General features: G+C 34.4%; 1 protein-coding gene across 1 annotated transcript; it reads right to left on the reverse strand.

The window, feature by feature from the left end:
• Positions 1-4,170: 4,170 nt before the first annotated feature.
• LOC143054234 (uncharacterized) lies at positions 4,171-70,882 on the reverse strand. The gene is made up of 5 exons (XM_076227164.1): positions 70,782-70,882; positions 44,988-45,256; positions 31,536-31,765; positions 10,512-10,785; positions 4,171-6,875 (listed from the first exon to the last, which is right to left on the reverse strand). The coding sequence occupies exons 2-5, from the start codon at positions 45,193-45,195 to the stop codon at positions 4,171-4,173; spliced, it is 3,417 nt and encodes a 1,138-aa protein (XP_076083279.1). The 5' UTR covers positions 45,196-45,256; positions 70,782-70,882.
• Between the last annotated feature and the right edge of the window lie 73,297 nt (positions 70,883-144,179).

A 144,179-nucleotide genomic window follows, 5' to 3' on the forward strand; every position in this document is an offset into this window, starting at 1 on the left:
AAATAAAATGGTAGTCTATATTTGTATACAGTACATAAAACACGAACCAATGTAATTATACAAATAAAATGGTAGTCTATATTTGTATACAGTACATCAAACATGAACCAATGTAACAATACACATACAATGGTAGTCTATATTTGTATACAGTACATAAAGCACGAACCAATGTAACAATACAAATAAAATGGTAGTCTATATTTGTATACAGTACATAAAACACGAACCAATGTAACAATACAAATAAAATGGTAGTCTATATTTGTATACAGTACATAAAACACGAACCAATGAAACAATACAAATAAAATGGTAGCTCTATAGTTGTATACAGTACATAAAACACGAACAAAGGTAACAATACAAATAAAATGGTAGTCTATATTTGTATACAGTACATAAAACACGAACCAATGTAACAATACAAATAAAATGGTAGTCTATATTTGTATACAGTACATAAAACACGAACCAATGTAACAATACAAATAAAATGGTAGCTCTATAGTTGTATACAGTACATAAAACATGAACCAATGTAACAATACAAATAAAATGGTAGCTCTATAGTTGTATACAGTACATAAAACATGAACCAATATAACAATACAAATAAAATGGTAGCTCTATATTTGTATACAGTACATAAAACACGAACCAATGTAACAATACAAATAAAATGGTAGCTCTATAGTTGTATACAGTACATAAAACATGAACCAATGTAACAATACAAATAAAATGGTAGCTCTATAGTTGTATACAGTACATAAAACACGAACCAATGTAACAATACAAATAAAATGGTAGCTCTATAGTTGTATACAGTACATAAAACATGAACCAATGAAACAATACAAATAAAATGGTAGCTCTATAGTTGTATACAGTACATAAAACATGAACAAATGTAACAATACAAATAAAATGGTAGCTCTATAGTTGTATACAGTACATAAAACATGAACAAATGTAACAATACAAATAAAATGGTAGCTCTATAGTTGTATACAGTACATAAAACATGAACCAATGTAACAATACAAATAAAATGGTAGCTCTATATTTGTATACAGTACATAAAACATGAACCAATGTAACAATACAAATAAAATGGTAGCTCTATAGTTGTATACAGTACATAAAACACGAACAAAGGTAACAATACAAATAAAATGGTAGCTCTATATTTTGTATACAGTACATAAAACATGAACAAATGTAACAATACAAATAAAATGGTAGTCTATATTTGTATACAGTACATAAAACACGAACCAATGTAACAATACAAATAAAATGGTAGCTCTATATTTTGTATACAGTACATAAAACATGAACAAATGTAACAATACAAATAAAATGGTAGTCTATATTTGTAAACAGTACATAAAACATGAACCAATATAACAATACAAATAAAATGGTAGTCTATATTTGTAAACAGTACATAAAACATGAACCAATGTAATTATACAAATAAAATGGTAGTCTATATTTGTATACAGTACATAAAACACGAACCAATGTAACAATACAAATAAAATGGTAGCTCTATATTTGTATACAGTACATAAAACACGAACCAATGTAACAATACAAATAAAATGGTAGCTCTATAGTTGTATACAGTACATAAAACATGAACCAATGTAACAATACAAATAAAATGGTAGCTCTATATTTGTATACAGTACATAAAACATGAACCAATGTAACAATACAAATAAAATGGTAGCTCTATAGTTGTATACAGTACATAAAACACGAACAAAGGTAACAATACAAATAAAATGGTAGCTCTATATTTTGTATACAGTACATAAAACATGAACAAATGTAACAATACAAATAAAATGGTAGTCTATATTTGTATACAGTACATAAAACACGAACCAATGTAACAATACAAATAAAATGGTAGCTCTATATTTTGTATACAGTACATAAAACATGAACAAATGTAACAATACAAATAAAATGGTAGTCTATATTTGTAAACAGTACATAAAACATGAACCAATATAACAATACAAATAAAATGGTAGTCTATATTTGTAAACAGTACATAAAACATGAACCAATGTAATAATACAAATAAAATGGTAGCTCTATATTTTGTATACAGTACATAAAACATGAACCAAGGTAACAATACAAATAAAATGGTAGTCTATATTTGTATACAGTACATAAAACACGAACCAATGTAATTATACAAATAAAATGGTAGTCTATATTTGTATACAGTACATAAAACATGAACAAATGTAACAATACAAATAAAATGGTAGTCTATATTTGTAAACAGTACATAAAACATGAACCAATATAACAATACAAATAAAATGGTAGTCTATATTTGTAAACAGTACATAAAAGTATGCAATACAATCAGTAAAATGTTACACAAAGAGAAAACACGACTCTACATTACAATACAAATAAAATGGTAGTCTATATTTGTATACAGTACATAAAAGTATGTCATACAATCAGTGAAATGTTACACAAGAGAAAACACGACTCTACATTACAATACAAATAAAATGGTAGTCTATATGTGTATACAGTACATAAAAGTATGTCATACAATCAGTAAAATGTTACACAAGGGAAAACACGACTCTACATTACAATACAAATAAAATGGTAGCTCTATGTTTGTATACAGTACATAAAATTATGTCATACAATCAGTAAAATGTTACACAAGAGAAAACACGACTCTACATAACAATACAAATAAAATGGTAGTCTATATGTGTATACAGTACATAAAAGTATGTCATACAATCAGTAAAATGTTACACAAAGAGAAAACACGACTCTACATTACAATACAAATAAGATGGTAGCTCTATATGTGTATACAGTACATAAAAGTATGTCATATAATCAGTAAAATGTTACACAAGAGAAAACACGACTCTACATTACAATACAAATAAGATGGTAGCTCTATATGTGTATACAGTACATAAAAGTATGTCATACAATCAGTAAAATGTTACACAAGAGAAAACACGACTCTACATTACAATACAAATAAGATGGTAGTCTATGTTTGTATACAGTACATAAAGGTATGTCATACAATCAGTAAAATGTTACACAAGAGAAAACATAACTCTACATTACAATACAAATAAAATGGTAGGCTATATTTGTATACATACAAAAAGAAAATGTGGTATGATTGCCAATGAAACAACTCTTCACAAGAGACCAAATGACACAGAAATTAACAACTATGAGGCCCCAATACGACCTTCAACAATGAGCAAAGCCCATACCGCTATATATAACTGCACCATCTAACAATAAATGTACAATATGCTCATGTCCCACTTCACATGCAAAAAATAATGGTGTTGTTCCATCTTCTTTTGTCATGTTGATGTTAGCAGTGTGGTTCAGAAGACAACGGACTACACCTATCCTACCAATAATACAGTAAAATGTTGAATGTTTAACATGAGAAGCAAATTAGGCAATGATATATGATTGTAAATTTGTCTGTCCATTGTAATTAATTTCGCCATTCAAAAAGAGTTTTATTTGGTCGGGTTGTTGTCTCTTTGACACATTCCCCATTTCCATTCTCAATTTTACAAGTGACTTATCACTTGTTTTCCGATACCTGTATTGTATTGATGTACGTATTTATTTATTTGTTTTCTGAATTGAATATTGTTACACTAAATAAGACAAAAAATGACCTGGCTAATCTGGCAGAAAGAAATGTGAATTTAGAAATCAATGAAGTAATTAAAAAGAATACTAAGTAACAATAGAAATACAATGTGTACTAAGTGTGGTACAGTTTTATTCATTGGCATCAACAAAATATTTTTACTGCATTTGAATCTAAAATGTTTCTTCTATTCCTTGTAATACAATTAAGATATATATTCACGAAATGTGAAGCTTAACTGCATGTGTAGAAATAGAGAGAATATGATAGGATGAATTTCAGTAAATACCAAACATAAACAAACACCTAACAACAAGAAAATAAAAAGGGTGTTTTTGTCATCTGCTGCATGATAATTACATATCATAACAAACCACCGACTAAAGAACAAGAGTTTAAAAAAAGACATTTAACATCCCTTGCAGGTTTCTTTAACATGTCACAAAGAACCACTGACAAAAGAACAAGAGTTAAGAAGAAAGTTTAACTCTCTTCTTTCTTTGTGTGATTTTTAACATCATTACTATAGATGTATGTCCATTATCTGTTGCAATGGTTAACGGAGATGCCCCACCTAGTCTACATATCTGTGTATCTGCTCCTTTATCTAACAATAAACATACAATATCTTCATGTCCTACTTCACATGCATAAAATAATGGTGTAGTTCCATCTTCTTTTGTCATGTTAATGTTAGCATTGTGGTTCAGAAGACAACGGACTACATCTATTCTACCCATAAAACAAGCAAGATGTAATGGAGAAGAACCAGCATCGACATCAAAAACATAATCTACTGACTTCTTATTGATATAATCTGTAACAACTGATAATGTATGCTTTGTGAGAAAATCATAACTAGCCTGCTTTTGTTCAGCTAATGTTCTCCTTGGATGATTAATTAATAAATCTGTTATAGACTGTTTATTGTGTATACAGATATTACAGTCAGCATTGTTTTCTAACAGTAACTGCATTATTTCTGTGTTTCCATTCCATGCACTTAAATATAAAGCATTACCACCGTCAGATGCCTGGGCATTAATGTTTGGTTCATGTTTAATTAATAGCTGTACTATACTGGTGTGATTATTCCAACATGACTGGATCAGTGGTGTAGAACCATCCTTGGTACATAGATCAACATTGGAATCCTTCTCTAACAATAACTTTACTATATCATTATGTCCATTCTGACTTGCCATGAACAGAGGACTACAGCCATCCTTGTTACATAGATCTACATTAGGATTCTGCTCTAACAGTAACTGTACTATATCAGTGTGTCCTTTAGCACTTGCTGTATTCAGAGGACTCCAGCCATCCTTGTTACATAGATCTACATTAGGATTCTTCTCTAACAGTAACTTTACTATATCAGTGTGTCCTTTAGCACTTGCTGTATTCAGAGGACTCCAGCCATCCTTGTTACATAGATCAACATCAGGATTCTTCTCTAACAGTAACTTTACTATATCAGTATGTCCCTCATCACTTGCTGTATACAGAGGACTCCAGCCATCGTTGTTACATAGATCAACATCAGGATTCTTCTCTAACAGTAACTTTACTATATCAGTATGTCCTTTAGAACTTGCTGTATTCAGAGGACTCCAGCCACCATTGGTACATAGATCAACATTAGGATTCTTCTCTAACAGTAACTTTACTACATCAGTATGTCCATTTTGACTTGGCATGTACAGAGGACTACAGCCATTCTTGCTACAGAAATCAACGTTAGGATTCCTCTCTAACAGTAACTTTACTATACCAGTATATCCTTCCTGACTTGCCATGTACAGTCCAGTAACCCCATTATCTCTACACTGATCCAAATCCACATCATTATGTAAAATCCACTGGACTATATCAGTATAACCAGTATAACAAGTATATACCAGTGGAGTATTACCTGAATCACAGCTCTCCTTTGGTACCACTGTATCCTTGGTACTGGCTAATGTTACTTGTTGTGATTTATCTAGTTGTTGTAAGTACTGTATTAACTGTTGTCTGAATGATGATACTTTTATATTATTATTACTGAATACAGCTGACACCTTTCCTGCTAACCAGTCCTTTATAAACCTTTCTAAATATGATTCTAAATAATTATCTGGTATTTCAATAATGAAGTCTATATTACTGTTCTTGTCATCTGGTGACTTCTGCCAGATAAAACGTTCATGTACTAAATCACTATCACCATGGTGTATTAAACATTCTATCATTTTCTGACCAAAGTAATGAGCAAGAAAGTCAAACAGTTTATCATGTAGAGTTCTATAAATACCATTCTGTTTACATATAAATGTACCATCTAGAGTGTCAAGTGCTTTCTTTAGTTTTGTCTTTGGTATACTGTTGAACTCACAAGCCTCACATGTGTCTTGTATGATCTGTCGTTGTTCATCTGTCATTTTACCCTGGAACCATGTTTCATTTAGCTGATTATTAAAGATAACACATAAAGCAAGACTACATATTTTATAGTTTCCTTCGTCACCATGCTCACTTAACCTGTCTAGCTCACGTTTATAGACATCAAAAGGATTTTTGAAATATTCTTTGACATCTACATCTTCTTTTTCGTGATATAAGGAACATAAGAGTGGGAAAAAATCACATTTAGAAGATGAATCATCAATGTCTGTCATGCTTGTGCCAATATAAATTTTTGCTATATTTGTTTTCTCTACAGATGTAAGACATAACTTATCTGATATTAAATTACATTCACAGGATTTAAAAGGTGATAATATATTAAACTTATCATCTTTATAAACTTGTAATCTACAAGATACAATAATCTTACAACATTTGTCTGCCATTATTGTTTTAATCACAGGTAACAGTTGTTTCCAGTTCTCAATCTGTTGTTGGTTGGCAGTGAAATTTCCACAAATATCATCTACAATGAAGACGGTCTGTTTACCAGGCTGATAATAATCTCTAATGTCTGTTGGTGAGTACACTGGTATTATATTGTACCCTTCCTTCTTTAAAAGAAGTGCTGTGTGTCTTGCAATAAATGATTTTCCAACTCCTGATGGGGCGGTTAATGTCAAACAACTGTTGTCCTGTAACTGTTCCATGACATAATCACTGGCTCTTGTAGACACGAACATCTTATCTTTCTTTTCCCAGTCTTCTATTTGTTTTTTTATCAGCTCTGAAAAACATATTAAGTGTAGCTAATTAGAAATAAAATAAATGGGGGAATGTGTCCATGGGACACAGATGATGCCCCCGCTTGCATATCATTTAAAGATATAAAGGGACATAACTGAAGAACAGTAAAAGTGATGCTACCCAAATTTGTTATTGATCTGAGTGTTTTATTAATAAGTATTGTGTATAACTTTCGTAACATTTTGTTGAGGCAAACTAAGTTCATGAAGTTAGAGAACTGAAACGAAAAATTCAGCAATTTTCCTTTTGTAAGTGGTATAACTCTAGAACAGTAAAAGTTACACCACCAAAAACCAAACTTAATCTGTATTTTGTGGTAATAAGCATTGTGTATAAGTTTCATAACATTTGGTTGAGGCAAACTTAAGTTAGAGAACGGAAACTAAAGCAGCACAACTCTAGAACGGTTTAAGTGACACCACCAAAATTCAAACTTGATCTGTATTTTGTAGTAATAAGCATTGTGTATAAATTTCATAACATTTGGTTGAGGCAAACTAAAGTTAGTGAACGGAAACGAAAAATTTGCAATTTGGCAAACCAGAAAGAAAACCAACTTTGGGACGTATGGACGTCCGGACGGACGTTCATACATACGTACAGACAAGGGTAAAACTTAATGCCCCCTCCATTATGGCGGGGCATAAAAAACTTACTATTCATATGAATTAATTATAATCATTTAAAACAGATATAAAATGGTGAAATAAGTCTATGGTGTAAGTTGTTTCACATTTTGTTATCTCAAAACCTTTCATACCTTACTATACAATTTGCTATACAATATCTGTTGTACTCATTGTTGATGTCTGGATGCTGACCAGTGGTTGTATACCTGCCTGTCCTTTTGTCGATATTTGCCTCATTGGCCATCATATCACATCTACTTGTCTTGATACAATCGAAATTGAAAATAACCCCTCAAATATATACTTAATAGTAAGACACTAACATATTGCCTTGGTTAACCAAGGATCAGTTCTATAAAAATTATAACAAATTGTAAAATAAATCATTAAAATACATGATTTTGGGTTCCTCTGAACATACTTGAGTATTTGATCTTGAATTGAATGATCATTCATCATGGTGTGGACTCATTGGTGAACCCTTATACTAAATATGAAACGCCAAATAAAAAAATATTCCCAAAAATCAACTAATTTGACCATCAGGTTAAAGGTCAAGGTCACATTAAGGTCATAACACAACAGCGTCATATAATGATACAGTTATACACCTTTATACAAAGTGTAAAAAAAGTTTTGGCGAGGACAAAGCTGTGTTATTGGCCTACTTGTTCAATATGCACAATTCATTTCTGGAAGGCGATAATGGTAGATTTTTACTCAATTCCTCTGCCCATATGGCAAACTTGCATTTAAGAATTGAATGCTTCTTTTTGGAACTTATATATTGGGGTGTAAAAGCGTTGACCGAAATACAAAAATGTGCGCATGGTGAAAGCTTTTACAACCCTATGAAGTTACAAAAAGAAGCATTCAATACTTATAATTAGCTTTTAGCTATGATCATGAAAACACCAATTTTATATTTTTTTTTATTTTAATTTAACTGTGCACTTTAATGTGGGACCACATGTTATCATGAATGATAAGTTTTATTGAGTGATGCAATTGCTTAAGGAATAACACGTGATTTGCAGTTAGCCAATCAGAATAAAGTATTTTAATGAAACATACATCTAATGTAATTATATATGTATGATGGCTTGTTTCGAAGCTGAGGCATTTGCACATGTGAGGTGAAATTTTCGGGGTCCAAAGTGATATTTATTTTTCAGTAATTGAGCATACCCTAAAAAAAACCTTGTAATGCAGCTTCTGTTGGTAATAAATCCTTTTTTTTCACACAATAACAATGAATAAATTATTTAAAAATTTAGTACTTTGCATACATTTAATAACTCCATAGGTTTTACAAATTTATTGAATGATGCTCTGCTCTTTGAATAAGCACAAACATGACAAATGGTTAAGCTCAGTCACTTGTTGAAAATTGAAACGTATCCAATATCACTGCAAAGACTTTTTATTTACTTACTATATATATTTGAGTACATCAATTTGAGGTGAATAAAGGATAATGACCTTACTGAGATCTGACTATGCACACAATTTTACATGTGTATTCCAAGGTTACATGTCCCTTATAGGTTAGCCTAGATTCTGTTAAATCTGAGGTCAAGGTGAGATAAACCCTGTGTCATGGACATGTATACCTAAAAAGGATTGTATATACCAAATAGAATGATAGTATTACTCTAAATAATAGAAACAAGAGTGAACACACTGAAATGTCTCGCCTGTTTTACGTTATCATTGAACTCATGTTGAAAGTCTGTAATATGAAGGGTTTACTACTAGTATCTCATCATCTTACCATTAACAATGTACTATGAAAATGAGGTCATGGTCATATGAACTGTACCAGACAGATATGTACACCTCAAGATTGTTCCATTCACTAAATATAACTGACATATTGCTTATAGTATCTGAGAAATAAACCAAACCACACACAATTGTCTAATGAACCATGGAAATGAGGTCAAGGTTAGATTAAACCTGTCATACAGACATGTATACAACTGACAGTCATTCCCTCCACCAAATATACTGGTCCTATTGATTATATAGTATCTGAAAAACAGATCAAACCATACAAACTAAAAATTACCCAATGGACCATGAAATTGCAATCATTCCATACACCTAAAATTGTTGACCTATCGCTTATATTATCTGAGATATGGACTTTACCATGAAATTTTAACCTTGATACCTTGTGTGCGGATACCTTATGTTAGGAAGATTTTGTCTGTCATATGTCCATTGTCCTTGACCTTGATACATAGAATTAGGTCGAGGTCAGGGGAACCCTACTTGACGGACATGTATACGTTGCAAGAATCCATATACCAAATATAGTTATTCTTATACTCATAATAAGTGAGTATTTCACTTAAAAAAGAAAACTGTAATTCTTTTTTCTCAAGCAGTCACGCAACCATGAAAATGAGGTATGAAGCATCCAGGTCTTCTACATTCTGAAATATGAAGCTTTATTATAGTTTATGCCGTAGATCCCACAGGATTTCCATACCCAAGTCTCCCATACTGCGACTTTCTTCACAGGCGAGACAAAAATCAGGTGTGTGTGTATCAGCCAAGTGTGTATCATGCTTGTGGTCAGTTTAAATCTAAGTTCTGTTTGTAATGAAGAATATAGTCTATGTTTTAGTCACTTAACAAAGAATATGAGATCAAGAAAAACAAACAATATATTAAGATGGAAACTTGAGGCCATTATACATCTGTATACAAGATTTGAATTGTCCAGTTTATGTTCCTAGGTGTTATCAAAATTGTGTATATCCATGTCACTTCAGTTGGCCATGCCATCTCGGGAAAAAGTTTTATAATAAAATCACATTACCTCAATTTCTGTAGGGAATATTGATATATGTTCCGATCAATATACGTGACGTATAGGATTAAAACATTGCCAAATATATGAGAAATTGAAGAATTTGTAAATATTTACCCTGTCAATTGATAGTCTACTTTTATCTGTATCAATAAGTATAACGTACCTTTGATGTTCTCTCGTATTGGATCTTTCACAATTTCCATAACTTTTGAGTATTCTGTTTGTAAAGTATTGTGGGAAGTCTGTAACTTTCTAAGATTTTCTGTCACTCTAGAGTGTTCCATTCCCAAATTATCCACTGTAAGTTTCAGTTCTTTCAACTCTTCCAGTGATTGTTTGATTACCAACATAATTTCCCGATTAGACTGGTCTAAGATTTTTACCTTTAAGTCTTGACACTCTTGATACATTGTTTGATCTCCCAGTCGACTTACAGCCTATAAATAAATAGTTCGATAATTTTGTATGATTCAAAACATCATTCTTCATCGTGTCTATGTACAATAATCATTTTTAATTCATGTAATTAAACTTTGCATAAGGATTAAATTGTGTGCAAGTTTAAAGTTGTACAACAAATCATAGCTTACATTATAAAGTGTTTTTTGAGATGTGATTCAAAGGGCCAAACATGGTGTCATTGTGGTATACATAATTCTATATTAATGAAAATTCAAATAAATATAATTTAAATAAGCAATGAATTAGCATGTTCACCATTCCTTGTATGGAGGGATAAAATACTTCAGATCGCGCTACACTGTACAGCGTAGACACGGTTTGTAATGGTGAAAGTTCCTCCATGGTTCAATTTTCATCCATGGAGATCCCTGCATATATATTTATATATGTAAAAAAAAAGTCAAAGTCCAATAACTCCTAATAAATGAGAGCTGCACCAACATGGTGGTATAATATGTTCAACTACCCATGATGGCAAACACAATCCTATCAAGTTTGAGACTTGGTATCAGAGCTTGCTGTCAAACAATATCAAAGAGGAGTGTTGCATTTAGTAAAGTCAATATCAATATCAACAAGGTGTCATTCAGTCAGTGTACAAAAGGGTCAAAGTCCCATATATAACTCCTGTAAAATGATCTATAATCAACATGTCGGTATAATATGGCTAACTTCATATACTAGTAAAGACCTACAAATCCTGCCAAGCTTAAGAGCTGTCTGTCAAACTGTATCAGAGGATTAGCATTAATTAGAGTCATTAGCAATAGGCTGCACAAGGTGTCAGTGTATAACAATAGTCTGATAAAATGCTCTGCTGGGCGCAGCTTGATATGACCACAGAGGTCGAACCCTGAACAGTTGGGGCAAGTATGGACACAACATTTTATCTTGATACAGCTCTGAATTTGGATTGTGATTAAATATTTAACACAGCATAGGTTTCTGACACAGAATGAATGTGGTCTAAGAACTTATTTTTTTTAAATTTAACTATTATGGTCCAATATCCAAAATCTAAATACATGATTAGATTCAGCATATCAAAGAATCCCAAGAATTCAATTTTTGATGAAATCAAAGAAAGTTCAATTTTGAACTTTTTTTACCCCAATGTGGACCAATTTGATAACAGAGCCCAAAAAATCAAAAATCTAAATACTGTATGGTTAGATTCAGCATATCAAAGAACCCCATATATTCAATTTTTGTTGAAATCAAACAAACCCCGATTTGGACCAACTTGAAAACTGGGCCCATAATTAAAAATCTAAATACATGTTTAGATTCAGTATATGAAAGAACCCCAAGAATTAAACTTTTGTTAAAATAAAACTAAGTTCAATTTTGGACCCTTTGAACCTAAATGTAGACCAATTTCAAAATGGGACAATACTGTGCAATTGAAGATTTCTTGCTATTGCGCAATACTGTGCAATTGAATATTTCTTGCTATTGTGCAATACTGTGCAATTAAAAAATTCTTGCTATTGCGGAATACTGTGCAATTGAAGATTTCTTGCTATTGTGCAATACTGTACAATTGAAGATTTCTTGCTATTACGCAATACTAGGCAATTGAAAATTTCTTGCTATTGCACAATACTTAATATAATAATTTTAACATCCTGTTTGGTGTGTAACTCCTACCATATCATTATTATTTGCTTTTAAATATAAATAAGAAAAAAAACAGCTTAAAATAGAAAATTTTAAAGAAAAAACAAATCCCCCATAATTTTTTGAAGCCCTTCATGATTCGTCACCCCAAACTTAATCCAAGCCTTCCCTTTGTGGTATGGTAACTTGCAGTACAATTTCAGAGAGAACCATACACTTAAACACAAGTTATTGTCTGGAAACTAGAAAAATGCTTGTTATTTTGGCCCCTTTTGGGCCCAAATTCCTTAACCTTTAGAGTATTTACCCCCAAACTCACACCCAGCTTTTCCTATGTGATATGGAACCTTGTAGAACAATTTCAGAAAGTTCCATACACTTACACACAAGTTATTGTCCTGAAACTAGAACCAGATGCTCCCAGGGCGCAGCTTTATAGATTGAAATAAACAATTAATTTCCCCATAGGCGACAATGGTAGCCTTTTTCGAGATACAGACTTTAGAAAGTTGATTTGCTTAACGAAACCTTGCTAGAATCAAAGAAAAGTTATTAGGATAGTATTTTTTGGTCTAAAAAATATAGGGTCGCGTTGCTTTTCTTAGCGTATTTTGTACTTATCTCCCATGCCTATCAATTTTGCTCTTAAAAATACGGGTCTTGTCCTAGCGTTGAAAAGTCATCTCAGTGCCTTTAGGGCTACGGAATAATTTTTATTTTGCCTTTTGTATAAAGCAGAGTGCACGAAGTCTCTAAAAATAAAAAATAACGGGAGCACATATCGACCAAACAGGATTCGCCATACTCTTAATTCTGAATACCATGTTATGCTCATAAAATGGCTGCGCCCATAAAATCTAATGGTGTATTGTAACCTATACGGTATTTAATACTTTCTTGTATCGTGCAATTCATAGTGCGTTAGATGCACAAATATATATGCCACAAATAAATTATCTTCAAACCGTTCTGGCTTTACTCTCTGAATTTTCAGAATTTTTTATCGGAGGTGACCCCAGTCGAAAAATGTGAAGAAAAAAAATCAGTTTTTTTGAGTAAATGCGGTTCTGTTAAAAAGGGACTGAAGATAATGCCCACTTTCTCCAATGATTCTTTATATATCATCAAGTACTGATTATATTGATAACAAAACCAAACCAATATATAACTACTACGGTGAATTTTGAACAACAGTTTTAAATGAAACCGTTTTCGTAAAAAAGTACATTTTTGAAACAGACTATAGCATTTCAAAATATGGAATATGTGTTAATATTTGTGTTTTGACATCGATAACTGTTTGTTAACTACAAAATGGCATGCTTATTTTATTCTTTTAGTTTTATATTCGTGTGAACATTTCAATGTTCGAAGGAGATCATTTCCGTACATTTTCGCTGAATTTGGTAATTTCGATAACAGCACTTGGGTCGAGATTGTTATGTTTAAAAATCGATTTATATTCACAAACTCTAGACGTGTACTTGCTCTATTCAAACAAATCAGCAGAACTTCAGAAAATGACATATTCGTTCCACAGTAAGTCAAAAGTCGAGCCCACCCTTGTTTCTAAGGTAAAATGCAATACCAATATGAAACAGACTATAGCTTAAAAACTAGATAATCAATATTTCATTTGTCACCAAAAAATACCGTTTCACATCAAATGTCAAGTAAAATTACTGTTTTTGACACTTTTTGAGCACTATTATAAAGAAATGTCGATGCTGTATAGATTGAAATAAACAATTAATTTCCCCATAGGCGACAATGGTAGCCTTTTTCGAGATACAGACTTTAGAAAGTTGATTTTCTTAACGAAACCTTGCTAGAATCAAAGAAAAGTTATTAGGACAGTATTTTTTGGTCTAAAAAATATAGGGTCGCGTTGCTTTTCTTAGAGTATTTTGTACTGATCTCCCATGCCTATCAATTTTGCCCTTAAAAATACGGGTCTTGTCCTAGCGTTGAAAAGTCATCTCAGTGCCTTTAGGGCTACGGAATAATTTTTATTTTGCCTTTTGTATAAAGCAGAGTGCACGAAGTCTCTAAAAATTAAAAATAACGGGAGCACATATCGACCAATCAGGATTCGCCATACTCTTAATTCTGAATACCATGTTATGCTCATAAAATGGCTGCGCCCATAAAATCTAATGGTGTATTGTAACCTATATGACCGCAGAGGTTGAACCCTGAACGGTTGGGGCAAGTATGGACACAACATTCAAGCTTGATTCAGCTCTAAATATGGATTGTGATTAACTAGTTGACATAGCATAGATTTCTGACACGGAATGAATGTGGTCTAATGAACTTAAAATTTTTTTTTTGCCTTTGAGCAATTCACTATGCTGTTGAATATTAATTCTCTCAAAGACATGTTTGAAGACATTTTCTTTTTATTTATGAAATCTGAAATGAGAAAAATTGACCCCCCCCCTAATTTTTTTTCACATCCCCCTTTCCCTTATTCCAAAACTGATCTCTATTCAAATTTCTAATGAAGTTTGCAACAATAACTATTCATAAAATATTAAAATGTAAAAAAAAGTGCTTATAATCACTGAAAGGTAAAGATTGTTTTAATTTATTAGTTGGTAGTAAAAGTGAATATACTTTGTATATTGTATAAAACAATGATTTTAGTTGATTCAACTACTATTCTGGACAAAAAAAGATAACTCCAATTTTCAAAGAATATTTCATAAAAACTGTGCAATTGAAAATTTCTTGCTATTGCGCAATTAGATATTTCTTGCTATTGCACAATACTGTGCAATTGAAGATTTCTTGCTATTGCGCAATACTGTGCAATTGAAAATTTCTTGCTCTTGCATAATACTTAATCAATATAATAATGTTGGACCCCCATTCGGACCAACTTGAAAACTGGGCCCATAATAAAAAATCTAAGTACATGTTCAGATTCAGCATATCAAAGAACCCCAAGAATTCATTTTTTGTTAAAATCAAGCTAAGTTTTATTTTGGACCCTTTGGACCTTAATGTAGACCAATTTGAAAACAGGACCAAAAATTTAGAATCTGAATACACGGTTAGATTTGGCATATCAAAGAACTCCAATGATTCATTTTTTGATGAAATCAAACGAAGCATAATTTTGGACCCTTTTGGTCCCTAATTCGTTGGGACCAAAACTCCCAAAATCAACCCAAACCTTCATTTGTGGTCATAAACCTTGTGTTAAAATTTCATAGACTTCTATTAACTTATACTAAAGTAATTGTGCAAAAACCAAGAAAAATGCTTATTTGGGACCTGTTTTTGGCCCCTAATTCCTAAACTGTTTTGACTAAAACTCCCAAAATCAATCCCAATCTTCTTTAGGTGGTCATAGACCTTATGTTAAAATTTTATAGATTTCTGTTTACTTTTACTCAAGTTATTGTGCAAAAACCAAGAAAAATGCTTATTTGGGCCCTTTTTGGCCCCTTATTCCTAAACTGAAACACCCAAATCAATTCCAACCTTTCTTTTATGGTCATAAACCTTGTGTTTAAATTTCATAGATTTCTATTTACTTTTACTAAAGTTAGAGCGCGAAAACCAAATGTCTTCGGACGACGACGACAACTACAGACGACGACGCCAATGTGATACCAATATACGACCAAAAAAAATTCAAAACATGCTTGTTTTTTGCCCCTTTCTGGCCACTAATTCCTTAAACTTTGAGGCAACTACCCCCAAAATCCATCCCAGCATTCCCTTTGTGATATGGAACCTTGTGGTACAATGTCAGGGGGATCTATACACTAACACACAAGTTATTGTCTGGAAGTTACAAAAATGCTTATTTTGGGCCCTTTTTTGGCTCCTAATTCCTTAACTGTTGGTACCATAACCCCCAACATCAATCCCAGCCTTCCTTTTGTGGTATCTAACCTTATGGTAAAATTTCATAAAGATCCATCAGTTAAACTTAAGTTATAGTGCGAAAACCAATGTGTCTTTGTCTTTTGCGGTCGATAAAATGGTCAAAGTTCCATAACTCCTATTAAAATCATTCAATCAACATGTTGGTATAAGATGGCCAACTACACATAACGGCGAACAATACTACCAAGCATGACAGCTTTTTGTTGAATAGTCGCAGAGGAGTACTGTTCACAATGAGTCATTGTGTTACAGTTGTCTAAAAAGGTCAAAGTCCAGGTCCATAAACTCACATAAAAAATCACATCAAACAGACAGTACAATAATATGGTCAATGGAATATGCTAATAGATAATCCTACCAAGTATTCAAGTTATTTGTCAAACAATCTCTGTGTATGGATGGACCGACAAAAAGACAATACAATATGGTCAAGAAAAGAAGATAACAAATAATCCTACCAAGTATGAAAGTTATCTGTAAAACGGTCTCTGAGTATTGTGAATGGATGGACGGACAGACAGTACAGTATAGTCAAGGAAATATGATAACAAATAATCCTACTAATTAATGCAAGCTATCTGCATTAACACTATCTGTGTATTGTGTATGGATGGACAGATCGACAGTACAGTATGGTCAAGAGAATATGATAACAAATAATCCTACCAAGTATGCAAGTGAAACTATGGCGTCTGTGACTAGTCGAGGGTATTGACGCTCCGATGTTTTTGTGCTAGTTTGAAGTTTTACAGTTCTGTATATGATTTTTCTTGGACTTTCGAATCTCAAGTAATAATATGTGAGTCTTTCTGAATAATAATTTTGATGCATTTACCAAAGAAAGATACTTTAATAGCCATTTGAAGTTCGGACAAAAGAAAAAAACAATCTAAATATAGATATTGGTAGTGATTTAATTGAGTAAATAAAACTCACGGTAGAATAGTTCGAAAAATAGATTGTAAATTGTTTGTAAACAAAGCAAGTTTTATACAATAACTATATATTGTTCATACATTAACATTAAAATATCTCGTAAGCCGAGAATGACGCAACAACAACAAATTACGAGCTTTGTTTCGACAGCTAATGTTGGCAAACTCTCTGCTACACAGGAAAATGATGACTCTGTATTTAATGACTCAACACCTGCAAAACCAAAATCTGCAAAACGCCCCCATACATGTCTCTCTAGCGGTTTATGGTTTATGTGGTTTATGCATCGAAACCGAATTAAATGAGATAAGGAATTCAATGAAAAACATATTGAAAAAAGAAGACGTTAAAATGATTGTCACTGAAACAGTTACAAGCTTGCTTGCACAAATGAAACCAGATGCTCCGCAGGGCGTAGCTTTATACGACCGCAGAGGTTGAACCCTGAACGGTTGGGGCAAGTATGGACACAACATTCAAGCTGGATTCAGCTCTAAATTTGGATTGTGATTAAATAGTTGACACAGCATAGGTTTCTGACACAGAATGAATGTGTTCTAATGAACTTAAAATTTTTGTTTTCTCTTAGAGCAATTCACTATGCTGTTGAATATTAATCCTCTCAAAAAAATGTTTGAAGAAATTTTCTTTTTATTTATGAAATTTCAAATGAGAAAAATTGAACCCAATTTTTTAATCACATCCCCCTTTCCCTTATTCCAAAACTAATCTCAATTAAAATATTCTAATGGAGTTTGCAACAATAACTACTCATTCAAATACATCATAAAATATCAAGATGTAAAAAAACTGCTTGTTATCACTGAATGGTAAAGATCATTTAAATTTATCAGTTGGTAGTAAAAAGTGAATATACATTGTATATTGTATATAACAAAGATTTAAGTTGATTCTGGACAAAGAAAGATAACTCCAATTAAAAAAAAATCTTGCAATAAGATATTTCTTGCTTACTATTCTGGACAAAGAAAGATAACTCTAATTAAAAAAAAAATTTGCTATTTCACAATATTGTGAAATTAGATATTTCTTGCCATTGCACAATACTGTGCAATTGAAAAGACTTGCTATTGCACAATACTTAATATAATAATTTTAGATCCTGATTTGGACCAACTTGAAAACTGGGCCCATAATCAAAAATCTAAGTACATGTTTAGATTCAGCATATCAAAGAGGCCCAAGAATTTAATTTTTGTTAAAATCAAACTTAGTTTAATTATGGACCCTTTGGACCTTAATATAGGCCAATTTGAAAACGGGACCAAAAATGAAGAATCTACATACACAGTTAGATTTGGCATATCAACGAACCCCATTTATTCAATTTTTGATGAAATCAAATAAAGTTTAATTTTGGACCCAGATTTGGACCAACTTGAAAACTGGGCCAATAATCAAGAATCTAAGTTCATTTTTAGATTCAACATATCAAAGAACCCAACCGATTCATTTTTTGTCAAAATCAAACTAAGTTTAATTTTGGACCCTTTGGACCTTAATGTAGACCAATTTGAAAACATGACTGAAAGTTAAGAATCTACATACACAGTTAGATTCGGCATATCAAAGAACCCCAATTATTTAATTTTGATGAAATCAAACAAAGTTTAATTTTGGACCTTTTGGGCCCCTTTTTCCTAAACTGTTGGGACCAAAACTCCCAAAATCAATACCAACCTTCCTTTTATGGTCATAAACCTTGTGTTTAAATTTCATAGATTTCTATTTACTTATACTAACGTTATGGTGTGAAAACCAAGAATAATGCTTATTTGGGCCCTTTTTTGGCCCCTAATTCCTAAACTGTTGAAACCAAAACTCCCAAAATCAATCCCAACCTTTCTTTTGTGGTCATAAACCTTGTGTCAAAATTTCATAGATTTCTATTAACTTAAACTAAAGTTATAGTGCGAAAACCAAGAAAATGCTTATTTGGGCCCTTTTTGGCCCCTAATTCCTAAGATGTTGGGACCAAAACTCCCAAAATCAATACCAACCTTCCTTTTATGGTCATATACCTTCTGTTAAAATTTCATAGATTTCTATTCACTTTTACTAAAGTTAGAGTGCGAAAACTAAAAGTATTCGGAGGACGACGACGACGACGACGACGACGCAGACGACGACATCAACGTGATAGCAATATACGACGAAAATTTTTTCAAAATTTGCATTCGTATAAAAAGAGATGAAAAAAGAACTTAAAAAAGAAATGATTGTTGAAATTCAAACAAATAAAGAAAATGTAGAACAGCACTTTAAGTCAGAGGTATCTAGACTTAGTAAAAGAATAGACAGTGTAGAATTTGAAAATGCTAATATATTAGAAAAAAATGCAAACCTTCACAAAGAAAACAGGCTTTTGAAAGAGGAGATTGAAAATACGGGTAAACGTGCAACCGAAGCAATGGAATTGTCAAACTGGAATGAACAATACTCAAGGAAAAAAAATATTAAAATATTTGACTTTCCAGAAAAAAAGGGGGAAAGATTGCCTCATAGTTTTTTTCATGAGATAAGTAAACTGGGTGTAAATATTGAACCATCAGAGATTGTAGCAGCACACAGGATACCAGGAAAACACGGCAAACCTAGACCAATTCTTGTTAAATTTATGCGCATGGAATCGAAAATCTCTATTTTGCGATATCGAAAACTTATCAATGAGAAGTTAGAAGTCCGCATCTCTGACGATGTTACAAAACTGAACCAAGGGCTACTAAATAGACTATACCTGCATGAGGATGTCACCAGTGCGTGGTATTTCAACGGTCACATATATGGCACCGACAGCAAGGGGGATCGGCATCGGTTTGACATTTATGACAACATAAGGCAGAAACTGGGCTCATAAGAATAGCTCCCGTATAATGCGGACCGGTTCTAACATTACAAATTTGTTATACCTTTATTCAAAGTTGTTTATTGTTGTTTATTATTTGTTGATATCTTGTAAAAATGTCATTCTTTTTTATATTGTTTTCAACACCAAAGTTGAAAGTTTGAACCTTTGCATTGTAGCCTGTATATTCAGGGAGTGGCATACCTGTTTTATTTTTTTTACGGAATTTAGGGTCTATTTCCGTACTTGTCTTTAATTCTACTATCCGTTTCAAAACTTCCGGTAGAGAATTTAACAAAAACTGCACATTTGAAATACACATTTTTAATATTTTTGGTAAGAAGTAATCGGTTTTCAAGCTAGTCTTCGATTTAAAAACTTCTGGGCCACTTCACTGATATGCAAAAATACACCGAACACCATCTCCTCTTGGAAAAAGAAGTAAAATCTTTTCTGGTCTCTGCGAGAATAATGAACCGTTAAAAAATGACTCGTAGACCTATAAATTATAACTGTGAATTTGTCCTAGTACTACTTCAGAGGAATCTCTGCACATAATCGTGAGATTGATAAACAAACACTTATTAAATGAAACCCTTGTCAATACATTTTATCATACAATAAATGTTTAAGTGTTAGTTTCACTCTGGATAAATACAATATACATGTAACACTGAAATGAGCTGATGAGAGATGCATGTACATGTACAGTTAAGATGGGGTCAGCAATTTTAATTCAATTGTATATAAAGATGGTTGTTTTGTGTATCAGGATTTAAAGGTGCATGTTTATGGCATATGTATGTGTATATTTGTATGTGGTTTTTTTTCTTTTTTTCTTCAATTGTATTATTGCATGTACCTGTGTTGATAAAAATGCTTTGTTGTTATTATGTTTTTTTTTGTTTCTTTATTTCGTTACTTTACTTTCTTTTATTTAGCATGGGGATTATAAATTAGCATGTTGACTTTTATTATTATATATGCTATTCTTTGGTATACATTGTCTGAGAATTTGTCTCTCTTAAAAACACAAATTAAAAATTGAGGTACAAATGAAGTTTTACAGCATTTTTTTATATATCTTTCAGTTTTACTTTTAATAGCACAAAAATATTTGCTCATTTTATTTATACTATGATACTCTCGACACTTTTTTTTTTGGGGGGGGGGGGGGTAACTCTAAGTAAAAAATTGAAACATTGGGAAAACACTTTTACGTATAGATGCACATGTGTATGGTTTGTTGATACTGTTTGGATATATTGGGGTTATAGATATTTATATTTATTATTATTTAAGCTATTCTTGTTTAACCACTTGATAATATTATGTCGACTATAACTATTGGTAGTGTAAACTGCAGGGGTTTATCAGAAACAGTTAAAAGAATTGATATATTTACAAAATATAAGGACTTATATGATATAATTATATTAGTAGACACCCATAGCACATCTGAAAAAGAAAAACAATGGCTGCATGAATGGGGATATGTGGGGAAATTTAGTTCTTTTTCTAGTAAAAGTAGAGGGGTAGCTGTTCTTTTCAGAAATACTTTTGAATTTAAAATCCATGGAGAAACCATAGACTTGTCTGGTAATTTTGTTATATTAGATATCACCATTCAGGACTATCGTATAACTTTGGCAGCAATATATGGACCGAATAATGATGAACCAGCCTTTTTTGACAACATAAAAAACAAAATATCCCACTTTGGCAACTCGTCAACTGTAGTCGTGGGTGATTGGAATATTGTTCAAGATTATGAGATGGACACATTATATTATAGAAATGAAAATAACCCTCAGTCAAAAGCTAAGATACATGAGGTTATGCATGACCTTGATTTATTAGATATATGGCGCCTGCAACACCCTTTTGAAAAGAGGTACTCATGGCGGGATCCAAATCGCAAACAAAGTCGTTTGGACTACTTCATGATTACCTCTGATATAGAAGCATTTGTAATTTCATCAGATATAGGAATTAGTTATAGATCGGATCATTCTCCAGTACTTATTGATTTAAAATTTTCAAGCAAGATTAGAGGGAAGGGTACATGGAAATTTAATAACAGTCTTTTGAAGGAAACTGAGTTTATTGAAAAAGTTAAAGGGGATATCAAAACTGTCATTGAAGAATATGAGTCTGATCCATCTATTGATATTGAGACAGAAGATAAACAGTTTAATATAAGGCCACGGTTTTTTAATTTGTTGGTTTACGGATTTTCCCCATGAAAAAGTCCGGTCGGTCGGTCGGGAAAAAAAAGAAAAAAAAATAGGCACTGGCTACGGTTACATGAAAATGTAACAATAATAAAAATATTATTGTTACATAGGAGACTAAATGCCGGAATGCAAAGGCGGATAAGGAACTGATTAATTACGAATGTAACAATAATTACGGAGGCTACGGTTACATGGCGTTATTGTTACATGAAAAACAGCAATCATTAAACTTAAATCTTGTATAGTTTTGTTGCCTTAATCTTGCATATGTACGAACTTATACTTGTAATAATGATAAATAATAAATATTATCGTTAACAAATGGTGTTTAAATTGTTTTTTCTAACGTATAAATGGTTTTGGTGTTTTAAAGATATTACTTTAGATAAGTAGTGCCAAAGGCTAAAATATAGACCAATGGTTTGTTGTTGAGAACTCGGGCTGAGAAAAGTGTTCACTTTAAGTATTTAACTGCACACCTACTCGTATTACTGTCATTATACAATGTACAATGGATGAAGAGATTCTTGTGACCAATTTTGTTGTGGGTGAAAAATTTAAAACTTGGGATATAAAACTACATCACATGCTTCCAACCAAAATATTAGATGAGAACATAAACATTGCTCGAGTGAAAAAGTATTTCTCAGCGGAAGCATGGCAAACATTAAAGGTTGCATTATCATCAAAAAGGGATATCGCAGAATGGAACTGTACAGTATGTGATACGGACGTTCACAGTGCGGCATCACTGTTGTGTGATGGCTGCTTGGAGTGGTTTCACCAAAAATGTGTCGGACTCAGAAATGCTCCAAAAACCACTTACTGGATATGTAGAAAATGTCATTGCAAATAAATAATTAAAGAATTTATATTTAATAATTGTATGTTTTGTAAATATAAAATAAATGTCTTTAATTTTGATTATCTAGTACATTTTGATAGACCCATCGTATATTGCTGTTTTTCATGTAACAATAACGTCATGTAACCGTAGCCTCAGTAATTATTGTTACATTCGTAATTAATCGGTTCCTTACCCGACTTTGCATTCCGGCATTTAGTCTCCTATGTAACAATAATATTTTTATTATTGTTACATTTCCATGTAACCGTAGCCAGTGCCAAAAAAATATCTTTCAAGACAGAAAAAAAATGCAAAATAAATATACATTTCACCTTTCTAACAAAATGTTCTTTATGTTATTTTGTCATCATTTCAAATTCTAGTTCGATGAAATATTCTTGCTCAGCTGTCATAAATATCGCATGACATTGTCTGATGATTTGCCGTAAAAAATCCACATTTGGACAAGTCTATTTCTATGAGATTATGCATCTTACAGACTGATGACATATAAGGGAAACGAACTTATTGTGTTTAAACACAGATTTCGTTTCGCAAAATTATTTGCGTAAACGACATTTCAAGGTCAGTTATAATTGATTTGTCTATTTTTAGAAACGTAAACTGGAAGTTTTATTTTTTCACAACAGAGAGTGTTATCAATCTTGTTAGTGATTTATGCATTTCATTTCATAAAAAAAGAAGACTTTAATTATTTTTCAGGGATAATGCATTTGTTTGGGTCGGCTGGAATAAAAAAGCATGAAAAGTCAATTTTATTTTTATTCTAGGAATCGGCAAAATCGGGTCGGCGGATCCGTAAACCAACAAATTAAAAAATCCTGGCCTAAGCTATCAGCTTTTATGGGATATAATTAAATTGAAAGTTCGTGGATCTGCAATCTCATTTTCGTCTTTCCAGAAGAAGGAACAAAATAATAAAGAAAAAGAATTATTATACAAGATATCATTATTAGATAAAAAAAACTCATAGAGAATAACTTGCCATCAGTACAACAAGAAAGGGAAGGGTTGGAACTAGAATTAAAAGTAATAAGAGAAAAAAATGTTAAAGGGATAATTACAAGAGCAAAGGCAAGATGGCAAGTAGAGGGGGAAAAGGGAAGTAACTATTTTTGTAATTTGGAAAAAAAACATTATACAGAAAAAAATATTCCCAAACTTATTCTGGAGGACGAATCTGAGATAACGGATCCATGTATTATTAGAAATGATACTAGTTCTAACCCATTGTTACTTGAGACTCACAGGAGCACATTTCTTCAGCATGACAATCCTTTTATTACAAAACCTATTGAGGAAGAGGTGAAATCATGTGAAGGACCTTTATCAGTACAGGAATGTCTGTCTTCTCTTAAACATATGAAGAACTCTAAATCACCTGGTATAGATGGATTCACTGTTGAATTTTATAAATTTTTCTGGAATGATATTAAATTCCCACTTGTAAGATGTTTAAATGAGGCTTTAGAGTATGGAAAGTTCTCTATCACTCAAAGACAGGGACTCATTACCTGTATACCAAAGGAGGGTAAGTCAAAGTTGTATCTTAATAACTGGCGACCTATCACACTGCTGTGTGTAGACTATAAGATAGCTACAGCCAGTCTAGCAAATAGATTTAAAAAGGTCTTGGTAAATATAATTAGTCAAACACAAAAAGGTTTTCTTAAAGGTAGGTATATTGGCGAATGTACTAGATTTATTTATGATCTAATGGAAAAGATGGAAGAAGACGACATTCCTGGACTTTTACTTTTAGTCGATTTTGAAAAAGCTTTCGACACAGTCGAATGGTCTTTCATATATGAGGCTTTGCAGTTTTATGGATTTGACCATACATTTATAAATTGGATTAAGGCTTGCTACTGTGATGCTTCTAGTGCTGTGTTGAATAATGGTTATATTTCAGATTTTTTTTCATTAAAAAGGGGGGTCCGTCAAGGGGATCCTCTGTCTCCTCACCTATTTATTTTAGTGCTAGAATTACTAAGTGCAGCTATTAAAAATGACCCTGAGGTTGCAGGTGTAACAATTAATGACTCTGAATTTCCGTTGAGTCAATACGCTGATGATTCTTCCGTAGTCCTGGATGGTAACCAAAAATCCCTAAATCAGTGTTTATACTTGTTTGATAAATTTTCAGAATGTGCTGGACTTAGGTGTAATGTTGACAAAACCGAAGCCGTATGGATTGGGTCAAAAAAGGGTAGTATGGAAAAACTTTTGCCAGAAAAAAATCTTGTTTGGAACCGTTCTGGGAGGTTTAAACTACTAGGTATATGGTTTGAACTTGCTAAAATGGATAAAACTCTATGTAATTTTACAGCCAAGATAAACAGTATCAAGTCATTACTCAATACTTGGGCTTATAGAGAACTGACATATATTGGGAGGGTTGTAGTTATTAAGACTTTAGCACTTCCTATTTTGGTCCAAGTTCTGACTGTCCTTCCTAACCCCCCAGAAGGGGTTTTGAGGGAGATTCAGAATATATTTTTTAACTTTTTATGGAAAGGAAAACCTGATAAAGTGAAAAGGGCAGTGATAATGTCCGAACACTGTGATGGTGGTCTTAAGATGCCCAATATTTATTATTTTTGCTATAGTGTAAAAATGTCTTGGCTGTATAAATTATTAGATCCCCAAAACTACTCTCCTTGGAAAGTCTTGCTACTTAGTTATATACAACTAGAGGCTCTAAAGAGCCTGTGTCGCTCACCTTGGTCTATGTGCATAATTTAAACAAAGGACACAAATGGATTCATGACAAAATTCTATTTTGGTGATGGTGATGTGTTTGAAGTTCTTACTTTACTGAACGATTTTGCTTCTTACAATTATATCTATCATGAACTTTGCCCATTAGTAACAGAGAACTATATTTGGTAAAAATTTACATAAATTTACCAAATTAATGAAAATTGTTAAAAATTGACTATAAAGGACAATAACTCCTTAAGGGGTCAATTGACCATTTAGGTCATGTTGACTTATTTGTAGATCTTACTTTGCTGAACATTATTGCTGTTTACAGTTTATCGCTATCTATAATAGTATTCAAGATAACCAAAAACGGCAAAATTTCTTTAAAAATTACCAATTGGAGGGCAGCAACCCAACAACCAGTTGTCCAATTCATCTGAAAAATTCAGGGCAGATAGATATTGACTTGATTAACAATTTAACTTCTTGTCAGATTTGCTCTAGATGCTTTGGTTTCATAGTTATAAGCCAAAAACTGCATTTTACCCCATTGTTCTATTTTTAGCCGTGGCGGCCATCTTGGTTGAATGGCCAGGTCATCGGACACATTTTTCAAACTAGATACCCCAAAGATGATTGTGGCCTAGTAGTTTCAGTGGAGATTTTGTAAAAGATTACTTAGATTTATGAAAAATGGTTAAAGATTGACTATAAAGGGCAATAACTCCTAAACGGGTCAACTGACCATTTTGGTCATGTTGACTTATTTGTAGATCTTACTTTGCTGAACATTATTGCTGTTTACAATTTATCTCTATCTATAATAATATTCAAGATAATAACCAAAAACAGCAAAATTTCCTCAAAATTACCAATTCAGGGGCAGCAACCCAACAACCGATTGACCGATTCATCTGAAAATTTCAGGGCAGATAGATCTTGACCTGATAAACATTTTTATCCCATGTCAGATTTCCTCAAAATGCTTTGGTTTTTGAGTTATAAGCCAAAAACTGCATTTTACCCCTATGTTCTATTTTTAGCGGTGGCGGCCATCTTGGTTGGTTGACCAGGTCACGCCACACATTTTTTAAACTAGATACCCCAAAGATGATTGTGGCCAAGTTTGAATTGATTTGGCCCAGTAGTTTCAGAGGAGAAGAGTTTTGTAAAAGATTACTTTAATTTACAAAAAATGGTTAAAAATTGACTATAAAGGGCAATAACTCCTAAACGGGTCAACTGACCATTTTGGTCATGTTGACTTATTTGTAGATCTTACTTTGCTGAACATTATTGCTGTGTACAGTTTATCTCTATCTATAATAATATTCAAGATAATAACCAAAAACACCAAAATTTCCTCAAAATTACCAATTCAGGGGGAGCAACCCAACAACCGATTGACTGATTCATCTGAAAATTTCAGGGCAGATAGATCTTGACCTGATAAACATTTTTATCCCATGTCAGATTTCCTCAAAATGCTTTGGTTTTTGAGTTATAAGCCAAAAACTGCATTTTACCCCTTTGTTCTATTTTTACCCGTGGCGGCCATCTTGGTTGGTTGACCAGGTCACGCCACACATTTTTTAAACTAGCTACCCCAAAGATGATTGTGGCCAAGTTTGGATTAATTTGGCCCAGTAGTTTCAGAGGAGAAGATTTTTGTAAAAGATTACTTTAATTAACGAAAAATGGTTAAAAATTGACTATAAAGGGCAATAACTCCTAAACGGGTCAACTGACCATTTTGGTCATGTTGACTTATTTGTAGATCTTACTTTGCTGAACATTATTGCTGTTTACAGTTTATCTCTATCTATAATAATATTCAAGATAATAACCAAAAACAGCAAAATTTCCTCAAAATTACCAATTCAGGGGCAGCAACCCAACAACCGATTGACCGATTCATCTGAAAATTTCAGGGCAGATAGATCTTGACCTGATTAACATATTTACCCCATGTCAGATTTGCTCTAAATGCTTTGGTTTTTTAGTTATAAGCCAAAAACTGCATTTTACCCCTATGTTCTATTTTTAGCCGTGGCGGCCATCTTGGTTGGTTGACCGGGTCACGCCACACATTTTTTAAACTAGATACCCCAATGATGATTGTGGCCAAGTTTGGTTTGATTTGGGCCAGTAGTTTCAGAGGAGAAGATTTTTGTAAAAGTTAACGACGACGGACGACGACGACGGACGACGGACGACGGACGACGACGGACGCCGGACGCCGGACGCCAAGTGATGAGAAAAGCTCACTTGGCCCTTCGGGCCAGGTGAGCTAAAAATTTTCTAAGTTAAAAAATAAGCTTAAAGCTGAAAACAATACTGAAATTTTGACCCAGTCCATATGGCTGAATCCAAACATCAAAATAGATGGCAAGATGATTTTGAGGTTCAAATATGTTGAAAATAGTATATTCTTCATTAATGATCTTATGTCAGATAATAATACATTATTCTCATATGATGATTTAAAAAAAAGTATGATATCAATACTAACTTTGTAGAATTTTATAGTATTTTAAGTGCGATTCCAAAAAGATGGAAAACTATAATAGAAGGTAGTTCAAAACTGGAAATTATTGAAAATAAATTAATAGATAAAGTTAAAAAGGAACCAAAATCTTGTAAATTTTTCTATACATTATTTTTGGAGGATAATAAAGTGTTATCTTTATCTTCCCACAAAAATGGGATAGAGATTTAGATATGCAGATTGAGGATTGGAATGCTATTTATTCCATGCCCTTCATCATAACCAGAAACTCTTTTTTGCAAAACTTCCAATTTAAGATTGTTCATAGGATTCTACCATGTAATTAATTTTTATTGAAATGTAAATTAAAAGAAACTGAACTTTGTACTTTTTGTTCAGAAATTAAAGAAAATATTTTTCACATTTTTTGGGAATTGAATGTATCACAAAACTGCTGGCTATCCGTAATAGATTGGATTAAAAATTATGACATTCTCCTGCCTTTCAGTGCAAAAGAAGTCATTTTAGGTGTGTCTGAGGATTTTGTCAACAGTAAAATAGTTAACAATATTTTGTTGTATTTCAAATATTATATATACAAATGTAGATGTAAGAACATATTCCCCACAAAATGTGGAGGGGTAGAATATTTAAAATATTGGATTAATATAGAAAAATACTCTGTATGTTTCTTAACCCCTGTACAAAAAGTAACCAGATGCTCCGCAGGGCGTAGCTTTATACGACCGCAGAGGTTGAACCCTGAACGGTTGGGGCAAGTATGGACACAACATTCAAGCTGGATTCAGCTCTAAATTTGGATTGTGATTAAATAGTTGACACAGCATAGGTTTCTGACACAGAATGAATGTGTTCTAATGAACTTAAAATTTTTGTTTTCTCTTAGAGCAATTCACTATGCTGTTGAATATTAATCCTCTCAAAAAAATGTTTGAAGAAATTTTCATTTTATTTATGAAATTTCATTTCAAATGAGATAAAAATTGAACCCATTTTTTTTAATCACATCCCCCTTTCCCTTATTCCAAATTAATCTCAATTAAATTTCTAATGGAGTTTGCAACAATAACTACTCGTTTAAATACATCATAAAATATTAAGATGTAAAAAAACTGCTTGTTATCACTGAATGGTAAAGAATATTTGAATTTATCAGTTGGTAGTAAAAAGTGAATATACATTGTATATAACAAAGATTTGAGTTGATTCTGGACAAAGAAAGATAACTCCAATTAAAAAAATATATTGCTATTTCACAATATTGTGCAATTAGATATTTCTTGCTTACTATTCTGGACAAAGAAAGATAACTCTTATTAAAAAAAAATATTGCTATTTCACAATATTGTGCAATTAGATATTTCTTGCCATTGTGCAATACTGTGCAATTGAAAAGACTTGCTATTGCACAATACTTAATATAATATTTTAGATCCTGATTTGGACCAACTTGAAAACTGGGCCCATAATCAAAAATCTAAGTACATGTTTGGATTCAGCATATCAAAGAACCCCAAGATTTCAATTTTTGTTAAAATCAAACTAAGTTTAATTTTGGACCCTTTGGATTTTAATGTAGACCAATTTGAAAACAGGACCAAAAATGAGGAATCTACATACACAGTTAGATTTGGCATATCAAAGAACCCCATTTATTCAATTTTTAATGAAATCAAACAAAGTTTAATTTTGGACCCCGATTTGGACCAACTTGAAAACTGGGCCAATAATCAAGAATCTAAATACATTTTTAGATTCAGCATATCAAAGAACCCAACCGATTAATTTTTTGTCAAAATCAAACTAAGTTTTATTTTGGACCCTTTGGACCTTAATATAGACCAATTTGAAAATGGACTAAAAATTAAGAATCTACATACACAGTTAGATTCCGCATATCAAAGAACCCCAATTATTCAATTCTTGATGAAATCAAACAAAGTTTAATTTTGGACCCTTTGGGCCCCTTTTTCCTAAACTGTTAGGACCAAAACTCCCAAAATCAATACCAACCTTCCTTTTATGGTCATAAACCTTGTGTTTAAATTTCATAGATTTCTATTTACTTGTACTAAGGTTATGGTGCGAAAACCAAGAAAAATGCTTATTTGGGTCCCTTTTTGGCCCCTAATTCCTAAACTGTTGGGACCTAAACTCCCAAAATCAATACCAACCTTCCTTCTTTTGTGGTCATGAACATTGTGTATAAATTTCATTGATTTCTATTAACTTAAACTAAAGTTATTGTGCGAAAACCAAGAATAATGCTTATTTGGGCCCTTTTTTGGCCCCTAATTCCTAAACTGTTGAAACCAAAACTCCCAAAATCAATCCCAACCTTTCTTTTGTGGTCATAAACCTTTTGTCAAAATTTCATAGATTTCTATTAACTTAAACTAAAGTTATAGCGCGAAAACCAAGAAAATGCTTATTTGGGCCCTTTTTGGCCCCTTATTCCTAAAATGTTTGGACCAAAACTCCCAAAATCAATACCAACCTTCCTTTTGTGGTCATAAACCTTGTGTTAAAATTTCATAGATTTCTATTCACTTTTAATAAAGTTAGAGTGCGAAAACTAAAAGTATTCGGACGACGACGACGACGACGACGACGACAACGACGACGACAACGACGACGACGACGACGCCAACGTGATAGCAATATACGACGAAATTTTTTTCAAAATTTGAGGTCGTATAAAAATGGATCAGAAATGTCATTTGTTAGAAGCAGCTTTTATTTAATTTATTTGATTAATTAACAAAATCTTTTTGTAATATTTATATCTATATCTTATTATATATCCATATGACTTAATTGATTTATCAAGTATTACTTTATTTTTAAAATGTGTATCGAATACTGTAGTATGTAATTTCACATGTTTCATCATCAAAAATAAAATAATTACAAAAAAAATGTATGCAAGTTATTTGTCAAACGGTCTCTGAGTATTGTGAATGGATGGAGAATATGATAACAAATAATTTTTACAGTCGTAAAAAAACACTGAAATGTTCTAAAAATGTCCAACATGTCAAATATAAATGAAAGTATCAATATTGTAGATCCACAGTTACCTCTGATATATCTCTCCATGCTGTATTGAAATAAGTAGTTTCTATTGTATTACTATCATGATGAGCTAGTTTATTCCTGTAATATTTTATCCTGGCTAGATCAGATCCGGAAGTTGTTTCCACTGGTAGTGGTAGACTGTCAAATCCATTGATTGGAGGATTGATAGATGTCAAGTTTCTGATTAAACAGATCATCAACGTCTCATCAAATGTTTTGGAATCCGGAACCCCTGTAACATCAAAAGCAACAGAAATGTATCACTTATAATCCTAAAATCAGTGTTAAAAGGTGTTATGCTGGAGTATTTCACTCACCATTTTATTATAAATATTATGTAAAACTAATTACAGACAAAATAACCTTTAAAAATACTGACAAAAACTATTATATCTTTGAAATAATCAATAATTTCATTTACATGTATAAGAGGACAAGGTTTTTTAATTTGTAGCCTGTTTACAGATTTTTTGCGTGAAAGATTCGAATCAGTCAGTATATGGTATTTTTTTTTTATAAGACATATATATATAGAATTACTGTGTACTTCAGCTTTATTACAATATTTATGCTCTCCTCTTTTTATCATCATTCTTTATGTTATGGGGACAATCATTTATTCTCTGTTGTTTTAAACATACAAGGCATGTCATCCTCATATAAGTTCGTAGAAGGGGGATTATGCTCATTTACTATCAGGACATAAATGGTCATTACAGGATGAGCGAAAAATAAACATATTGCACAACAAATACAGTTTACCACTCGGGAAGCAGACCCGTCCAATGTGAAAGACGAGATATTGGATTCGTCTTTTTTGCCAGTTAACCCCACTTTTGATATATCTAAATGAATGAAAAATTTTCGTACAACCTATGAAACAAGAAAATTTCAAATAGTTCGTGGTAATCTTCTGTTATTTTTTATTTAAAGTCTTTATCATTAGGACGGGACCGTTTTATAAGTATTTAAGAATGAAACAGCTTAACAATTTAAAAGTAAACCATTATAGGTCTACGTACGGCCTTCAACACGGAGCATTGGCTCACACCGAACAATAAGCTATAAAGGGCAATCTGTCGACACCTGTATCTTGGCATTGCACAAGGTTGTATTTTTCTCTGACTGTTTATATATATGACATCTTTACACTAAATCCATTGAATGTTGGATGTGTAATGATTGATAATTTAGTCTTAGATACATGATTTCTTATTAGTTGTTACTGGCTTTGAACTAGCTGTCAGTAACTGCAAGTACTCTCAGATCTGTACTTTGTCTTTTTGTTGTTGGGATGTACGAGTACCACGTCCACTTGTTTTTGTTAGATGTATTTCTATTTGTATCCATCGGCTGAGTTAAGCCTTTTTCAACTGATCTTTATAGTTAGTTCTTATGTTGTACTATTACACCACTTAGTCTAGTCAATTTAGTGAACAACCTGGAACTAATTGCAACACAAAGTTTTTCTTTGAAAATCAAGTCTGTTACTATCTATGAACAACATACTAAAATTATACAAAATTAAAGAACCTTAGAGAGCACGCTCACATACCCCATGTCCTGCATTGTCATTGGAGAAATTAAATAAGTGTAAGAAAAAAAATTGTATGAGAAAAAATATGGAATAATAATTTCCTGTCAATATACACATCTACATAGTATGTCCTTATTATCTACAAAATTTCATGAAATTCTGTTGTGTGGTTTCAGAGGAGTTGAGATGAAAACTGTTGCAGGGGTACATTCAAGCAAATATGTTTAAAGGGGCATAACTCCTAGAAAAAAATATGTTATTTCCTGTCGATATGCACATCTACATAGTATGTCCTTATCATCTACAAAGTTTAATGAAATTCTGTTGTGTGGTTTCAGAGGAGTTGAGATGACAAACTGTTGAAAAAGTACCTTAAAGCAAATAAGTTCAAAGCGATGTAACTCCTAGAAAAACTAGAGGCTCTAAAGAGCCTGTGTCGCTCACCTTGGTCTATGTGCATATTAAACAAAGGACACAAATGGATTCATGACAAAATTGTATTTTGGTGATGGTGATGTGTTTGAAGTTCTTACTTTACTGAACGATTTTGCTTCTTATAATTATATCTATCATGAACTTTGCCCATTAGTAACAGAGAACTATATTTGGTAAAAATTTACATAAATTTACCAAATTAATGAAAATTGTTAAAAATTGACTATAAAGGGCAATAACTCCCTAAGGGGTCAATTGACCATTTAGGTCATGTTGACTTATTTGTAGATCTTACTTTGCTGAACATTATTGCTGTTTACAGTTTATCGCTATCTATAATAGTATTCAATTAAGATAACCAAAAACGGCAAAATTTCTTTAAAAATTACCAATTGGAGGGCAGCAACCCAACAACCAGTTGTCAAATTCATCTGAAAAATTCAGGGCAGATAGATATTGACTTGATTAACAATTTAACTTCTTGTCAGATTTGCTCTAGATGCTTTGGTTTCATAGTTATAAGCAAAAAACTGCATTTTACACCTATGTTCTATTTTTAGCCGTGGCGCCCATCTTGGTTGAATGGCCAGGTCATCGGACACATTTTTCAAACTAGATACCCCAAAGATGATTGTGGCCTAGTAGTTTCATAGGAGATTTTGTAAAAGATTACTTAGGCCACGGTTTTTTAATTTGTTGGTTTACGGATTTTCCCCATGAAAAAGTCGGGTCGGTCGGTCGGGAAAAAAAAGAAAAAAAAATCATCTTTGAAGACAGAAAAATATGCAAAATCAATATATATTTCACCTTTCTAACAATATGTTTGTTATGGCTTTTTATCATCATTTCTTAAATTTTAGTTCAATGAAATATTATTGCTCAGCTGTTATAAATATCGCATGACATTGTCTAATAAGTTACAGTAAAAAAAAGGGGGGTGCACGGACAAAGATGAAATTAAATCGTCATTTCAGAAACAAGAAAAATAGATTCGCGTAGCTCTTAATCAATTCCAGAAAACTTGATGAATAATGATCTTCAAGCACGAAAACTGATAAAGAAAAAAATGTAAAAACGTCGTACGAAAATAAGTTTCAACACACGTGTCAACCAGGTGCTCCACAGGGCGCAGCTTTATACGACCGCAGAGATCGAACCCTGAACAGTTGGGGCAAGTATGGACAAAACATTCAAGCGTGATACAGCTCTGAATTTGGATTGTGATCAAATTTTTGACATTACATGTTTTTTTTTACACAAAACAAATGTCAAGATTTTACAAATCAATTAAAGATTTCTTCTTCAAACTTTTTAAATCTAAAATTAAATAGTTGACACAGCATAGGTTTCTGACACAGAATGAATGTGGTCTAATGAACTTAAAATATTTTTTTTGCCTTTGAGCAATTCACTATGCTGTTGAATATTAATCCTCTCAAAAAAATGTTTGAAGAAATTTTCTTTTTATTTATGAAATCTGAAATGAGAAAAATTTAAACCCCCACCTTTTTTTTCACATCCCCGTTTCCCTTTTTCCAAAACTGATATCAATTCAAATTTCTAATGGAGTTTGCAACAATAACTACTCTTTTAAATACATCATAAAATATTAAAATGTAAAATAAAGTGCTTGTTATCACTGAATGGTAAAGATTGGTTGGTAGTAAAAGTGAATATACATTGTTTATTGTATAAAACAATAAAAAAAACTTCATCAGCAACATTTTATATTGGCAAATTTCCAATGAAGTTATTTACATAAAGTTATTGGCAAATAAAAATAGAAAATGACATCATAGTCATGTCTGGCAAATGTCCAACATACATTATCTAAAAACATTTTAGATATGATAAGGAAAAAAAGCTTCATCAGCAACATTTTATATTGGCAAATTTCCAATGAAGTTATTTACATAAAGTTATTGGCAAATAAAAATAGAAAATGACATCATAGTCATGTCTGGCAAATTTCCAACATATATTATCAACTTCTATTCTATACAAAGAAAGATAACTCCAATTGAAAATTAATTGCTATTGCACAATATTGTGCAATTAGATATTTCTTGCTATTGTGCAATACTGTGCAATTGAAAATTTCTTGCTATTGCACAATACTTGATATGGAATCCTGATTTGGACCAACTTGAAAACTGGGCCCATAATCAAAAATCAAAGTACATATTTAGATAAAGCATATCAAATAAGCCCAAGAATTTAATTTTTGTTAAAATCAAACTTAGTTTAATTTTGGACCCTTTGGACCTTAATGTAGACCATTTGAAAACTGGACCAAAAATTAAGAATCTACATACACAGTTAGATTTGGCATATCAAAGAACCCATTTATTCAATTTTTGATGAACAAAGTTTAATTTTGGACCCCCATTTGGACCAACTTGAAAACTAGGCCAATAATTAAAAATCTAAGTACATTTCTAAATTCAGCATATCAAACAACCCCCAGGATTCAATTTTTGTTAAAATCAAACTAAGTTTAATTTTGGACCCTTTGGACCTTAATGTAGACCAATTTGAAAACGGGACCAAAAATTAAGAATCTGCATACACAGTTAGATTCGGCATACCAAAGAACCCCAATTATTCAATTTTTGATGAAATCAAACAAAGTTTAATTTGGACCCTTTGGGCCCTTTATTCCTAAACTGTTGGGACCAAAACTCCCAAAATCAATACCAACCTTCCTTTTATGGTCATAAACCTTGTGTTTAAATTTCATAGATTTCTATTTACTTAAACTAAAGTTATTGTGCGAAAACCAAGAATAATGCTTATTTGGGCCCTTTTTTTGCCCCTAATTCCTAAACTGTTGGAACCAAAACTCCCAAAATCAATCCCAACCTTTCTTTTGTGGTCATAAACCTTGTGTCAAAATTTCATAGATTTCTATTAACTTAAACTAAAGTTATAGTGCGAAAACCAAGAAAATGCTTATTTGGGCCCTTTTTGGCCCCTTATTCCTAAAATGTTGGGACCAAAACTCCCAAAATCAATCCCAACCTTCCTTTTGTGGTCATAAACCTTATGTTAAAATTTCATAGATTTCTATTCACTTTTACTAAAGTTAGAGTGCGAAAACTAAAAGTATTCGGACGACGACGACGACGCCAACGTGATAGCAATATACGACGAAAAATTTTTCAAATTTTGCGGTCGTATAAAAACCTAATAGACTCGTCCATTGGAAAAACGAGATTATCGGGTCAATCTGTTGTCTCGCATTCCCGTTTTTTATCCAAATGGACGATAATTTTTTTATTATCTATGAAACAAGAAAATTCCAAATGATTTGTTAATATTCAATACTTCAACTTGATGCCTTCAACCTATCACATTTGGACAAGTCTATTTCTATGAGATGATGCATCTTACGGACTGATGACAAATAAGGGAAACGAACTTATTGTGTAATTGGTTTTAAACACAAGTTTCGTTCCGCAAAATTATTTGTGCAAACGACATTTCAAGGTCAGTTATTATGATAATTGATTTGTCTATATTTAAAAACGTAAACTGGAAGTTTTATTTTTTCACAACAGCAAGTGTTATCAATTTTGTTAGTGATTAATGCATTTCATTTCATAAAAAAAAATTATTTTAATTATTTTTCAGGGATAATGCATTTCTTAGGGTCGGCGGGAATAAAAAAGCATGAAAAGTCAATTTTATTTTTATTCTGGAAATCGGCAAAATCGGGTCGGCGGATCCGTAAACCAACAAATTAAAAAATTCTGGCCTTAGATTTATGAAAAATGGTTAAAGATTGACTATAAAGGGCAATAACTCCTAAAGGGGTCAACTGACCATTTTGGTCATGTTGACTTATTTGTAGATCTTACTTTGCTGAACATTATTGCTGTTTACAATTTATCTCTATCTATAATAATATTCAAGATAATAACCAAAAACAGCAAAATTTCCTCAAAATTACCAATTCAGGGGCAGCAACCCAACAACCGATTGACCGATTCAGCTGAAAATTTCAGGGCAGATAGATCTTGACCTGATAAACATTTTTATCCCATGTCAGATTTCCTCAAAATGCTTTGGTTTTTGAGTTATAAGTCAAAAACTGCATTTTACCCCTATGTTCTATTTTTAGCCGTGGCGGCCATCTTGGTTGGTTGACCAGGTCACGCCACACATTTTTTAAACTAGATACCCCAAAGATGATTGTGGCCAAGTTTGGATTAATTTGACCCAGTAGTTTCAGAGGAGAAGATTTTTGTAAAAGATTACTTTAATTTACGAAAAATGGTTAAAAATTGACTATAAAGGGCAATAACTCCTAAACGGGTCAACTGACCATTTTGGTCATGTTGACTTATTTGTAGATCTTACTTTGCTGAACATTATTGCTGTTTACAGTTTATCTCTATCTATAATAATATTCAAGATAATAACCAAAAACAGCAAAATTTCCTCAAAATTACCAATTCAGGGGCAGCAACCCAACAACCAATTGACCGATTCATCTGAAAATTTCAGGGCAGATAGATCTTGACCTGATAAACATTTTTATCCCATGTCAGATTTCCTCAAAATGCTTTGGTTTTTGAGTTATAAGCCAAAAACTGCATTTTACCCCTTTGTTCTATTTTTAGCCGTGGCGGCCATCTTGGTTGGTTGACCAGGTCACGCCACACATTTTTTAAACTAGATACCCCAAAGATGATTGTGGCCAAGTTTGGATTAATTTTGCCAAGTAGTTTCAGAGGAGAAGATTTTTGTAAAAGATTACTTTAATTAAGGAAAAATGGTTAAAAATTGACTATAAAGGGCAATAACTCCTAAACGGGTCAACTAACCATTTTGGTCATGATGACTTATTTGTAGATCTTACTTTGCTGAACATTATTGCTGTTTACAGTTTATCTCTAACTATAATAATATTCAAGATAATAACCAAAAACAGCAAAATTTCTTCAAATTTACCAATTCAGGGGCAGCAACCCAACAACCGATTGACCGATTCATCTGAAAATTGCAGGGCAGATAGATCTTGACCTGATAAACATTTTTCCCCATGTCAGATTTGCTCTAAATGCTTTGGTTTTTGAGTTATAAGCCAAAAACTGCATTTTACCCCTATGTTCTATTTTTAGCCGTGGCGGCCATCTTGGTTGGTTGACCGGGTCACGCCACACATTTTTTAAACTAGATACCCTAATGATGATTGTGGCCAAGTGTGGTTTGATTTCGCCCAGTAGTTTCAGAGGAGAAGATTTTTGTAAAAGTTAACGACGACGGACGACGGACGATGGACGCCGGACGCCAAGTGATGAGAAAAGCTCACTTGGCCCTTCGGGCCAGGTGAGCTAAAAATGAATTGTAATTTCCTGTCGATATGCACATCTACATAGTATGTCCTTATTATCTTAAAAGGTTTCATGAAATTCTGTTGTGTAGTTTCAGAGGAGTTGCGATGACAAACTGTTGCAGTAGTACATTAAAGTAAATAAGTTCAAAGGGGAGTAACTCCTGGAAAAAAAATTGAATCGTAATTTCCTGTCTATATGCACATGTACATAGTATGTCCTTATTATCTAAAAAGGTTTCATGAAATTCTGTTATGTAGTTTCAGAGGAGTTGCGATGACACTGTTGCAGTTAGAACATTGAAGCAAATAAGTCCAAAGGGGCGTAACCTTTAGAAAAAAAATTGAATCGTAATTTCCTGTCGATATGCACAACAACATAATATGTCCTTTTCATCTAAAAAGGTTTCGTGAAATTCTGTTGTGTGGTTTGAGAGGAGTTGCGATGACAAGAAACAGGACTGACGGACGGACTGAAGGGTCAAAAGCATTATACCCTCCGCAACTTCGTTGCATGGGTTATAAATATATTTTGCGGAAAGTGGTGTACTTAATCAAAATTTTTTGTGGTAAAATTGAGGTTAAATGAATTGCTTCCCCTTATTTGCCAAAGTTGAAAAAAAAAATTATACAAAAAATGTTCAGTATTTTTTTTAAACAGTTGGAATAATACAATACAATACATAATTATCTCAATTTAAAAGAATAATATTACAAATGCATCACTTTCTTGTTTAAATATTTGTATATTTGAATAAAGATATAGACCCCGATTGTGTTCTGCTATTTTACAATCCAGGAATCTAATTCTCCACCACAGTGTTGGTATGTAACCTATAGATGGAAAACTGTACTGAATTAGATTAACCAACTTAGTCACAATCTTACTCGGTATGTGAAAGAATTTTGCCTGTGTGTTAAAGGTACTGACAGTTAATTTTTTGTTGGGGGAGGGGTTCTCGAAACATATGAACCCTGAACGGTTTGGGCAAGTATGGACACAACATTCAAGATGGATTCAGCTTTAAATTTGGATTGTGATTAAATAGTTGACACAGCATAGGTTTCTGAAACAGAATGAATGTGGTGTAATGAACTTAAATTTTTTTTTGCCTTTGAACAATTCACTATGCTCTTAAATATTAATCCTCTCAAAAAAACGTTTGAAGAAATTTTCTTTTTATTTATGAAATCCGAAATGAGAAAAATTGAACCCCCCACCCCCAATTTTTTTTTCACATCCCCCTTTCCCTTATTCCAAAACTGATCTCAATTCAAATTTCTAATGGAGTTTGAAACAATAACTACTCATTTAAATACATCCTAAAATATTTAAATGTAAAAAAAGTGTTTGTTATCACTGAATGGTAAAAATTGTCTTAATTTATCAGTTGGTAGTAAAAGTGAATATACATTGTATATATATTGTATAAAACAATGATTTTTAAAAGTTGATTCAACTACTTTTCTGGACAAAGAAAGATAACTCCAATTTAAAATTTCTTGCTATTGTGCAATATTGTGCAATTAGATATTTCTTGCTATTGCGCAATACTGTGCAATTGAAAATACTTGCTATTGCACAATACTGTGCAATTGAAGATTTCTTGCTATTGCGCAATACTGTGCAATTGAAAATTTCTTGCTATTGAAGATTTCTTGCTATTGCTGAATACTGTGCAATTGAAAATTTCTTGCTATTGCACAATACTTAATATAATAATTTTGGATCCTGATTTGGCCCAACTTGAAAACTGGGCCCATAATCAAAAATCTAAGTACATGTTTAGATTCAGCATATCAAAGAACCCAATAATTCAATTTTTGTTAAAATCAAACTTACTTTAATTTTGGACCCATTTTGGACTTTAATGTAGACCAATTTGAAAACGGGACCAAAAATTAAAATTCTACATACACAGTTAGATTTGGCATATCAAAGAACCCCAATTATTCAATTTTTGATGAAATCAAACAAAAGTTTAATTTTGGACCCTTTGGACCTTAATGTAGACGAATTTGAAAACAGGACCAAAAATTAAGAATATACATACACAGTTAGATACGGCATATCAAAGAACCCCAATTATTCAATTTTTGATGTAATCAAACAAAGTTTAATTTCAGACCCTTTGGGCCCCTTATTCCTAAACTGTTGGGACCAAAACTCCCAACATCAATCCCAACCTTCCTTTTATGGTCATAAACCTTGTGTCAAAATTTCATAGATTTCTATTTACTTAAACTAAAGTTATAGTGCAAAAAACCAAGAAAATGCTTATTTGGGCCCTTTTTGGCCCCTTATTCCTAAACTGTTGGGACCAAACTCCCAAAATCAATCCTAACCTTCCTTTTATGGTCATAAACCTTATGTTAAAATTTCATAGATTTCTATTTACTTATACTAAAGTTATTGTGCGAAAACCAAATGTCTTCAGACAATGACGACGCAGACGACGAAGCCAACTTGACACCAATATACGACCAAAAAATTTTTAATTTTTGCGGTTGTATAAAAAGAATAATGAGTGTTAAATATTTTTTCACAAAAGCTCCTCAAGGCAAATAGCTACTCATGTAATTAGTGACGATCTCAGTACTCACGACACAATTACTTTTGGCTTCATAAAAGACTGTTATAATAATATAAATATATTTGGCCGAAACATAAATCTTTACATACATGTCTTCATAATAGTATAAAGAAGAATACCAATACATATACAAATACTAATACTTATTCAGTTAATCTAGAATAATGCACATAATGGCGGGCCAAAAAATTAAATATCCGTCAAACAAGCAAATAGCTATTAGAACTCAGTGTCTTTTTGTTAATTGGTTATACTCTGCGCTTATCTTTTTGAGTCAAGCCCTTTCCAACTGAGTTTTACAATTTGTTCTTATGTTGTTTGCCATTTCAAAGCTGTTCCTGATTATGGGAGGGATTAGTGCTCGCAAACATGCTGCACACTATTAATATGATAATTACAAGAAAGTGGTCCTTTATTATTTGGTGGTTATTGTTTGCTGTCTTTTATATTTTAACGATGATCTATTAGAGTTTGTAAACATCCAGAACTAGTGTACAAAATAATTAAGGGGTCAGTAGTGAGCTGAAGCCTACCTCCGTGTGCCGGATTAACTTGCAATGTTAAAGACCCATTATAGTGGCCTTGGTTTCTCTTTGACACATTCCCTGTTTACGTTTTCAAAATTCACACTGGAAATGACAAAGATTTTGAAATTTTCGTTTTTTATGCCCCTCACTTAATAGGGACATTATGTTTTTGGTCTGTGCATCCATTTGTCATGTTTGTTAATCCGTCTGTCTGTCCCACTTCGGATTAAAAAATTTTGTTAAAGTTTTTGGTCAAGGAAGTTTTTGATGTAGTTGAAGTCCAATCAACTGGAAACTTAGAACACATGTTCCCTATGATATGGTCTTTCTAATTTTAATGCCAAATTTCACGGTCCACTGAACATAGAAAATGATAGTGCGGGTGGGGTATCCATGTACTATGTACACATTCTTGTTTTGTAATTAGTTCGTAAAACAAAACATTTCACACAACAAATTGTTGATTATTGATATTGATAATAAGAGGAAAACATAGATGCATATAAACATAATATAATATAGTCTGTCTATAAAGATCCTTGTTAAAAGTTTTAACCATGAATAACCGAGCTTATTATTTCTATTTTTCACAATTTTTCTCTACAAATCACATTTTACACAAGAATTACATTTTTTTTAAATACTAATAACTATAGGACTTCAAATAGTATTTTCTCTTTAGATCCCAATTCCAAAATTTAAACCATCAATAACCGAGATTTTTCATTTCCAGTTTTCGGGTTTTCTGTCTTAAAACATATATTCAACCAAAATTACCCAAATATTAATATTGATAACTGAAGGACTTCACAAAATGAACATAAAATAGTATGTTCTTTTTTCTATATAGATCAAATTTCAAAATATTAACCATTAACTACGGAGATTTTCTACGTTTCCAGTTTTCAACGTTTTTTCGCTAAAAATCACTCATTTCACCTCAAAATTACTTCCTTATGAATAATAAAAACAAGAGGACTACATAATAGTCTATTAAGATAAGGTTTCCTGTCTTTAACAAGCTTAAGGTCTAAAAATGTAACCATAGATAACAATCTTTCTTCTTTTCCAGTTTTCAGCATTTTTCTCTACAAAACCACATATTTCACCCAAAAATAACCTTTTCCGCAAATTATATCAATGTATATAGTTTTAGTATGTTGTTGGTACAAGTCTATATTATAATTTGCACTAAAAAAAAAAAACTTGTGTTGCAATTTGTTGGAGGTTGAGTGATTTTAGGGCTAAATTGACTAGGCTACACTGTCCTAGGTTAGGGGTAGGGTTGGGATCCTGCTAACATGTTTAACCCCCCCAATTCTGTATGTACGTGCCTGTTCCAAGTCAGGAGCCTGTATTTCAGTGGTTGTCGTTTGTTGCTGTGTTACATATTTGTTTTTGTTCATTTTTTTGTACATGAATTAGGCCGTTAGTTTTCTCGTTTGAGTTGTTTTACATTTGTCATTTCGGGGCCTTTAATCATGTTTATAGCTGACTATGCAGGATGGGCTTTGCTCATTGTTGAAGGCTGTACCGTGACCTATAGTCGTTAATTTCTTTGTCATTTGGTCTCTTGTGAAGAGTTGTCTCATTGGCAATCATACCACATCTTCTTTTTTCTATTTATTGTGAAGTGCTTCAAATAAAACATAGGTTTTCGTTCCGTAAAATTATTTCATAAACAACATTTCCAGATCTTTTTGAATATTAGAGATTTTTATTTAACACGAACAAAAACAGATTATTTTCATTTAACACAACAATTTATCATTTCTGTTTACTTTTAACAAGAGTGCATACGCTGAAATGTCTGGCCTGTTTTATTCATCATTGATTTTATTTTGAAAGTCTGTAATATGAAGGTTTTACTACAACAGTCAAGGGTATAACTTAAATAAGTTATTAAAGAAAATAACATACATGTTGTTATTACAGATAATTTGATGAGTTGTCTACTCTTTGTTTCTAAAATTTCTTCATCTGTAGTAACATATGTTTGTTATTTAGTAAATAATCATAAGTATTTTCAATTTTGGTGGGCACTTGCGAATTCTTGAAACTTTGCCCAGTAACTTAATACATAGCCTTGATAACTAGTTTTCAAACTAAATTAAAACATTTTTAATCAACCATGGTAAATCAATGAGACAAGGATTTCAAGTGATGAAACTTAGCTGTTATAACAAGGCTTAGTTATTACAGACATGTAACTTATTACATGTATTATATGAGACACTTGGGAATTACTTGGAAGCTTGCGCTGAACCACATTATTTCTTACAATAAATTAAAATACATTGTGATTATTATTACATAGAGACAATAATAATATCAATAGAACTTGTATACAATTTAACAAAAAAGGGCCGTGAAAAATATGGAAGTTTCTTAATTTATTTTCACAGAGGAACTAGATATGATGCACTTAAACAGCTCTGAATTTAAACTGTTTAATATACCGGTAATGGCATAATACGAAATTAATTACCAATAGTTTAGACAACCAACATTGACACCCTCCCCAATACAAAAAAAAATTATTTGAATTAATAATATACAAGACAATTACATTTATTATTACAGTGATTATGACAATGATACATGTAAAATATTAACCTAACACCAAAAGCACATTAAATTGTTATCTTACTTAGTTGTGAAATATTTCAAGTAAAAGTAGGACCTGGAATTTAGGTTGTGGACCTTTCTGTTTGGAGTGTCAAAGGTCCTGGACCTTCCAGTTACATACCACATGCTAATTTGAACCCCTGCATTTAAATGGTTTCAACATAGAACACACTTACTCAAGTGTTGTTCCTTTATACATCTAGTCCATCGATACAGAAGTGAACTTAATTAAGCAACATGTATGAAAAAGAAATTAGTAATAACAAAGTATTGAAGATGTTCATTTACAAATAAGATATTTTTTGTTTAGTAGCCATCACCAGAAAAAAAAATTGTGAACCACATGTTAATGAAATCTTAATTTACAAAATTTCTGCAGTCACATAAAGACCTACCATTTGTCAAAAGATTCCACTGAGCCTGGTTTATGATTCTCTTTTTTTTCAAGTCCAAAAGAGTGTTGTGGCTTGTACTTAGTGTTGAGGGTAGAGAGGTAGGTGGAAATTCTCTGTCAAAATAAGTACGGACTGCTCTAGGTGTCACTCCTCTCAATAACAAGGCTAACCGGACATAATTCTCCTCTTCTTCAGATAGAGACGCCATGATTTCAGATTGGCTTTACAATAGAAACCTATATCATTGTTACTTAATGATTCAAGTGTTCCTGCAAAAAATAAAAGATGTCACTGAAACATGAAAATGATATGGCGATTAGTAACTAGAGGCTCCAATGATGTTGATATGAAACCGGGTGGAAATAGGCATGAGTATAACAACCACTCGGTTGTAAAGATATGTAGATTCTTTATTAAAGGTTTAAGGTGACATCATCAAAATAACTTTGTCTCATATAAAGGCCATACAAAACACAATCATAAAATACTATAAACACAAGTGCAAAGAAAGATAACTCTGACCTGTACAAACAATCATTTTATCTTATTTGTAGATCTTGTCCTGTTGATCTTTATTTCTTTATTTCAGTTTCTCTCTATCAAATATTGTTTATAAACAAATTGAACTTAAAAAAAGAGTAAACATTGTTGTTTTTAAGAGCAATAAGGAGTCGACAAAATTTGAGCCATGTAAATTGACCTATTTGTAAATCTTTGTCCTGCAGATTTTTGCTAGCCAAGAGTTACAATCTAGCCTCCTATTGAGAGGAGGGGCAGGATCATATTCCTTGGCTAGTGAAGATGATAATTTTACATTTTAGTTTTTCTCTTTTTATTTGAGTTTCCAATATAATGAAATAGCAAAAACTGAAAATTATTGTCATTTAAGGGGAATAACTCCAATAACAGTCAAGGGTCTAACTTAAATAAGTTATTAGAGAAAAATAACATACATGTGTTATTACAGATACTTTCACGAGTTGTCTGCTCTTTATTCCTTAATCTGTAGTAACATATGTTTGTTGTTAGTTAATATATCAAAATATATTTATATTTTTAGTGGGCTCTTGGGATTTCTTGAAACTTTGCGCAGAAACTTAATGCATAACCTTGATAATTAATTTTCCAATTCAATTAATACATTTTTGATCATGTTGATCAACCATGGTAAATCTATGAGACAAGGCTTTTAAGGGATACACTAAGCTATAATAACAAGGCTTAGTTATTACAGGCATGTAACTTATAAAATGAGACACTTGGGACTTACTGGGAAGCTTGCTCAGAACCTCATTAAGTCATTATGTCTTACAGTATATTAAATACATTGTGATGCATGTCTGAGAAATGGCTTTGAAGAGATGTAGAAAAGCTGTAATAACACATACCCTTTAGTTATTACAGGCATATATTTTTTGTAATAACACATACCCTTTAGTTATTACAGGCATATATTTTCTGTAATAACACATACCCTTTAGTTATTACAGGCATATATTTTCTGTAATAACACATACCCTTTAGTTATTACAGGCATATATTTTCTGTAATAACACATACCCTTTAGTTATTACAGGCATATATTTTCTGTAATAACACATACCCTTTAGTTATTACAGGCATATATTTTCTGTAATAACACATACCCTTTAGTTTTTACAGGCATATATTTTTTGTAATAACATCTATAGGTGTACTATACATGATTGGCAAATTATAAACTGTTATATCTTTCTAAAGTTTAGTATTTATACATGGTATACATAAAGACAATATTAATACCAGTAGAACTTGTATACAATTTAACAAAGTAAAGGATGTATATTACCTCTTTGAAACATGTAACATACATTTATATGTTATCACAGTTTTTTGATATTTTACAATGTAGCCCACAATAACGTCATGTATGTTATTTTTCTCTAATAACTTGTACACCGTGTATCATTGTACAGCTGATATAGGTACTAACCAAGCGGTCATGATCAATTTTGAACTGACACGGTAACGAAAATCTTTGTTTTGTTTTATGAACATTCAGTGTACATTTCTATACATCTGAAATTCCTGCTCCAAAATAATTTTCGCATCGATTTTTTCCTATTTATAAGACAACTTTTATATTCTAGTTAGAACAATTAACTTTTAAATGCACAAATAGTTGTGAATGTCAACACCAACCTTCAATTTCGATACAATTGTCGAGACATTTACATGTTTTAAATGAAAGAAGGCTAATACAGGGCAAAAGTAAAAGTTACCAATCATAAACCTTCCTGTGATTACTCCTTCCTTGAAACTTTTGGGGTAATAAACGAGTATGAACATTTTGTTTTTGTGTACGGTGTACAGCAACTTAACTATGCACCGTACAGAAGGATTTATGTGGTCAGCTAAACACCGTACACAACGCTTCTTATCTGAATAAAATATCGAAAAAAAACATATGCATGAAAGATTGCAATGCCAATTATTGATACACTGTACAACTATACTTATTACACACACACAGTGGCTTTCTATCAGAAAAAGAGTTGCAATTAATATAGAATTATATTAGATGAGATGAGTGCCAACTTCTTTGAAAAGTATTTGCACATGTTTTTAGTAATGGTTCTTGTTTTGGGTAAATAATGAGACATTTCTAATCATCAACCTATGACCAAATCATTTCTTAAAACAACAATTATGTTTAGATTGAGGTACACATTGAGATTATGTGAACAAAACACAGATTTTTGTTACTGTGTGAGGTCAAATCAATCACGCCCGCTTGGTTAGTACCTATATCCTCTGTACTGATGATACACAGTGACTTATTTAAGTTAGACCCTTGACTGAATAAGGAGTTGTCTGACAATTTTGGTAGAAGAAAGACTAGCTACATATACACATGGTAGATATATATATATGGCAGATCTGGACATCCAAATATTTCTGCATTACATGTATCAGATTTTCTCTAATTATAATAATTTTCACATAAATATCTTACCCCACATGTACTATCTTAACCCTTGGTGGCAAAGTTGGTTGTAAGGATTGAGAATCCAACATACCTTTTTTAAATTTAAGCTACCCAAAGAAATGATTGATGACAAGTTTGGTTCCAGTTGTCCAAGTAATTTCAGAGGAGAAGTTAACGCAAAATTATACAAAGGAAGATATCAAGTGATGAGAACTGTCAACTGGTTCTGTTTACCTACTGGTTCCCAGATATGATCCAAATGGGTCAATATCCCTAATGCGCCTCAGAGTGAGGAACTCAACTATAAATAGAAATAAAACTAGAGGCTCTAAAGAGCCTGTGTCGCTCACCTTGGTCTATGTGAATATTAAACAAAGGAAGCAGATGGATTCATGACAAAATTGTGTTTTGGTGATTGTGATGTGTTTGTAAATCTTACTTTACTAAACAGTCTTGCTGCTTACATTTATCTCTATCTATAATGAAATTGGCCCAGTAGTTTCAGTGGAAAATGTTAATAAAAATTTACAAATTTTATGAAAATTGTTAAAAATTGACTATAAAGGACAATAACTCCTTAGGGGGTCAATTGACCATTTCGGTCATGTTGACTTATTTGTAAATCTTACTTTGCTGAATATAATTGCTGGATACAGTTTATCTCTATCTATAATAATATTCAAGATAATAACCAAAAACAGCAAAATTTCCTTAAAATTACCAATTCAGGGGCAGCGACCCAACAATGGGTTGTCAGATTCATCTGAAAATTACAGGGCAGATAGATCTTGATCTGATATACAATTTTACCACATGTCAGATTTGCTCTAAATGCTTTGGTTTTTGAGGTATAAGCCAAAAACTGCCTTTTACCCCTATGTTCTATTTTAGCTGTGGCGGCCATCTTGATTTGATGGTCGGGTCACAGGACACATTTTTAAAACTAGATACCCCAAAGATGATTGTTGCCAAGTTTGGATTAATTTGGCCCAGTAGTTTCAGAGAAGAAGATTTTTGTAAAAGATAACTAAGATTTACGAAAAATGGTTAAAAATTGACTATTAAGGGCAACAACTCCTAAAGGGGTCAACTGACCATTTCGGTCATGTTGACTTATTTGTAAATCCTACTTTGCTAAACATTATTGCTGTTTACAGTTTATCTCTATCTACATGATCTATAATAATTTTCAAGATAATAACCAAAAACGGCAAAATTTCCACAAAATTACCAATTCAGGGGCAGCAACCCAACAACGGGTTGACCGATTCATCTGAAAATTTCAGGGCAGATAGATCTTGACCTGATAAACATTTATACCCCACGTCAGATTTCCTCTAAATGCTTTGGTTTTTGAGTTATAAGCCAAAAACTGCATTTTACCCCTATGTTCTATTTTTAGCCGTAGTGGCCATCTTGGTTGATTGACCGGGTCACGCCACACATTTTTTAAACTAGATACCCCAATGATGATTGTGGCCAAGTTTGGTTCAATTTGGCCCAGTAGTTTCAGAGGAGAAGATTTTTGAAAAAGTTAACAACGACGACGGACGCAAAGTGATGGGAAAAGCTCACTTGGCCTTTCGGGCCAGGTGAGCTAAAAACCTGTATGGCATGCATGAAATTGGACATCATGTTATTTTTTTTTTGTACTTGACGGAGCATAAACATTTGTGATTTTTTTAAGAGCAGGAGTCATTTTCCAGAGGCAGATTTATAGGGGCCAGGGTGCCACCCCCCCCCCCCCCCCCCCCCGTACGAAAATTTTTGGTTCGTGACTGGTTTGACAAAGAAACTTACGACTAAATTGAGAACTTAACTTTACAATATACAATACAAAGTTTTTTATTGTCAATTATGACGCCCAATAATTTGAGCAGTACAATTAAGTTCAATTTCATACAAGTGATTACATATTGATTACATTGATTATTTAACAATTAAACAAAGTCAAGTCTTTTTCACCCAAATAATTTCTGCAAAAAAGATGAATATATATATATATAGTTTTACAATATAATATAGATGGACAAACTACCGGTGACAAAACTGTATCTAGAATTGATTAAGGTACACAATAATAAACTTACTTTTTTAATTATAACATTATCCTCAGATGACATTAACCATATTAATTTTGATTTATTTGGGAGGCTTTTAAAGTTTTTGTTCACCTTATTTAAGTAATCTATATATTCAGATCTTTTATTTTCTAAAACAGGACACTGAAGAAGAAAATGAATTTCATCTTCAACTTCAGTGTGACATAATTTACATATTCTATCCTCCACTCGAAGCCCCACATATCTGCCTCTTTCAATTTCTATTAATTTATGTGCACTGACTCTAAACTTAGTGAGCAGTCGCCTTTCATCCTCATTTAAAATTAATAAGTATTTTTCCATATAAATATTTTCTTTAAATAATCTGTAAGTTCTTAGTTTATTTCCATGCTGTTTATTTTATCTATCATTGTAAAGTTCAGATTTCCAAATACAAGAATATTTCTGTTTTAATTTCCGGTAAATTAGTGATTTTAAATCCATCTTTGAATTTTTAATAAGTTTAAGATCTATATCAAGATATTTCATAAGAATAGCAATACAACTATACCAACTATTTTTGTTTAAACTATTTAGTGATCTTAGAGACATTCAGGGCTTCAGAGAGAAGGATATCATCAGACTTTAATATATATTTATAATATCTAAACATATATTATTTAAAATTACTTCAAGAAATAAGGGAAATCTTCCCATTTCACCCAATACAGCTATATTTGTAGATTTTTTTACCTAAACCCAAAGAAAATTTACAGAATTTGACATGAATACTTTCTTGTTTCATGTCCTTGCATAGTTTAAAAAGATTATGTTCATTTTTATTTTTAATAGTACAAGTGTGGATTGGTAACCCCCATTGACAGAAACAAGTGCCTGTGTTTCAAACATCTTTCCTGCATGGGCATTGTGATAAAATTAAGACAAAACTTTTATGGTTGTACTGCATCTTTAAATTTTGTCAATCAGTCATGCTTTTCTTCTTAGGCTGTGTAAGAACCTTCTTCCAATTTTACAATATGGACAGAGGAATTGAAGAAAAAGCTACCATTGTCACCTCTGTTGTTTTAACGATTTACTCGGATATCAGAGTTAGTCCTTAAGTATCCCTATTATAAGTTACTGACTTTCAAGGAGATTAATTAGATCAGTAAAAAGTAATCTAAGTCATATATATGGTAGATCTGGACATTCTAAACATTTCTTTTTTAAATTTCAAAGGTATAAATCACCTGTTTATGGAACATAACCTTCAAGCCCTTCCCTAGATTTTCCATCAAAACATGATGGAATTTTGTGATGGAATAAATTCCATCATCTTGATGGAGTATTGGAACAGCTTTCCATCAACTTTCCATCAATGATGGAAAATGGTTGATGGAAATTTTTTGATGGAAAACTGATGGCATTATTTCCATCTGATGGAAAAGTGATGGCATTATTTCCATCTGATGGAAAACTGATGTCATTATTTCCATCTGATGGATAATTGATGGTATTTTTGCCATCTGATGGATAAATGATGGAATATTTTCCATTACATGTAAAATGCATAGAAACTTGATGGAGAATTGACCATCAGATGGAATTTGAAAATCTTTCCATATATGGCATTGTCTGTGATGTCATAAAACAATATTAGTTCTCGGTCGTCTAAAGGTAGTCCAGTTACATGTGTGTATCTTTTAGTTCAGTGTCCCATTGGAATCTCTGTCCTTAAAGTTGAATTAATTGATAGCAAATTCTGCAAAATAATCAAAGCGCTGTAAGCGCTGAAGGCAGTTAACCAAAAACCAAGGCAACCGTAATTATGAAAACTGTTGCAATGTTGCTTCAACATTAAACATTCATATAAAGTACATTCATGTTTATCTAATGATTTATTTATTAAGGCAAATAATTTATATGTTATCAAGGTTTCAAAAGCAATGCATATATCAATGTATATTTTTTATGGTGAGTCTGCAGTGGTACAAGTTCCCAATGATTGCAGTTGTTCTACTTGGTAGTTAACCTTGGTTTTATTTGACTGCTAGAAGTTCAATTTGACTTAGTATGAACATGTAATAGTATGAATGGACTGGTTTCCCTGGAAAGAAAACTGAGTTTGTGTTCTATAGTACAAAAGTTATGAGACATGAATCAGACAAATGTTCACTACAACAGGGATCAAAGGTGAGGTCTGACTGACTTGCCCAAAGTAAATGTAAATGATTTGTTATTTTGTCCCATACATATGAATATATATAATTTAGGGGTGGGGATCTCAACGGTTTTCAAGTTCTCAAACAGGTAGGGGTAGGCAGAGGATTTAGGGGGCAGGGGGCCCGGCCCCCCCTTTTTGGGAAAAAATTTGGTTGCTTATATAGGGAATCACTGAAGCGTGACTGGAGCGGGCCCCTCTTAGGTCAGTCAGTGGCCCCACTTATGAAAATTTCTGGATGCGCCACTGGGGGTGGGTGACCCTAGGGACTTCCCCTACATTTCATTTTATATGTTATATTGTCCCATACATGAATATATATGGTTTAGGGGTGGGGATCTCATTGGTTTCCAAGTTCTCAAACAGGAGGGGTAGGGTGACCCAAGGGACTCCCCCTATATTTCATTTAATTAGTTATATTGATCCATACATGAATATATATTGTTTTGGTGTGGGGATCTCGACCGTTTCCAAGTTCTCAAACAGGAGGGTTGGGATGACCACAGGGACTTCCCTATATTTCATTTAATTTGTTATATTGTCCCATACATGAGTATATATGGTTTAGGGGTAAGGATCTTGACCATTTCCAAGTTCTCAAACAGGAGGGTGAACAGTGACCTCAGGGACTCCCCCTATCTTTCATCTGATTTGTTATATTGTCCCATACATGAATATATAGGGTTTAGGGATGGGGATCTCGACCATTTTTAAATTCTAAAACTGGAGGGGTGGGTGACCCCTAGCGTCACTTCCTATATTTCATTTGATTTTTCATATTGTCACAAACATGAATATATATGGTTAAGGGGTGTGGATCTCGACCGTTTCCAAGTTCTCAAACAGGAGGGGGTGGGGTAACTCCAGGGACTCCCCCTATATTTCATTTTTTATTTATCATATTGTCCTATACTTGAATATATGCAGTGGCGGATTCAGACGGGGGAGGGTTGCGGGCTTGCACCCCCCTTAAATTTGCAAAGTATGGGTTGTTCTCAGCTTAATAAAGAATATTCCGATAATTTTACCTCAATTTTTTTTTTAGCCTCGCTCTGCTCGGCGAAAATTTAAGTTTGCGCCCCTCCTAACCTAAAATCCTGGATCTGTCCCTCATATGGTTTAGGGGTTATCAAACAGGAGGGGGTAAAGTGGCCCAAAGAATGCCACCTATATATCATATGATTTACTTACATTAAGGTATATATAATATAGTTGCATTATTTGTGAAAATAAAGAATGGAACTTTAAGCTACTTTAATTGACCCTTCAAAATTGAGAAAAAACAAATAACCCCTCGAAATTGCAGTAATATGTTTACACTTTAAAAGCATCTCACATGCATTATCATCATTTATCATTTATAAAGAAAATTTAGACTGTGACCATGAACATGTATATTGTTAGATATACTGTTCCCAGCTGTCACGTTGCATTGGATTTTTAAATTAAAATTTGTCAAAAAGTAATTTTGAGTTTCTGGATAAAATATTTTTCTGCTTTTTCTTTCTTGTACATATATCTTTCGGTGTACAATAATATCAGATTATTACATGGCATTTTTCATATCGCATGTATTATCAGCCCTAGGTTCAATATCAGCCCAAGAGCCGCATGGCTCGAGGGCTGATATTGACCGAGGGCTGATAATACATGCGATATGAAAAATGACATGTTATGATCTTTTTATCATATGCTTCAACAGTAGAAAAAAATAACAGATTCATATATTGATCCTTCTACGTGGTTCCCGAAAAGAAGTTGAAAGAGTAAAAAGTTCACCGACGTCGGACCCAAAATTTGATAGTCAATATGAAATCTTTCTATCATATGCCTCAACAGAGAAAAAAAAAACACATTTTAATATGGACGAATCGACAAAAAAATAATTCAACAATATACATAATGAACATTGTTTGGAAAAGTCAACTTTTTTAAAGTAACTTTCTAAATAAAGTTTCAGAAAAGCTTAAAAAATGCATTTATTTAATTTTTTATTTTTTTTTTTTTTTAATACAATTTAATTATTTTACACAATATACTTCCAGTATTCAAATAATTGTTTTGTACACTACTTTGTAATGTTTTTCACTGAAAACGTAGAATTGAGGTGTATTTTCTGGAATTTACCGAGTATCACCGGAATGCCATGTGATAACGTTACGGAAAGGCATGTGATAACAATCGAAGCATGTGATAAACTTTTTATATCAGCCCGCTAAGCACCAATTCGAAAAATATGGAAAATACTTTAATTTAATGCTATTATCATACGGTAAAAATCATATGTTATTTAGTCTAAGTATATGATAATAGTGTTTATATTCATTTACCATGCATAGATGTATTTTTTCACCTGCTTGGATTTATTTTGTAAATGATCGCCAAACCCGGAATTACCCTTATCCGCTTCCGGAATCGGATCCACGGCCGCCATTGTTATGTGTTTACAATGTCGTTTTTGTCAATCAGATACGATTTTACTCGAATTTATACAATATTTGTCGGCGATTTTCTGTATAAAGCTAGCGGTTGAACAAAATGAACATCGCCGTCATGAATAATAATGATAAAAATAAGTTTTTAGCTCGTTTAATTGGAGACTTTGGTGAACATGGTGAAAAGGTTTGCAAAGTAATTTCTTATTTTCTTTCAAATGTAAGGTGACTACGTCGGGCGTAGCTAGAAACCAACTATCCTAGTCGAAATTCCGCTTGCAAAAGTGGAAGGTCGCGGAACTCGGACCACCGCTAATTTGCACACCTGCCTCCAAATTGAAAAGCTACGAAAATTTCTTTTTCTAATTTGAAATTGCCGCCAACAGCATGAACAGTTGAACTTATTATATAATAGACTACTGACGTAGTTGTACTACGTATTGATGACAACAATATTCCTACGACTTTTGTCATTTGGGAAATCTAAACTTCTTGTCTTAAGAGATTTTCGGCGATTAAATATTTCATACAATTGTTCTTTGACATCTTAGCTAAAAGCACAAGTCATAATGAACTACACAATGATTCTTAATAAGCACTACTTCCTATGTGTAACTTTAAAACTTTTGGATAAATCGACGATCATTTAAGGTTTTTCTGGTCATTTTTTTTGTAATCCAGAATAAAAATTATTAAAAAAGTGTTCAATTAGTTATATATAACATAGTAGCAGGCTAGATAATAACAATGGCAAGTATTTCAGGATTTATTGGGTAGAACACAAATCTAGGGTGCTCGCATAATGCAGCTTAACTGCATAAAAATAAAAGAATGATAGCATATTATAAACATGATAAATTAGAATAAGTTAACATTATAACGACATAAAGTAAGGTTAATTATTAGTTACTTAATTGTCATTTATGGATATATAAATGAATAAATGTCAGTCATACCACAGATCTCTAATTTTTTAGCAAAATTATTTTATTGGAATTAAGTACTAAACAATTTTTTAAAACAACTAGATATCATTGAGATGGAAGCCATCTCTGTGGGCCCCGCTGTCAATAACGTGGGGTAAATAAGTTGTATGGATAATCTGATATGAAGCATTATTTGAAGTTATTACATAGTCTCATGTGTGATTTCAATCTAAGATTTTAAGTTAAAACTGATAAATATTCTCATCTTACTTTCATAGTATAATAGTGATATGACTGCATGATGTGAACTAATTGTTGACTACTCTAAAGTGACTTCTGGATATATAGATTGATGTTTGAACAATATGTTTAAAGGTGCTGCCCAATTGATATTTGTCACATATTTTTAGAATTATGCCTTCAATATATTATGACCCACCAAGTATAAAGTATGAAATATTAACGGTTCTCGAGAGGTAGAGCGGACACAATTTGTTAAGAACAACGAACGGATGGACAGACCTACAGACTGACCTTAGACCTAGGATGCATACATTATGACACATTCTCTGGTGTTGGTTTATATATATGTTAAGTTGAAAATGTTTGTCAGGTATAAAGTATGAAATAATAACAGCTGTCCTCTCAAAATATAGTGTGGATCAAATTTGTTAGCGATGGACAGACAAACAGACAGACAGACCTTTGACCTAGGAAGTGGTACATACATCATGACACACCCTCTGGTGTTGGTTAAAATTCTCTGGTGTTGGTTTATATATATGTTAAGTTGAAAATGTTTGTCAGGTATAAAGTATGAAATAATAACAGCTGTCCTCTCAAAATATAGTGTGGATCAAATTTGTTAGCGATGGACAGACCAACAGACAGACAGACCTTTGACCTAGGAAGTGGTACATACATCATGACACACCCTCTGGTGTTGGTTAAAATGGATGTCAAGTATAATATTTGAAATCATAATGGTTCTCAAGATATAGAGCGGACACAATCTTCACCACAGGACACAGGATTGTCAACTGAAACCAAAGTTTTTTTGACGTTGACCTTTGACCTAAGAAGTTGTACATACATCATGACACGCGCTCTGGTGGTGGTTAAAATGGATGTCAAGTATAAACTTTGAAATCATAACGGTTATCTAGATATGGAGCGGACACGATCTTCACCACAGGACACGGGGTTGTCAACTCTAAACCAAAGTTTTTGACCTTGACCTTTGACCTAGGAAGTTGTACATACATCATGACACACCCTCTGGTGTTGGTTAAAATGGATGTCAAGTATAATATTTGAAATCATAATGGTTCTCAAGATATAGAGCGGACACAATCTTCACCACATGACACAGGATTGTCAACTGAAACCAAAGTTTTTTTTACGTTGACCTTTGACCTAGGAAGTTGTACATACATCATGACACGCCCTCTGGTGGTGGTTAAAATGGATGTCAAGTATAAACTTTGAAATCATAACGGTTATCTAGATATGGAGCGGACACAATCCCACAGGACACAGGGTTGTCAACTCTAAACCAAAGTTTTTGACCTTGACCTTTGACCTAGGAAGTTGTACATACATCATGACACGCCCTCTGGTGGTTGTTAAAATGGATGTCAAGTATAAACTTTGAAATCATAATGGTTATCTAGATATGGAGAGGACACGATCTTCACCACAGGACACGGGGTTGTCAACTAAAACCAAAGTTTTTGACCTTGACCTTTGACCTAGAAAGTTGTACATACAACATGACACACCCTCTGGTGTTGGTTGATAATCATGTTAAGTATTAAGTATGAAATCATAATGGTTCTCTAGATATGGAGCGGACACGAAAGTGTTACGGACGGACAGACGGACGGACGGACGGACAGACTGATCACTATAGGGCGACCCGACTTTTAGTCGGGGCCCTAATTAATGTTGTAAAATGATACAAAATATGATTCCTGTCGTACACAATTTTATGATATTATATATATGCACATTTTTTGTGTCATTTGGTCTTTTGTTGATAGTTGTCTCACTGGCAGTTTAATACCATGATGCATACCACATCATCTTAATAATTTTTATAAATCAATGGTCTAGTTAATTTCTCTTGACTCTGAAAAGCTAATACCGACATTTTAAATGTCACTTAACCTTGAGACTAAAAGAGCATGCACATATATTCAAAATGGTGGAAATTCTAATACATTGTACTTACCAAAATTTAATCCAGAACATGTGTACACACTAATCTTTCTAAATCCAAAAGACAATTATGTCATCAGAAGAATACATCTGCACTTTTTAATCTCAGTCAATAGAATTAATAAGAACTTTTTGATCTAAATCCATTGTCAAATTCATAATTTGTTAATGACACAAGACATCTTTGCTTCTTGTCTGCATGTTCATGAAAGTTCAAATTTGAATTTGTTGATTTGTTGAGGTTGTGTAGGGTCTTGTGACAATTTGATTCCTTTGAAATGTGCCCCTAATAAATACTGTGAATTATCTAAATCTTGAATAATTGCTATAAATTATATAAAAAATATTTATTAATGGTTTGTAATTTATCTTTATGTTATAAATTAGAGATATTGCAGAAGAATGCATAAAAACATGTGCTCTCCTCATTGGGCCTCAAACTCTGTGTTCATTTATGATGTCACATCCTGTACACAAAGGTTAAAGAAAAACAGATTGACACCTGACACCTGTGATGGAAAAATTTCTAAGTTTTTTCCATCAAGAAAAATGACAGAGTTCAAATACCATCCCTTTTTCCATCAAAGAAAATGGATAAGTCCAATTTCCATCAATTTTTTTTCATTTCCATCCTATTTTCCATCAGATGGAATAAATGCCATCATATTTACCATCAAATGGTAAAAATGCCATCCAATTTTCAATCAGGGGTTAAAGATGCCATCCAATTTTCCATCAGGGGTTAAAAGATGCCATCAAATTTTCCATCAAAAGAATGATGATGGAAAAAATATTCCTAATTTCCATCATCCTTTGATTGATATTTTTGGTTTGGGATGGAATTCCATCAAGTACCATCAAATTTCCATCAATTGTCCATCAAGTGTTGATGGAAAATGAAGAAATTGATGGAAAATCTAGGGAAGGGTGCTCTCAGAAATTTAGGATCCTTTTGCAATATTTATTTTGATCATCGACACAGTTATCACAGACATATTGTCTATTTTACACAAGTGCAACCTAAAAAGTAAAGCAAAATTTGCCTTTTTTGTATTTTATTTGACTGTTGGTAGCATGCTTGAGAGTGGCAGATTGTGTGTTCAATCACAAGATTGGTCATACCATAGACTTGGTATTTTATTTGACTGCCTTGGAGGTCTGTTGGTAGCATGCTCTCCTTGATAGTGGCAGATCGTGTGTTCAATCACAAGCTTGGTCATACCACAGACTTGGTATTTGCTGCTCTTCGCTAAGCAAGCAACATTTAGGAGTAAGACCAAAGAAGCAAAGACTGGTTTGCTCCAAGTTAGAATAATATGTCCGGATAGGGTGACACGTCTTCCTACGTGCTGTGACATGTACCTTGTGAACCAGCACGTTAAAACCCAGCTCAGCGTGTCTGTCTATAGCTAGTACAAGGCAAGGTTTATGTGAATATCACATTATCATGTTCTTGTCCTGAACATGCATTTAATTTCCCACTGGACCTTAAACAGTAATCCATCCAACTTTTTTATTTGCATGATTCTTGTAGTTATTGTATTATGTCTTGCCTTTAAGTAATATTGATAGTTTACTGTAAATGTTGCCATTAAAAACACGATGAACTATGTTATATATACATGATATACAGTTACAGCCGATTCCAACGAGTATGAAGCTACAGGTAGATTCTTTGGTTAGCTTCCTTGTTAGCTCAACCATGAAGTGATTATTACCTTAAAATTGGGAGGAGCACAGTACCAATTTATCATCCAATGAAAACACTCAAAATATAAATGGCCTGTTTATAATATGTATGTTTCATACAAACAGGTTTACCTACACAACTTTGCAAATTAAATTTCATTTCTTACCGTTTTTGATTGAATTCAAAATTCTTTGTATTACAATAAAGTAAAAGCGGAGTTACGGTTCATGTTTTGTTCAATGACGATGTACCCTTGTGTTGACTCAATGCTAAACACATGGAAATTTTATAGAAAATCCACAGCCTTTCCCTTTGTACTGTCATAGTTGGCAATTTGGTGCTTAATAACTGGAGGATTATTGCAAGCAGTGCTAGCAATGATTTCCTAAAACAAGTTTATTAATGTTTGTGTCATTTTGGTCTTTTGCGGATAGTTGTCTGATTAGCAATCATACCACATCTTCTTTTTTATATTATTAATTTAGATACTGGTTTAAACAAATATGAATATAGACCAATTCAAGTACATCTTCTAGGGTGCGCTCGACTTTCCTGACTTAGCACGTTTTAAAAACAAAAAAATGAAGATTGTTTAGGACTTTTTGTAAACAATAAATGCTAGCACATCATATAGAAAACCAAGTGAGTAATCTATGCTTAAAATTTTATAACAAAAATATCTGGATTTTTTACAAAAATCTTATTTGTCACAAAATCCTGTCAAATTTTAAATGCAATGAAACAATAAATAATAATGCTTGCTCAAATTTTCCCCTTTGAATATGTACAAAATGGCCCATCAGAGGCGGATTTAGGGGGGGGGGGGCCCCGAGGGGCCCGGGCCCCCCCCCCCCTTTTTGGGAAAAAATTTGGTTGCTTATATAGGGAATCACTGAAGCGTGACTGGAGCGGGCCCCCTCTTAGGTCAGTCAGTGGGCCCCCACTTATGAAAAATCCTGGATCCGCCACTGCCCATCTCTATCATGTCTATTATTCATTATCTTTGCTGTTTTTATACTATTGCAGTTTGAAAAAATTGTAATTCAAAGCTACAGAAGGGTCATAAACCTTATATTTACGCCGTGATTGTACCATTGTAAAATACATACACATATAATAACTGGATTTATAAATGAACTGAGGAATTTATTGAAATAAAATTAGCAAATCAAACACACCTATAGCATGCTTGTGAATAAGATTATAGTTATCAATAAATTTTAAATTTAGATAGAAAACTTATTTTTAAACTGACTTGTAAAACTAGTTTTACAATGTTTATATTCTGTCACTAGTTCTGATTGGTTCTCAGTTAAACTACTGACTCCACCCAAAGGCTTGTTTACCTTACATAATAAAGATTTCATGGATGAGCTAGCAAGGAAGCTAACCAAAGAATCTACAAGTAGCTTCATACTCGTAGGAATCTGCTGTAACCTATTGCTGTTCCCAAGTTTAGATATCTGAGAAATTAATCGAAATACACCACAAAAAAACACCACTGAATATTAACTAGTTTAGAGCCTGTGTCGCTCACCTGATGCTTTGGAAATTATGTAAAATAAGGTTAAAAAATAAAACGGCAAAATTTCCTGAAAATTACCAATTTAGGGGTGGCAACCAAACAACCCCTTGTCCGATTCATCTGAAAATTTCAGGGTAGATAGATCTTGACTTGTTAAACAATATTACCCCATATCAGATTTGTTCTAAATGCTTTGGTTTCAGAGTTATAAGCCAATATCTACATTTTACCCCTATGTTCTATGTTTATAGACTTTTATCAAAGGTACCAGGATTATAATTCAGTACACCAGACGCGCGTTTCGTCTACATAAGACTCATGCATCAGTGACGCTCATATCAAAATAGTTATAAAGCCAAACAATTACGAAGTTGAAGAGCATTGAGGATCCAAAATTCCAAACAGTGGTGCCAAATATGGCTAAGGTAATCTATGCCTGGGATGAACAATCCTTAGTTTTTTTTTCGAAAAGTTCAAAGTTTTGTAAACAGGAAATTTATCAATGACCACATTATTGATATTCATGTCAACACTTAATCGCTTAAGTGTTGACTACTGGGCTGGTGATACCCTCGGGACAAAACGTCCACCAGCAGTGGCATCGACCCAGTGGTGTAAATAGTTATCAAAGGTATCAGGATTTTTGACGCGAGTTTTCTTTATCTACTTCTTTATTAATATTTCTAATATATTTTCATAGATTTAATGATTTTTGGTATGAATGGTTATTTTTCTCTGATTCCGAAAAGTATTATCGCTACATAAAATGCATATATTATACTCTTATTTTATTATATAAAGTACTGGTAGTCATTCGTTAGAGCTATATGTAAATTCAGTTTAAAAAGCACACACATTCCGATCGATACTTTGAGGTGTATTCGATAAGACTTTGACTTTGAGTAAATTTCAAATACCACGGTGTATTACTTGTTTGAATTAGTCAATACACAATAACATTGTTGATTGATTATAAAACGAAAACCTAAACAAAGTTGTATTAGATAGCGAACTACGTTTCTGCACATATTTAAAGTATTGTTAGAGTTATGTTTTATTTTATACACAAGGACATTATTTATATTGTATGTTGTTTAAATACGGTTTCATTAAAATCGTTATTTAACATTGCAATTTTGGTTCACAGAATTTGTAAGCTGTCATATATACATCACTGTGTGATATAACAGTATGTATGTTTGAATTGGTTTGTGCCACAACAGTAACTACCTTGCTCCAAAAGTTGGTAAGGATTTGTAATATGCAGGGGTGGATCCAGCCATTTTAAAAAGGGGGGTTCTCAACCCAGGACAAATGGGGGGTTCCAACTGTATGTCCCCATTCAAATGCATTGATCGTCCCAAAAAAAAAGGGGGGGGGTTCCAACCCCGGGAACCCTCCCCCTGGATCCGCCACTGATATGGTATTAGAATTACAAAGTATTTTGTTTAAAAAGGTTGAATTAATTATGGAAGCCAGTACTATGCAAGTTCCTGACCTGGTTACTCATCTTGCTAGGTTGGGGGAACTAGCTGGTAGCTTTTATATGAATACATGTCAACGTAACACAGATTCAAAGTTCAATATGTAATGTTTATTAAATCAGCATTCAGTATAGTTTATCAATCACAATAATCACAATAATCACATAAGTTCATGAGACATAATAAAACAGCATGCATGTCTAATATAAATCCAAGTCTAAAACACAAGTGTAACTACAAGTGTCAGAATACAAGTCCAATACGTGACTGTTCCTTACTACATGGTCAACTAACATACATAATTGTTTTTCATTATTCAATTTACATAACATTAATGCTCAATATATTTACTTTACATAATAAAGCTTATTTATCTATTTTCCCAAATATCAAGTCTTTGTGACATAACCTAGAATCTTAACAAGAGTGCACACGCTGAAATGTCTCGCCTTCTTCACTTATCATTGATATTATGTTGATAGTCCTAAGTATAAAGCTTTATTAAAAACTGTCACATAAACTTAACATTAAACAAGATAACTAAACAAAGACCAATGAACCTTGAAAATGAGGTCAAGGTCAGATGAACCATGCCAGGCAGACATGTACAGCTAACAATGCTTCCATACAACAAATATAGTTGACCTATTACTTATATATAGTTTAAGAAAAATAGACCAAACAAAACACAAAAACTTAACACTGAGCAATGAACCATGAAAATGAGGTCAAGGTCAAATAAAACCTGCACGACTGACATATAGATCATAGAATATTTCCATACACCAAATATAGTTGACCTATGGCATATAGTATTAGATAAAAAGACCAGAACTCAAAAACTTAACTTAACCACAACCATGAAAATGAGGTCAAGGTCAGATGACATCTGCCCGCTAGACATGAACACCTTACAATCATTCCATACAACAAATATAGTAGATCTATTGCATAAAGTATGAGAAAAACAGACCAAAACACAAAAACTTAACTATAACCACTAACCATGAAAATGAGGTCAAGGTCAGATGACACCTGCCAGTTGGACATGTACACCTTACAGTCCTTCCATACACCGAATATACTAGCCCTATTGCTTGAAGTATCTGAGATATGGACTTGACCACCAAAACTTAACCGTGTTCACTGATCCATGAAATGAGGTTGAGGTCATTGGTGAAAACTGTCTGACGGGCATGAGGACCTTGCAAGGTATGCACATACCAAATATAATAATTCTATTACTTATAATAAGAGAGAATTCAACATTACAAACCAGATGCTCCGCAGGGCGTAGCTTTATACAACCGCAGAGGTTGAACCCTGAACGGTTGGGGCAAGTATGGACACAACATTCAAGCTGGATTCAGCTCTAAATTTGGATTGTGATTAAATAGTTGACACAGCATAGGTTTCTGACACAGAATGAATGTGTTCTAATGAACTTAAAATTTTTGTTTTCTCTTAGAGCAATTCACTATGCTGTTGAATATTAATCCTCTCAAAAAAATGTTTGAAGAAATTTTCTTTTTATTTATGAAATTTCAAATGAGAAAAATTGAACCCAATTTTTTTAATCACATCCCCCTTTCCCTTATTCCAAAAATAATCTCAAATAAAATTTCTAATGGAGTTTGCAACAATAACTACTCATTTAAATACATCATAAACTATTAAGATGTAAAAAAAACTGCTTGTTATCACTGAATGGTAAAGATTATTTTAATTTATCAGTTGGTAGTAAAAAGTGAATATACATTGATATAGGAAGATGTGGTGTGAGTGCCAATGAGACAACTCTCCATCCAAATAACAATTTAAAAACTAAACCATTATAGGTTAAAGTACGGCCTTCAACACGGAGCCTTGGCTCACACCGAACAACAAGCTATAAAGGGCCCCAAAATTACTAGTGTAAAACCATTCAAACGGGAAAACCAACGGTCTAATCTATATAAACAAAACGAGAATATTAATAAGTACGTCTGAGTCAGTGACAACCGTACAACAGATGTATCCATCGGATCGCCATCAATGATGGTGATACATGGCTGTGTACATAATGTATATACAACTCGTCTAAACATCAACCCAACTAGTTGATTCTGGACAAAGAAAGAAAACTCCAATTAAAAAAAATTCTTGCTATTGCATAATATTGTGCAATTAGATATTTCTTGCTTACTATTCTGGACAAAGAAAGATAACTCTAATTAAAAAAAAAAATTGCTATTTCACAATATCAGTCAGAGCTCAGACATAAATAAGTCTGGATCTGCTTTTGACTCATAGAGGTCTAAATTTGTAAGTTTTAGGATTTGTCTCCCTTTAATGCAAGACAAAATACGACTTTATTAAGTCAAATATTGTTAAGCAAGAAATAATTGACCAGATTCAAAAAGTTGCAAATATCGACTCCTACAAGTCCATAAGTTACCAAAATTGGTTAACTTCAAGACCCACGCATATTTATAAAAAGGTCATGCATCTAAATCAAATAATGACACCATTGAAAGCCAATGCTTTGTCTTCTAAAGAAAAATATGAATGAGAGTCTAAAAAATCGGAGATAATGTTTATTAACCTTACAATGCAAGCACCTGGAACCACACTTAATGAGGTATAACATCTATGTTTAGTAAGGATGTTCAATTAGATAATTAAATATAGATTGCTCAAGTCCTTGTGAACTCTCAGACAGGTTTTTGCTGTCATAGGTGGTGTACTTTAGCCCCCAAGTCAAATTAGGTTTTTTCATCAACATAAATAGACCTAAATAAGTCTGTCATTTTGTGACTTAGATAAGTCTAAAATTGAAAACACATTTTTATAATAAATACATGTTTTGACTTCTTTAAGTCAAAAACAGAAATCGACTTGTTTATGTCTGAGCTCTGACTGAATATTGTGTAATTAGATATTTCTTGCCATTGCGCAATACTGTGCAATTGAAAAGACTTGCTATTGCACAATACTTAATATAATAATTTGAGATCCTGATTTGGACCAACTTGAAAACTGGGCCCATAATCAAAAATCTAAGTACATGTTTGGATTCAGCATATCAAAGAACCCCAAGATTTTAATTTTTGTTAAAATCAAACTAAGTTTAATTTTGGACCCTTTGGACTTTAATGTAAACCAATATGAAAACAGTACCAAAAATGAAAAATCTACATACACAGTTAGATTTGGCATATCAAAGAACCCCATTTATTCAATTTTTGATGAAATCAAACAAAGTTTTATTTTGGACCCCGATTTGGACCAACTTGAAAACTGGGCCAATAATCAAGAATCTAAGTACATTTTTAGATTCAGCATATCAAAGAACCCAACTGATTAATTTTTTGTCAAAATCAAACTAAGTTTAATTTTGGACCCTTTGGACCTTAATGTAGACCAATTTGAAAACGGGACCAAAAGTTAAGAATCTACATACACAGTTAGATTCGGCATATCAAAGAACCCCAATTATTCAATTTTGATGAAATCAAACAAAGTTTAATTTTGGACCCTTTGGGCCCCTTATTCCTAAACTGTTGAGACCAAAACTCCCAAAATCAATACCAGCCTTCCTTTTATGGTCATAAACGTTGTGTTTAAATTTCATAGATTTCTTTTTACTTTTACTAACGTTATTGTGCGATAACCAAGAATAATGCTTATTTGGGCCCTTTTTGGCCCCTAATTCCTAAACTGTTGAAACCAAAACTCCCAAAATCAATCCCAACCTTTATTTTGTGGTCATAAACCTTGTGTCAAAATTTCATAGATTTCTATTAACTTAAACTAAAGTTATAGTGCGAAAACCAAGAAAATGCTTATTTGGGCCCTTTTTGGCCCCTAATTCCTAAAATGTTGGGACCAAAACTCCCAAAATCAATACCAACCTTCCTTTTGTGGTCATAAACCTTGTGTTAAAATTTCATAGATTTCTATTCACTTTTACTAAAGAAAGAGTGCGAAAACTAAAAGTATTCGGACGACGACGCCAACGTGAAAGCAATATGTAAACATTTTTTTGTCAAGTGGTCACTGAACCATGAAAATGAGGTCAAGGACATTTGACATGTGACTGACGGAAACTTTGTAACATGAGCATCTATATACAAAGTATGAAGCATCCAGGTCTTCCACCTTCTAAGGCCAGGATTTTTTTATTTGTTGGTTTACGGACAAAATAGCATAAAAAACATTTTGTTAGAAAGGTGAAATGTATATTTATTTGGCATATTTGTTCTGTCTTGAAAGATATTTTTTTTTTTTCCCCCGACCGACCGACCCGACTTTTTCATGGGGAAAATCCGTAAACCAACAAATTAAAAAACCGTGGCCTAAAATATAAAAGTGGGTAGGTAGGTAGGTGTTTTCTTTTTTTTTTTCAGAAAAAGAAATTGAAGCATCGGGACGTGTTTATTATTCTTCATGCCTATCTGATTAAAAAAAAACTTCTTCAAATCAGAACAATAAAAGATTTTAAGTAGCCAGCTTTTTTCTGGGTAGGTAGGGTTTGGGCAAACAAACCTATTCTTTTTTTATGGCCTTATTTGATCTGTAAAATTAGAATGACTTTATCATTGTTATTACAGGGTGTTTTGCGTTACTGATTTATAAATATCCTGAACCCTAGTAAAGTGACTTTAGTTTTATATGAACCCCAAAAGTCAGCTATAACAATAAGGTCAGTTTATTACTAATATATATTCATTACAATAACATTCCAGTTTTAATGTCCAAGAGTGAGCGATATATATTATGAATAATTGATTGAATAGGTGACCGTATTATTTATTACCAGATCTTCTTATATTTTTATACTAACCCATAAACTTTATTTGTGAGGGGGGATAGGAGGGGTCCTGACCCCGAAATCCCGGGTTTAAAAACACGAAATCCCGAAATCCTGGGCTTAAAAATACGAAATCCCAAGGTCCCGAAATCCAAAAAAAAGAATTCCTGGATCCGGAAAGGGTCTGACAATCCCGAAATCCTGAGCTTTAAAACATCTGATCCCTGAGTCCCGATAAAGGTCCTATCCCCCCTCATTTGTGACTCCTCTTACAAGGACCAATTTTTTATTTTTGATAAAAACTATATGAGGCCATGCAAAAATTATTGTTTATTCCCCTGGCAGGTCTGATTTTACTCTTTTTACCCCGTCTATTCTTTTTTCTGATTAAACTGCATATAACCCCAATATTCTATTTTTAGCCATGGCGGCCATCTTGGTTGGTTGGCCAAGTAACCGGATACATTTTTTTAAACTAGATACCCCAATGATGATTGTGGCCAAGTTTGGTTAAATTTGGCTGAGTAGTTTCAGAGGAGAAGATTTTTTTAAAGTTTACGGACACCGGATGCCAAGTGATGAGAAAAGCTCACTTGACCTTTTAGGTCAGGTGAGCTAAAAAAGTTGTTCTTCAAGCTTTCTTTCGACAATTCTCAATCATGCTTTATAAAAATGACTGCTGATCTCTTTAAAGTGTGTCAGTGCAAATGCTCTTTTGTTCCGACGTTGGAAAGTTCCGGACGGAAAGAACTAACTACCCGAAAAGTTCCGGAAGAACTTATTAACTAGTTACTTTGTTCTTCCTCTGGTTTAAAAGTTCCACCGGAACAAAGTGACTAGTTGAAAAGTTCCAACTGAACATATCAACTAGTTAGAAAGTTCCTTTTTGCCAAATAAGTCAAAACAGGAACTAACAAACCAGCCCAAAAGTTCCAACGGAACTTATCAACCAGTCACAAAGTTCCATTTGGGGATTGATGCAAAGACCCACATGAGGAGGGGGGTATTCTTCCCTCTCTTGAGGATACTATGAAAACTAAATTTGCATGATAACGCAACTTATTCCGTTTTATGTGAGCTATGATATACAACTTAAATTTTGCTGGGGGAGTTTGTTCTTCCCCCTCAGTACATCAAAATTTAAATACATTTTCATTATTTCCCCAAAAATAAAGTTCCATGCCCCTTTTTTTCATATTTGTCCCCAACATGCCCAAAGAAACCCCTTTCAGTGCGTTGGGTATTCTTGTAAATTAATGAGTTGCTCTAAGGCAGCAACCATTTGATTTTCTGGGGGGGGGGGGGGGCTATGGTTTTTTTAGGAAAAAAAAGTTTGTTTCCAGTTTTTGGAGAAAAAAATAATTTGTTTTTGATTCTGAGAAAAAAAAATTGTTTGTTTCACCCTCAGCTGCCACTATATGTAATGCTAAAATCAAAAGAAAAAAATTGTTTTCGACATGTCGCGAAAAAAAATAGATTGTTTTTCACCGCAGGCGAAAAAAAAAAATTGTCCAGAAAAAAAAACCATAGCCCCCCCCAGAAAATCAAATGGTTGCTGCCTTATATATACTGATACTCATTCTTCCCTTTGGGTGCTGGATTTTCTCACTGTGTTAAAGACCATTGGTGGCCTTGGGCTCTGTTTTCTGCTCTTTAGTCGGGTTGTTGTCTCTTTGACATATTCCCCATTTCCAATCTCAATTTTACATAAATTTCTATTTTGATGGTGTAAGGTAAAATAATAAAGCTTTTATGCTGCATTTTAATGTTTAATATTATGGATTAATTTAATATATATGCATACATGCTTTTCCTCTGTAACACATTCAGCTATATGTGCTCCAACAATGGAGGGATTTACATAAAGAAGAAAGTGCACAAGTGTGCACAGAAACGAAAGTTGTCCAATGATTATTATTTCTAGCGTCTTAGATATATGTCATTGTCTTCTTCTTCCTTATTCTGTCCACATTCTACATGTAAAATATTGTGGCAAGTTGTGCATGGATAAAAACTGGTTAAAATGATGGTGTCCTGTTGGTATCCAGGACTGAGGTAATCATGTTTATAAATGGTGACCATGTCAACGTATATTTGTTCCGCCTAACAGAAGTTCCACTGGAAACTTTGTTATAAACAATGTCAGAATACCTTGGAACAAATATTCTATACTATTTATTCCGTTAGGAACATATACTGTAATACGTATTCCTGTGGAAATAATATTCCAGAATATTTTTCCTTTTGGAACTTTAAAATATTCCGTGACAACCATAGTGTTCTTCTTCTTCTTCTTCTTATGGTATCCAGTTATCCATCAGATTTTTGATGATTACTAACTGCTGCGCATGCGTAGGATAATAATAAATAAATATTTACAAAATAAGAGTGCCAAAAAATAAACAAATACTAACATGACTTGTGGTTAAAACTATTTACATAACTACTAAGTTTACTGTTCTATATTGTAGAGAACAGTAGGTGTCAACTGTTCTCTAAAAATATTTAGAGTAGGAGAAAGTACTACCTTTGGAGGTAGTACATTCCATTGTGTAATAGTATACGGGAAAAATGAATATTTGTAACAATCTTTAAATGTAAGTATATGTCTGTAAGTTTGTGGATGAAATTGTCGGGTTCTATTGTCTGTTGGTATGAGTAATGTTGATGGTACAGCGACAATTTGGTGAACAATTTTATAAAACATTATAAGTCTTGTTTTAAGTCTGCGTTGTTGTAGAGTAGGCCAATTTAAAGTATTGAGCATGTCTGTAACGCTACTGGTGTTATGATAACGATTACAGGCATATCTAGCAGCCCGACGTTGAACCATCTCAAGTTTATTGCATTGTTCAGCAGTGTGAGGGTTCCAGACCGAACAAGCATATTCTAGTTTAGGTCGGACAAGTGCTAGATATGCTTGAGACTTAATGTTTGTAATGGATGTTTTCAGATTTCTTTTTAGAAAGCCTAGGCTTTTATTAGCATTACCAATGATGTTATTTGTATGCTGTGTCCATTTTAAGTCTGATTGCAGTGTTACTCCAAGGTATTTTGCAGAGGAGACAGATTCTAGAGTGTGGCCGTGAAGAATGTAGTCGTGTTTGATGGTATTTTTCTTGTTTGAGGCAGTGAGAACTGTACATTTGTCTGGATGGAAAGCCATCAGCCAGTCTTCTTCCCACTTTGCGGCAGCATCAAGATCTTCCTGAAGGCTATCACAATCTTCTTGAGATTTGATGCTTTTGTATATGATGCTGTCGTCAGCGAACAGTCTGAGTTTACTGGATTTCAAATATTCTGGTAGGTCGTTAATATACACCAGGAATAGAACTGGACCCAGAACTGTTCCCTGTGGGACACCAGAAGTCACTGGAGCAATGTCTGATGACTCTCCATCCAGGACATAGTGTTGATTTGACTCATGGACTGATTTGATTTGTTTTTTTAAGACGTAGTGAAAAAGTGATTGTAAATAATCTCTTTCTTACCTTGTTTCTTTTAAAGTTCACATAATAAATGTTTTCCGCAAAGCAAAGAAATTATCTGGAAGTTTGAAGAGGAATCTTACCAGGAAGACATTACGTAGCTTCTCGCGGTACTAAGGGGAAATAACTTATTTAATTAAAACACGTGCGAGTTCTTTCCGCGCAATAATTCAAATGGGATGTAAACTTTAAATAATGCGTCTTTGGTCAGCAACTTCAGATGCGGATTTAGGGGGGTGGGGGTCAGGGGGCCCGCCCCCCCCCCTTTTTCGGAAAAAAATTGGTTGCTTTATATAGGGAATCACTGATGCGTGACTGGCCCCCTCTTAGGTCAGTCAGTGGGCCCCACTTATGAAAATTTCTGGATCCGCCACTGAACTTGTCATAAAATATCACAAGGATTATTAAAAATACCTACAAGACCACAAGATCTATTGTTTCCTAACTCAGGATGGGGTAGCCCAAATAGTTATGACTGTAGATCACTGTACGCACAGTATTGGTGAACCGAAATGTCTGATTTGTTACCGTGCGGCAATCTTGTAGATCTAACGTTTTTCCGTGATTTTCAACGTAACGTTTATTTTGTCATTTTAATTTTTTATGCATAAACTACGTTCTTGTAGGCCAAAACGAATTTAACCACCACTGAAAGAATAAGATTAAATAAAGAAAGAAAGGAAAAAATAAGAATAGAACAAAAAGCGGGATGCTACATAAAAAACCGTTACAAAAAAAAAAAATTATCAAAGACTATAGCACTTAAGTGAAACAAAGAGCGCAATTAAACAAAGACTTTATAATGAAAGAAGAAAACAGCAAAACCTGCAAAAAGATAACAAGAAGGAGAACAGAAGGAATTTTACATGAATAATTACAGAAAAAGAATACGTGTTGATTTAACAAGTACACCAAAAAGAGTGACGAGGGAATCCCATTTTCTAACAAAATGGATAAAGCGAGGTAAAAAAATTGAAAATAAAATAGAATGACATCATCGAAAACAAATTGTTAACAATTAAACAATTAAATATTCAAAATCTTAAGACTCATTCTTTTACCCCTATTCTGTGGGACTAAGACAGCTATTACCGCATTTATTTGAATTGGGATTTGTGAAATAAAAATAACTACATGTACCAAATAAATGGATGAAATCTATCTTAAACCAAACCCGAACATTAAAGGGGATCTGACAGTATGCCATTTCTTGAAATAAAAAAACCAATAAAAATAAAGTAACTTTAAATAGTTTTTTTGTATAAAAAAATTAGTATATCGAAGCTAGAAGCATTAACTAGTCCAAATACACATGCATGTGGATTAAGACCAGGGAAGAAATAGCTCCCCTTTTCATGGGAAGAGTTTTGTTATCAATAGACACAAGGATTCGTTTTTGAAGGTTATATATAAGGATAATCCTGATCACATACAAACCGAGCATTCCTTTTTTGTAACATATTTAAGCGGAAGTCAAACTTACGACAGTGGTACAGGCTACATTAATTAAATCTTAACCCCCCCCCCCCCCCCCCCCACTTACGACAGTGGTACAGGCTACATTAATTAAATCTTAACCCCCCCCCCCCCCAACCAACCAATGCATTCTATAATTATAAATACAAAAAAGCTTCGTACATGTCTCGTAAAAATCATCATGGGTTTATTCAAATGAAATGACCTGTCTTCTTTTTTTTCAGGTCAATCAAAAAATTGAAACAAGCACTTCCAATAACTCCAAATAAACGAGCGGCTGTACTTTCTGCATACGTTGACTGTAATCGAAATTTAAAATCACCAGGAGTTAAAAAAATTCATGATTCGTTTGAAGAAAGCGTAGAAAAAATGGCGATTCGTAATATGCAAGATGTAATTACGTCGGTAAAACACAAGAGAAATGGAGAAGCTAAAGCTGCATTAAATATTCTAACTGCGTCTGTTAGCGGTGAACATATATCCAATAGAAAGAGAGCAACGAAAAGTTTGGCAAATGTATTAGGCGTAAATAGTAGAACTTTACAGAAAGGGAAAAAAAAAAGAACCAAAGTCTTGCATTCAGAACACTCGTCATTTCTTTACACGACTCGAAAAACCAGATACGATGCCCTGGCAGAACGAACCAAAAGAATTGTTCATGATTTCTGGCTTCAATCAAATGTCAGCAGACCAACAAATAACAAAAATGACATCAAACGAGTAAGAATTAGCCCAAATGTATATTCCTCTCATTCGTGTTATATTTTAGAAAAACACAGACCGAAGTATTTCTTCAGTTCAAGAATGAATATCCTGATCAAAAAATGGGACAAAGGGCGTTTGAAAAATGCAAGCCGTATTTTGTAAGAACAGCACAGTTTAAGGACAAAGTTACATGCTGTTGTCGACAGCATGTTGAGATGAGGTCGCTTTTTAAATCATGTATGCAATTTCGTAAAAGATTACTGTCCAGGGAAGGAAGCAGTGAGGTAAAATTGTATGAATCTTGGAGTGAGCTTGTAGATGATACTTTATGTACTCGTTCAGCAAATACACATTAACATAAGATATCGTGCTTAGATAGGCTGTGCTCTGAATGTGGCGTCTGTAAATTTTCAATGTTGCTAGGAGAATTAGATGAAAGTGATGTCCAAATTTCTTGGGAACGATACGAATACAAAAATGTTAAAGTTAAAGGTGATATAATGATAAGGAAATTGGTTCTTGTGAGAAAAAGTTCTTCCCCTGCTGAAATGTTTCAATACTTAAAAAAAACTTTTAGAGACATTTCCTGCACATCAATTCCGTGCATACTGGCAATCTAAGCAAATGAAATCATTGGTTGAAAATCTTCCGATTGGTCATTGTGTGACAGTTCACGATTTTTCTGAGAATTATAAGTGTACTGAACAGAATGAAATTCAATCCTCTTATTTTCAGAAATTAGAGGTTTCACTACATGTTACAATATTACATAGACATTCAGTTCTCGAATATGACGGAAAAGATAGCACCGCGGAAGAACCAAATATTGTCACAGAACAGTGTTTTGTGATAAGCCCAGACCAAAAACATGATCATCATTATACACATTGTGTGCAAAACTTGGTCTCGGAATATTTGAAATCTATTAACTGTGAAATATCGGTAATGCATGAGTTTACTGACGGGTGTAGCTCACAATATTCCATAAAGTATGGACGTCAAGTTGGTTACCTATTCCCTATTCCCTATTCGTTACCTATTCGTTACCTATTCCCTATTCCCTATTCGTTACCTATTCGTTACCTATTCCCTATTCCCTATTCGTTACCTATTCGTTACCTATTCCCTATTCCCTATTCGTTACCTATTCGTTACCTATTCCCTATTCCCTATTCGTTACCTATTCCTTATTCCCTATTCGTTACCTATTCGTTACCTATTCCCTATTCCCTATTCGTTACCTATTCGAACAAAGTTTGGAGACTTATTGTTTTTGCACAGTTCTTATTATGTCACCCTGACCCCTGACGGAGGTCGGGTGACATATTGTTATTGTACGATTCTTTTTATGGCACCCTCAACGGAGTTGGGGTGACATATTGTTATTGTTCGTTTCTTTTTTTCTTATTATTATTATTATTATTATTTTTATTCTTCCACACTTTTTTGTCCATTCTATTTCTCGGAATTGGCTTGAACAATATTGATGGAACTATACCATAATGTAGACCACCACATTCTATAGTGCAGTGGGGTATGGCACCATCAAGATGGCTGCCGTTGCCATGGAAACGAAACAAATGTGAAAAAATCCTGTTTTTTGTTTTGGTGAACTGTTTTGATATGCTTAAACTCAGAACCATTATATTTTGTTACAATGTAGGTGCCGGCCATATACAGGTGTTGGATGATTTTGGCACTCATTGGAACTACTATGTTGCCATGGAAACTATACCAAAAATTTCAAAAATATCAAAATGCTCCAAACTTCATGAAACTTCACAGTAACGATGAGCAACATTGGAAGATGTGGAATTTGGCGTTGGAATTTCCAAAATATCTGTTGTTACCATGGAAACAATGCAAAAAGGTCAAAAATTTCAAAAAAAAATAAAAATGCTGTAAACTGGATGAAACTTTACAGGAATGGTCACTGGCATAAGCAAAGTTGACATTTGAAGTTGGAATTTTCAAAATGGCCGCCGTAGCCATGGAAACAGCAAAAATGTCAAAAACTTCAAAATGCTCCAAACTTAATGAAACTTAACAAATATGATAATTTGAATGTGTAAATGCACACTTTGACTTTGGAATTTTCTAGATTGCTGCCGCTCGCCTGGCAATGTGGGAAGGGTGCCATCCGCTATTGCTTGCAATGGCAATTCTAGTTTTTATTATTATTATTCCACACTTTTTTGTCCAGACTATTTCTTGAAAACGTATGGACCAATTGTAATGGAACTATACCAGAATGTTAATAACCATTGTCCGAAGTGCAGTCGAGATTGGCACTTCCAGGATGTCTGCTGTTACCATGGAAACAGAAAAAGAGTGAAAAAACGAAGTTTTAGTTTTTGGTGAATAATTTGACTATGACAAAACATTTAATCATCATATTTTTATACAATGTAGCTGTCCTCTATATACACGCTGTGGATGTTTTTGAGATCTATTGGAACTACGATGTTGCTATAGAAACTGATCAAAAATATCAAAAATTTGAAAATTCTTTAAAAATATATAAAACTTTTACAGAAATGTTGCCTGGCAAATCTAGATGTGGCATTCAACTTTGGAATTTCCAAAATGGCTGCCGTTACCATGGAAACAAGGCAAAAACATCAAAATGAGAAAATGTGATGGAACATTCCAGAACATAAGTGTTGTACAGCTATTAAATTTTATATGATTGTAAAATATTATGGGGACTACAATATGAAGCAGAAGTACGACTTAGGAATTTTCAAAATGGCCGCCGTTGCCATAGAAACAGTAAAAACATCAAAATTTTAAAAATGCTTTAAACTTTCTAAAATTTTGCAAACTGATGCATTGTAAAGTAAATAAATTAATTTAATGTTAAAATTTCGAAATGGCTGCCGCTTAGTGGCAATTGGTGGACCAGGGTGACATCCGCTATTGCTTGCAATGGCAATTCTAGTTATTTTTATTATTCTTCTTCTTCCTCTTCTTCCTCTTCTTCTTCCGCCACTTTAAAAATGAACTTGTCCGCAGCATTTCTCCAAAACTACTTGTCAGATTTACTTAGGGTTTCATAAAATGTTAGACTAATATGTCTAGGTGAGCCATCAATCGTTCATTTGTGCATTGGGGTCTATTTAGGGGTATTTTTTTTTTGGGGGGGGGGGCAGAAAGGAGGGAGGGGTTTACTATAGAACCCTATGGGATTTTATTTTCTAAAATTTTCAAATGAATATAACTTGAAAACTGTAAGTGATAGATACATGCAGTCTTCAGAAATGATTAAAGGACAATAAAACAAATTACATGAAATATAGGGGAGTCCCTGGGGGTCATCCCTACCCCCTTCAATTCGAGAATGTGCTTTTAACTTGTAAACGGTCCAGATCCCCACCCCTAAACCATATATATTCTTGTATGGGACAATAAAACTAATCAAATGAAATTAAATAAAAGTTCCTGGGGATCACCCCACCCCGTTCAATTTGAGAATGTACTATTATCTTGTAAACGGTTCAGATCCCCACCGATAAACCATATATATTCTTGAAAAGGACGATAAAACAAATGAAATGAAATTAAATGGAAGTCCCTGGGGGTCATCCCCACCCCGTTCAATTTTAGAATGTGCTATTATCTTGTAAACGGTCCAGATCCCCACCCCTAAACCATATATTGTCTTGTAGGGGACAATAAAACAAATGAAATGAAATAAAAGGAAAGTCCCTAGGGGGTCACCCCACCCCCTCTTGTTTGAAAACTTATAAACGGTCCAGATCCCTACCCCTAAACTATATATATTCTTGTAAGGGACAATAAAACTAATCAAATGAAATTAAATGGAAGTTCCTGGGGGTCACCCCCATCCCGTTCAATTTGAGAATGTTCTTTTATCTTGTAAACAGTCCAGATCCCCACCCCTAACCCATATATATTCTTGTAGGGGACAATAAAACAAATGAAATGAAATAAAAGGAAAATCCCTAGGGGGTCACCCCACCCCCTCTTGTTTGAAAACTTGTAAACGGTCAACATCCCCACCCCTAAACTATATATATTCTTGTAAGGGACAATAAAACTAATCAAATGAAATTAAATGGAAGTTCCTTGGGGTCAACCCCACCCCGTTCAATTTGAGAATGTACTATTATCTTGTAAATGGTCCAGATCCCCACCCCTCAACCATATATGTTCTTGTAGGGGACAATAAAACAAATAAAATGAGGTAAAAGGGAAGTCCTGAGGGGGTCATCCCACCCCCCTTGTTTGAAAACTTGTAAACGGTCAACATCCCCACCCCTAAACCATATATATTCTTGTAGGGGACAATAAAACAAATAAAATGAAATGTAGGTAAAGTCCCTGGGGGTCACCACCGTCCCCTCCTGTTTGAATACTTGTAAATGGTGGAGATCCCCACCAGTAAGCCATATATATTCTTGTGTGGGACAAAAAATCAAATCAAATGAACATGGGACCATATGAATAGCGAGTTATGGGAGCTTTATTTGGGAGACTTCGTAACAGCATCCTGTTACAATTACTTCTTGTTGTTTATACTCTTATATCTGGTAATAGTTCTAAATTTGTTAAGGTAAAATGATCTTTTTATGACCTATTTATATGTGTTTGTGCTCAACCGATCCTTTTACTTTATGTTCGATACTCATTTGTTCCTTATTTGATTTTTATACGTTCTACCTTTTAACTGCTTTATGTCCGTATGTTTGAAGATGGATCTTGGTTCGAAGGGATGAAATCACCGTGTTAGCGCTTGCATAAAAAAAAAAGATGTGGTATGATTGCCAATGAGACAACAACCCACAATAGACCAAAATGACACAGAAACTATCAACTATAGGTCAATGTACGGTCTTCAACAATGAGCATAGCCCAAACCGTGTAGTCACCTATAAAAGGCCCAGATATGACAATTTCAAACAATTCAAACAACAAAACTAACGGCCGTATTTCATATACAAAAAAATAAACGGAAAACAAATATGTAACACAAAAACAAACGATAACTACTTAATTTCAGGCTCTTGTCTAGGGACAGGCACATACTAACATAATGTGGTGGGGTTAAACATGTTAGCAGGGTGTACATCGTTTCGGAGCATGCTATTACCTTGTTTAATTCGTTCCATCACTCGCTTATAATTCGCTGATAATACGTGTATCATACGTTGCACCTTTTAAAACATGATTTTCAATTGTTTTGTTGTCTCTGGTGGTAATAATGTGTAATTAGAGATGAAATGACCCTATTAGCGTGCATGTACCCGTTCCAGCGCTCGGTTAATACCCTGTTACCTATTCGTTACCTATTCGTTACTTATTCGCTTTTAATACGTTTGTTGTACGTTGCACCTTTAAGAAACGGATTTTCAATTGTGTTCATATCTCTTGTGGTAATAATGTGTTCTTATAGATGAAATATCCCTATTAGCGCATATTACCCGTTCCAGCGCTCGGATAATATCTGGTTACTAATTTGTTCCTTATTCGCTTTTAATGCGCAGGGTATACGTTGCACCTTGAAATAAATCGTTTTTTAATTGTGTACGTGTCTCTGGTGGTAACAATGTGTTCTTAGAGATAAAATGACCCTATTAGCGCGCATGTACCCGTTCCAGCGCTCGGTAAATACCCTGTTACATATTCATTACCTATTTGTTACCTATTCACTTATAATACTTTTGTTGTACGTTGCACCTTTTAAAAAGGATTTTCAATTGTGTTCATGTCTCTGGTGGTAACAATGTGTTTTTAGAGATGAAATGACCCTATTAGCGCATATGTACCCGTTCCAGCGCTCGGATAATAGCCTGTTAAATATTCGTTACTTATTCGCTTTTAATACGTTTGTTGTACGTTGCACCTTTAAGAAAAGGATTTTCAATTGTGTTCATATCTCTTGTGGTAATAATGTGTTCTTATAGATGAAATACCCCTATTAGCGCATATTACCCGTTCCAGCGCTCGGATAATACCCGGTTACTTATTCGTTCCTTATTCGCTTTTAATGCGCAGGGTATACGTTGCACCTTGAAATAAATCGTTTTTTAATTGTGTTCGTGTCTCTGGTGGTAACAATGTCTTCTTAGAGATGAAATGACCCTATTAGCGCGCGTGTACCCGTTCCAGCGCTCGGTTAATACCCTGTTACCTATTCGTTACCTATTCGTAACCTATTCGTTACCTATTCGTTACCTATTCACTTATAATACGTTTGTTGTACGTTGCACCTTTTAGAAAAGGATTTTCAATTGTGTTTATGTCTCTGGTGGTAACAATGTGTAATTAGAGATGAATTGCCCTATTAGCGTGCATGTACCCGTTCCAGCGCTCAGTTAATACCCTGTTACCTATTCGTTACCTATTCGTTACCTATTCACTTATAATACGTTTGTTGTACGTTGCACCTTTTAGAAAAGGATTTTCAATTGTGTCCATGTCTCTGGTGGTAACAATGTGTTCTTAGAGATGAAATGACCCTATTAGCGCGCATGTACCCGTGCCAGCGCTCGGTTAATACCCTGTTACCTATTCGTTACCTATTCACTTATAATACGTTTGTTGTACGTTGCACCTTTAAGAAAAGGATTTTCAATTGTGTTCATGTCACTGGTGGTAACAATGTGTTCTTAGAGATGAAATGAACCTATTAGCGCATATGTACCCGTTCCAGCGCTCGGTTAATACCCTGTTACCTATTCGTTACCTATTCGTTACTTATTCGCTTTAAATACGTTTGTTGTACGTTGCACCTTTTAGAAAAGGATTTTCAATTGTGTCCATGTCTCTGGTGGTAACAATGTGTTCTTAGAGATGAAATGACCCTATAAGCGCGCATGTACCCGTTCCAGCGCTCGGTTAATACCCTGTTACCTATTCGTTATCTATTCACTTATAACACTTTTGTTGTACGTTGCACCTTTTAAAAAGGATTTTCAATTGTGTTCATGTCTCTGGTGGTAACAATGTGTTCTTATAGATGAAATACCCCTATTAGCGCATATTACCCGTTCCAGCGCTCGGATAATACCCGGTTACTTATTCGTTCCTTATTCGCTTTTAATGCGCAGGGTATACGTTGCACCTTGAAATAAATCGTTTTTTAATTGTGTTCGTGTCTCTGGTGGTAACAATGTCTTCTTAGAGATGAAATGACCCTATTAGCGCGCGTGTACCCGTTCCAGCGCTCGTTTAATACCCTGTTACCTATTCGTTACCTATTCGTAACCTATTCGTTACCTATTCGTTACCTATTCACTAATAATACGTTTGTTGTACGTTGCACCTTTTAGAAAAGGATTTTCAATTGTGTTTATGTCTCTGGTGGTAACAATGTGTAATTAGAGATGAATTGACCCTATTAGCGTGCATGTACCCGTTCCAGCGCTCAGTTAATACCCTGTTACCTATTCGTTACCTATTCGTTACCTATTCACTTATAATACGTTTGTTGTACGTTGCACCTTTTAGAAAAGGATTTTCAATTGTGTCCATGTCTCTGGTGGTAACAATGTGTTCTTAGAGATGAAATGACCCTATTAGCGCGCATGTACCCGTTCCAGTTAACACATTCTTGTTTTATATTTAATTGAAAAAAAATATGTTTTCTTGTCGCTAAATAGCTTCTAGTCGCTTCTATTCGCCAGTAAAATTAATCTTCTTGTCGCTAATTAGTGAGACCCCAATTTGACTATTCGTACTCGCCTGCGGGTACGCGCAGACACTGCCAAAAATATAATAGCCTTTCAAGATGTCATAGACGTTATGCACAGTATTGGTGCTAAGTTTGTAACGTCAGAAAACGTTCATCGACGGAACGTTGAGAAAACGTTATTGAAGCCTGTGTCAACGTTTGCATCTAAATCTTTTTTAAGTTTTTTTTTTCTCTTTTGTGTCTACTGTGAGTCAATAAAAAATGCAGTTTACAAATTATAGATTTTGTGTGTACGTGTTATTGTTTAAGTATATTAATTGTTGAAGGTTTGAAGTTTAATAAATATTTGAATGATTGAAAGGATAATTTCCATAATGGCGATCGACAAAAAAAGAAACATCATTTATAAATAAATTTTATTCGTGGTCTAAGCACCGCAGAATTTAAATCGATTAGACCATTATCATCAATATTAACCTCTGATCAAATATATATAACTGAAAGTGCGTGAACGATTGCCAGAATTCGTTTTAATAACTTCAATTTGAATGGGTTATTATCAATAGTGTTAAAGTAGTAACCATGTATAACTTTATTTCCCTGATGATACGAGGCACCCCATTTGTCGGTAGCTGTTTTTCTTAAAATTATTGGGTCTTTGCTTGCTCTTAAAATATAATATAGACAATCATTGTCATCAGCCTTAATTGCAAACATTGTTCCATTTGAAATTTCATCAATCCCTTCGTCGTTATCGGAATCGGCATCAGAGTCATTATGTTCCGATTCTTTCACCATTTTTATTTTATTATCTGTTCCCAATTGTCCATCGTTCATACAGGTGCTATAATTTCCAACAATACAACTTTGACAAGAATAACAAGATAATTAATATATATTCTTGTATGGGACAAAAAATCAAATCAAATGAACATGGGACCATATGAATAGCGAGTTATGGGAGCTTTATTTGGGAGACTTCGTAACAGCATCCTGTTACAATTACTTCTTGGTGTTTATACTCTTATATCTGGTAATAGTTCTAAATTTGTTAAGGTAAAATGATCTTTTTATGACCTATTTATATGTGTTTGTGCCCAACCGATCCTTTTACTTTATGTTCGATACTCATTTGTTCCTTATTTGATTTTTATACGTTCTACCTTTTAACTGCTTTATGTCCGTATGTTTGAAGATGGATCTTGGTTCGAAGGAATGAAATCACCGTGTTAGCGCTTGCATAAAAAAAAAATGTGGTATGATTGCCAATGAGACAACAACCCACAATAGACCAAAATGACACAGAAACTATCAACTATAGGTCAATGTACGGCCTTCAACAATGAGCATAGCCCAAACCGTGTAGTCACCTATAAAAGGCCCAGATATGACAATTTCAAACAATTCAAACAACAAAACTAACGGCCGTCTTTCATATACAAAAAAATAAACGGAAAACCAATATGTAACACAAAAACAAACGATAACTACTTAATTTCAGGCTCTTGTCTAGGGACAGGCACATACTAACATAATGTGGTGGGGTTAAACATGTTAGCAGGGTGTACATCGTTTCGGAGCATACTATTACCTTGTTTAATTCGTGCCATCACTCGCTTATAATTCGCTTATAATACGTGTATCATACGTTGCACCTTTTAAAACATGATTTTCAATTGTTTTGTTGTCTCTGGTGGTAGATTTGGGTTCTTAGAGGTGATATAAAATTGAGAATGGAAATGGGGAATGTGTCAAAGAGACAACAACCCGCCCAAATAAAAAACAACAGCAGAGGGTCATATAACTCTATAAGCGCATATGTACCCGTTCCAGCGCTCGGATAATACCCTGTTAAATATTCGTTACTTATTCGCTTTAAATACGTTTGTTGTACGTTGCACCTTTTAGAAAAGGATTTTCAATTGTGTTCATATCTCTGGTGGTAATAATGTGTTCTTATAGATGAAATATCCCTATTAGCGCGTATGTACCCGTTCCAGCGTTCGGATAATACCCTGTTACTTATTCGTTCCTTATTCGCTTTTAATGCGCGGGGTAAGTATACGTTGCACCTTGAAATAAATCGTTTTTTAATTGTGTTCATGTCTCTGGTGGTAACAATGTGTTCTTAGAGAAGAAATGACCCTATTAGAGCGCATGTACCCGTTCCAGAGCTCAGTTAATACCCTGTTACCTATTCGTTACCTATTCACTTATAATACGTTTGTTGTACGTTGCACCTTTTAGAAAAGGATTTTCACTTGTGTTCATGTCTCTGGTGGTAACAATGTGTAATTAGAGATGAAATGACCCTATTAGCGTGCATGTACCCGTTCCAGCGCTCGGTTAATACCCTGTTACCTATTCGTTACCTATTCGTTACTTATTCGCTTTTAATACGTTTGTTGTACGTTGCACCTTTAAGAAACGGATTTTCAATTGTGTTCATATCTCTTGTGGTAATAATGTGTTCTTATAGATGAAATACCCATATAAGCGCATATTACCCGTTCCAGCGCTCGGATAATACCCGGTTACTTATTCGTTCCTTATTCGCTTTTAATGCGCAGGGTATACGTTGCACCTTGAAATAAATCGTTTTTTTAATTGTGTTCGTGTCTCTGGTGGTAACAATGTCTTCTTAGAGATGAAATGACCCTATTAGCGCGCGTGTACCCGTTCCAGCGCTCGGTTAATACCCTGTTACCTATTCGTTACCTATTCGTTACCTATTCACTTATAATACGTTTGTTGTACGTTGCACCTTTTAGAAAAGGATTTTCAATTGTGTCCATGTCTCTGGTGGTAACAATGTGTTATTAGAGATGAAATGACCTTAATAGCGCGCATATACCTGTTCCAGCGCTCGGTTAACACCCTGTTACCTATTCGTTACCTATTCGTTACCTATTCACTTATAATACGTTTGTTGTACGTTGCACCTTTTAGAAAAGGATTTTCAATTGTGTTCATGTCTCTGGTGGTAACAATGTGTAATTAGAGATGAAATGATCCTATTAGCGTGCATGTATCCGTTCCAGCGCTCGGTTAATACCCTGTTACCTATTCGTTACCTATTCGTTACCTATTCACTTATAATACGTTTGTTGTACGTTGCACCTTTTAGAAACGGATTTTCAATTGTGTCCATGTCTCTGGTGGTAACAATGTGTTATTAGAGATGAAATGACCTTAATAGCGCGCATGTACCTGTTCCAGCGCTCGGTTAATACCCTGTTACCTATTCGTTACCTATTTGTTACCTATTCACTTATAATACGTTTGTTGTACGTTGCCACTTTTAGAAAAAGATTTTCAATTGTGTTGGTGGTAATAATGTGTTCTTATAGATGAAATATCCCTATTAGCGCGTATGTACCCGTTCCAGCGCTCGGATAATACCCTGTTACTTATTCGTTCCTTATTCGCTTTTAATGCGCGGGGTAAGTATACGTTGCACCTTGAAATAAATCGTTTTTTAATTGTGTTCATGTCTCTGGTGGTAACAATGTGTTCTTAGAGAAGAAATGACCCTATTAGAGCGCATGTACCCGTTCCAGAGCTCAGTTAATACCCTGTTACCTATTCGTTACCTATTCGTTACCTATTCACTTATAATACGTTTGTTGTACGTTGCACCTTTTAGAAAAGGATTTTCACTTGTGTTCATGTCTCTGGTGGTAACAATGTGTAATTAGAGATGAAATGACCCTATTAGCGTGCATGTACCCGTTCCAGCGCTCGGTTAATACCCTGTTACCTATTCGTTACCTATTTGTTACTTATTCGCTTTTAATACGTTTGTTGTACGTTGCACCTTTAAGAAAAGGATTTTCAATTGTGTTCATATCTTTTGTGGTAATAATGTGTTCTTATAGATGAAATACCCCTATAAGCGCATATTACCCGTACCAGCGCTCGGATAATACCCGGTTACTTATTCGTTCCTTATTCGCTTTTAATGCGCAGGGTATACGTTGCACCTTGAAATAAATCGTTTTTTTAATTGTGTTCGTGTCTCTGGTGGTAACAATGTCTTCTTAGAGATGAAATGACCCTATTAGCGCGCGTGTACCCGTTCCAGCGCTCGGTTAATACCCTGTTACCTATTCGTTACCTATTCACTTATAATACGTTTGTTGTACGTTGCACCTTTTAGAAAAGGATTTTCAATTGTGTTCATGTCTCTGGTGGTAACAATGTGTAATTAGAGATGAAATGACCCTATTAGCGTGCATGTACCCGTTCCAGCGCTCGGTTAATACCGTTACTTATTCGTTCCTTATTCGCTTTTAATGCGCGGGGTAAGTATACGTTGCACCTTGAAATAAATCGTTTTTTAATTGTGTTCATGTCTCTGGTGGTAACAATATGTTCTTAAAGACGAAATGACCCTATTAGAGCGCATGCACCTGTTCCAGCGCTCGGTTAATACCCTGTTACCTATTCGTTACCTATTCACTTATAATACGTTTGTTGTACGTTGCACCTTTTAGAAAAGGATTTTCAATTGTGTCCATGTCTCTGGTGGTTACATTGTGTTGAGAGATAACTTTAACTGTAAGCAACTATGTGCATATGCAGGACTAATTTAAAGCGAATATAACCGGTGCACAAACCAGTATAATTTCGCCTATAACTCAATTGTTCACGATATTGGTATAAAGGATGCCAACACTGCCTGAAGAACCCATCTTCAAGTTAAAAAAGACTAAATGCATATTTTTATGCCCCACCTACGATAGTAGAGGGGCATTATGTTTTCTGGTCTGTGCGTCCGTTCGTCCGTCCGTTCGTCCGTCCGTGCGTCCGTCCGTTCGTCCGTTCGTTCTTCCGTCTGTCCCGCTTCAGGTTAAAGTTTTTGGTCGAGGTAGTTTTTGATGAAGTTGAAGTCCAATCGACTTCAAACTTGGTACACATGTTCCCTATGATATGATCTTTCTAATTTTAATGCCAAATTAGAGATTTTACCCCAATTTCACGGTCCACTGAACATAGAAAATGATAGTGCGAGTGGGGCATTCGTGTACTGAGGACACATTCTTGTTTGGTTATGTTACTATGACAACTGAAATATATAATGTATTATCATTATGCTTCATCAAACTTAAATCATTAACTGAGGAAAAGGTGACAAAGTCTTTTTTTAATCCATTTACTTGCATGACTGTTACCTATGAATCGATAATTTAAAAAAAAATATATTTGGTGATTTTCGCTAACTTCTGAGTAATTTATTTTGCTCATTTAAGACCACAGTAATGCTAATATAAGCTGCATTAAAATGTATCATAATATTTGTTTACATTTACATAGAAGCCATGTGTTGTTGCTCTGAAATCATGGTATTTGATCTGCCATTGTCTGTTAGGTTGTTAATCTTGCACATCAGAACAATGCAAAAACTTGAATTTTCCAACTTCATGTCCTGTTGCCATGGTAACCGTTGTTCATAGAAACCAAGAAATTGTTTTCATTTGATTGCCTTGTGAAACTGTATTATTCTGTGTTAGTTTAACAAAGGATATGACAACATATGTCACACTTTGATCACCGATGATGAAAGATATACAAAAAACTGCTGTTGATCACTGTTTCGTTAGGGGTCACAAAAACGTTTTCCGGGCAAAAAATAGTCTGGTGACCCATATTTTTTTTAATTTCTTTTTAAAGCTCATTGTTATGACCATCTTATGTCAAATTTAAAAAATATTCATTGGACCATTTTTTTGGAAATTTAAGAAAAATAGAAATTTTTAACAAAATCTGTGTTTTTTTTGTGGAGCAGTGTTGATGAAATTAGAGCCGAAATCAATGAAAATGAATAAAACTACCATTATTTGTGTTTTATTTACATTTTAAATAATAATTTTGTAATACATGAAGAACAAACCTTTCAAAATACTTCCAAAGGCTTGAAAAATATCCAGAGTTTCTACATCAAGTTTGTATTTATGCATACACGTGATGTACCAACTTTGGTGACCGTTACCATGGAAACGAGTCTGGTGACATACTATTTTTAACTCAAATTTTCGTAGAGGCCATTGCATAGTATATGTATGCAAATTTTAAGAAAAATTCAATGGTGAAAAAAAATTTGCTATATCTGTAGGGATCCACCTTAATACATAAATTGAAAATTTCAATTAAACAGATATTTGATAAAAGGAAGAACAAAAGTGTTACACGTTTCAGTTTTCATGTTATAATGTTTCTCTAAAATAATTCCCCATATTGGTTCTTTCCCAGGGCTATTCCTTCAATAAATATATGATGGGAGGGTTGCAACTCAAAAAAAAAAACAAAACCCATCATCACGAAAAAGTATACAGATCTTATATAACTAACAAGTGTGTGAAGTGTTATGCAATAATCATAAATAGATTCTGAGATACGGCGCAACATGTGCCCTTTTGTTTTTACTCTAAAATAAAATTTTGTTTTATAAGCCTCCCTAAGGAGAGATAATGATATCAATACAATATCAATGCATAACACAATATATACAAATTTGAATAGAAAAAACACACAAAAGAAAAAAATTAAGAAAGTTCTTTAAACTTAATTCACATTGTTATTTAGGATTGAGAAAAAACTTTGAACTTAATTCATATTGTCAATTAGGAATGAGAAAATGTTTTGAAAAATCTGTAAACATATTTGACGCATAAAAATTGAAAACGTTTTTTTCTGCTCACAGTCTAGTTCAAATTCGGTTTCGCATGAGAGTAAAATGTAACAGAAATCTTCATCATCTAAGGAACCAAGAAAGGCACTAAAAGTTATTGGGTTTAAGCATAGTAGCTCACACCAGAATACTTCCCGAATGTCGGATAAATAGTCACACGACAAAATTGCGTGAATACAGTCCGGTCGGTGAAAAGTTTACCACATTTATCACATAAAATACTATCACTGTTCGTATTGTGGACCAAACAACACAGGGATACTATGTAATTTGCCTGTTTACGCAAATACGGAAAGTCTAATACAACTGTCCATGCAGGATGAGACTGAAATACTTTATGTATCTTCTTGAAATGTTAAAGTCACTATCTATATTTATACGTTGTTGCCATTCCTTTAGTTACTATACTATATATAAAAATATTAATTTTCGCGAACCATTTAGGTCACGGAAATTCCAAAATATGGCATCAGTAAGGAGAGTTGTACAAATAATGTGAATACACAGAACCCCCATCCAAATTTTCTTTAGCTATAATTATTTATCTTTTTCTATTTTATTTGTACTAACACTATTCCATTTTTCTACAATTTCGATTAAGATGTGGCAAAATCTGAGTTCAATAGGTCGAATGCCCCAAATAAACATTCCCTGATTGGTTGAAGTACTGTGGCGTCAATGTAAAGCATAGCAAGCCTCGATGTAAGCACACGCTTCACATGAATAAGGAGAGTTTTACAACTTATGTGGATACATATCCCCTCAATCCAATTTATGTATTGCTGAAAATAATCAAGTGTTCATTATTTACAGTTTTGCTTCTGCTAACAACATTCCATTTTTTCTACAATTCCGATTTAAATATGTGAAACCCCACAATAAAAATAGATGGCCTCAATGGTAAAAGCAACAGTAGTAGTAGAATAGGGATAAGAAAACAGTAGAGCAGGTAGACCAGGTAGAGCAGCTGTGTAAATAGAACGTTTTCGAACGATTCCGTGACATGACTCTTGAATATTACAAGTTGGATGCTAGTCACTTTTTCACGAGTCCAGGTTTAGCATGGCAAGCAGCATTGAAAATAAGCGGTGTCTGCCTGGATTTAATTACTGATCCCCTCATGTACAACATGATAGAGCTAGAAACACGAGGTGGGGTCAGTATGATTACCAAAAAATACAGTCGAGCTAATCATCAATATGTTGAAGACATTAATGATTCAGATGTGAAAAAAACACATCATGTATCTAGATGCTAACAATTTGTACGGTTGGGCAATGTCTCAACCATTGCCTAATGGTTTTTTCCATTTTTTAAATGAAGATGAAATTAGTCATTTTGAGTTACAGAAAGTCGAGTCAGACGCAAAAGAAGTCTACATTTTAGAAGTAGACATAGAATATCCTGAACATCTCCACAACAAACATAACGATTATCCTCTGGCAACCGAACATCTACTCATTTAAGACAAAGATCTATCGAAATACAGTACTGATTTATGGGGAAAGTTAAATTCTGTGAAGAATGTAAATGGTGTGGAAAAAGTGATACCTAGGACTTAAACCCGAAAATTAATTCCAACTCTGAAGAAAAAGACAAACTATGTGGTGCATTATCAGAATTTACAACCTTATACAGAACTTGGAATGAAAATAACTAAAATTCATAGAGTATTAGGATTTCAAAAAAAAGGCATGGCTTAAAACCTTCATAGAATTCAACACCAACATGAGAAAACAGGCAAACAACGACTTTGAGGAGGACTTTTTCAAACTGATATGTAATAGGTATGTTTCTCGTTTTTTTTTATATAGATTAGACCGTTGTTTTTCCCGTTTGAATGGTTTAACACTTTTGGGGCTCTTTATAGCTTGTTGTTCGGTGTAAGCCAAGGCTCCATGTTGAAGGCCGTACATTGACCTATTATTGTTTACCTTTTTTAAATTGTTATTTGAATGGAGAGTTGTCTCATTGGCACTCACACCACTCTTCCTATATCTATGTTATTTTTAAATCTGTAAGATTTTAAAGTGTTGTCAGGATCTCGAGTTTGCTTGTTCATATTAAAAAATAGATCTGTGAACTATTCGCTTCCATATACGCTGAGACGGAAAATGTCCACTATCCATAAACTAAATGTTAAATAGTACGATAAATGGTATTTGTAGAGTAAATCCACACAGTCCTTTGAAAAATCAGATGCACAAATGATGTACTCTTGATTCAAATACTTGAGTTCAAAAAGTTTACGTACGAGAATACGAAATGAAATTGCTCTTTGTGGTAAATTACAAATTCGTCCGAAGAACAATAACTTGCGTTCATTAATAAAACTGTCTAGGTTAAACCAACCAATGAGAGAAAGGCACATATCAGTTCTTGTCCGTCTAGATAATCCTTGAATGAACTTGCAAACATAGTGATGCGTTCGTTCTAACATAAGCGTTTCTGTTTTAGACAGCTTGCCCCAGATCTCGCATCCGGAAAGAGCTTTTGGGGTAGCATACTTGGCGAATAATCTTTGCACATACTATAGGGTTGAGAACAGCAGGATGATACCAGAGCGAATCACAGACACAGTGGTTGCTCTTAATGTTCGACGCCGCTTTTAATGTACGATCCATTGTTTTCATCGAAGTGTCTAGTGAAATACCAACATGTGTTGCACTTTTAACTGATAGAATAGGTTCGTTGTATAGGAATATATCTGGACCTGTTAGTTTTTTGCCGAATTGAAGAAGTTTGCTTTTCGCGGGTGAAAAGGAGAAGCTCCATGATTCCATGTATTGATCACATATTGATACCATTTTCTGAGCGGATTCGTGATTTGTGGCAATGAGAGAAATGTCATCGGCCAGAACGGAATAACTACTATTATTGTCATAATTTATCGTATTTGAGATATGGCGAGACATTTGAAATCACACCCCTGTTTTAGTTACAAAGTCCTGTATATGAAAAACTTTTAATCTTATTTTCACCTAAACGTATACAGATTTGACCATCATAAGAAACAACTATGTATTTTGTTAAGTTTCATGAAATTTGGATAAGTTGTTCTCAAGTTACGGTGCGACATGTTTACGACGGACAGACGATACGACGGACGCCGGACATTTGATTTAAATTTGATGCGACTGTCATACAAGTGAGAGGTTTAGCGCTATACAAGCGGGTTCAATCCACCATTTTCTTAACAGAGATATATGGTGGGATTTCATAATTGAAAGTTTCCCATTACAATTATGTGTTGAACTATATTCAACTATACTGCATTCTTTTGGGAAAGCACATAGCAACAGTAAATATCGACACTGACAGTTTTCACAATCTGTGTCACGTAAACGTTACACTTTGTCTTGGCTTGCTGAGTATAGCAGAGATACGAGAGCGATGATACGGTAGCGTGCAAGTACAGGAACTGTCGTTAGTGAGAATTCTTTTTAATTTGTAATAATAACTTTTGTTATTTAATCTGGTAACATAACTTATGTTGTTTATTAAATCTCCTGAAAGAGGAAATAAAGAAATAAATGAATGAAGTAATAATGCAACATGTTTACGACGGATAGACGGACGCCGGACATTTGATTGGAATTGGATACAACTGACATACATGTGAGAGGTTTAGCGCTATAAAACCAGGTTCAATCCACCATTTTCTACATAATAACATGCCTGTACCATGTCAGGAATATGACAGTTGTTGTCCATTTGTTTGGTGTGGTGTGTAATCTTTTGATTCTGCCATTTGATTAGGGACTTTCAGTTTTGAATTTTCCTCGGAGTTCAGTATTTTTGTGCATTTACTTTTTTGTATACCATAAAACGTCCCGTCAAAATTTTGACGGGGGTATAAAAAGAAGATGTGGTATGATCGACAATGAGACAAATCTCCATATTAAGAGGCCAAATGACACATTAATTAACAACTACATGTCACCGTACGGCCTTCAACAATGAGCAAAACCCATACCCTAAGTCAGCTTTAAAAGGTCTTGTAATGACAATGTAAAACAATTCAAACTAGAAAACTAACGACTAATCTATGTACAAAAAATGAACGAAAAATCAAATATGTAACACATTAACAAACAAAAACTACTGAATTACAGTCTCCTGACCTAGGACAGGCACATAAGTACAACATTTTGCGGTGTTAAACATGTTAGCGATATCCCAAAGCTCCCGCTAACAGGGGACAGTGGTGTAACGTTAACAGTACAACATGAGAACGAAATATAATGAATTGCTTCGCTGAACGCAGCTGGATACGATCACAGATGTCCAATCCTGCAAAGTTGGGGCTAAAATTACAGCTACCATTACTCTACAAAGTGGTTAATGATCTTATGGATATACCATGCGGCACTTACTTAACACCAATGTCATCGATTTCAAGATCATCACATACCAAGAAGTTCCGGCATTGCTCAATATTCAACCAAGACTAATGGCTACAAATACACTTTTTTCCCCAAGAACAGTGACCGTTTGGAACTCACTACCAGCAACTACAGCTGAGGCTCCCTCCTTGGTATCTTTCAAGAGGGAGCTTTCAACACTTTCTATGTAATCTTTGCAATCCCCCATTTGCTGAGTAAGTCAATTGATAAACTGGAGCTGTGCAGGTGGGGATCGTTTCCCTGGTACCGCCACGGAAGCCTGGTTGGTTTCAGGCCAGATGAACGAAAAGCAATTGGGACCCCCCCCCTTTTTATACATTGCTTATTATTATTTTATTTTTTTCTGTCATACTTTATACTCGCTTGTATATTATTTGGTTATCTTACAAAATGACTCTCTTTCTTGCGCCCACCGGAAGCGTTGAGTATTGGTCAAGTTTGACAAATTAACGTCGAATGTAGATCATGTAGATGTTGGTGTAGAAAATGAACACAATATTCGAGCTTGATACAAGTCTCAATTTGGATTGTAATTAAATATTTGACACATAATAGGTTTCTGACACAGGATACCTGTCACGTGATACCTGTAGTCAAAGAACAATTGATTATATGATTTGAATTTATATTCAATTGTTTGCTTGTGTGTAATACACTATGCTGTTACGAACTGCCCCCCCCCGCAAAACAAATATTTGAAAATATTTTCTTTTTAATTTCTGATATCTGAAATGAGACAAATTTTGTACCCCCTCCCCATTTTTTTCACTTCTCCCTTTCCATTATTCCAATAATAATCTCAATCCAGATTTCTAATTGAGTTTGCAACCATAACAACCCATTTAAATACATCATAAAAGTCATAAAATATAAAATGACACAGTCATGGATAAAATTGATATTGACTCAACATAAATTTACAGCTAATAATCTCAAGACAATCATCATTTCTTAATACATGATTTACATGCAGTGTAAGAGAGGTAATAAATCATACATGTATATACAACATTGTTCTTTAAATGGATGTGGACTACCTCTCTTACACTGCTTTTAAATTGTCTTAATTGTCCATTAACCAGAAAACCCCTTGTTTCCCCCTTTTTGCCCCTAATTCCTAAATAGTTTGAGCCATAACACCCCAAAGTCAATCCTAACCACCCCTTTGTAGTATGGCAATTTGTGGTATAATTTCATAGAGTTTCATACAATTGAACACAAGTTATTGTCTTGAAACTGCAAAAATGCTTATTTGGGCCTCTTTTTTGGTCCCTAATTCCCTAACTGTTGGGACCATAACCCCCAAAATCAAGGACAACCTTCCTTTTTGAGGTTATAAACGGTAAAACCTTGTGTTAAAATTGCATAGATTTATATTTACATATACTAAAGTTATTATCCGGAAACCATTTGTCTTCGGACGACGACGACAACGTGATATATAGATTATTACATTGATACCAGTGGATTATCGGATTTATCCAATCTAGATAATTAAATCATCAATTGTAAAGTCCGAGCCTCTGTTTCTCTAATGATTAAAAGATAAATTTTCCTTTTTTTTCTTAATAAAAATCCCCTTCGAGTACCTTCCACTTTCCATGAAGTTGTCAATTTCATTGTTAGAACATTTTGATTCCTTCAGTGAGCTAAGAAAGGTTATGACCCTTAAAGTTAGCCAATCATCTTCTGAGATCACCGGCAACCACACGTTAATTAAGTTTTTTTTATACAATGGGTTCAGAAAGGGATGTATTTCCATAGAATTAGAGAAACCAATATACACCCGAAATTTTATTTTGAGGTCGTATTAAAATCAGTTAAAAAGGCTTAAATTATCAGATGGATACAAATACAAATACTACACAGAAGGGACGTGGCTATGTTCTTGTATATCCAACAACAAAAGACACTATAAGTACAGATCTGCGAGTAATCGCAGTTACTGACAGCTAGTTCAAAGCCACTAACAACTGAAAAAAAATTCATGCATCTATGAATTAATATTGTAAGATTACTAATATCTGTTTTCGAAAGCAGTGTGACCTCAAGTCTTTATAAAAGCCTTGTAATTACATAGCAACGGATAAGATGAAACGAGACCTTTTACAAGATTTGTTACTACTGAATTTATTTGCTTGACAAGTTTGAAGATCTAACATTGTCTGTAATTCGAAAGGGCATGCAATTTGATACTAAGTAACATTATCTGCTACGATCGGCACTCATACGTAGATAGAACCAATATGTGAGCCGTTTCGATTTCAAGAGTTATGAGAAGAGAATTTATAAAAACCTTGTAAGCAGTAGGGGACCAGACACCACCCCGTTTGTCGCCTTCAAATTCCAGTCAAGTTCTGGAAGTTTGTCCTTGCCATTTGATAAGATAATAGAGTTTAGGCCTTTTATACAGGTCTAATTAGCCAATTGTCGCCGCAAATGTCAGCTTTATTTATTTCTGGGAGGACCATCGTGCCAGACAACACCAAAAGTGCTGTAAGTGCAATAATGAGTTAATAATGTACATATTATTATATACACGCAGAACCCATACGTTCGCTAGATGTCGATTCGATAATAAAAGCAATGCCTACTTTCACCCCGTATAACCCAAATACAAATGAATCCGGACGTTGACGCATTCGAAGCAATAATCAGGAAAACATTTGGGAAGACAACAATTTCGAATGCCTCTCTAGAACTTATTTGAGTATATATATTAATATGTGTCAAGGTGCATGTTAGTTTATTTATTTCATTATACAGGTTTTGCAAGTTTTAGATATTGTATAAAATTGAGAATGGAAATGGGGAATGTGTCAAAGAGACAACAACCCGACAATAGAAAAAAGAACAGCAGCAGGTCACCAACAGGCCTTTTTTTGCGCCTGTCCCAAGTCAGGAGCCTCTGGCCTTTGCTAGTCTTGTTTTATTTTAATTATAGTTTCTTGTGTACAATTTGGGAATTAGTATGGCGTTCATTATCACTGAACTAGTATATATTTGTTTAGGGGCCAGCTGAAGGACGCCTCCGGGTGCGGGAATTCCTCGCTACATTGAAGACCTGTTGGTGACCTTCTGCTGTTGTTTTTTTCTATGGTCGGGTTGTGTAACCTGCCAAACAACGACATCATTCGATATATGACGTCACGACATGCTGACCGTTACATTTGGGACAACATAACACTGTTTAATCTTCGGTCTTTCAATTGAAAGATATACAGCATTGATGAGAAGCTTGCATAAATTTAACCATGAACATATGTGTTCCTCCGGCAGCAAGAGGGTTAATTAACCAGTACACGTACAATGCATGCGTTGTCAATCTCTAGCTAGGGGTTAAGTTGAAGTTCACATGAATACGGATTTAATGAGGTCGAATTATTCACTTTCAAGTGAGTAAGTAATTCTCAATTTTTCTTCGCTTAATTTGACAAAATTGAACCATTTTTGGCTGCTAAAAGCGAATTATTATTTCACTATTGCACTTTCATTATTGATTGAACAAAAAAAATCTTACTCTAGATTTTTTATATATCTCGTAGCTAGTGCCCCTTTAACGAAAAACAAATATGACAGATCTATAATACCATTGTACTACAAGCTCATGACGTTGGACGAGCACATAAAAAATGCGGCGGGATTAAACATATGAGCCCTCAACCTTTTTCCTAACGTGGGACACTGGTGTAACAGCACACCATGATGAAAAAATATATAGTTGTAATTGACTCAACTCAAAATATCGGTACAAGGCACAAGAACAGCTGCACACATAAAACACCGAAATAAGAGTAATTGTAATAAATGATAGCTATTTCAAAGCCAATTACACCTAAAAGGTACATCATGTTATTCAAGACTTAAGTTTCAGTCACACATAAAACACCGAAATAAGAGTAATTGTAACTAGATTTGCCATTGCAAGCAATAGCGGATGGCACCCTTCCCAAATTGCCAGGCGAGCGGCAGCCATTTAGAAAATTCCAAAGTCAAAGGTTGAATCTACAGATGCAAATTATTATTTTTGTAAAGTTTTATTAAGTTTGAAGCATTTTGAAATTTGGGACATTTTTGTTGTTTCCATGGTTACGGCGGCCATTTTGATAATTCCAACTTCAAAAAACATGTTTGCCCATGCCAGATATTATTTCTGTAAAGTTTCATCTAGTTTGCAGCATTTTTATTTTTTTTGACATTTATGCTGCCAGTTTCCATGACAACGGCGGCCATTTTTGACTAACCAAATATTGTCTTGACATCTTGGCATACTGGGTAACATTTTCATTAAGTTTCATCCAGTTTGGTCTTATAACGAAAAAGTTATACTTTTTGATATTTTTGCTGTTTCCATGGTAACGGCAGCCATTTTGAAAATTCCAACTTCAAAATGCAATTTTGCACATGCTAGTTACCATTTCTTTGAAGTTTCATCCAGTTTGGAATACATTGAGAATTTTCGGATTTTTGCTGTTTCCATGGTAACGGCGGCCATCTTGAAAGTGCCAACACTAAAAAGCAAATCTTCACATGGTGCTTCACATTATGATATAGTTCCATCAACTTGGGTCCATTCAATTCTGAGATCCAGAGTGGACAAAAAAGTGTGGAAGAAAAATAAAAATAAACTAGATTTGTAATTGCTAGCAATAACGGATGGCACCCTCGTCCCCCCATTGCCAGGCGAGTGGCAGCCATTTTGGAAATTCCAAAGTCAAAGAGTGCATCTACACCTGCAAGTTATCATTTTTGCAAAATTTCATTAAGTTTGGAGCATTTTGAAAATTTTGGACAATTTTGCTGTTTCCATGGTTACGGCGGCCATTTTGGAAATTCCAACTTCAAAATGCAACTCTGCACATGCCAGTCACTATTCCTGTAAAGTTTCATCCAGTTTGCAGCACTTATTTTTTTTTGGAAATTTTGAACATTTGTGCTGCAACCATGGTTACAGTAGATAATTCCAAAATTCTAAAAGCGTACATCTCATTGCCACATGACATGTTATATATCAATACAGTTTCATTTATTTTGGTACACTACTCTCTGAGAAAATGCTGATTTTATGCATTTTTCCATAGGGTCAATGCAAAACTTGGCCCCAGTTTCCATGACAACGGCGGCCATTTTGAACTATCCATATATTGTCTTGACATCTTGGCATACTGGAGAACATTTTCATAAAGTTTCATCCAGTTGGATGTTATGACGAAAGAGTTAGAATTTTTGATATTTTAGCTGTTTCCATGGTAACGGCAGCCATTTTGAAAATTCCAAAGTCAAACTGGAAATCAGCACATGCCAGTTAACATTCATGTGGAGTTTCTTCCAGTTTGGACCACTTTGATTTTTTTCGCATTTGTGCTGTTTCCATGGAAACGGCGGCCATATTTTACCATTCCATAGCAAGGTGCACAACTTCAAGTGGGGTTCCTCATTATAGTTGAGTTCCATAAACATTGGTCCGTTCAATTCTGAGAACTCGCGCGGACAAAATGTGTGGAAGAAAAATAAAAATAATAAGAAAAAAAAAGAAACGTAGAATAACAATATGTCACCCCAACTCCGTTGAGGGTGCCATAACTAGAATTTGCAATTGCAAGCAATAGCGGATGGCACCTTTCCCCAATTGCCAGGCGAGTGGCAGCAAACTAGAAGATTTCAAAGTCAAAGAGTGCATCTACACACTCATATTATCATTTTTGTAAAATTTAATGAACTTTGGAGCATTTTGAAATTTTTGAAATTTTTGATGTTTCCATGGTTACGGCGGCCATTTTGAAATTTCAAACTTCAAAAGTCAACTCTGCTTATGCCAGTGGCCATTTCTGTTAAGTTTCATCCAGTTTGCAGGATTTTTATTTTGTTTTTAATTTTTTGACCTTTTCGCATTGTTTCCATGGTAACTACAGACATTTTGGAAATTCCAACTCCAAATGCCACATCTTCCAATGTTGCTCATCGTTACTGTGAAGTTTCATGAAGTTTGGAGCATTTTGAGATTTTTGAAATTTTTGGTTTAGTTTCCATGGCAACATAGTAGTTCCAATGAATGCCAAAATCATCCAACACCTGTATATAGGGGGCACCTACATTGTATTAAAATATAATGATTCTGAGTTAAGACATATCCAAACAGTTCACCAAAACAAAAAACTGGAATTTTTCACATTTGTTCCGTTTCCATGGTAACGACAGCCATCTTGAACCCTTCCATGGTGCCTGCAACTCTTCACCTAAGAGTCCTCTATATAATAGAGTTCCATCAACTTTGGTCCATTGGATTTCCATAAATCTCCTTGACAAAATTAGGTGGAAGAAAAATAATAAAAACTAGATTTGCCATTGCAAGCAATAGCGGATGGCACCCTTCCCCTATTGCCAGGTGAGCGGCAGCAATCTAAAAGATTTCAAAGTGAAAGAGTGCATCTACACATTCAAATTATCATTTTTGTAAAGTTTCATCAAGTTTGAAGCATTTTGAAATTTTGGACAATTTTGCTGTTTCCATGGTTACGGCGGCCATTTTGAAAATTCCAAACTCAAAAGTCAAGTCTACATAAGCTAGGCAACATTTGTTATAAGTTTCATTAAATTTAAAGCATTTTGAAGTTTTTCATATTTTTGCTGTTTCCATGGTAACGGCGGCCATTTTGAATATTCCAAAGTCAAACCCCCGCTGCAATTTTTTCCCTCCATAATCATATACCATTTAATGTCTCTAGAATAAATTTAACATTAATGTTCTGGAATGTTCTGTAAAAATTCAAAGTTTTGACCTTTTTTCATTGTTTCCATGGTAACAACAGCGATTTTGGAAATTCCAACTCCAAATGCCACATCTTCCAATGTTGCTCATCCTTACTGTGAAGTTTCGCGAAGTTTGGAGCATTTTGAGATTTTTGAAATTTTTGGTGTAGTTCCCATGGCGACATAGTAGTTCCAATGAGTGCCAAAATCATCCAACACCTGTATATAGTGGGCACCTACATTGTATTAAAATATGATGATTCTGAGTTAAAGCATTACCATACAGTTCACCGAAACTAAAAACTGTATTTTTTCACATTTGTTCTGTTTCCATGGTAACGGCAGCCATTTTTTACCATTCCAATGTCTCTTGCACAACTTCACATGGCGGTTCATATTATGGTATAGTTCCATCAACATGGGTTTGACCAATTCCGAGAAATAGCATGGACAAAATGTGTGGAAGAATAAAAATAATAATAATAACTAGATTTGCAATTGCAAGCAATAGCGGATGGCACCCTTCCCCTATTGCCAGGAGAGCGGTAGCCATGGTAACGGCGGCCATTTTGGAAATTCCAAATTCAAAAGCCAAGATTACATTAGCTGAGCAACATTTGTTATAAGTTTCAATAAATTTGAAGCATTTTGTATTTTTTGGTATTTTTGCTGTTTCCATGGTAACGGCGGCCATTTTGAATATTCCAAAGTCAAACCCCCGCTGCAATTTTTTCCCTCCACAATCATATACCATTTAATGTCTCTAGAATAAATTAAACATTGATGTTCTAGAATGTTCTGTTAAAATTCAAAGTTTTGACCTTTTTGCATTGTTTCCATGGTAACAACAGCGATTTTGGAAATTCCAACGCCAAATTCAACATCTTCCAATGTTGCTCATCATTACTGTGCAGTTTCCTGAAGTTTGGAGCATTTTGAGAATTTTGAAATTTTTGGTGTAGTTTCCATGGCAACATAGTAGTTCCAATGAGTTCCAAAATCATCCAACACCTGTATATAGTGGACACCTACATTGTATTAAAATATAATGATTCTGAGTTAAAGCACATCCAAACAGTTCCCCCAAATAAAAAACTGGAATTTTTCACATTTGTTCCGTTTCCATGGAAACGGCAGCCACCTTGAACCATTCCATGGTGCCTGCAACTCTTTACCTTAGGGTCTACAATATAGTAGAGTTCCATCAACTTTGGTCCATTGGATTTCCAGAAATCTCCTGGACAAAATGTGTGCCATTGCAAGCAATAGCGGATGGCACCCTTCCCCCATTGCCAGGCCAGCGGCAGCAATTTAGAATTTTTTTGCTGTTTCCATGGCAACGGCGGCCATTTTGAAAATTCCAAACTCAAAAGTCAAGTCTACATAAGCTAGGCAACATTTGTTATAAGTTTCATTAAATTTAAAGCATTTTGAAGTTTTTCATATTTTTGCTGTTTCCATGGTAACGGCGGCCATTTTTAATACTCCAAAGTCAAACCCCCGCTGCAATTTTTTCCCTCCATAATCATATACCATTTAATGTCTCTAGAAGAAATTTAACATTAATGTTCTGGAATGTTCTCTGAAAATTCAAAGTTTTGACCTTTTTGCATTGTTTCCATGGTAATAACAGCTATTTTGGAAATTCCAACTCCAAATGCCACATCTTCCAATGTTGCTCATCGTTACTGTGAAGTTTCGTGAAGTTTGGAGCATTTTGAGATTTTTGAAATTTTTGGTGTAGTTCCCATGGCGACATAGTAGTTCCAATGAGTGCCAAAATCATCCAACACCTGTATATAGTGGGCACCTACATTGTATTAAAATATGATGATTCTGAGTTAAAGCATTACCATACAGTTCACCGAAACTAAAAACTGTATTTTTTCACATTTGTTCTGTTTCCATGGTAACGGCAGCCATTTTTTACCATTCCAATGTCTCTTGCACAACTTCACATGGCGGTTCATATTATGGTATAGTTCCATCAACATGGGTTTGACCAATTCCGAGAAATAGCATGGACAAAATGTGTGGAAGAATAAAAATAATAACTAGATTTGTAATTGCTAGCAATAACGGATGGCACCCTTCCCCTCATTGCCAGGTGAGCGGCAGCCATTTTGAAAATTCCAAAGTCGAAGAATGCATTTACAGATGTCTAGTAACATTTTTGCAAAGTTTCATTAAGTTTGAAGCATTTTGAAATTTTTGATATTTTTACTGTTTCCATGGTTACGGCGGCCATTTTGAAAATTCCAACTTCAAAATGCAACTCCGCACATGTCAGTCACTATTCCTGTTAAGTTTCATCCAGTTTGCAGCACTTTATTTTTTTGGAAATTTTGAACATTTGTGCTGCAACCATGGTTACAGTAGATAATTCCAAAATTCTAAAAGCGTACATCTCATTGCCACATGTCATGTTATATATCAATACAGTTTCATTTACTTTGGTGCAATACTCTCTGAGAAAATGCTGATTTTATGCATTTTTCCATAGGGTCAATGCAAAACTTGGTCCCAGTTTCCATGACAACGGCGGCCATTTTGAACTATCAAAATATTGTCTTGACATCTTGGCATACTGGAGAACATTTTCATAAAGTTTCATCCAGTTGGATCTTATAACGAAAGAGTTAGAATTTTTGATATTTTAGCTGTTTCCATGGTAACGGCAGCCATTTTGAAAATTCCAAAGTCAAACTGGAAATCAGCACATGCCAGTCAACATTCCTGTGGAGTTTCTTCCAGTTTCGACCACTTTGATTTTTTTCGCATTTATGCTGTTTCCATGGAAACGGCGGCCATCTTTTACCATTCCATACCAAGGTGCACAACTTTACATGGGGGTCCTCCTTATAGTAAAGTTCCATCAACATTGGTCCATTGGATTCCGAGAAACACGACGGACAAAATGTGTGGAAGAAGAAAAAGAAAAATAAGAAAAAAAAGAAACGTAGAATAACAATATGTCACCCCAACTCCGTTGAGGGTGCCATAAAAAGAAACAGAGGAAAAGCAATATGTCACCCGACATTGTCGATCGGGTGACATAATAATAGGGAAAAAGAAACAGAGGAAAAGCAATATGTCACCCGACATTGTCGATCGGGTGACATAATAATAATAATATGAAAAAAAGAAACGAACAATAACAATATGTCACCCCAACTCCGTTGAGGGTGCCATAATAACAAAGAAACGGAGGAAAAGCAATATGTCACCCGACATTGTCGATCGGGTGACATAACTAGATTTGTAATTGCTAGCAATAACGGATGGCACCCTTGTCCCCCCATTGCCAGGCGAGCGGCAGCCATTTTAAAAATTCCAAAGTCAAAGAGTGCATCTACACATGCAAGTCATCATTTTTGTAAAATTTCATAAGGTTTAGAGCATTTTTGAAATTTTGGACAATTTTGCTGTTTCCATGGTTACGGCGGCCATTTTTGAAATTCCAACTTCAAAATGCAACTCCGCACATGTCAGCCACTATTTCTGTAAAGTTTCATCCAGTTTGCAGCACTTTATTTTTTTTGGAAATTTTGAACATTTGTGCTGCAACCATGGTTACAGTAGATAATTCCAAAATTCTAAAAGCAGACATCTCATGTCCACATGTCATGTTATATATCAATACAGTTTCATTAACTTTGGTGCACTACTCTCTGAGAAAATGCATATTTTATGCATTTTCCCATAGGGTCAATGCAAAACTTGGCCCTAGTTTCCATGACAACGGCGGCCATTTTGAACTATCAAAATATTGTCTTGACATCTTGGCATACTGGAGAACATTTTCATAAAGTTTCATGTCTCTAGAATAAATTAAACATTGATGTTCTGGAATGTTCTGTGAAAATTCAAAATTTTTACCTTTTTGCATTGTTTCCATGGTAACAACAGATATTTTAGAAATTCCAAAGCCAAATTCCACATCTTCCAATGTTGCTCATCGTTACTGTGAAGTTTCATTAAGTTTTGAGCATTTTGATATTTTTGAAATTTTTGGTGTAGTTTCCATGGCAACATAGTAGTTCCAATGATTGCCAAAAGCATACCAAAACCAGTATATAGTGGGCACCTACATTGTATTAAAATATAATGATTCTAAGTTTAAGCATAACGTAATAATTCACCAAAACCAAAATCTAGATTTTTTCACAATTGTGCAGTTTCCATGGAAACGGCGGCCATTAAAAAAAATTCCAGAGTCAGATGCACAACTTCACATGGGTGTCCTCATTATGTTATAGTGCCAACATTATTGGATTACTCAATTCTTAGAAACACGATGGACAAAATGTGTGGAAGAATAATAAAAATAAGAAAAAAAAGAAACGTAGAATAACAATACGTCACCCCAACTCCGTTGAGGGTGCCATAACTAGATTTGCCATTGCAAGCAATAGCGGATGGCACCCTTCCCCTATTGATAGGCGTGCGGCAACAATCTAGAAGATTCCAAAGTCAAAGAGTGCATTTACACATTCAAATTATCATTTTTGCAAAGTTTTAATTAAGATAGGAGCATTTTGAAATTTTGGATATTTTTGCTGTTTCCATGGTTACGGCGGCCATTTTGAAAATTCAAACTTCAAAATTCACATCTTCCAATGTTGCTCATCATTACTGTGAAGTTTTATTAAGTTTGGAGCATTTTGATATTTTGGACGATTTTTCTGTTTCCATGGTAACGGCGGCCATTTTAAAAATTCCAACTTCACGAGTCAAATCTGTTTATGCCAGTGACCATTTATGTCAAGTTTCATCCAGATTGCAGCATTTTTATTTTTTTTGAAATTTTTCAGCTTTTTGCATTGTTTCCATGGTAACAATAGCTATTTTGGAAATTCCAACTCCAAATGCCACATCTTCTGATGTTGCTCGTCGTTTTTGTGAAGTTTCAGATAGTTTGGAGCATTTTGAGATTTTTGAGATTTTTGGTGTTGTTTCCATGGCAACATAGTAGTTCCAATGAGTGCCAAAATCATCCAACACCTGTATATAGTTGGCACCTACATTGTATTAAAATATAATGATTCTGAGTTCAAGCATATTCAAACAGTTCACCAAAAACAAAAACTGTATTTTTTCACATTTGTTCCGTTTCCATGGAAACGGTGGCCATCTTGGACCATTCCATAGCAAGATGCACAACTTCATATGGGGGTCCTCATTATAGTAGAGTTTCATTAATATTGACCCATTTGATTCCGAGAAATAGCGTGGACAAAATATGTGGAAGAAGATTAATAAAAATAACTAGAATTGCCATTGCAAGCAATAGCGGATGTCACCCTTCCCCCCATTGCCACTAAGCGGCAGCCATTTCAAAATTTCATGGCTTTACATTTTTCTGTAAATTTTCAGTACATTTAGCATGTTTAGATCATTTTTAAAAACATGACATTTTTGCTGTTTCCATGGCAACGGCAGCCATTTTGAAAGTTTCAAATTCAAAAGTCTCATCTTTACATGCCAGTTTACAATAATATTAAGTTTCATTAAGTTTGGAGCATTTTGAAAATTTTTGACATTTTTGCAGTTTCCATGGCAACGGTGGCCATTTTGGAAATTCCAACTTCAAAAGTCTCATCCAGACTTGCCAGTCTACAATCGTATTAAGTTTCATCAAATTTGGAGCATTTTGAAAATTTTTGACATTTTTGCAGTTTCCATGGCAACGGTGGCCATTTTGGAAATTCCAACTTCAAAAGTCTCATCCAGACTTGCCAGTCTACAATCGTATTAAGTTTCATTTGAGCATTTTGAAATTTTTGAAATTTTTGACATTTGTGATGGTTCCTATGGCACCAGAGACCATTCCCAAAATTTAATGGCCTATACCACATTGGTACATGGGAGGGACCATACCATCAAAGTTTCGATCCATTTGACCTACCATATTAAGAAAGTTATTGCCACTTTAAGGTTTTTGGACCATTTTGACCTGTTTTGCATTGTTTCCATGGTAACGGCAGACATTTTAGAAATTCCAACGCCAAATTCCACCTCTTCCTATGTTGCTCATCGTTACTGTGAAGTTTCATAAAATTTGGAGCATTTCCATTTTTTGGAAGTTTTTGGTGTAGTATCCATGGCAACATAGCAGTTCCAATGATTGCCAAAATCATCCCAAAGCAGTATATGCCCGGCACCTACATTGTATCAAAAGATAATGATTCTAAGTTAAAGCATTTCCAAATAATTCATCAAAACCAAAAACTATAATTTTCCATTATTTTTCGGTTTCCATGGTGATGGCAGCCATTTTTTAGTTCCAAAGTTGCACTGCAACTGGAAAGTCAGGGTTCCTTGTTATAGTGCACCATCATTCAGATTGGTTCCTTTGGCTCTGAGAAAACTGCCGGACAAAACTAGGTGGAAGAAAAATAATAATAACTAGATTTGTAATTGCTAGCAATAACGGATGGCACCCTCGTCCCCCTATTGCCAGGTAACCGGCAGCCATTTTGAAAATTTCAAAGTCAAAGAGTGCATCTACACATCCAAGTCATCATTTTTGCAAAATTTCATTAAGTTTGAAGCATTTTGAAAATTTTGATATTTTTCCTTTTCCATGGTTACGGCGGCCATTTTGGAAATTCCAACTTCAAAATGGAACTCCGCACATGTCAGTCACTATTTCTGTAAAGTTTCATCCAGTTTGCAGCACTTAATTTTTTTTGGAAATTTTGAACATTTGTGCTGCAACCATGGTTACAGTAGATAATTCCAAAATTCTAAAAGCGTACGTCTCATTGCCACATGTCATGTTATATATCAATACAGTTTCATTGACTTTGGTGCACTACTCTCTGAGAAAATGCTGATTTTATGCATTTTTCCATAGGGTCAATGCAAAACTGGGCCCCAGTTTCCATGACAACGGCGGCCATTTTGAACTATCCAAATATTGTCTTGACATCTTGGCCTACTGGAGAACATTTTCATAAAGTTTCATCCAGCTGGATCTTATAACGAAAGAGTTAGAATTTTTGATATTTTAGCTGTTTCCATGGTAACGGCAGCCATTTTGAAAATTCCAAAGTCAAACTGGAAATCAGGAGATGCCAGTTAACATTCCTGTGGAGTTTCTTCCAGTTTGGAACACTTTGATTTTTTTCGCATTTGTGCTGTTTCCATGGAAACGGCGGCCATCTTTTACCATTCCATAGCAAGGTGCACAACTTCAAATGGGGTTCCTCATTATAGTTGAGTTCCATAAACATTGGTCCGTTCAATTCCGAGAACTCGCGCGGACAAAATGTGTGGAAGAAAAATAAAAATAACTAGAATTGCCATTGCAAGCAATAGCGGATGTCACCCTTCCCCCCATTGCCACTAAGCGGCAGCCATTTCAAAAACTTTTAACAGTGAATGCACATATTTGCATGGCTATACATTTTTCTGTAAATTTTCAGTACATTTAGATCATTTTTAAAGATATGACATTTTTGCTGTTTCCATGGCAACGGCAGCCATTTTGAAAGTTTCAAAGTCAAAAGTCTCAGCTATACATGCCAGTTGACAATATTATTAAGTTTCATTAAGTTTGGAGCATTTTGAAAATATTTGACATTTTTCCAGTTTCCATGGCAACGGTAGCCATTTTGGAAATTCCAACTTCAAAAGTTTCATGCAGACTTGACAGTCAACAATCATAGTAAGTCATGTGTAAGTTTCATTACTTTTTGAGCATTTTTAAATTTTTGAAATTTTTGACATTTTGGCTGGTTTCTATGGTTACACAAACCATTCCAAATTTCTAATGGCAGATACCACATTGGTACATGGGAGGGAACATACCATCAGAGTTTCAATGGATTTGACCTACCCTTTTAAGAAAGTAAATGCCACTTTTAGGTGTTTTTGGACCATTTTGACCATTTTTGCATTGTTTCCATGGTAACGGCAACCATTTTGGAAATTCCAACGCCAAATTCCACCTTTACCAATGTTGCTCATCGTTACTGTGAAATTTTATAAAATTTGGAGCATTTCCATATTTTGGAAATTTTTGGTGTAGTATCCATGGCAACATAGCAGTTCCAATGATTGCCAAAATCATCCCAAAACCAGTATATGCCCGGCACCTACATTGTATCAAAACATAATGATTCTAAGTTAAAGCATTTCCAAATAATTCATCAAAACCAAAAACTGGAATTTTCCATTATTTTTAGGTTTCCATGGTGATGGCAGCCATTTTTTAGTTCCAAAGTTGCACTGCAACTGGCAAGTCATGGTTCCTTGTTATAGTGCACCATCATTCAGATTGGTTCCTTTGGCTCTGAGAAAACTGCCGGACAAAATTAGGTGGAAGAAAAATAATAATAATAATAATAATAGGGAAAAAGAAACAGAGGAAAAGCAATATGTCACCCGACATTGTCGATCGGGTGACATAACTAGATTTGCCATTGCAAGCAATAGCGGATGGCACCCTTCCCCTATTGCCAGGTGAGCGGTAGCCATGGTTACGGTGGCCATTTTGGAAATTCCAAACTCAAAAGTCAAGTCTACATTAGCTGAGCAACATTTGTTATAAGTTTCAATAAATTTGAAGCATTTTGAAGTTTTTTGCATTTTTGCTGTTTCCATGGTAACGGCGGCCATTTTGAATATTCCAAAGTCAAACCCCCACTGCAATTTTTTCCCTCCAAAATCATATACCATTTAATGTCTCTAGAATAAATTAAACATTGATGTTCTAGAATGTTCTGTGAAAATTCAAAGTTTTGACCTTTTTGCATTGTTTCCAAGGTAACAACAGATATTTTGGAAATTCCAACGCCAAATTCCACATCTTGCAATGTTGCTCATCGTTACTGTAAAGATTCCTGAAGTTTGGAGCATTTTGAGAATTTTGAAACTTTTGGTGTAGTTTCCATGGCAACATAGTAGTTCCAATGATCATCAAAATCTTCCAACACCTGTATATAGTGGGCACCTACATTGTATTAAAATATAATGATTCTGAGATAAAGCATATCCAAACAGTTCACCAAAACAAAAAACTGGATTTTTTCACATTTGTTCAGTTTCCATGGTAACGGCGGCCATTTTTTACCATTCCAATGTCTCTTGCACAACTTAACATGGCGGTTCATATTATGGTACAGTTCCATCAACATTGGTCTGACCAATTCTGAGAAATAGTATGGACAAAATGTGTGGAAGAATAAAAATAATAATAATAATAACTAGATTTGTAATTGCTAGCAATAACGGATGGCACCCTCGTCCCCCCATTGCCAGGCGAGCGGCAGCCATTTTGGAAATTCCAAAGTCAAAGAGTGCATCTACACCTGCAAGTTATCATTTTTGCAAAATTTCATTAAGTTTGGAATATTTTAAAATTTTGGACAATTTTGCTGTTTCCATGGTTACGGCATCCATTTTGGAAATTCAAACTTCAAAATGCAACTTCGCACATGTCAGTCACTATTCCTGTAAAGTTTCATCCAGTTTGCAGCACTTAATTTTTTTTGGAAATTTTGGACATTTGTGCTGCAACCATGGTTACAGTAGATAATTCCAAAATTCTAAAAGCAGACATCTCATTGCCACATGTCATGTTATATATCAATACAGTTTCATTTGCTTTGGTGCTCTACTCTCTGAGAAAATACTGATTTTATGCATTTTTCCATAGGGTCAATGCAAAACTTGGCCCCAGTTTCCATGACAACGGCGGCCATTTTGAACTATCCAAATATTGTCTTGACATCTTGGCATACTAGCGAACATTTTCATAAAGTTTCATCCAGTTGGATCTTATAACGAAAGATGTTCTGGAATGTTCTATGAAAATTCAAAGTTTTGACCTTTTTGCATTGTTTCCAAGGTAACAACAGATTTTTTGGAAATTCAAACGCCAAATTCCACATCTACCAATGTTGCTCATCGTTATTATGAAGTTTCAAAAAAATTTGGAGCATTTTGATATTTTTGAAATTTTTGGTGTAGTTTCCATGGCAACATAGTAGTTCCAATGATTGCCAAAATCATACCAAAACCAGTATATAGTGGGCACCTACATTGTATTAAAATATAATGATTCTAAGTTTAAGCATAACGTAATAATTTACCAAAACCAAAATCTAGATTTTTTTCACTATTGTGCAGTTTCCATGGAAACGGCGGCCATTTTTTACCATTCCATAGCAAGGTGCACAACTTCACATGGAGGTCTTCATTATAGTAGAGTTCTATCAACATTGGTCCATTGGATTCCAAGAACTCGCGCGGACAAAATTTGTTGCAAGAAAAATAATAAGAAAAAAAAGAAACGTAGAATAACAATACGTCACCCCAACTCCGTTGAGGGTGCCATAACTAGATTTGCCATTGCAAGCAATAGCGGATGGCACCCTTCCACAACTGCAGCCAGTTCGAAAATTCCAAAGTCAAAGACCGCATCTACAGATGTTTACTAACATTGTTGTAAAGTTTCCTCAATTTTGGAGCATTTTGAAGTTTTTGAAATTTTTGTAGTTTCCATGGCAACGGCGGCCATTTTGAAAATTCCTAAGTCAAAAGTCTGACCTTTACTTGCTATTGATCATTTATAATGAGTTTTATTAAGTTTGGAGCATTTTGAGATTTTTTGACATTTTTGCTGTTTCCATGGTAACGGTGTCCATTTCGAAAATTCCAACAACAGTTTCAATATCGACTTATGCCATGTTATATATTTATAAAATTTCTTTGAGTTTGATCTTATTTTCCTTTAGAAAAGGCTGGTTTTATGTTTTTTCCCATAGGTTCAATGTTAAATTTTTCTCCAGTTTCCATGGCAATGGTACAGATTTTGCAGAAGCTAAGTACTGTTGGTACCTCAGGGCACCACTGCCAACATTTACCTAAAGTTTCATTAGGTTGGCTCTTATAATAAAAGATTTAGAATTTGGATTTTTTTTTACATTTTTGCAGTTTCCATGGTAACGGCGGCCATTTTTTACCATTCCAATGTCTCTTGCACAACTTCACATGGAGGTTCATATTATGGTATAGTTCCATCAACATTGGTCTGACCAATTCCGAGAAATAGCGTGGACAAAATGTGTGGAAGAATAAAAATAAGAAAAACTAGATTTGCCATTGCAAGCAATAGCGGATGGCACCCTTCCCACATTGACAGGCGAGCGGCAGCAATCTAGAAAATTCCAAAGTCAAAGTGTGCATCTACACATTCAAATTATCATATTTGTTAAGTTTCATTAAGTTTGGAGCATTTTGAAGTTTTTGACATTTTTGCTGTTTCCATGGTTACAGCGGCCATTTTGAAAATTCCAACTTCAAATGTCAACTTTGCTTATGCCAGTGACCATTCCTGTAAAGTTTCATCCAGTTTACAGCATTTTTACTTTTTTTGAAATTTTTGACCTTTTTGCATTGTTTCCATGGTAACAACAGATATTTTGGAAATTCCAACACCAAATTCCACATCTTCCAATGTTGCTCATCGTTACTGTGAAGTTTCATGAAGTTTGGAGCATTTTGATATTTTTGAAATTTTTGGTATAGTTTCCATGGCAACATAGTAGTTCCAATGAGTGCCAAAATCATCCAACACCTGTATATGGCCGGCACCTACATTGTATCAAAATATAATGGTTCTGAGTTTAAGCATATCAAAACAGTTCACCAAAACAAAAAACAGGATTTTTTCACATTTGTTTCGTTTCCATGGCGACGGCAGCCATCTTGATGGTGCCATACCCCACTGCACTATAGAATGTGGTGGTCTACATTATGGTATAGTTCCATCAATATTGTTCAAGCCAATTCCGAGAAATAGAATGGACAAAAAAGTGTGGAAGAATAAAAATAATAATAATAATAATAATAAGAAAAAAAGAAACGAACAATAACAATATGTCACCCCAACTCCGTTGAGGGTGCCATAATAAAAAGAAAAAAAAGAAACGAACAATAACAATATGTCACCCCAACTCCGTTGAGGGTGCCATAATAAGAAAAAAAAGAAACGTAGAATAACAATATGTCACCCCAACATCCGTTGAGGGTGCCATAATAACTAGAATTGCCATTGCAAGCAATAGCGGATGTCACCCTTCCCCCAATGGCCTCTAATCGGCAGCCATTTCAAAATTGTTTAACAGTGAATGCACATATATATATATGCATTGCAGTACATCTTTCTGTAAATTTTCAGTACATCGAGAGCATTTTAGAAAATTTCACATTTTTGCTGTTTCCATGGCAACGGCAGCCATTTTGAAAATTCCAAAGTCAAAAGTCTCATCTATCCATGCCAGTTAACAATAATATTAAGTTTCATTAAGTTTGGAGCATTTTGAAAATGTTTGACATTTCTGCAGTTTCCATGGCAACGGTGGCCATTTTGGAAATTCCAACTTCAAAAGTCTCATTCAGACTTGTCAGTGTACAACCATATTAAGTTTCATCAATTTTGGAGCATTTTGAAATTTTTGAAATTTTTGACATTTGGGATGGTTCCTATGGTAACAGAAACCGTTCCCAAAATTGAACGGCATATACCACATTGGTACATGGGAGGGACCATACCATCAAAGTTTCAACCAATTTGACCTACCATTTTAAGAAAGTAAATGCCACTTAAAGGTTTTTGGACCATTTTGACCTGTTTTGCATTGTTTCCATGGTAACGGCAGACATTTTCGAAATTGCAACATCAAATTCCACCTCTACCAATGTTGCTCATCATTACTGTGAAGTTTTATAAAATTTGGAGCATTTCCATATTTTTGAAATTTTTGGTGTAGTATCCATGGCAACATAGCAGTTCCAATGATTGCCAAAATCATCCAAAACCAGTATATGCCCGGCACCTACATTGTATCAAAATATAATGATTCTAAGTTAAAGCATTTCCAAATAATTCATCAAAACCAAAAACTGGAATTTTCCATTATTTTTCGGTTTCCATGGTGATGGCAGCCATTTTTTAGTTCCAAAGTTGCACTGCAACTGGAAAGTCAGGGTTCCTTGTTATAGTGCACCATCATTCAGATTGGTTCCTTTGGCTCTGAGAAAACTGCCGGACAAAATTAGGTGGAAGAATAATAATAATAATAATAATAATAATAGTGAAAAAGAAACAGAGGAATAGCAATATGTCACCCGACATTGTCGATCGGGTGACTGTCGATCGGGTGACATAATAATAATAATAGTGAAAAAGAAACAGAGGAATAGCAATATGTCACCCGACATTGTCGATCGGGTGACATAATAAGAAAAAAAAAAAGAAACGTAGAATAACAGTATGTCACCCCAACTCCGTTGAGGGTGCCATAACTAGAATTGCCATTGCGAGCAATAGCGGATGTCACCCTGGTCCACCAATTGCCACTAAGTGGCAGCCATTTCGAAATTTAATAACATTGAATTTACTTATATACTTCACAATACTTCAATCTGCAAATTTTCAGAAAGTTTAAAGCATTTTGAAATTTTTCATATTTGTACTGTTTCTATGGCAACGGTGGCCATTTTGAAAATTCCAAAGATGGATGACATGTCTTCGCATGTCAAGTAACATTTCCCCAAAGTTTCATTCATTTTGTAAGACTTTTCGATTTTTCACACTTTTTCTGTTTCCATGACAACGGTAGCCATCTTTGAAATGCCAACCCCCGATTGCACATCTGGACATGGGGGTTGACATTATGGTAAAGTTCCATCATCATTGGTCCATGCAGTTCCGAGAAATAGTCTGGACAAAAAAGTGTGGAATAATAAAGAAAAAAAAAAGAATCGTACAATAACAATATGTCACCCGACCTCCGTCAGGGTGACATAACTAGATTTGCCATTGCAAGCAATAGCGGATGGCACCCTTCCCCTATTGCCAGGTGAGCGGCAGCCATTTTGAAAATTTCAAAGTCGAAGACCGCATCTATAGATGTCTGTTAACATTGTTGTAAAGTTTCCTTAATTTTGGAGCATTTTGAAATTTTTGAAATTTGTAGTTCCCATGGCAACGGCGGCCATTTTGGAAATTCCGAAGTCCAATGTGTTATCTTCACTTGACATTGATCATTTATAATGAGTTTCATTACGTTTGGCGCATTTTGAGATTTTTTTACATTTTTGCAGTTTCCATGGTAACGGTGTCCATTTCGAAAATTCCAACTACAGTTTCAACATCGACTTATGCCATGTTATATATTCATAAAGTTTCTTTGAATTTGATCTTATATTCCTTAAGAAAAGACTGGTTTGATGTTTTTTCCCATAGGTTCAATGTTAAACTTTTCTCCAGTTTCCATGGCAATGGTAGAGATTTTGCAGAAGCTAAGTACTGTTGGTACCTCAGGGCACCACTGCCAACATTTACATAAAGTTTCATTAGGTTGGCTTTTATAACAAAAGATTTAGAATAGTGATTTTTTTTTACATTTTTGTAGTTTCCATGGTAACGGCGGCCATTTTGTACCATTCCAATGTCTCTTGCACAACTTCACATGGCGGTTCATATTATGGTATAGTTCCATCAACATTGGTCAGACCAATTCCGAGAAATAGCGTGGACAAAATGTGTGGAAGAATAAAAATAAGAAAAACTAGATTTGTAATTGCTAGCAATAACGGATGGCACCCTCGTCCCCCCATTGCCAGGCGAGCGGCAGCCATTTTGAAAATTTCCATGTCAAAGAGTGAATCTACACATGCAAGTCATCATTTTTGTAAAATTTCATTAAGTTTGGAGCATTTTGAAATTTTGGACAATTTTGCTGTTTCCATGGTTACGACAGCCATTTTGGAAATTCCAACTTCAAAATGCAACTCCGCACATGTCAGTCACTATTCCTGTAAAGTTTCATCTAGTTTGCAGCATTTTGATTTTTTTTGGAAATTTTGAACATTTGTCCTGCAACCATGGTTACAGTAGATAATTCCAAAATTCTAAAAGCAGACATCTCATTGCCACATGTCATGTTATATATCAATGCAGTTTCATTTACTTTGTTGCAATACTCTCTGAGAAAATGCAGATTTTATGCATTTTTCCATAGGGTCAATGCAAAACTTGGCCCCAGTTTCCATGACAACGGCGGCCATTTTGGATTATCAAAATATTGTTTTGACGTCTTAGCGTACCAGGTAACATTTTTATAAAGTTTCATCCAGCTGAGTGTTATAACGAAAGAGTTAGAATTTTTGATATTTTAGCTGTTTCCATGGTAACGGCAGCCATTTTGAAAATTCCAAAGTCAAATTGGAAATCAGCACATGTCAGTTACCATTCCTGTGGAGTTTCTTCCAGTTTGGAACACTTTGATTTTTTTCGCATTTTTGCTGTTTCCATGGAAACGGCGGCCATCTTTTACCATTCCATACCAAGGTGCACAACTTTACATGGGGGTCCTCATTATAGTAAAGTTCCATCAACTTTGGTCAATAGGATTCCGAGAAACACGACGGACAAAATGTGTGGAAGAAGAATAAGAAAAATAAGAAAAAAAAGAAACGTAGAATAACAATATGTCACCCCAACTCCGTTGAGGGTGCCATAACTAGAATTGCCATTGCAAGCAATAGCGGATGTCACCCTGGTCCACCAATTGCCACTAAGCGGCAGCCATTTCGAAATTTTAACATTCAATTAACTAATTTACTTTACAATGCATCAGTTTGCAAATTTTTAGAAAGTTTAAAGCATTTTTTAAAATTTTGATGTTTTTACTGTTTCTATGGCAACGGCGGCCATTTTGAAAATTCCAAAATCATACTTCTGCTTCATATTGTACTTCCCATAATATTTTACAATCATATAAAATTTAATAGCTGTACAACACTAATGTTCTGGAATGTTCCATCACATTTTCTCATTTTGATGTTTTTGCCCTGTTTCCATGGTAACGGCAGCCATTTTGGAAATTCCAAAGTTGAATGCCACATCTAGATTTGCCAGGCAACATTTCTGTAAAAGTTTAATATATTTTTAAAGAATTTTCAAATTTTTGATATTTTTGATCAGTTTCTATGGGAACATCGTAGTTCCAATGGATCTCAAAAACATCCACAGCGTGTATATAGAGGACAGCTACATTGTATAAAAATATGATGATTAAATGTTTTGTTATAGTCAAATTATTCACCAAAAACTAAAACTTCATTTTTTTACTCTTTTTCTGTTTCCATGGTAACAGCAGACATCCTGGAAGTGCCAACCTCGACTGCACTTCGGACAATGGTTATTAACATTCTGGTATAGTTCCATTACAATTGGTCCATACGTTTTCAAGAAATAGTCTGGACAAAAAAGTGTGGAATAATAATAATAAAAAAAAGAATCGTACAATAACAATATGTCACCCGACCTCCGTCAGGGTGACATAACTAGATTTGCCATTGCAAGCAATAGCGGATGGCACCCTTCCCCCATTGCCAGGTGAGCGGCAGCCATTTTGAAAATTCCAAAGTCAAAGAGTGCATCTACACATTCAAATTATCATTTTTGTTAAGTTTCATTAAGTTTGGAGCATTTTGATGTTTTAGACGTTTTTGCTGTTTCCATGGTTACGGCGGCCATTTTGAAAATTCAAACTTAAAAAGTCAACTCTGCTTATGCCATGGACCATTCCTGTAAAGTTTCATCCAGTTTGCAGCATTTTTATTTTTTTTGAAATTTTTGACCTTTTTGCATTGTTTCCATGGTAACAACAGCTATTTTGGAAATTCCAACTCCAAATGCCACATCTTCCAATGTTGCTCATCGTGACTGTGAAGTTTCCTGAAGTTTGGAGCATTTTGAGAATTTTGAAAATTTTGGTGTAGTTTCCATAGCAACATTGTAGTTCCAATGAGTGCCAAAATCATCCAACACCTGTATATAGTGGGCACCTACATTGTATTAAAATATAATGATTCTGAGTTGAAGCATATCCAAACAGTTCATCAAAACTAAAAACTGGAATTTTTCACAATTGTTCGGTTTCCATGGTAACGGTATCCATCTTGGACCATTCCATAGCAAGATGCACAACTTCATATGGGGGTCCTCATTATAGTAGAGTTCCATCAACATTGGCCTATTTGATTCTGAGAACTAGCGTGGACAAAATGTGTGGAAGAAGATTAATAAAAATAATAAAAAAAAAAAAAGAAACGTAGAATAACAGTATGTCACCCCAACTCCGTTGAGGGTGCCATAACTAGATTTGCCATTGCAAGCAATAGCGGATGGCACCCTTCCCCCATTGCCAGGCGAGCGGCAGCCATTTTGAAAACTTCAAAGTCAAAGAGTGCATCTACACATGCAAAACATCATTTTTGTAAAGTTTCATTAAGTTTGGAGCATTTTGAAAATTTTGAATTTTTTGCTGTTTCCATGGTAACGGCGGCCATTTTGAAAATTCCAAACTCAAAAGTCAAGTCTACATAAGCTAGGCAACATTTGTTATAAGTTTCAATAAATTTAAAGCATTTTGAAGTTTTTCATATTTTTGCTGTTTCCATGGTAACGGCGGCCATTTTGAATATTCCAATGTCAAACCCCCGCTGCAATTTTTTCCCTCCATAATCATATAGCATTTAATGTCTCTAGAATAAATTTAACATTAATGTTCTGGAATGTTCCGTGAAAATTCAAAGTTTTGACCTTTTTGCAGTGTTTCCATGGTAACAACAGCTATTTTGGAAATTCCAACGCCAAATTCCACATCTTCCAATGTTGCTCATCGTTACTGTGAAGTTTCATTAAGTTTGGAACATCTTGAGATTTTTGAAATTTTTGGAGTAGTTTCCATGGCAACATAGTAGTTCCAATGAGTGCCAAAATCATCCAACACCTGTATATAGTGGGCACCTACATTGTATTAAAATATGATGATTCTGAGTTAAAGCATTACCATACAGTTCACCAAAACTAAAAACTGTATTTTTTCACATTTGTTCTGTTTCTATGGTAACGGCAGCCATTTTTTACCATTCCAATGTCTCTTGCACAACTCCACATGGCGGTTCATATTATGGTATAGTTCCATCAACATTGGTCTGCCCAATTCTGAGAAATAGTATGGACAAAATGTGTGGAAGAATAAAAATAATAATAACTAGATTTGTAATTGCTAGCAATAACGGATGGCACCCTTCCCCCATTGCCAGGTGAGCCGCAGCCAGTTTGAAAATTCCAAAGTCAAATAGTGCATCTACAGATGTCTAGTAACATTTTTGCAAAGTTTCATTAAGTTTGAAGCATTTTGAAATTTTGGATATTTTTGCTGTTTCCATGGTAACGGCGGCCATTTTGAAAATTCCAAACTCAAAAGTCAAGTCTTCATAAGCTAGGCAACATTTGTTATAAGTTTCATTAAAATTAAAGCATTTTGAAGTTTTTCATATTTTTGCTGTTTCCATGGTAACGGCGGCCATTTTTAATATTCCAAAGTCAAACCCCCGCTGCAATTTTTCCCCTCCATAATCATATACCATTTAATGTCTCTAGAATAAATTTAACATTGACGTTCTGGAATGTTCTGTGAAAATTCAAAGTTTTGACCTTTTTGCATTGTTTCCAAGGTAACAACAGATATTTTGAAAATTCCAACGCCAAATTCCACATCTTCCAATGTTGCTCATCGTTACTGTGAAGTTTCATTAAGTTTGGAGCATTCTGATATTTTTGAAATTTTTGGTATAGTTTCCATGGCAACATAGTAGTTCCAATGAGTGTCAAAATCATCCAACACCTATATATAGTGGGCACCTACATTGTATTAAAATATAATGTTTCTGAGTTAAAGCATATCAAAACAGTTCACCAAAACAAAAAACAGGATTTTTTCACATTTGTTCTGTTTCCATGGAAACGGTAGCCATCTTGAACCATTCCATCCTTACTGCAACTCTGCACATGGGGGTCCTTACTATAGAAGAGTTCCATCAACATTGGTCCATTGGATTTCGAGAAATCACCTGGACAAAATTTGTTGCAAGAAAAATAATAATAAGAAAAAAAAGAAACGTAGAATAACAATACGTCACCCCAACTCCGTTGAGGGTGCCATAACTAGATTTGCCATTGCAAGCAATAGCGGATGGCACCCTTCCCCCATTGCCAGGTGAGCGGCAACCATTTTGAAGATTCCAAAGTCAAAGATTGCATCTACAGATGTGTATTAACATTGTTGTAACGTTTCATTAATTTTGGAGCATTTTGAAATTTTTGAAATTTTTGCTATTTCCATGGTAACGGCTACCATTTCTAAAATTCCAAAGACAGGTGCCACTTTGGGACATGCCATGTTACATATCTATAAAGTTTCATTGGGATTGATGCTATATTCTTCAAGAAAATGCATCTTTAATGTATTTTCCCATAGGGCCAATGTTAAACTTTCGCCCTGTTTCCATGACAATGGCGGCCATTTTGGAATTTTCTTATATTGTCACAACATCTAGGCATACCAAGGAACATTACCATAAAGTTTCATTCAGCTAGGTCTTATAATGAAAGATTTAAAATTTGCATTTTTTTTCACATTTCATCAGTTTCCATGGCAACGGCGGCCATTTTTTACCATTCCAATGTCTCTTGCACTACTTTACATGGCGGTTCATATTATGGTATAGTTCTATCAACATGGGTCTGACCAATCCAGAGAAATAGTATGGACAAAATGTGTGGAAGAATAAAAATAATAATAACTAGATTTGCCATTGCAAGCAATAGCGGATGGCACCCTTTCCCCATTGCCAGGCCAGCGGCAGCCATTTAGAAATTTTTTGCTGTTTCCATGGCAACGGCGGCCATTTTGAAAATTCGAAACTCAAAAGATAAGTCTACATAAGCTAGGCAAAATTTGTTATAAGTTTCATTAAATTTAAAGCATTTTGAAGTTTTTTTACAATTGTGCTCTTCCCATGGTAACGGCGGCCATTTTGAATATTCCAAAGTCAAACCCCCGCTGCAATTTTTTCCCTCCATAATCATATATACCATCATATACCATTTAATGTCTCTAGAATTAATTTAACATTGATGTTCTGGAATGTTCTGTGAAAATTCAAAGTTTTAACCTGTTTTGCATTGTTTCCATGGTAACAACAGATATTTTGGAAATTCCAACGCCAAATTCCACATCTTCCAATGTTGCTCATCGTTACTGTGAAGTTTCATTAAGTTTTGAGCATTTTGATATTTTTGAAATTTTTGGTGTAGTTTCCATGGCAACATAGTATGTCCAATGAGTGCCAAAATCATCCAACACCTGTATATAGTGGGCACCTACATTGTATTAAAATATAATGATTCTGAGTAAAAGCATATACAAACAGTTCACCAAAACCCAAAACTGGAATTTTTCACATTGGTTCTGTTTCCATGGTAACGGTAGCCATCTTGAACCATTCCATGCTTCCTGCAACACAGCTCATGGGGGTCCTTAATATAGTAAAGTTCCATCAACTTTGATCCATTGGATTTCGAGAAATCGCACGGACAAAATTTGTTGCAAGAAAAATAAGAAAAAAAAGAAACGTAGAATAACAATACGTCACCCCAACTCCGTTGAGGGTGCCATAATAATAATAACTAGAATTGCCATTGCAAGCAATAGCGGATGTCACCCTGGTCCACCAATTGCCACTAAGCGGCAGCCATTTCGAAATGTTAACATTAAATTAACTAATTTACTTTACAATGCATCAGTTTGCAAATTTTTAGAAAGTTTAAAGCATTTTTAAAATTTTGTTGTTTTTACTTTTTCTATGGCAACGGCGGCCATTTTGAAAATTCCAAAGTCATACTTCTGCTTCATATTGTACTCCCCATAATATTTTACAATCATATAACATTTAATAGCTGTACAACACTAATGTTCTGGAATGTTCCATCACATTTTCTCATTTTGATGTTTTTGCCTTGTTTCCATGGTAACGGCAGCCATTTTGGAAATTCCAAAGTTGAATGCAACATCTAGATTTGCCAGGCAACATTTCTGAAAAAGTTTTATATATTTTTAAAGAATTTCCAAATTTTTGATATTTTTGATCAGATCCTATGGCAACATGGTAGTTCCAATGAATCTCAAAATCATCCACAGCATGTATATAGAGAACAGCTACATTGTATAAAAATATGATGATTAAATGTTTTGTTATAGTTAAATTATTCACCAAAAACTAAAACTTCATTTTTTCACTCTTTTTCTGTTTCCATGGTAACAGTAGACATCCTGGAAGTGCCAACCTCGACTGCACTTCTGACAATGGTCATTAACATTCTATTATAGTTCCATTACAATTGGTCCATACGATTCCAAGAAATAGTATGGACAAAATGTGTGGAATAATAATAAGAATAAAAAAAAGAATCGTACAATAACAATATGTCACCCGACCTCCGTCAGGGTGACATAAAAAGAAAAAAAAGAAACGAACAATAACAAGATGTCACCCCAACTCCGTTGAGGGTGCCATAATAATAAAAAGAAAAAAAAGAAACGAACAATAACAAGATGTCACCCCAACTCCGTTGAGGGTGCCATAAAAAGAAACGTACAATAACAATATGTCACCCCAACTCCGTTGAGGGTGCCATAACTAGATTTGCCATTGCAAGCAATAGCGGATGGCACCCTTCCCACATTGCCAGTTGAGCAGCAGCCATTTTGAAAAAAAAAACAAAGTCAAAGACGGAATCTACAGATGTCTATTAACCTTTTTGTAACTTTTCATTAATTTTGGAGCATTTTGAATTTTTTGAATTTTTTGCTATTTCCATGGTAACGGGTACCATTTCCAAAATTCCAAAGACTGGTGCCACTTTAGGACATGCCATGTTACATTCCCACGAAGTTGTAGTAGGTTCAATCTTATATTCTTGCATGAAATACAGCTTGAATGTATTTTCCCATAAGGCCAATGTTAAACTTTCGCACTGTTTCCATGACAATGGCGGCCATTTTGGAATTTCCTAATACTGTAACAACATCTAGGCATACCAAGGAACATTACCATAAAGTTTCATCCAGCTAGGTCTTATAATGAAAGATTTAGAATTTGCAATTTTTTTCACATTTTATCAGTTTCCATGGCAACAGCAGCCATCTTGATGATGCCATACCCTGTTCGCAAAACTTCATATGCTGGGTAACATTATGGTATAGTTCCATGACCATTGGATCATACAGTGCCAAGATATGGGCTGGACAAAAAGCGTGGAAGAAAAATAAAAATAACTAGAATTGCCATTGCAAGCAATAGCGGATGTCACCCTTCCCCCTATTGCCACTAAGCGGCAGCCATTTCAAAATAGTTTAACAGTGAATGCACATATATTCATGGCAATACATCTTTCTGTAAATTTTCAGTACATTCAGAGCATTTTATAAAAATTCACATTTCTGCTGTTTCCATGGCAACGGCAGCCATTTGGAAAATTCCAAAGTCAAAAATCTCATCTATACATGCCAGCTAACGATAATATTAAGTTTGATTAAGTTTGGAGCATTTCGAAAATATTTAACATTTTTGCAGTTTCCATGGCAACGGTGGCCATTTTGGAAATTCCAACTTCAAAAGTCTGATGCAGTCTTGACAGTCAACAATCATATTAAGTTTCATTAATTTTGGAGCATTTTGAAATTTTTGAAATATTTGATCCTGTATCCATGGTAACATAGTAGTTCCAATGATTGTCAAAATCATTCAAAACCTGGATATAGTGGACAACTATATTGCATTAAAATTTGATGATTTTAAGTTAATGCATATCAAAGTTATTCACCAAACCCGGAAGTTTTTGGAGCATTTTGACCTTTTTGCATTGTTTCCATGGAAACGGTAGACATTTTGGAAATTCCAACGCCAAATTCCACATCTACCAAAGTTGCTCATCGTTATGCTAAAATTTCAAAAAAATTGGAGCATTTTCATATTTTTGAAGTTTTTGGTGTAGTATCCATGGCAACATAGCAGTTCCAATGATTGCCAAAATCATCCTAAAGCAGTATATAGTGGGCACCTACATTGTATTAAAATCTAAAGATTTTAAGCTTAAGCATTCTCAAACAATTCACCTAACTCCAAAATTATATTTTTTCACCATTTTTCCGTTTCCATGGTGATGGCAGCCATTTTTTAGTTCCAAAGTTGCACTGCAACTGGAAAGTCAGGGTTCCTTGTTATAGTGCACCATCATTCAGATTGGTTCCTTTGGCTCCAAAAAAACTGCCGGACAAAATTAGGTGGAAGAAAAATAATAATAACTAGATTTGCCATTGCAAGCAATAGCGGATGGCACCCTTCCCCTATTGCCAGGTGAACGGCAGCCATTTTAAGCATTTCAAAGTCGAAAATCACGTAAAGACATGCCAGTTGTCATTACAGTAAAGATTTAGACAATTTAGAGTTTTTTGAAATTTTTTGATTTTTTTGCTGTTTCCATGGTAACGGCGGCCATTTTGAAAATTCCTAACTTATATTTCAACTCTGCACATGCCAGTGAACATTTCTGTAAAGTTTCATGAAGTTTGGTGCATTTTCATTTTTTTGTAGTTTCCATGGTAACGGTAGCCATTTTGAAAATTCCAAAGACAGATTCCACTTTGAATCATTACATGTTACCTCCCCATAAAGTTTCTATGGGTTTAATATCATATTCTTTAAGAAAAAGCAGGTTTAATATTTTTTCCCATAGGGCCAATGTTAAACTTTCGCCCTGTTTCCATGACAATGATGGCCATTTTGGAATTTCTAAATATAGTCGGTACATCAGGGCATACCAAGGAACATTTCCATAAAGTTTCATCCAGTTGGGTCTTACAATGAAAGATTTGGAATTTTGATTTTTTTTTACATTTTTTTAGTTTCCATGGTAACGGTAGCCATCATGCACATGCCAAAGTCCACTGCACAACTTATCATGGTGATCCTTATTATAGTAGAGTTTAACCAACATTGGTCCATTGGATTCCGAGAAATAAGCTGGACAAAATCGGTGGAAGAAAAATAATAAGAAAAAAAAAAGAAACGTAGAATAACAATACGTCACCCCAACTCCGTTGAGGGTGCCATAACTAGAATTGCCATTGCAAGCAATAGCGGATGTCACCCTTCCCCTATAGCCACTAACCGGCAGCCATTTCAAAATGATTTAACAGTGAATGCACATAATTATATTCATGGCAATACATCTTTCTGTAAATTTTCAGTACATTCACAGCATTTTAAAAATTTCACATTTCTGCCGTTTCCATAGCAACGGCAGCCATTTTGAAAATTTCAAAGTCAAAAGCCTCATCATTACTTGTCAGTTAACAATAATACTAAGTTTCATCAATTTTGGAGCATTTTGAAATTTTTGAAATATTTGATCCTGTATCCATGGTAACAGAAGAGTTCCAATGATTGTCAAAATCATTCAAAAGCTGTATATAGTGGACAACTATATGGTGTAAAAATTTGATGATTTCAAGTTCTAGCATACCAAAATTATTTACCAAACCCGGAGGTTTTTAGAGCATTTTGACACTTATGCACTGTTTCCATGGTAACGGCAGACATTTTGGAAATTCCAATGCCAAATTACGCATCTACCAAAGTTGCTCATCGTTACTATGAAGCTTCAAAAAATTTGGAGCATTTTGAAATTTTTGAAATTTTTGGGGTAGTTTCCATGGCAACATAGTGGTTCCAATGATTGCCAATATCATCCAAAACCAATATATGGCTGGCACCTACATTGTGATAAAATATGATGATTCTGAGTTTAAGCATCTCTAAATTATTCACAAAACCAAAAACTGGAATTTTTCACAATTGTTCCGTTTCCATGGAAACGGCAGCCATTTTTTATGGTCTTAGACCCTACTGCAACCCGAAATTTTGTGTTCCTCCTTATAGTGAATTATCATTAAGATTGGTTCCATTTTACTCCAAAAAACCTGTCGGACAAAAAAAGGTGGAAGAATAATAATAACTAGAATTGCCATTGCAAGCAATAGCGGATGTCACCCTTCCCCTCATTGCCACTAAGTTGCAGCCATTTGAGAATCGTTTAACAGTGAATGCACATATAATATGCATGGCAATACATCTTTCTGTAAATTTTCAGTACATTCACAGCATTTTAAAAAATTTCACATTTCTGCCGTTTCCATGGCAACGGCAGCCATTTTGAAAATTCCGAAGTCAAAAGTCTCATCATTACTTGTCAGTTAACAATAATATCAAGTTTTATTAAGTTCAAAGCGTTTAGAGAATTTTTGAGTTTTTTCCAGTTTCCATGGCAACGGTGGCCATTTTGGAAATTCCAAAGTCAAAAGTCTCATCCAGACTTGCCAGTCAACAATAATATTAAGTTTCATCAATTTTGGAGCATTTTGAAATTTTTGAAATATTTGATCCTGTATCCATGGTAACAGAAGAGTTCCAATGATTGTCAAAATCATTCAAAAGCTGTATATAGTGGACAACTATATGGTGTAAAAATTTGATGATTTCAAGTTCTAGCATACCAAAATTATTTACCAAACCCTGAGGTTTTTAGAGCATTTTGACACTTATGCACTGTTTCCATGGTAACGGCAGACATTTTGGAAATTCCAATGCCAAATTACGCATCTACCAAAGTTGCTCATCGTTACTATGAAGTTTCAAAAAATTTGGAGCATTTTGAAATTTTTGAAATTTTTGGGGTAGTTTCCATGGCAACATAGTGGTTCCAATGATTGCCAATATCATCCAAAACCAATATATGGCTGGCACCTACATTGTGATAAAATATGATGATTCTGAGTTTAAGCATCTCTAAATTATTCACAAAACCAAAAACTGGAATTTTTCACAATTGTTCCGTTTCCATGGAAACGGCAGCCATTTTGTATGGTCTTAGACCCTACTGCAACCCGAAATTTTGTGTTCCTCCTTATAGTGAATTATCATTAAGATTGTTTCCATTTTACTCCAAAAAAGCTGTCGGACAAAAAAAGGTGGAAGAATAATAATAATAACAAAGAAACATAAGAAAAGCAATATGTCACCCGACATTGTCGATCGGGTGACATAACTAGAATTGCTATTGCAAGCAATAGCGGATGTCACCCTTCCCCCCATTGCCACTAAGCGGCAGCCATTTCAAAAACTTTTAACAGTGAATGCACATATTTGCATGGCTATACATTTTTCTGTAAATGTGTCATACATTTAGATCATTTTTAAAAATATGACATTTTTGCCTTGTTTCCATGGCAACGGCAGCCATTTTGAAAGTTTCAAAGTCAAAAGTCTCATCTATACATGCCAGTTTACAATATTATTAAGTTTCATTAAGTTTGGAGCATTTTGAAAATATTTGACATTTTTCCAGTTTCCATGGCAACGGTAGCCATTTTGGAAATTCCAACTTCAAAAGTTTCATGCAGACTTGACAGTCAACAATCCTAGTAAGTTTCATTACTTTTTGAGCATTTTGAAATTTTTGACATTTTGGCTGGTTTCTATGGTTACACAGACCATTCCAAATTTCTAATGGCAGATACCACATTGGTACATGGGAGGGAACATACCATCAGAGTTTCAATGGATTTGACCTACCCTTTTAAGAAAGTAAATGCCACTTTTAGGTGTTTTTGGACCATTTTGACCATTTTTGCATTGTTTCCATGGAAACGGCAGACATTTTGGAAATTCCAACGCCAAATTCCACATCTACCAATGTTGCTCATCGTTACCATGAAGTTTTAAAAAATTTGGAGCATTTTGATATTTTTGAAATTTTTGGTGCAGTTTCCATGGCAACATAGTAGTTCCAATGATTGCCAAAATCATCCAAAACCAGTATATGGCTGGCACCTACATTGTATCAAAATATGATGATTCTGAGTTTAAGAATCTCCAAATTATTCACCAAAACCAAAAACTGGAATTTTTCACAATTATTCTGTTTCCATGGAAACGGCAGCCATTTTTTATGGTCTTAGACCCACCTGCACCCCGAAATTTTTTGTTCCACCTTATAGTGAACTATCATTAAGATTGGTTCCATTTCACTCCAAAAAACATGCCGGACAAAATAGGTGGAAGTATAATAATAATAACAAGTAATCCTGTGTTAGGATGCTAACACAAAAGTCACCAAAACGGACCCCAAATCATTGTTTTACGGTATCCATGATGCCACATAACCTGTGTGTAAAGTTTGATTAAATTTAAAGGATTTTGATTTTTTTCACATTTTTGCCGTTTCCATGGTTACGGCGGCCATTTTGGAAATTTTAAAGTCAAAAGTAATGTCTACATATGGCAGGCAACATTTGTTTTAAGTTTCATCAATTTTGAAGCTTTTTGAAAATTTTCACATTTTTGGAGTTTCCATGGCAACGGCGGCCATTTTGGAAATTTCGAACTAAAAAGTGAAGTCTACATTAGCTTCACAACATATGTTATAAGTTTCATTTAATTTGAAGCATTTTGATGTTTTTCTTATTTTTGCTGTTTCCATGGTTACGGCGGCCATTTTGAAAATTCCAAAGTGTCACTTCTGCTGCAAATTGTTCACTCCATAATTATATACCATCATATACCATGAAATGTCTCTAGAACAAATTTAACATTGATGTTCTAGAATATTCCATGAAAATTCACCCCCCTCAAATTATGCCATGGAGACCCCCTACTGAAATAAAATTAGTGCCAAGTTGAAGCAGACATGTGTCTCTAAATATTCATAAGAGAATATATAATTCCATCTACTCTCCATACAGTGGAAAATTTAGAAAATGTAAAAAAAATTTAACCCCACCCATCTTTGAGCCCCCCTAATTATGCCAAGATGACACCCTGGTATCATGGACATTGGGTTCTGCACCCCCCATGATGCAGACCCTTACCCAGAAAAAATATAAAATTTCCATCCTCTACTCTTTCCAAGAAAATGGTAGGACCGTTTTAGGGGTTAGAAAAAGAAAAATAAGAATAATAATAATAATAAGAAACCGAACAAAAACATAAAGTCCCCAAAACTCCGTTTTGGTGACTTAATAATAATACAGAAAAAGAAACAGAGGAAAAGCAATATGTCACCCGACATTGTCGATCGGGTGACATAACTAGAATTGCCATTGCAAGCAATAGCGGATGTCACCCTGGTCCACCAATTGCCACTAAACAGCAGCCATGGTAACGGCAGCCATTTTGGAAATTTGAATTTTAAAGTTGAATGCCGCATCTAGATTTACAAGTCGTAACGTTTCATACATTATTGAAGAATTTTCAAAATTTTGTTATTTTTGAACAGTTTCCATGGCAACATTTGAAAATTCCAAAGTCATACTGCTGCTTCATATTGTGCTCCCCATAATATTATACCATCATATAACATTTAATGGCCGTAGAATTAATTTAACACTAATGTTCTGGAATGTTCCATGAAAGTTTTCATATTTTTGCTGTTACCATGGCAATGGCAGCCATCTTGGAAATGCCAACCCCCGATTGCACATCTGCACATGGAGGTTAACATTATGGTAAAGTTCCATCAGCATTGGTCCATGCAATTCCGAGAAACAGTCTGGACAAAAAAGTGTGGAATAATAATTATAAATAAAACTAGATTTGCCATTGCAAGCAATAGCGGAGGATGTCACCCCGTTCTTGACATTGTCACAGTAGCAGCAACCAGTTTGAGTGTATCAAAGTCACATGGCACGTCTAGTATACATGCCTTTGACCCCCCCCCCCCTTTTTTTCTCTTCTCGGAGACTAAGAGTGATGTCTATTTATAGTTGGGGAACTCTTTAAAATCTTAAATGAGACACACGCTTGAGGAAGAAAGGTGCTGTCACGTGATACTGAAGTATATTATCGTGGAGTTAGTACATTACTATTCTTTTTAGAGGGGACCTTGGACAGACAACATGTGTATATATTGACGGAGCGGCATACTAACTGTTCATTTTATTCTTCAATATCACGCGTATCACACGATACAAGTATTTTATCTTGTACAATTTAATTACACGCTTATCGATTGATTTCAGCTAATGTGTATATTTTTGCAGGTGTTCGATTAACGGATGTGTACTTTAATGCAAGTGCAGAAATGTCAATTATGTGTACTCTTCATGTTTCTCTCTCTCTCTCTCTCTCTCTCTCTCTCTCAGTGGCGATTTTCTCTTCAGAGCACGATTTTTGTATAGAATAGAAAGAAGCACGTTAAATTATATATTCGTTTTCTTCTAGCATATTCTAGAAGATGTTTTGCACATAGTCTTCATCACAGAATTTTGTCTCAAATTTTCGAGTTTTTTTTTTTTTTTTTTTAAGGCTGTTTCCATGGCAACGGCGGCCATTTTGAAAATTTCGAAGACAGATGACAATACAATAGCATTTAAACGGGAATGAGCTTAAAATTTGTACGAAAATGTTACTTTGACGTTTTTTACCATATGGGTCCAATGTGCACTTTTAGCATTATCTCCATGGTAACAGCAGCTATCTTAAAAATTCCAACGGCAATGAATTCTACAGTTTATACTGCTGTTTTCTACTTACGGTTTTTTTTGCCGTATCTGTAGCGGTTTATTTTCTATGAATTAATTAAGGATTTATTTTCGTTTTTTTCACGTTTGGACCGTTTCCATGACAACGGTAGCCATTTTAAAAGTTCTTAAGATGGATGTCACGCCTTCTAACGATGAGTTATTAGTTCTGAAAGTTTCATTAAATTTGGACCATTTTTCGGTTTTTTACATTTTTGCCGTTTCCATGGAAACGGCGGCCATCTTGAACCATTCCATGCTTACTGCAACTTTGCACATGGGGATTTTCATTAAATTTGGACCATTTTTCGGTTTTTTACATTTTTGCCGTTTCCATGGAAACGGCGGCCATCTTGAACCATTCCATGCTTACTGCAACTTTGCACATGGGGATTGTCATTATGGTGCAGTTTTATAAATATATGTCAAGGCATCTCCGAGAAATCGGCTGGACAAAAAGTGTGGAAGAAAAAATTCGTAGAATAACAATATATCCCCCCTTTTTCAAAGGGGTGACATAAAAAAGAATCGAGCAATAACAATATGTCACCCGACCTCCGTCAGGGTGACATAACTAGAATTGCCATTGCAAGCAATAGCGGATGTCACCCTGTCTGCAAATTGACACTAAACAGCAGCCATTTCGAAATTGTCCATCAGTGAAAACAGATGTTTGCATGACAACAGATATTTCTGTTTTAAATTCCAATGAATTTGGAGCATTTTGATATTTTTTGTATTTTTGCTGTTTCCATGGTAACGGCTGCCATTTTAAAAATTCTAAAGTCAAACTACTGCTGCATATTGTTCTCCCCATAATAATATACAATTATATAACATTTAATGTCTGTAGAACTATTTTAACACTTATGTTCTGGAAAGTTCCATAAAAAATTCACCCCCCTCAAATTATGTCTAGAGACCCCCCAGTTGAAAAAAAATTTACCATGTTGAAGTTTGCATGAGTCTCTTAATATCATAGAAGTTTCATATTGATTGGAACACATTTCTATTTTTCACATTTTTGCTGTTTCCATGGCAATGGCAGCCATTTTTTTAATTCCAAGGTAAGGTGCAATTCCGAGAACTAAGCCGGACAAAAAGTGTGGAATAAAAATAATAAGAAAAAAAGAATCGTACAATAACAATATGTCACCCGACCTTCGTCAGGGTGACATAACTAGAATTGCCATTGCAAGCAAAAGCGGATGTCACCCTTCCCCCTATTGCCACTAAGCGGCAGCCATTTTAAAATGGATTAACAGTGAATGCACATATATTCATGGCAATACATCTTTCTGTAAATTTTCAGTACATTCAGAGAATTTAAAAAAAAAATCACATTTCTGCTGGTTCCATGGCAACGGCAGCCATTTTGAAAATTTCAAAGGCAAAAGTCTCATCTGTACTTGCCAGTTAATAATTATGTCAAGTTTCATTAAGTTCAAAGCATTTTGAGAAATTTTGACTTTTTTACAGTTTCCATGGCAACGGTGGCCATTTTGGAAAAACCAAAGTCAAAAGTCTCATCCAGACTTGCCAGTCAACTATCATATTAAGTTTCATCAATTTTGGAGCATTTTGAAATTTTTGAAATATTTTATCCTGTATCCATGGTAACAGAGTAGTTCCAATGATTGTCAAAATCATTCAAAACCTGTATATAGTGGATAACTATATTGTGTTAAAATTTGATGATTTCGAGTTCAAGCATACCAAAATTATTCACCAAACCCTGAAGTTTTTAGAGCATTTTGACACTTATGCTCTGTTTCCATGGTAACGGCAGACATTTTGGAAATTCCAACGCCAAATTCCACATCTACCAAAGTTGCTCATCGTTATGCTAAAGTTTCAAAAAAATTGGAGCATTTTCATATTTTTGAAATTTTTGGGGTAGTTTCCATGGCATCATAGTGGTTCCAATGATTGCCAAAATCACCCAAAACCAGTATATGACTGGCACCTACATTGTATAAAAATATGATGATTCTCAGCCTAAGCATCTCCAAATCATTCACAAAAACCAAAAACTGGAATTTTTCACAATTGTTCCATTTCCATGGAAACGGCAGCCATTTTTTATGGTCTTAGACCCTACTGCAACTCGAAATTTTGTGTTCCTCCTCATAGTGAACTATCATTAAGATTGGTTCCATTTTACTCCAAAAAACCTGTCGGACAAAAAAAGGTGGAAGAATAATAATAATAACTAGATTTGTAATTGCTAGCAATAACGGATGGCACCCTTCCCCCATTGCCAGGTGAGCGGCATCCATTTTGAAAATTCCAAAGTCAAATAGTGCATCTACAGATGTCTAGTAACATTTTTGCAAAGTTTCATTAAGTTTGAAGCATTTTGAAATTTTGGATAATTTTGCTGTTTCCATGGTAACGGCGGCCATTTTGAAAATTCCAAACTCAAAAGTCAAGTCTACATAAGCTAGGCAACATTTGTTATAAGTTTCCTTAAATTTGAAGCATTTTGAAGTTTTTCATATTTTTTCTGTTTCCATGGTAACGGCGGCCATTTTGAATATTCCAAAGTCAAACCCCCGCTGCAATTTTTTGCCCTCCATAAACATATACCATTTAATGTCTCTAGAATAAATTTAACATTGATGTTCTGGAATGTTCTGTGAAAATTCAAAGTTTTGACCTTTTTGCATTGTTTCCAAGGTAACTACAGATATTTTGGAAATTCCAACGCCAAATTCCACATCTTCCAATGTTGCTCATCGTTACTGTGAAGTTTCCTGAAGTTTGGAGCATTTTGAGAATTTCGAAATTTTTGGTGTAGTTTCCATGGCAACATAGTAGTTCCAATGATCACCAAAATCATCCAACACCTGTATATAGTGGGCACCTACATTGTATTAAAATATAATGATTCTGAGATAAAGCATATCCAAACAGTTCACCAAAACAAAAAACTGGATTTTTTCACATTTGTTCTGTTTCCATGGAAACGGTAGCCATCTTGAACCATTCCATGCTTCCTGCAACTCTGCACCTGGGGGTCCTTACTATAGTAGAGTTCCATCAACATTGGTCCATTGGATTTCGAGAAATCACCTGGACAAAATTTGTTGCAAGAAGAAAAATAATAATAATAAGAAAAAAAAGAAACGTAGAATAACAATATGTCACCCCAACTCCGTTGAGGGTGCCATAACTAGATTTGCCATTGCAAGCAATAGCGGATGGCACCCTTCCCCAATTGCCAGGCGAGCAGCAGAAAACTAGAAGATTCCAAAGTCAAAGAGTGCATCTACACATTCAAATTATCATTTTTGTAAAATTTAATGAAGTTTGGAGCATTTTGAAATTTTGGACATTTTTGATGTTTCCATGGTTACGGCGGCCATTTTGAAAATTCCAACTTCAAAAGTCAGCTCTGCTTATGCCAGTGACCATTTTTATTAAGTTTCATCCAGTTTGCAGGATTTTTATTCATTTTTTAATGTTTTGATCTTTTTGCATTGTTTCCATGGTAACTACAGACATTTTGGAAATTCCAACTCCAAATGGCACATCTTCCAATGTTGCTCATCGTTACTGTGAAGTTTCATGAAGTTTGGAGCATTTTGAGATTTTTGAAATTTTTGGTATAGTTTCCATGGCAACATAGTAGTTCCAATGAATGCCAAAATCATCCAACACCTGTATATGGCCGGCACCTACATTGTATCAAAATATAATGGTTCTGAGTTTACGCATATCAAAACAGTTCACCAAAACAAAAAACAGGATTTTTTCACATTTGTTTCGTTTCCATGGCAACGGCAACCATCTTGATGGTGCCATACCCCACTGCACTATAGAATGTAGTGGTGTACATTATGGTATAGTTCCATCAATATTGTTCATGCCAATTCCGAGAAATAGAATGGACAAAAAAGTGTGGAAGAATAAAAATAATAACTAGATTTGCGATTGCAAGCAATAGCGGATGGCACCCTTCCCCTATTGCCAGTTGAGCGGTTTCCATGGTTACGGCGGCCATTTTGGAAATTCCAAACTCAAAAGTCAAGTCTACATTAGCTGAGCAACATTTGTTATTAGTTTCAATAAATTTGAAGCATTTTGAAGTTTTTTTGTATTTTTGCTGTTTCCATGGTAACGGCGGCCATTTTGAATATTACAAAGTCAAACCCCCGCTGCAATTTTTTCCCTCTACAATCATATACCATTTAATGTCTCTAGAATAAATTAAACATTGATGTTCTAGAATGTTCTGTGAAAATTCAAAGTTTTGACCTTTTTGCATTGTTTCCATGGTAACAAGAGCGATTTTGGAAATTCCAACGCCAAATTCCACATCTTCCAATGTTGCTCATCGTTACTGTGAAGTTTCATTAAGTTTGGAACATTTTGAGATTTTTGAATTTTTTGGAGTAGTTTCCATGGCAACATAGTAGTTCCAATGAGTGCCAAAATCATCCAACACCTGTATATAGTGGGCACCTACATTGTATTAAAATATAATGATTCTGAGTTAAATAGTATCCAAATAGTTCCCCAAAACAAAAAACGGGATTTTTTCACATTTGTTCCGTTTCCATGGTAACGGCAGCCATCTTGAAAGTGCCACCCCCAAAAAGCAAATCTTCATCTGGTGGTTAACATTATGGTATAGTTCCATCTTCTTGGGTCCATTCACATTAGAGTTCCAGACTGGACAAAAATGTGTGGAAGAAAAATAATAATAACTAGAATTGCCATTGCAAGCAATAGCGGATGTCACCCTTCCCCCCATTGCCACTAAGCGGCAGCCATTTCAAAAACTTTTAACAGTGAATGCAGATCTATGAATTGCGATACATTTTTCTGTAAATTTTCAGTACTATTAGATCATTTTTCAAAACATGACATTTTTGCTGTTTCCATGGCAACGGCAGCCATTTTGAAAGTTTCGAAGTCAAAAGTCTCATCTATACATGCCAGTAAACAATAATATTAAGTTTCATTAAGTTTGGAGCATTTTGAAAATATTTGACATTTTTGCAGTTTCCATGGCAACGGTGGCCATTTTGGAAATTCCAACTTCAAAAGTCTCATGCAGACTAGACAGTCAACAAATATATTAAGTTTCATCAAGTTTGAAGCATTTTGAAGTTTTTGAAATTTTTGACATTTTGGCTGGTTTCTATGGTAACACAGACCATTCCAAATTTTTAATGGCAGATACTCCATTGGTACATGGAAGGGAACATACCATCAGAGTTTCAATGAATTTGACCTACCATTTTAAGGAAGTAAATGCCACTTTTAAGGTTGTTTAAAGCGTTTTGACCATTTTTGCCTTGTTTCCATGGTAACACAAGACATTTTCAAAATTCCAACGCCAAATTGCACATCTACCAATGTTGCTCATCGTTCCTGTGAAGTTTCATTAAATTTGGAGCATTTTGATATTTTGGAAATTTTTGGTGTAGTATCCATGGCAACATAGTAGTTCCAATGAATGCCAAAAATCATCCAAAACAAGTATATAGTGGGCACCTACATTGTATCAAAATATAATGATTCTAAGTCTAAGCATCTCCAAATAATTCCCTAAAAACAAAAAGTGGAATTTTTCACAATTTTTCCGTTTCCATGGTAACGGCAGCCATTTATAATGGTCCAATGACCTACTGCAACCCGAAATTTTGTGTTCCTCATTATAGTTGACTATCACTAAGATTGGTTCCATTGCCTTCAAAAAATCTGCCGGACAAAAATCATTGGAAGAATAAGAATAATAACTAGATTTGTAATTGCTAGCAATAACGGATGGCACCCTCGTCCCCCCATTACCATGCGAGCGGCAGCCATTTTGGAAATTCCAAAGTCAAAGAGTGCATCTACACCTGCAAGTTATCATTTTTGCAAAATTTCATTAAGTTTGGAGCATTTTGAAATTTGGGACAATTTTGCTGTTTCCTTGGTTACGGCGGCCATTTTGGAAATTCCAACTTCAAAATGTAACTCCGCACATGTCAGTCACTATTCCTGTAAAGTTTCATCCAGTTTGCAGCACTTAATTTTTTTTTGACATTTTGAACATTTGTGCTGCAACCATGGTTACAGTAGATAATTCCAAAATTCTAAAAGCAGACACCTCATTGTCACATGTCATGTTATATATCAATACAGTTTCATTTACTTTGGTGCACTACGCTCTGTGAAAATGCTGATTTTATGCATTTTTCCATAGGGTCAATGCAAAACTTGGCCCCAGTTTCCATGACAACGGCGGCCATTTTGAACTATCATAATATTGTCTTGACATCTTGGCATACTGGAGAACATTTTCATAAAGTTTCATCCTGTTGGATCTTATAACGAAAGAGTTAGAACTTTTGATATTTTAGCTGTTTCCATGGTAACGGCAGCCATTTTGAAAATTCCAAAGTCAAACTGGAAATCAGGACATGCCAGTTAACATTCCTGTGGAGTTTCTTCCAGTTTGGACCACTTTGATTTTTTTCGCATTTGTGCTGTTTCCATGGAAACGGCGGCCATTTTTTACCATTCCATAGCAAGGTGCACAACTTCAGATGGTGGTCCTCATTATAGTAGAGTTCCATCAACATTGGTCCATAGGATTCCAAGAACTCGCGCGGACAAAATGTGTGGAAGAAAAATAAGAAAAAAAAGAAACGTAGAATAACAATATGTCACCCCAACTCCGTTGAGGGTGCCATAATAACAAAGAAACGGAGGAAAAGCAATATGTCACCCGACATTGTCGATCGGGTGACATAACTAGAATTGCCATTGCAAGCAATAGCGGATGTCACCCTGGTCCACCAATTGCCACTAAACAGCAGCCATGGTAACGGCAGCCATTTTGGAAATTTGAATTTTAAAGTTGAATGCCGCATCTAGATTTACAAGTCGTAACGTTTCATACATTATTGAAGAATTTTCAAAATTTTGTTATTTTTGAACAGTTTCCATGGCAACATTTGAAAATTCCAAAGTCATACTGCTGCTTCATATTGTGCTCCCCATAATATTATACCATCATATAACATTTAATGGCCGTAGAATTAATTTAACACTAATGTTCTGGAATGTTCCATGAAAGTTTTCATATTTTTGCTGTTACCATGGCAATGGCAGCCATCTTGGAAATGCCAACCCCCGATTGCACATCTGCACATGCAGGTTAACATTATGGTAAAGTTCCATCAGCATTGGTCCATGCAATTCCGAGAAACAGTCTGGACAAAAAAGTGTGGAATAATAATTATAAATAAAAAAAAGAATCGAGCAATAACAATATGTCACCCGACCTCCGTCAGGGTGACATAAAAATAAAAACAAAAAGAAACGTAGAATAACAATATGTCACCCAGACTCCGTTTAGGGTGCCATAATAACTAGATTTGCCATTGCAAGCAATAGCGGATGGCACCCTTCCCCCATTGCCAGGTGAGCGGCAGCCATTTTGAAAATTCAGAAGTCAAAGAGCTCATCTACAGATGTTTATTAACATTTTTGTAAAGTTTCATCAATTTTTGAGCATTTTGAAATTTTTGAAATTTTTGCTATTTCCATGGTTACGGGTATCATTTCCAAAATTCCAAAGACAGGTGCCACTTTGGGACATGCCATGTTACATATCCATGAAGTTGTAGAAGGTTTGATCTTATATTGTTGCAGGAATTGCAGCTTCAATGTGTTTTCCCATAGGGCCAATGTTAAACTTTCGCCCTGTTTCCATGACAATGGCGGCCATTTTGGAATTTCCTAATATTGTCACAACATCTAGACATACCAAGGAACATTACCATAAAGTTTCATCCAGCTAGGTGTTATAATGAAAGATTTAGAATTTGCATTTTTTTTCACATTTTATCAGTTTCCATGGCAACAGCAGCCATCTTGATGATGCCATACCCTGTTTGCAAAACTTCATATGCTGGGTAACATTATAATATAGTTCCATGACCATTCCATCATACAGTGCCAAGATATGGCCTGGACAAAAAGCGTGGAAGAAAAATAAAAATAACTAGATTTGCGATTGCAAGCAATAGCGGATGGCACCCTTCCTCTATTGCCAGGTGAGCGGTAGCCATGGTAACGGCGGCCATTTTGGAAATTCCAAACTCAAAAGTCAAGTCTACATTAGCTGAGCAACATTTGTTATAAGTTTCAATAAATTTGAAGCATTTTGAAGTTTTTTGTATTTTTGCTGTTTCCATGGTAACGGCGGCCATTTTGAATATTCCAAAGTCTAACCCCCGCTGCAATTTTTTCCCTCCACAATCATATACCATTTAATGTCTCTAGAATAAATTAAACATTGATGTTCTAGAATGTTCTGTGAAAATTCAAAGTTTTGACCTTTTTGCATTGTTTCCATGGTAACAACAGCGATTTTGGAAATTCCAACGCCAAATTCCACATCGTCCAATGTTGCTCATCGTTACTGTGAAGTTTCATTAAGTTTGGAACATTTTGAGAATTTTGAAATTTTTGGTGTAGTTTCCATGGCAACATAGTAGTTCCAATGATCACCAAAATCATCCAACACATGTATATAGTGGGCACCTACATTGTATCAAAATATAATGATTCTGAGTTAAAGCATATCCAAACAGTTCACCAAAACAAAAAACTGGAATTTTTCACATTTGTTCTGTTTCCATGGAAACGGTGGCCATCTTCGACCATTCCATAGCAAGATGCACAACTTCATATGGGGGTCCTCATTATAGTAGAGTTCCATCAACATTGGCCCATTTGATTCCGAGAACTAGCGTGGACAAAATGTGTGGAAGAAGATTAATAAAAATAATAAGAAAAAAAAAAAGAAACGTAGAATAACAGTATGTCACCCCAACTCCGTTGAGGGTGCCATAATAATAAGAAAAAAAGAAACGTAGAATAACAATACGTCACCCCAACTCCGTTGAGGGTGCCATAATAAGAAAAAAAGAAACGAACAATAACAATATGTCACCCCAACTCCGTTGAGGGTGCCATAACAAAGAAACATAAGAAAAGCAATATGTCACCCGACATTGTCGATCGGGTGACATAACTAGATTTGCCATTGCAAGCAATAGCGGATGGCACCCTTCCCCCATTGCCAGGCCAGCGGCAGCCATTTAGAAAATGTTTGCTGTTTCCATGGCAACGGCGGCCATTTTGAATATTCCAAACTCAAAAGTCAAGTCTACATAAGCTAGGCAACATTTGTTATAAGTTTCATTAAATTTAAAGCATTTTGAAGTATTTCATATTTTTGCTGTTTCCATGGTAACAGCTGCCATTTTGAATATTCCAAAGTCAAACCCCCGCTGAAATTTTTTCCCTCCATAATCATATACCATTTAATGTCTCTAGAATAAATTTAACATTGATGTTCTGGAATGTTCTGTGAAAATTCAAAGTTTTGACCTTTTTGCATTGTTTCCATGGTAACAACAGATATTTTGGAAATTCCAACGCAAAATTCCATATCTTCCAATGTTGCTCATCGTTACTGTGAAGTTTCCTTGAGTTTGGAGCATTTTGATATTTTTTGAAATTTTTGGTGTAGTTTCCATGGCAACATAGTAGTTCCAATGAGTGTCAAAATCATCCAACACCTGTATATAGTGGGCACCTACATTGTATTAAAATTTAAAGGCTCTGAGTTCAAGCCTATCCAAACAGTTCACCAAAACAAAAAACTGAATTTTTTCACATTTGTTCTGTTTCCATGGTAACGGCGGCCATTTCTTACCATTCCAATGTCTCTTGCACAACTCCACATGGCGGTTCATATTATGGTATAGTTCCATCAACATGGGTATGACCAATTACGAGAAATAGCGTGGACAAAATGTGTGGAAGAATAAAAATAATAAAAGAAACGTAGAATAACAATATGTCACCCAAACTCCGTTTAGGGTGCCATAATAAAAACAAAAAGAAACGTAGAATAACAATATGTCACCCAAACTCCGTTTAGGGTGCCATAACTAGATTTGCCATTGCAAGCAATAGCGGATGGCACCCTTTCCCCATTGCCAGGCCAGCGACAGCCATTTAGAACATTTTTGCTGTTTCTATGGCAACGGCGGCCATTCTGAAAATTCAAAACTCAAAAGTTAAGTCTACATAAGCTAGGCAAAATTTGTTATAAGTTTCATTAAATTTAAAGCATTTTGAAGTTTTTCATAATATTGCTGTTGCCATGATAACGGCGGCCATTTTGAATATTCCAAAGTCAAACCCCCGCTGCAATTTTTTCCCTCCATAATCATATATACCATCATATACCATTTAATGTCTCTAGTATAAATTTAACATTGATGTTCTGGAATGTTCTGTGAAAATTCAAAGTTTTGACCTTTTTGCATTGTTTCCATGGTAACAACAGATATTTTCGAAATTCCAACGCCAAATTCCACATCTTCCAATGTTGCTCATCGTTACTGTGAAGTTTCATTAAGTTTTGAGCATTTTGAGATTTTTGAAATTTTTGGAGTAGTTTCCATGGCTACATAGTAGTTCCAATGAGTGTCAAAATCATCCAATACCTGTATATAGTGGGCACCTACATTGTATTAAAATATAATGATTCTGAGTTCAAGCATATCCAAACAGTTCACCAAAAAAAAACACTGGATTTTTTCACATTTGTTTCGTTTCCATGGCAACGGCAGCCATCTTGATGGTGCCATATCCCACTGCACTATAGAATGTGGTGGTCTACATTATGGTATAGTTTTATCAATATTGTTCAAGCCAATTCCGAGAAATAGCATGGACAAAAAAGTGTGGAAGAATAAATATAATAAGAAAAAAAGAACGGAACAATAACAATATGTCACCCCAACTCCGTTGAGGGTGCCATAACTAGAATTGCCATTGCAAGCAATAGCGGATGTCACCCTTCCCCCTATTGCCACTAAGCGGCAGCCATTTCAAAATTGTTTAATAGTGAATGCACATATATGCATGGCAATACATCTTTCTGTAAATTTTCAGTACATTCAGAGCATTTTTAAAAACATGACATTTTTGCTGTTTCCATGGCAACGGCAGCCATTTTGAAAATTCCAAAGTCAAAAGACTCATCTATACATACCAGGTGACAATAATATGACGTTTGAATAAGTTTGGAGCATTTTGAAAATATTTGACATTTTTGCAGTTTCCATAGCAACGGTGGCCATTTTGGAAATTCCAACTCCAAAAGTCTGATGCAGACTTGACAGTCAACAATCATATTAAGTGTCATTAATTTTTGAGCAATTTAAAATTTTTGAAATTTTTGACATTTTGGCTTGTTTCTATGGTTACACAGACCATTCCAAATTTCTAATGGCAGGTACCACATTGGTACATGGGAGGGAACATACCATCAGAGTTTCAATGGATTTGACCTACCATTTTAAGAAAGTAAATGCCACTTTTAGGTGTTTTTGGACCATTTTGACCATTTTTGCCTTGTTTCCATGGTAACACAAGACATTTTCGAAATTCCAACGCCAAATTGTACATCTTCCAATGTTGCTCATCGTTTCTGTGAAGTTTCATTAAATTTGGAGCATTTTGATATTTTGGAAATTTTTGGTGTAGTATCCATGGCAACATAGTAGTTCTAATGAATGCCAAAAATCATCCAAAACAAGTATATGCCCGGCACCTATATTGTATCAAAATATAATGATTCTAAGTTAAAGCATCTCCAAATAATTCCCAAAAACCAAAAAGTGGAATTTTTCACATTTGTTCCGTTTCCATGGTAACGGCAACCATTTTTAATGGTCCTATGACCTACTGCAACCCGAAATTTTGTGTTCCTCATTATAGTTGACTATCACTAAGATTGGTTCCATTGCCTTCAAAAAATCTGCCGGACAAAAATCATTGGAAGAATAAGAATAATAACTAGATTTGCGATTGCAAGCAATAGCGGATGGCACCCTTCCCCTATTGCCAGTTGAGCGGTTGCCATGGTTACGGCGGCCATTTTGGAAATTCCAAACTCAAAAGTCAAGTCTACATTAGCTGAGCAACATTTGTTATTAGTTTCAATAAATTTGAAGCATTTTGAAGTTTTTTTGTATTTTTGCTGTTTCCATGGTAACGGCGGCCATTTTGAATATTACAAAGTCAAACCCCCGCTGCAATTTTTTCCCTCTACAATCATATACCATTTAATGTCTCTAGAATAAATTAAACATTGATGTTCTAGAATGTTCTGTGAAAATTCAAAGTTTTGACCTTTTTGCATTGTTTCCATGGTAACAAGAGCGATTTTGGAAATTCCAACGCCAAATTCCACATCTTCCAATGTTGCTCATCGTTACTGTGAAGTTTCATTAAGTTTGGAACATTTTGAGATTTTTGAATTTTTTGGAGTAGTTTCCATGGCAACATAGTAGTTCCAATGAGTGCCAAAATCATCCAACACCTGTATATAGTGGGCACCTACATTGTATTAAAATATAATGATTCTGAGTTAAATAGTATCCAAATAGTTCCCCAAAACAAAAAACGGGATTTTTTCACATTTGTTCCGTTTCCATGGTAACGGCAGCCATCTTGAAAGTGCCACCCCCAAAAAGCAAATCTTCATCTGGTGGTTAACATTATGGTATAGTTCCATCTTCTTGGGTCCATTCACATTAGAGTTCCAGACTGGACAAAAATGTGTGGAAGAAAAATAATAATAAAAATAAAAACAAAAAGAAACGTAGAATAACAATATGTCACCCAAACTCCGTTTAGGGTGCCATAATAATAAGAACTAGATTTGCCATTGCAAGCAATAGCGGATGGCACCCTTCCCCTATTGTCAGGTGAGCGATAGCCATGGTTACGGCGGCCATTTTAGAAATTCCAAACTCAAAAGTCAAGTCTACATTAGCTGAGCAACATTTGTTATAAGTTTCAATAAATTTGAAGCATTTTGATTTTTTTTTTGTATTTTTGCTGTTTCCATGGTAACGACGGCCATTTTGAATATTCCAAAGTCAAACTCCCGCTGCAATTTTTTCCCTCCACAATCATATACCATTTAATGTCTCTAGAATAAATTAAACATTGATGTTCTAGAATGTTCTGTGAAAATTCAAAGTTTTCACCTTTTTGCATTGTTTCCATGGTAACAAGAGCGATTTTGGAAATTCCAACGCCAAATTCAACATCTTCCAATGTTGCTCATCGTTACTGTGAAGTTTCATTAAGTTTGGAACATTTTGAGATTTTTGAATTTTTTGGAGTAGTTTCCATGGCAACATAGTAGTTCCAATGAGTGCCAAAATCATCCAACACCTGTATATAGTGGGCACCTACATTGTATAAAAATATAATGATTCTGAGTTAAATAGTATGCAAATAGTTCCCCAAAACAAAAAACGGGATTTTTTCACATTTGTTCCATTTCCATGGTAACGGCAGCCATCTTGAAAGTGCCACCCCCAAAAAGCAAATCTTCATCTGGTGGTTAACATTATGGTATAGTTCCATCTTCTTGGGTCCATTCACATTAGAGTTCCAGACTGGACAAAAATGTGTGGAAGAAAAATAATAATAAAAATAAAAACAAAAAGAAACGTAGAATAACAATATGTCACCCAAACTCCGTTTAGGGTGCCATAACTAGAATTGCCATTGCAAGCAATAGCGGATGTCACCCTGGTCTGCCAATTGACACTAAACAGCAGCCGTTTCGAAATTGTCCATCAGTGAATGCAGATTTTTGCATAACAACAGATTTTCCTGTTTTAAATTCCAATGAATTTTGAGCGTTTGATATTTTTTGTATTTTTGATGTTTCCATGGTAACGGCCGCCATTTTAAAAATTCCAAAGTCAAACTACTGCTCCATAGTGTTCTCCCCATAATAATATACGATTATATAACATTTAATGTCTGTAGAACTATTTTAACACTTATGTTCTGGAATGTTCCATGAAAAATTCACCCCCCTCAAATTATGTCTAGAGACCCCCCAGTTGAAAAAAAATGTACCATGTTGAAGTGTGCTTGAGTCTCTTCATATCATAGAAGTTTCATATAAATTGGAACACATTGATATTTTTCACATTTTTGCTGTTTCCATGGCAATGGCAGCCATTTTTTTAATTCCAAGGTAATGTGCAAAACTGCACATGGTGATTAACATTATGGTATAGTTCCATCAACATTGGTGCATTAAATTCCGAGAACTAAGCCGGACAAAAAGTGTGGAATAAAAATAATAAGAACTAGAATTGCCATTGCAAGCAATAGCGGATGGCACCCTTCCCCTATTGCCAGGCGAGCGGCAGAATTCTAGAAGATTCCAAAGTCAAAGAGTGCATTTACACATTCAAATTATCATTTTTATTAAGTTTCATTAATTTTGAAGCATTTTGAAATTTTGGACATTTTTGCTGTTTCCATGGTAACGGCGGCCATTTTGAAAATTCAAACTTCAAAAGTCAACTCTGCTTATGCCATTGACCATTCCTGTAAAATTTCATCCAGTTTGCAGCAGTTTTATTTTTTTTGAATTTTTTTACCTTTTAGCATTGTTTCCATGGAAAAAACAGATATTTTGGAAATTCCAACTCCAAATGACACATCTTCCAATGTTGCTCATCATTACTGTGAAGTTTCCTGAAGTTTGGAGCATTTTGAGAATTTTGAAATTTTTGGTGTAGTTTCCATGGCAACATAGTAGTTCCAATGGGTGCCAAAATCTTCCAACACATGTATATAGTGGGCACCTACATTATATAAAAATATGACGATTCTGAGTTAAAGCATATCCAAACAGTTCACCAAAACCAAAAACTGCATTTTTTCACATTTGTTCAGTTTCCATGGTAACGGCGGCCATTTTTTACCATTCCAATGTCTTTTGCACTACTTCACATGGCGGTTCATATTATGGTATAGTTCCATCAACATGGGTCTGACCAATCCAGAGAAATAGTATGGACAAAATGTGTGGAAGAATAAAAATAATAATAACTAGATTTGCGATTGCAAGCAATAGCGGATGGCACCCTTCCCTTATTGCCAGGTGAGCGGTAGCCATGGTAACGGCGGCCATTTTGGAAATTCCAAACTCAAAAGTCAAGTCTACATTAGCTGAGCAACATTTGTTATAAGTTTCAATAAATTTGAAGCATTTTGAATTTTTTGTATTTTTGTATGTTTCCATGGTAACGGCGGCCATTTTGAATATTCCAAAGTCAAACCCCCGCTGCAATTATTTCCCTCCACAATCATATACCATTTAATGTCTATAGAATAAATTAAACATTGATGTTCTAGAATGTTCTGTGAAAATTCAAAGTTTTGACCTTTTTGCATTGTTTCCATGGTAACAACAGCGATTTTGGAAATTCCAACGCCAAATTCCACATCTTCCAATGTTGCTCATCGTTACTGTGAAGTTTCATTAAGTTTGGAACATTTTGATATTTTTGAAATTTTTGGTGTAGTTTCCATGGCAACATAGTAGTTCCAATGAGTGCCAAAATCATCCAACACCTGTATATAGTGGGCACCTACATTGTATTAAAATATAATGATTCTGAGTTAAATAGTATCCAAATAGTTCACCAAAACAAAAAACAGGATTTTTTCACATTTGTTCTGTTTCCATGGTAACGGTAGCCATCATGCACATGCCAAAGTCCACTGCACAACTTATCATGGTGGTCCTTATTATAGTACAGTTTAACCAACATTGGTCCATTGGATTCCGAGAAATAAGCTGGACAAATTCGGTGGAAGAAAAATAATAAGAAAAAAAAGAAACGTAGAATAACAATACGTCACCCCAACTCCGTTGAGGGTGCCATAACTAGATTTGCGATTGCAAGCAATAGCGGATGGCACCCTTTCCCCATTGCCAGACGAGTGGCAGCCATTTAGAAAATTTTTGCTGTTTCCATGGCAACGGCGGCCATTTTGAAAATTCGAAACTCAAAAGTTACGTCTACATAAGGTAGGCAAAATTTGTTATAAGTTTCATTAAATTTAAAGCATTTTGAAGTTTTTCATAATTTTGCTGTTCCCATGGTAACGGCGGCCATTTTGAATATTCCAAAGTCAAACCCCCGCTGCATTTTTTCCCTCCATAATCATATATACCATCATATACCATTTAATGTCTCTAGAATAAATTTAACATTGATGTTCTGGAATGTTCTGTTAAAATTCAAAGTTTTGACCTTTTTGCATTGTTTCCATGGTAACAACAGATAT

Source organism: Mytilus galloprovincialis, chromosome 12, assembly GCF_965363235.1.
Source record: "Mytilus galloprovincialis chromosome 12, xbMytGall1.hap1.1, whole genome shotgun sequence".
In the NCBI taxonomy this organism is placed as follows: Eukaryota; Metazoa; Mollusca; class Bivalvia; order Mytilida; family Mytilidae; genus Mytilus; species Mytilus galloprovincialis.

Excerpts from the sequence above, each read along its gene's own strand:
- LOC143054234 (XM_076227164.1), bottom strand. The coding sequence starts at position 45,195 with ATGGCGTCTCTATCTGAAGAAGAGGAGAATTATGTCCGGTTAGCCTTG. Across the intron at positions 10,786-31,535 it reads CATGGAGAGATATATCAGAG|GCTGTAAGTCGACTGGGAGA; the intron begins GTAACTGTGGAT and ends ATTTATTTATAG. Across the intron at positions 6,876-10,511 it reads AATACGAGAGAACATCAAAG|AGCTGATAAAAAAACAAATA; the intron begins GTACGTTATACT and ends TATGTTTTTCAG.